General features: G+C 43.9%; 1 protein-coding gene across 3 annotated transcripts; it reads right to left on the reverse strand.

Annotated features, from left to right (window-relative positions):
- Positions 1 to 4,665: 4,665 nt before the first annotated feature.
- Positions 4,666 to 65,743, reverse strand: BCL2A1 (BCL2 related protein A1). 3 transcript variants are annotated; one of them, XM_063698762.1, is made up of 3 exons: positions 18,289 to 18,856; positions 15,231 to 15,286; positions 4,666 to 4,948 (listed from the first exon to the last, which is right to left on the reverse strand). In XM_063698762.1, exons 1-3 carry the CDS (start codon positions 18,706 to 18,708, stop codon positions 4,933 to 4,935), a joined length of 492 nt encoding a protein of 163 aa, XP_063554832.1. In that variant the 5' UTR covers positions 18,709 to 18,856; the 3' UTR covers positions 4,666 to 4,932. The 3 variants fall into 3 exon arrangements, 2 of the variants coding, with proteins under 2 accessions (XP_063554832.1, XP_004056683.3); XM_004056635.5 differs by lacking the exon at positions 15,231 to 15,286 and having other exon boundaries at positions 18,289 to 18,852; XR_010131054.1 differs by lacking the exons at positions 15,231 to 15,286; positions 18,289 to 18,856 and adding an exon at positions 65,584 to 65,743 and having other exon boundaries at positions 4,728 to 4,948.
- Positions 65,744 to 104,699: the final 38,956 nt, after the last annotated feature.

The following is a 104,699-nucleotide window of genomic DNA, read 5'->3' on the forward strand; positions in this document are numbered from 1 at the left end:
AAATGGTAAACAAAAACAGCCATGGTTCCTGCCCGTACAGAACTTAGTATCTACTGGGGAAACAGATATATTGATTTAAAAATCACACAAATATAACCCTGTAATTGAGACAGTGACATTTTGTAAGACTATAATTGCAGAATTTAACCTAGTCAGGGAAGGCATCCAGAAGAAGTGAACTTTGAGCTGAAATCTGAAAGGCAAGTAAGCATTAACCAGATGCAGAGGCAGAAGGAACAGCACAGGCAAACATCTGTGGCAGAAGGTCCTGAAAACAGCCCAGCAAAGCTGCAGGAGAGACAGACTCCGGAGGAGGACACAACTGAAATGAAGTGGGACAATCACAGTAGAGACAAAACCACGTAGGGAGGGCCTGGTAGAGTGTCAGCAAGCCTCTAATTTACAATGACAAAATCCTTTTAAATGACAAGGCAAACAAAATAATGGTGCTTCAGGACTTTATTCATGGCATTAATAACTTTCCAGTTTAAATTAGTAGTTGGAGTGATTTTTATTTCTCTCATTTTGTATTGTTTACATTGCTTCTGATGAGTGTTTATCATTTTTCACAAAACACTTTTTTCTTTTCTTTTTTTTTTGAAACGGAATCTGGCTCTGACACCAGGCTGGAGTGCAGTGGCGCAGTCTTGGCTCACTGCAACCTCCGCCTCCCGGGTTCAAGCAATTCTCCTGCCTCAGCCTCCCTCGTAGCTGGGACTGCAGGTGCCAGCCACCACGACTGGCTAATTTCTGTATTTTTATTAGAGACAGGGTTTCACCATATTGGCCAGGATGGTCTCGATCTAACCTTGTGATCCGCCCGCCTCGGCCTCCCAAAGTGTTGAGATTACAGGCGTGAGCCACCGTGCCTGGCCAAAAACACTTTTTTCTAAGTCAACTTCATTGAGATATTATTTATCTACAATAAAATGCAACAGTTTTAAGTGTACATCTCTATGAGTTTTGACAAATATATACACCCATGTAACTACTACCACAATCAAGATGAAGAGTATTTCTATCACCCCAGGCAAAGTTCTTACTCAGTCAATACTCACATCCCAGCCCCAGGCAACAACTGACCTGCTTTCTGACACTACGTATTATCCTTTTTTGAGTTTCACATAAAGGAGATAATACACTATGTACTCTTGTGACTGGCTTTTTTCACTCGACATGTTTTTGAGATTTATCTATTCTGTTGCATGTACTAGTAGTTCATTCCTTTTTATTGTTGAGTGACATTCTGTCTCATGGATATTCCAAAGTGTGTTTATTCACTCCCCTGTTGATGAACATTTGGGTTCCAGTTTGGACTATTATGAATAAAGCTATAAATAATATAAGCATATGTTTTATTTCTTTGGGGTAAATATCTAGGAGAGGAATTTCTGGGTCCTACAATAAGTGTATGTTTAACTTTATAAGAAATTTCCAAGCTGTTTTCCAAAGTAGTAGTACAATTTTATATTATCATCAGTAGTGTGTAAGACTTCCAGTTGCTCATTTTCCCAAAAGCTTGTCATTGTCTATCTTTTTCATTTTAGCTGTTCTGGAGGATAAGTAGTGGTCTCTTGCTGTGGTTTTAAATGCATTTCTCTGATGACTAATGGTGCTGAACATGTTTTCCAGAACATCTTTTCCATGTCTACTGGCCATTTGTGTATCTGCTTTTGTGAAGTGTCTGTTCAAATTTTTTACCCATGCTTAGTATTAGGTTGATGATGATCTTGTTATTGAATTATAAGAGTATCACATATCACAAGTCCTTTATCAGATATTAGTGTGGTACAGATTGTCTCCCATTCTGTGGTTTGCCTTTTTGAGAGCTTTTTTTAATAGCTTTATTGAGGTATAATTCGAATACCTTCTGTTTGAGTTCTTAAAGTGTCTTTTTAAGAGTAAAAATTAAAAATTTTTAATTTTTTAATTTTTAAATTATCAATATTTTCTTTTCTGGCTCAAGCTTTGTGTGTTCTGCCTAAGAAATCTGCCTACACCAAGGTTGTAAAGATTTTCTCTTACATTTTCTTCTAGACGTTGTATAATTTTCACATAAATTTAAGCCTGTGATCTCTTTCCATTTAATTTTTCTGTGCCACATGAAGTAAGAGTTGAGGTTTATAAAAATCTTTTTTGTTTCTTTGTTTTTTGAGATGGGGTTTCGCTCTTGTCACCCAGCCTGGAGTGCAATGGTGCAATCTCAGCTCACTGCAACCTCCACCTCCTGGATTCAAGTGATTCTCCTGCCTCAGCCTCCCAAATAGCTGGGACTATAGGTGCACGCCACCACACCCGGCTAATTTTTGTATTTTTAGTAGAGATGAGGTTTCACCATGTTGGCCAGGCTGGTCTGGAACTCCTGACCTCAGGTGATCCACCCACCTCGGCCTCCCAAAGTGCTGGGATTACAGGCGTGAGCCACTGCGCCCGGCCATAAAAACCTTTTTTTAAAGTAAATTAATAAACAAAACACAGCAAGGTACAGTTTAAAAGACCAGGTCACAGACCAAATCAGAAATAGTCACTGATTTCCCAGTGTCACATTGCTAAAGAAATAACTGCAGTGTAAAAACCAGATTTTGTGGTTGCTCATGTGAATGTATTCCAGGTAATAGTGCCCATATATGTACTTCCTGTTAGAACCATCAGTGACTGTTCATTCCCACCACTCAGCTCTGATTAACACACAAAAATGAATGAACACGGCCGGGCGTGGTGGCTCACGCTTGTAATCCCAGCACTTTGGAAGGCCGAGCGGGGTGGATCATGAGGTCAGGAGATTGAGACCATTCTGGCTAACACGGTGAAACCCCGTCTCTACTAAAAAAAAAAAAAAAAAAAAAAATACAAAAAATTAGCCGGGAGTGGTGGTGGGCACCTGTAGTCCCAGCTACTCGGGAGGCTGAGGCAGGAGAATGGCATGAACCCAGGAGGCAGAGGTTGCAGTGAGCCGAGATCGCGCCACTGCACTCCAGCCTGGGCGACAGAGCAAGCAAGACTCCGTCTCAAAAATAAAAATAAAAAAAGAATGAACACTAAAAGCAGATGGGGGTGTGGGGGTGAGGCACTTGGAGGAAGAGAAGGAAAAAGGAAACTGTGAAGTCTTACCTGCTCCGAGTAGACAGGCGCCTCAGATGGCGTAGATGGTTGCCTCTCAGATGTGACTTCTTAAGTAAACCAAAGCTGCCTCTGCCAAAAACGCTTCCCTACTGACAGCACCTGTGTCCTAATCCCCACCGTTAAGAATCACACTTCCTGGCCAGGTGCGTTGTCTCACACCTGAAATCTTAGCACTTTGGGAGGCCGAGGCGATCAGATCACCTGAGGTCAGGAGTTTGAGACCAGCCTGGCCAACATGGTGAAACCCCGTCTCTACTAAAAATACAGAAATTAGCCGGGCGTGGTAGGGGACACCTGTAATCCCAGCTACTCTGGAGGCTGAGGCAGGAGAATCGCTTGAATCCGGGAGGCGGAGGTTGCAGTGAGCCAAGATCACACCATTGCACTCCAGCCTGGGCAACAAGAGCGAAACTCTATCTCAAAAAAAATAAATAAATAAAAGAGAGAATCACACCTCCTAGGTAAAGCATTAATTAACTAAAGTGCCCGGCGAGAATGTATATGGCCCGAGCTCTGGCTTCTTTATGCAATCTATCAACAGCTTCCAGGGAAAGGTAATTTTGCAAGCCCCAGGAGGAATGTTTCTAAGAGGAAGGCAAGAGGGCCTGGCCTGTAATCCCAGCACTTTGGGAGGCCGAGGCGGGCGGATCACGAGGTCAGGAGATTGAGACCATCCTGGCTAACACGGTGAAACCCCGTCTCTACTAAAAATACAAAAAAAAAAAAAAAAAAATTAGCCGGGCGTCATGGCGGGCGCCTGTAGTCCCAGCTACTAGGGAGGCTGTGGCAGGAGAATGACGTGAACCCGGGAGATGGAGTTTGCAGTGAGCCAAGATTGCACCACTGCACTCCAGCCTAGGCGACAGAGCGAGACTCCGTCTCAAAAACAAACAAAAAATTTTAAAAAATTAAAATTAGAATTAAAAAAAAAAGAGGAAGGGAAGGCCAGGAAGGTCTAGAACAAGGTATGGAATTCCCATATCGCAATCAGATTTGCTGACCTAAAAATTAGAACACAAGATCTAACAAACCACGTAATTCCTAATCTGTTCATTTTTACAAAACAAAAACAAAAAAAAACACATTTTTTTAAACACTAGGTCCACATTAAATTATTTACCTAATTTTCTTTGTTCAGAATATCCCCGAGTATCCTGCATATTGGGTTGCCATATCCATCAACCCCAAATGGCAAGCCAGAGAGAGAAGGCTGGGGAGGAGGCATCAGTGGAAACTCTAAGCAGCCAGGGGCACTGGAAACTGCAGAAAGCATGGGAAAGAAGGAAGGAAGGAGGGAAGAGGGAAGCCGACCTGAGTCTGCTTCTAGCCTGAGTCTGCTTCTCAGTCTAGTCTGCAGTCTAGCCTAGTGACACAGAGAAGGACTTTTGGGCAATGGGCACACCTGAAAGAGTCTACCGTGGGGCAGAAAAGACACCGCCTTCCTGGTCATCATCCCATAATTAATTGCCTGGCTCCTGTGTTGAGCTTTACCCTTTGGCTGAATTTCCAGCCAGACCCAAGAAATTAAGACAAAATGGCATATAGAGAAAAATACATACAATTTATTCATTACATGGGGACAAAATTTCCATAACTCTGGAAGGTCAAGTTACATCATCAAAGTTGTTTATTTAAAAGTAGAAGTATGTGTTGGCAATCGTTTCCATAACAGTCAGAAAAATTAGGCCGGTTTCACAATATGGAGTGTCCTTTCTGGTCAACAGTATTGCTTCAGGAGAGATAGCATTTCACAGATCTTTCCCGTAACTTCTAGAAAAGTCATCCAGCCAGATTTAGGTTCAAACTTCTTTACAAAGCCATTTTCCTATAAAAGAATAAATTTAACACTTTAAAAATCATTGGAGATTAAGTATGCTGGAATAAAAAGCAAAAATATTTTCATTTAAATAGTGCAAATAGTTAATCTTCTGCCCCTTCTACCCCTCTTAAGCAGCATCATCTAACAGAAATACAGTGTGACCTACATCTGTAATTTAAATTTTTTTGTAGCCATATTTTACAAAGTAAAAAAATAGATAAAACTAACTTTTAGGATACATTTAGAGTTATTTTTATTTTAATATGTAATCAGTATAAAATCATTAATGAGATATTCTTTTTTCATAACAAACCTTCGAAATCCAATGAGTATTTAGTACTTAACAGTACATCTTAATTCAGACTAGCCACATTTCACTACCATAGTGGACAGCAAGCACAGCTCTAGAGGATAGAAAGCCTTTTTTTTTTCTTGTTCTTGTTCAATTGTCCAACATTGATTTCAATGCACTTATATTTGTAATATGAATTATATTATACTGTAAACTGCATTGTATTGAAAATCATGAGAACTCACAGTAAATCCAAATTAAACTAATACCTTTGAAGCTATGAAAAGGTTGATAGTTTATTTTATAATCTACTCTCTTTGTGATCAGACATAGTTTTAAAAATATAGGATAACCCAATTAACTGGACATTTTATTTAGTTAATTTACAATCTGTAGTCAAATAATCCTCACCAAAAACTATCTCTGAGATCATCTAGCCTGAAGCCCTCCATTATTTTAACAAATGAGGAAATCGAGGCCCAGAAAAATAAGTTATCTAAGATTAGCCAACCCGTTGGTGCCTGGACTTGGATGAGAATGTGAACACCCTACTTCTTTCCACTCCATACATTTCCAAACAAGTGCCAAAAGAATTAGAAAATTGTTAAAATAATTTTTTCAAATGGTCATCTGGCAAACATTTACGTCTTCACCTTACAGGTTTCAGAACCTTGGGGTTTCAAATGCCTGCAAGTAGCTCAGAGCCCAGTGTAACTAATATTGAAATGTAAACCAAGCATAACTCTTTGATAGTTGGGAGAGACTTGAGAGCTCTGCGGTGCCTTGGAATCATTTTATGAGCATCACTGGCAAAGCAGATGAATACCACCAGCCAGGGGGATTTCATTTGAAAGATTGCCTAAGAAAGCCATTTTCTGCCTACGTGTTAAGTGTACATCGTGCTCTGAGACATGCTGTCATGCCTTGACAGAGGAAGGAAACTGCCCCTCTCTCTCCTTCCTCTTTCCCTCCTGCCAGTGCATACTCATAGTTTCCTATACACTCTCAAGAGGTATCCACTTCATTACTCCCCTTCCTAGAATTTTCATAAACCCCATGTTTCGCAAGTATAATGAGGCCCTCTGAAATTATTATTATTATTTTTTGAGATGGAGTCTTGCTCTATTGCCCAGGCTGGAGTGCAGTGGCGCAATCTCAGCTCACCGCAGCCTCTGCCTCCCGGGTTCAAGCAATTCTCCTGCCTCAGCCTCCTGACTAGCTGGGACTACAGAGGCACGCCACCATGCCTGGCTAATTTTTGTATTTTTAGTAGAGACGGGGTTTCACTATGTTGGCCAGGCTGGTCTTGAACTCCTGACCTCATGATCCACTCACCTCGGCCTCACAAAGTGCTGGGATTACAGGTGTCAGCCACCGCACCCAGCATGATTTTTATTATTATGACAACGATCATTGTTTATTATCATTGAGCAGTCATAATGTATCACCTTATATACATCAATGTCGAAAGAAAGGACAGTGAACAAAGAAAAAAATGATGAATTCAGCCAGAAAGAGATTAAAATTTATTTATTATTATTATTTTTTGAGTCGAAGTCTTGCTCTGCCACCCAGGCTGGAGTGCAATGGCGCGTTCTCAGCTGGCCGCAACCTCTGCCTCCTGTGTTCAAGTGATTCTTCTGCCTCTGCCTCAGCCTCCCAAGTAGCTAGGACTATACAGGCACATGCCACCACACCCGGCTAATTTTTGTATTTTTAGTAGAAACCGGGTTTCACCATGTTGGCCAGGATAGTCTCGATCTCTTGACCTCATGATCCACCCGCCTCGGCCTCCCAAAATGCTGGGGTTACAGGCATGAGCCACCGTGCCTGGCCTAAAATTTTTTTAAACTATGACAAATTAAAATTAAAAGAACAATAGACTAGGAAAATATTTACATATAGCATGAAAGAGTTCATTCAAATGTAACAGAAAATCCTCAGGCCCTTAATAGTTTAAAAGGGAAAGACCATTAAAGAGAGAAATATAAATTATTAACAAGTATATGGGAAAAACACTAATAGCAGTTAAAAATGTACTTTTAACACAGTCTTACTGTTTTTTAGACCTATTAAATTGGCTTTGTTATTTTATGCCTAGCAAACCTCAAAATTATTAATAGTACCACCCACATCGTTAAGTTTGTTGTGACATTGTTCCATTGATATAATACTTTTGGAAAGAAAATATGTTTTCCAATATGCTAGAGTATTGTAATTATACACACATCTTATGAACCAGTCATTCCAGTGTTAGAAATTTATCATGAGGCAGTCTTCTAAAATATTGGAGGGTAGGGGGCACCAGAAAAGCATACCCATGCTTCAGTATTGAAGCATTATATCTAAAAGGGGAAAACTCGAAAAAACCAAATTGTCTAACAATTGGGAATTGGTTAAGTAAATTATGATATAACAAATTAATGAAATATTCTGTAGACATTAGAAATTAATGCCTACTGTTAACATGAAATATGTGAGACAGTGTTGAAAATATCTACAATATGTCACAGGAAAAAACTCTTGTACACCCTAATTATAATTGCATACAATGTCTGCATGTGGATATGTTAGGGTGATGGGAGTGACTTTTCTTCCTTTCAAAAATGTTATTTTCAAATATATTTTCTTTAATGATGCTATTTGTATCTTAAAACCATTATATAAAAATAAATATACAAATAAGGATTCAATATCCTATCAGTAACGTAGTAGTAAATAAGAATAGTTCAGGCCTTATTATTTCTGGGAATGGTGATAGTTTGTTAAATTCAGCTACCTTGGTTACAAGAAAACCTAAAGCATAAAATAATATACAGTATCAATAGTCCAAAGAAAATCAAAATCTCAGAATTTTTAAAGATACAGGCAGCCGGGCGCAGTGACTCAAGCCTGTAATCCTAGCACTTTGGGAGGCTGAGATGGGAGGATTGCTTGAGCCCTGGAGGTCGAGGCTGCAGTGAGCCAAGATCGCGCCACTGCATTCCAGCCTGGGCGACAGCAAGACCCTGTTTCAAAAAAACAAACAAACAAACAAAATACACGCAAACACCATTATGTTACTCTCACTTCTCTAAACATTATTATTCATTTATTCATTCAGGAAATATTCATTGAGCATTGGCCACATGCCAGGTACCATTTAAAGCACTGGAAACACAGTGGTGAAGAAAGCATACAGGATCCCTGCCCTCACTAAGCTTATATTTTCACGGCAGACACAGACAATAAACAGATAAGCAAGTAAATATGCAATGGGATGTCCAGTCATGAAAACTATTATGAAGGCAATAAAGTTGGGTAGGAAGACAGAGAGTGGCAGTAGTACTTTCTCAGTCGGGGTGATCAAGGAAGACTTCTCTGAGGAGGCAACCTTGGAACAGAGGCCTGAGCAAAGGGAAGAAGTAAGCCAGGCAAACTTCTGGCGGAAAATTATTCCAGGCAGAGGGAGCAGCAAGTGTAAAGGCCTTGAGGGTGGAATGTGCTAAGCTTATCCAAGGAGGCTGGAGCTATGAGAGCATGGAGGGATTCATAGAAGATGAGATTTGAGAGGCGGTTAGAGGCTAGGTCATGTAGGGCTTTGAGGACCACAGTCAGGATTTTGTGCTTTTGTTCCCAGGGTAAAAGGGCAGCTTGGAGGGTTATGATTAGGCCAAGACATGATCTAATTCAAGTTTTTATTTTATTGTATTTTTTTGAGACAGAGTCTCACTCTGTTACCCAGGCTGGAGTGCAGTGGCACGATCTCGCCTCACTGCAACCTCCGCCTCCTGGGTTCAAGCAATTCTCCTGCCTCAGCCTCCCAAGTAGCTGGGATTACAGGCATGTGCCACCACGCCCAGCTAATTTTTTGTATTTTTAGTAGAGACGGGGTTTCACTGTGTTAGCCAGGATGGTCTCGATCTCCTGACCTCGTGATCCGCCCGCCTCGGCCTCCCAAAGTGCTGGGAATACAAGCGTGAGCCAATGCGCCCGGCCCCTCAAGTTTTAAAAATATCACTGTGGGGGCTATGTGGAAAACAAATTCTAGCAGATAAAGGATGGAACCATGGAGTCTGGCAGGAGGCTACTGACAGAGTCAAGTGAGAGAGGAAGGTGGCCTAGATGCACAGGATATTACAGCATTTCAAAGGGGCAGCCAGGGGGATTTGCTGATGGATGGATGTGGGCTATGAGAGACAGGAGTCCAGGCTGACTCCCAAGGTTAGAGAACTAGCACTTAAGTGTCATACATTTCTGCCTGACTTGAGGGTCTTTTATTTTTCACTAAATGATTTTAGAGTCTCAAGTAAAAATTCAAAAGAAATAATAAGAGCTATCTATGACAAACCCACAGCCAATATCATACTGAATGGGCAAAAACTGGAAGCATTCCCTTTGAAAACTGGCACAAGACAGGGATGCCTTCTCTCACCACTCCTATTCAACATAGTGTTGGAAGTTCTGGCCTGGGCAATTAGGCAGGGGAAGGAAATAAAGGGTATTCAATTAGGAAAAGAGGAAGTCTAATTGTCCCTGTTGGCAGATGACATGATTGTATATCTAGAAAACCCCATTGTCTCAGCCCAAAATCTCCTTAAGCTGATAAGCAACTTCAGCAAAGTCTCAGGATACAAAATCAATGTACAAAAATCACAAGCATTCTTATACACCAACAACAGACAAACAGAGAGCCAAATCATGAGTGAACTCCCATTCACAATTGCTTCAAAGAGAGTAAAATACCTAGGAATCCAACTTACAAGGGATGTGAAGGACCTCTTCAAGGAGAACTACAAACCACTGCTCAAGGAAATAAAAGAGGATACAAACAAATGGAAGAACATTCCATGCTCATGGGTAGGAATAATCAATATCATGAAAATGGCCATAGTGCCTAAGGTAATTTACAGATTCAATGCCATCCCCATCAAGCTACCAATGCCTTTCTTCACAGAATTGGAAAAAACTACTTTAAAGTTCATATGGAACCAAAAAAGAGCCTGCATCACCAAGTCAATCCTAAGCCAAAAGAACAAAGCTGGAGGCATCACACTACCTGACTTCAAACTATACTACAAGGCTACAGTAACCAAAACAGCATGGTACTGGTACCAAAACAGAGATATAGATCAATGGAATAGAACAGAGCCCTCTGAAATAACACCGCATATCTACAACTATCTGATCTTTGACAAACCTGAGAAAAACAAGCAATGGGGAAAGGATTCCCTATATAATAAATGGTGCTGGGAAAACTGGCTAGCCATATGGAGAAAGCTGAAACTGGATCCCTTCCTTACACCTTATACAAAAATCAATTCAAGATGGATTAAAGACTTAAACGTTAGACCTAAAACCATAAAAACCCTAGAAGAAAACCTAGGCAGTACCATTCAGGACATAGGCATGGGCAAGGACTTCATGTCTAAAACACCAAAAGCAATGGCAACAAAAGACAAAATTGACAAATGGGATCTAATTAAACTAAAGAGCTTCTGCACAGCAAAAGAAACTACCATCAGGGTGAACAGGCAACCTACAAAATGGGAGAAAATTTTTGCAACCTACTCATCTGACAAAGGGCTAATATCCAGAATCTACAATGAACTCAAATTTACAAGAAACAAACTGTCCCTCTCCCCCTCCCCTCCCCCTCCCCCTCCCGTCTCCCCACGGTCTCCCTCTGATGCCGAGCTGAAGCTGGACTGTACTGCTGCCATTTCGGCTCATTGCAACCTCCCTGCCTGATTCTCCTGCCTCAGCCTGCCAAGTGCCTGCCATTGCAGGCGGCGCCGCCACGCCTGACTAGTTTTCGTATTTTTTTGGTGGACACAGGGTTTCGCTGTGTTGGCTGGGCTGGTCTCCAGCTCCTAACCGCGAGTGATCTGCCAGCCTCGGCCTCCCGAGGTGCCGGGATTGCAGACGGAGTCTCGTTCACTCAGTGCTTGATGTTGCCCAGGCTGGAGTGCAGTGGCGTGATCTCAGCTCCCTACAACCTCCACCTCCCGGCCGCCTGCCTTGGCCTCCCAAAGTGCCGAGATTGCAGCCTCTGCCCAGCCGCCACCCCGTCTGAGAAGTGAGGAGCGTCTCTGCCTGGCCGCCCATTGTCTGGGATGTGAGGAGCCCCTCTGCCCGGCTGCCCAGTCTGGAAAGTGAGGAGCGCCTCTTCCCGGCCGCCATCCCATCTAGGAAGTGAGGAGCGTCTCTGCCCGGCCACCATCCCATCTAGGAAGTGAGGAGCGTCTCTGCCCGGCCGCCCATCATCTGAGATGTGGGGAGCGCCTCTGCCCCACCACCCGGTCTGGGATGTGAGGAGCGCCTCTGCCCGGCCGCGACCCCGTCTGGGAGGTGAGGTGCGTCTCTGCCCGGCTGCCCCGTCTGACAAGTGAGGAGCCCCTCCACCCGGCAGCCACCCTGTCTGGGAAGTGAGGAGCGTCTCCACCCGGCAGCCACCCCGTCCGGGAGGGAGGTGGGGGGCAGCCCCCGCCCGGCCAGCTGCCCCGCCCGGGAGGGAGGTGGGGGGTCAGCCCCCCGCCTGGCCAGCCGCCCCGTCCGGGAGGGAGGTGGGGGGTCAGCCCCCCGCCCGGCCAGCCGCCCCATCCGGGAGGGAGGTGGGGGGTCAGCCCCCGCCCAGCCAGCTGCCCCATCTGGGAGGTGGGGGGCGCCTCTGCCCGGCCACCCCTTCTGGGAAGTGAGGAGCCCCTCTGCCCGGCCACCACTCCGTCTGGGAGGTGTACCCAACAGCTCATTGAGAATGGGCCATGATGACAATGGCGGTTTTGTGGAATAGAAAAGGCGGAAAGGTGGGGAAAGGATAGAGAAATCAGATTGTTGCTGTGTCTGTGTAGAAAGAAGTAGACATGGGAGACTTCATTTTGTTCTGTACTAAGAAAAATTCTTCTGCCTTGGGATGCTGTTGATCTGTGACCTTACCCCCAAACCATGTGCTCTCTGAAACATGTGCTGCGTCCACTCAGGGTTGAATGGATTAAGGGCGGTGCAAGATGTGCTTTGTTGGACAGATGCTTGAAGGCAGCATGCTCATTGAGAGTCATCACCACTCCCTAATCTCAGGTACCCAGGGACACAAACACTGCGGAGGGCCGCAGGGTCCTCTGCCTGGGAAAACCAGGGACCTCTGTTCACTTGTTTGTCTGCTGACCTTCCCTCCACTGTTGTCCCGTGACCCTGCCAAGTCCCCCTCTGCGAGAAACACCCAAGAATGATCAATAAAAAAAATAAATAAATAAATAAATAAAAAGAAACAAACAAACAACCCCATTAAAAAGTGGGCAAAGGATATGAACAGACACTTCTCAAAAGAAGACATTTATGCAGCCAAAAAACACATGAAAAAATGCTCATCATCACTGGCCATCAGAGAAATGCAAATCAAAACCACAATGAGATGCCATCTCACACCAGTTAGAATGGCAATCGTTAAAAAGTCAGCAAACAACAGGTGCTGGAGAGGATGTGGAGAAATAGGAACACTTTTACACTGTTGATGGGACTGTAAACTAGTTCAACCATTGTGGAAGACAGTGTGGCGATTCCTCAGGGATCTAGAACTAGAAATACCATTTGACCCAGCCATCCCATTACTGGGTATATACCCAAAGGACTATAAATCATGCTGCTATAAAGACACATGCACACATATGTTTACTGCGGCACTATTCACAATAGCAAAGACTTGGAACCAACCCAAATGTCCAACAATGATAGACTGGATTAAGAAAATGTGGCACATATACACCATGGAATACTATGCAGCCATAAAAAATGATGAGTTCATGTCCTTTGTAGGGACATGGATGAAATTGGAAACCATCATTCTCAGTAAACTATCGCAAGAACAAAAAACCAAACACCGCATATTCTCACTCATAGGTGGGAATTGAACAATGAGATCACATGGACATAGGAAGGGGAACACCACACTCTGGGGACTGTTGTGGGGTGGGGGGAGGGGGGAGGGATAGCATTGGGAGATATACCTAATGCTAGATGACGAGTTAGTGGGTGCAGCGCACCAGCGTGGCACATGTATACATATATAACTAACCTGCACAATGTGCACATGTACCCTAAAACTTAAAGTATAATAATAAAAGAAAGAAAGAAAAAAAGAAATAGAAAATTTTGCCCCAAAACTTATTTAATCAAAGGATATATATGAACACTTGAGATAGTATCACCTTGCTGCTAGATCTTTATACCTTTTGGAAATGCCTTTGCCAAAGTGAACACTTAGTTAATCATCTATATATGTCTCTGTGTGCCCATTTATTTGGCCTCAAATTGACCGGACTATTATTTAGAGTAAGAGGATGACAAAGAAAAAAAAAAAAAGAAAAAAAACCTCTTGACCTAACTGTATGACCCAACCTTTAAAACGGTGGTTACTGGGAAAGCACCAACTCTGACTGTACATCCTACTTTCAGAAGGGCAAAGAATTACCTATCTAAACTTCCTGGAATTTCCCACATGACTCTCATAGTTGCACAGTATTTGACAGCTTGGAAAGCACTGTTTTACAAAAAGTGTTTTATAATCCTTTAGCTTTCCTTTAAAGGTAGGTAAGATTGTTTTCATTAAATATTATATATATAATAAATTATCATATGTCATATCATATTATTATATACATTATATAAGGAATCTGAGTCTCAGAGTACCCCAGTAACTTACCCAAGGTTATACCTCTAGTGAGTGAGAAAACCAGAGTTCAAATATTCAGTTTCAGTGTTGGTTCGTTGAATCATCCTATCAGCAAATATTGTTACCTTCTATGCTAGGCATGAGGTACACAGTGATGCATTAAGTAGACATGATTTCTCCCATGTGGAGCTGAGTGCCAAGTATTCTTTCTACTCCCCCACATATGCAGAGGAGAATGCTTCATTGAAGGGGGAGGAAGTAAGAAGATCCACCTGGTTCAAAAGGAAGGGTGATCCCAAGGGAAGAGACACGAGTTTCATCTCATGAACATTCTAATGGTTTTTAAGAACCATCCTTTGCTTATGAATGCTGGAGGCAGCCAAATGGCACTAGCTCTCCTGTCAGATCTTGTGAGAGCACATCCTCTCAGCACTTCCAATTAGGAGAGCGGACAGGAGGAAATCATGGTAAATGTGGAAGACGAGAAAAAGAGAGATGAGAAGCCACAAACAAAAGAAGGCAGGAAGGCAGGAAAGCAGGAAGGCAGGAAGGCAGGAAGGAAGGAAAGACAACTGATAAAAAGGAGAAAGAGATTATGAGTCCTATTACTGATAGACCAGTCTTGTTTCTTCCCATTAGGGGATCTGTTTTACATGGTAAACAAAAACTGTAAACTTGTATTGAGTACTCATTTTCAGGAATTGTTTCAAGTGCTTTGCATATATTAACTAATTTGATCCTTATACCAGTCCCAGGACATAGGTTGCAATATTTTCCAGTTTTTACAGATGAGGAAACAAGACTTAGGGAAGTTAAGCAACTTGTACAATTCACACAGGTAGTAAGCACTCGAGCCCAGAAATGAAGCCAGGTCTGTCTGATTCTGAGTTGGTGCTCTGAACATCTATGTTGTGCTCACATACTGCTTTTTTTTTTTTTTTTTTTTTTTTTTTTGAGATGGAGTCACTCTGTTGCCCAGGCTGGAGTGGCACAATCCCGGCTCACTGCAACCTCCGCCTCCCAGGTTCAAGTGATTCTCCTGCCTTAGCCTCCTAAGTAGCTGGGATTATAGGCATCCGCCACCAGGCCCTGCTAATTTTGTATTTTCAGTAGAGACAGGGCTTTACTATCTTAGCCAGGCTGCTCTTGAACTCCTGACCTCAGGTAATCCACCCACCTCAGCCTCCCAAAGCGCTGGGATTACAGGCATGAGCCACTGCACCCGGCACATACCGCATTCTTGATTCAAAGTTTTCATAAAGTCTCTGGGCAATTTTAACATTTAATTAAATTATAAATTGTATGTGCTCACGTCTTGATAAAGCTGTAAGTGCCTCCTCTACTCTTACCTCTTTTTGTGGGCCACTGACTCTACCAGCATAGGCGTGTGATTGTGCCATTTCCCCTGAAATGAATCATTCAAGAGTAAATTCATTCATTTAAGCAGATTTGTCAACATCACTATGAAAAGATAACAGTTTTCCATGCCAGTTTGCACTGGCTCAAAAAAGCACTGCCTATCGTTGACAGAATCAATGTCTCATCTGAGCTGGGAAAGCGGCATGGAGATCGCTTTGAAATGACATTTCCAAGAGTATTTATTTCATGTCTACAACTTGAACTATTCAGGTGTTTTTTTTTTTTTAAAAAAAGAGCTTGGAAACTTTAGAAAGGCTGAGTGTGTGCACGTGCAGGCAATGTGTGTATTTGTATCTACACTCGGGAGAGGTTCATCCGGCCACACTCATGTTTACATCTGTACCACCCTTGAAAGATGAGGGTACTACTAGAAATTCTCAGAGACAATTCCACACCTCTTGCTAACAGTGAGTTCCAGGAGCTCACAAAATTTATTGTGGAGAAGTTAAATTTTTAACTAACATTTATTCACTATCTGTGTGTTCCAAGTATTATGCTAAGCATTGGAAATACAATCCAAACCCAAATAGAGCCTGCAAACTAGTAGAGTATTTCTCTGCAGGCTCATCTGTGGTCCTCTGTGCCAGAGAACATTTGCCTTCACCTGAAATCTACACAGTGCAGCTGAATTTCCACCAGTCCTCAAGTATAGCCTCCCACAGCCAACCGGAAGAAAACATGACAAAACATTTCACATGATTCACCCAGCCTCAGTCAGGCTCAGTTAGAAAGAACTAAGTTCCAGGAAGAAGGTGATTGAGAAAGGGGAGTAGCTGCAGTAAGCTCTATCATGCAGGAAGGCCTTAAACAAAATGAAAAAGGCATCAAGTAAAAGATCAATAAATTTGATTGCAACAACTTTTAATCATTTATAATGACCAAAGACATCATTAGCGTTAATCAGCAAAATAAAAGATATCTGCCATATACATAAAAATAATTTGGGTGCATGGCTCACGCCTGTGATCCCATCACTTTGGGAGGCCAAAGGGGGAGGATCACCCGAGGTCAGGAGTTCGAGACCAGCCTGACTAACATGGTGAAACCCTGTCTCTACTAAAAATACAAAATTAGCTGGGTGTGGTGGCACACGCCTGTAATCCCAGCTACTTGGGAGGCTGAGGCAGGAGAATCGCTTGAAACCAGGAGGCAGAGGTTGCAGTGAGCTGAGATCACACCACTGCACTCCAGCTTGGGCAACAAGAATGAAAACTCTGTCTCAAAAAATTTAAACAATAATAAAAATAATAATTTGTATCCAGAATATTCAAAGAATTCCTACAAATCAATAAGAAAAAGACAAAATAAAAGGAAAATGGGCAAAGGGTGTAAACAGACAATTCCCTGCATTTACAAATGATCAGTTAATATATGAAAAGATGCTCAAAATGTAAAAAAAAATTAACCTTACTAGAAATCAAGAAAACGAGAATTGAAACAAGATAAACTCTATATTTTTAGCCCAACAAATTAAGAAAATTATGATGAATTGCAGCAACGTAATGTTAGTCAGCTGGGGTAGGAGAATCCCAGGGGCATACCCTAACAAGCTGCTGATGGGAGTGTAACTTGGTAGAGCCACTTTGGAGGGCAAGGACCTAACAAATTAAAAAATGTATGTACACCATGACCCAGCATCTACAACCCAACATCCACCCTAGAAAACTACACACACGCACAAGGGAAGATTTACGTAAAATGATATTCAATGAAGCATTGTGTGTGACAGCAAACTCGAAATAACCTAAACAGCTATCAGCTAGAAATGGCCAGATACTCTACAGCATTTACATATAACAGAATATACACAGCACTCTTAATAATACTATTTTAAATAACTCTGGGTAAAAAAATAAGTGGCAGCATTAGTACCATGTACTATTTTTACATATACACATGTAAAAATATGTATGCAAAATTTATATGTATACATAAAAAAATCTATGTGTATATGTAAAAAAGTATATGTTATATGGTATAACATATATGTTATGTAAAACATATACGTAACCATACATATACATTTTATATAAAACTTTTTTTACAAAAAATTTTTTACAAAGAAGTATTGTTTATTTTCTATGGATAGATTCAGCAGGCATGTTTTGCATGCAAAATAATTGATAACAGTGGTTACCTCTTGGGAGAGGTGAAGGCCGTTGGAGAGAGGATCAATGAACACTTAAGTGCTTTAAAAAAATAATTATTAAGTATATTGGAATATAAAGGAAACCATATACATCCAGCTGTGTCAGGCTTTTTACCAACGTGAGTTTCAACACAGGCCTCTACACAGTCTTGGCTTTTTTAGGCACTGATAATAAAGTAAATTTTTATTTGAAAATTCTTGAATAAAATTCTTGCTGGTCATACAGTATATCATGTTTTAATCAACAAACTTTAACAGCCCGGAATTTATTATTAGTAATAATTTGTTATATATTATATGTAATGTAATTTGCTATATATTAATATATGTTACTATTTGTTATGTATTAGTAAACTGAAAAACACCAATTTGTAAGCGATGAACTTACAAAAATTTACACCTGTCTTTTGCAACCCATAAATACCTAAAAATAACAGCATCTAATGGCAACTTTCTGTACTGATTGTAGAAATTTCTGTACTGTCTGTAGTGTCATGACAACCCTAGCAAAAGCTAAGTACTAGATTAGAGTGTGTGCACAGCTGATTGTGAAGCTGCATGAGAGAGGTGCTTTATTAATCCCCAAACCTCACTACTGTAACTTATACTGTTAGGAATAAAAACTGGAAACATAAGTGCTTTCCAACTATAAAGTTCAAGTTCAAGGATTCATTGGAAATAAGCCAGAAAGTATATTTTTATTTTAAAAATTAAAACAAACCACCCAAGGAAAATAGTATTCTTAGGTAAAGTGTTTTGTTGTTGTTTTAACTAGCAAGGAAATTCTCAATTTCTATTTCACAGGAAAGAACAATGAAGAATTTTTCCATCACACATACCCAGCCTCCGTTTTGCCTTATCCATTCTCCTGTGTTATTCATTATGAACTCCGCAACAAAATATGAAATCTCCTTATAAGTATCCACATCTGGGGCAATTTGCTGTCGTAGAAGTTTCTTGATGAGAATACCTTCAAATGCAAATATGGTTACAATTCTTCCCCAGTTAATGATGCCGTCTTCAAACTCCTTTTCCATCACTTGGTTGAACAGTGTTCTGGCAGTGTCTATGGACACAACATTAACATTGTCCAAGCATGACTTCAGATTCTTTTCCACTTCTTTTTGGACTGAGAACGCAACCTTTTGTAGCACTCTGGACGTTTTGCTTGGACCTGATCCAGGTTGTGGTATCTGTAGGACGTACTGCAGATAGTCCTGAGCTAGCCTGTAAATATATCCAAATTCACAGTCTGTCATCTTCTGCCTGGTGGAGAGCAAAGTCTTGAGCTGGCTCACCTTGAAGCTGTTGAGGCAATGTGCTGAGAATGCTCACTGAGCTTGGCTGAGTTATGACACATGATGATACATGGAGGCTGGTAGAATTTCTGTTTGCATCACTTTATAATATCCTTCCTCCTAGTCACTTTCGTGCGTAGGCTGTGTTTCATGTCATGTATGAAAGAGAAAGTTTAAAATGTGAAAGAGGAAAATGTTTCAGAGAAGCCACTTCCTCATCCTGTGATTAATTCAGCTTTGCAAGTCTTAAATGCAGGATGTGGAGAAATTAGAATCCTTGTAGATTGCTGGTGGGAATGTGAAATGGTACAACCCCTGTGAAAATGTTGGCAGTTTCTCAAAAAGTTTAATACAGAATTGTCAAAAGACCCAGGAATTCCATTCATAGGTATACACCCAACAGATACTCAAATACTTACATACGAATGTACATGGCAGCACTATTCACAATAGCCAAGAGGTGGACACAATTCAAATGTTCATGAACAGACGAAAGGATAAATTATGGAACATTATTCATCCCAAAAAAGGAATGAAGAACTGATGCATGCTTCAACAGGAATGAACCTCAAAAACATTAGGCTAATAGAAAGAAGCCAAACAGAAAAGGTCATACATTATGTGATTCTATTTCTATGAAATATCCAGATAGTTAAATCCATAGGATAGAAAGCAAATTGGTGGTTACCAGGGCTGAGGAGAGGAAGGAGTAACTGCTTAATGGGTAGAAGGTTTTCTTTTGTGTGATGAAAATGTTTTACAAGGCCAGCCGCCTTGGCTCACGCCTGTAATCGTAGCACTTTGGGAGGACAAGGCGGGCGGATTGCCTGAGCTCAGGAGTTTGAGACCAGCCTGGGCAACATGGTAAATCCCCGTCTGTACTAAAATACAAAAAATTAGCCAGGTGGGTGGCATGTGCCTGTAATCCCAGCTACTTAGGAGGCTGAGGCAGGAGAATTGCTTGAACCCGGGAGACAGAAGTTGCAGTGAGCCAAGATCACGCCACTGCACTCCGGTCTGGGCAACAGAGAGAGACTCTGTCTCCAAAAAAAAAAAAGAAAAGAAAATGTTTTGCAGCTAGATAAACGTGGAAGTTGCACAACACTGCGAAGGTACTAAATGCCACTGAATTGTTCACTTTAAAATGGTTCTGTGAATTTCAAATTTAAGAAAAGTCTTAAACGCCATCCACGGGGTAAACCGGAGTAACGACAATTTGGAATGGAGACTACAAAACAGCCTGGGTGGCAGAGAACAGGGCCTCTCGAGGTGACTCTGGCAGTACCGCCCTTGATCATTTGTAATTGAGTAAGGATGATACCGAGAGGGAAGAAGAAAATACACTCTTTGGGCCAGGCACGGTGGCTCACCCCTGTAATCCCAGCACTTTGGGAGGCCGAGGCGAGCGGATCACGAGGTCAGAAGATCGAGACCATCCTGGCTAACACAGTGAAACCCCATCTCTACCAAAAATACAAAAAATTAGCCAGGCGTGGTGGCGGGCACCTGTAGTCCCAGCTACTTGGGAGGCTGAGGCAGGAGAATCCTTTGAACCCAGGAGGCGGAGCTTGCAGTGAGGTGAGATTGTGCCACTGCACTCCAGCCTGGGCGACAGAGCGAGACTCCGTCTCAAAAAAAAAAAAAGAAAAATAAAAAGAAAATACCTTCTTTGGTCTTCACCTTCCACCTACTCTAGAATTTCTGATAGAAAACAAAATTCTGCTTTAAGCCTGACTTAATTCACATTTTTAACTCAGGTAAACTATCCGATGTGTGGATTAGAAATTGCAGGACCAGAAAGAGCACTGGACTTACAGTCAGAGGGCCTGGACTCAGTCCCAGCCAAATCTCTCTTTCTTTACTCAGTATATACCTTGGGTCTGTGCTTAATTTGTAAAATGAGGCAATACATGTTGACCTCAGAGGGTTGAGGTGAAGTTCAAAGAGATGACCTATGTAAAGCCTCTATCACCATGCCTGGTAAAACGTAGGTGCCTAATCAAAGCTAGTTTCTCATTGTTCTTTTGTGGACTAATGAGGAATTTGGCCTCCCAGTCATCTCTTTACCTATCAAGGATATAACTTCATAAGTGAAATGCAAATCTCATTTGATTTAGCTATGGCAGCAATTCTGAGAAAAGGTTTGCAGTGGATGGAAGAAAAAGGAGATAACTCATGGTCGCCGGAGAAATTGAATTCACTTTTTTTTTCCATCCACATATGGAGTGACTTTGAGTCTTTTATCCTGTCTATGACCAGCTGCAAATAGGAAAAATGATTCATATGTAACTTGCATTTCTGAACTATCACCATAGGGTTAAGGAGGAAAGGAGAGGTGCTGCTTAGAATGCTCGTTAATAGCGTGGCAGCCATGAAAATGCACTTTTCAGACCTACTGTGGTGGTTTAATTGACTAAGGGCCCCAGCCGCAGTGCTTTGAATCTACCACAGCTTTGCGCTGAGGCCACACATCCTACAGGCTGTTCCCAGCCAATGACTGAGCAAAGCAGGAACCTTAAGACCGGTTCCTGCAAGTCAACTTCCTTTGATAGGTAACTTTGCTTCAATGACTCCCCATGGGCTTTGCTGAAACTTCCTTCGACTGCACAGTCATGGAAGACTTCCTACCCCATCTTCCTCCTTCTGTCCTTTGCAGAGGTCAGTCCTGCATTGTAGTCTGACAGCTCTGTAGTCTCTTCTGCCTCCCTCCCTCTTTTCCCTCACAGGCATTTACCCCAGTAAATCTGTTAGACGTCTAATCCCCTCGTGACATTTTCTTGGAGTATCCAGACTGATATAGGACCTGTAGAGTACAAAGGAGCATACAGATATGTTGTCAAGCCACTTCTGCAGGAATTCTCCTGGGAAAGTTCTCCCGTGCCTCCTAGACTGTGCCCGCTGGCCCACAGGAGCACAAAGCCAAGAGCGGGCTGCTGTACCTCCTTAAATCATCTTTGAGCATCATAAGAACCAGGGAAAGGATGGGAAGATTGAGTTTTCTCTCTCTCATTACATTTCCTTGGTGCTGAATATTTCTTTAAAAATAACAGAAGCAGCCGGACCTGCTGGCTCACGCCTTTGGGAGGCCAAGGCGGGTGGATCATTTGAGGTCAGGAGTTCAAGACCATCCTGGCCAACATGGTGAAAGCCCGTCTTTACTAAAAATACAAAAATTAGCCAGGCAGTAGAGGCATATGCCTGTAATCCCAGCTACTTGGGAGGCTGAGACAGGAGAATCACTTGAACCCAGGAGGCAGAGGTTGCGGTGAGCTGAGATCGTGCCACTGCACTCCAGTCTGGGCAACAGAGTGAGATCCTGTCCCCTCAAAATAGTAATAACAACAACAATAATAATAATAATAGAAGCATGTGGTTTTAAAATTGCAATCAAGCATCTTTGGCTGGGTGTGGTGGCTCACGCCTGTAATCCCAGCACTTTGGGAGGCCAAGGCAGGTGGATCACTTGAGGTCAGAAGTTTGAGACCAGCCTGGCCAACATGGTGAAACTCCATCTCTACTTATAAAAAAAAAAAGTATAAGACCAGGCACGGTGGCTTATGCCTGTAATCCCAGCACTTTGGGAGGCCAAGGCGGGTGGATCACGAGGTCAAGAGATCGAGACCATCCTGGCCAACATGGTGAAACCCTGTCTCTACTAAAAATACAAAAATTAGCTGGGCTTGGTGGCACGCACCTGTAGTCCCAGCTCCTTGGGAGGCTGAGGCAGGACAATCGTTTGAACTCAGGAGGTGGAGGTTGCAGTGAGCTGAGATTGCACCACTGCACTCCAGCCTGGGCAACAGAGGGAGACTCTGTCTCAAAAATAAAAATAAAAATAAAAATAATAATAATTAGCTAGGCATTTCATTTATTCAACAAAGATCAACTACCTGCCTTCACTGGGTCCTGGCTTGGGCAATGGGTGGAAATAGAAAAAAGATAGACCCTTGTTTTTGTTTTTTTGAGACGGAGTTTTGCTCTTGTCGCCCAGGCTGGAGTGCGATGGCATAATCTAGGCTCACGGCAATCTCTGCTTCCCGGGTTCAAGTGATTCTCCTGCCTCAGCCTCCCACGTAGCTGGGATTTCAGGCGCCTGAGAACACTTCTGGCTAATTTTTGTATTTTTAGTAGAGATGGGGTTTTACCATGTTGGCCAGACTGGTGTCAAACTGCTGACCTCAAGTGATCCGCCCGCCTCAGCCTCCCAAAGTGCTGGGATTATAGGCATGAGCCACCACACCCAGCCTAGGGCTTTATATTTCGAATCTTCTGTATACAAAAAGGAGTTGCTTTAAAAATTCTTACATATTGTGGGCCAGGCGCAGTGGCTTACACCTGGTAATCCCAGCACTTTGGGAGGCCAAGGCAGGCGAATCACCTTAGGTGAGGAGTTCGAGACCAGCCTGACCAGCATGGTGAAACCCTGTCTCTACTAAAACTATAAAAATTAGCCAGACATGGTGGCCGGTGACTGTAATCCCAGCTACTCAGGAGACTGAGGAAGAAGAATCACTTGAACCCAGGAGGCGGAGGTTGCAGTGAGCCAAGATCATACCACTGCATTCCAGCCTGTGCAACAAGAGCGAAGCTCCATCTCAAAAAAATAAATAAATAAAAAAAGAAATAAAAATTCTTACATATCATGGCCTGCTTTAGTTTCTTTTGGGGAGTTTGCAAATTATCACTTTTCAAGGATAGGTGGGAGAGAGAAAGACAAAGTTCTTTCCAAAAAAAGGAAAATTCTTTCTTTCTTTTATATGAAATGCGAAAGGACTGGTGCGGGGTGGAGTGGAGGGAAGTGTGGGTCAGAGGCAAGTAGCTGACGATGGACCAAGTGTGAAGAGATGGGGGATATCTTTTCTCAGTGCCACTACAATCTGAGTCTGCATTCGCCAGGGTCTACTGTACAGGCCTGTAAAGACCAGCTCATGGTTCCCCATCCTCTGAGCTGCTCTGTCAACGCGTGGCACTTTATATGAAATTAGGGGTCCACCCCAAGTACATTCTGAATGAGTCAAACAGAAGGCATATTGTCTGGAAACCATATGTGTATCCAGTTATCCCATAAACATATACTAAACTGCTACTGTGTAACAGGGACCCTGTTAGGCGCTGAAGATAAAAATTCTTGCCTTCAAAGGATTTTCAGTCTAGGAGAACCTATACCATATTATAGGCAGTCAAAGGAACTGCATAAGAGAATAATTAAAGTAGGTCACTGCAGTGGCCGCAAATGCAGAGACCCTCCCTGGAACCCATGCTCAGGCCCTGGAGCCAGGTTTGCAGCCTCACAGCTGGGAGGTTCTGGAAAATGCACATGTGTGACACTGATCTATCATAGGTGGAAACGGCAGCCAGTTGGGGAGAGGGTGATGATGGAAGATAATTGGCGAAACCTGTTCACACTTAGCAAGTACCTAGCCGGGCGCGGTGGCTCATGCCTGTAATCCCAGCACTTTGGGAGGCTGAGGCGGGCGGATCACGAGGTCAGGAGATTGAGACCATCCTGGCCAACATGGTGAAACCCCATCTCTACTAAAAATACAAAAATTAGCTGAGTATGGTGGCGGGCGCCTGTAGTCCCAGCTACTTGGGAGGCTGAGGCAGAAGAATCACTTGAACCCAGGACGCGGAGCTTGCAGCAAGCTGAGTTTGTGCCACTGCACTCCAGCCTGGATGACAAGAGCAAGACTGCATCTCAAAAAACAAACAAACAAAAAATAATAATAATTATAGTAATAAGTACCTATGGCCCGACCAAGGTTCTCTCTGTGCTTGTTTTGTCCAGAAGTTCTTACTGAAGAAGCGTGAAGTCCTGGCTAAGACTGAGGAAACTACTTGTGTTTGTCATGAGAATAACAATAAGAAGAATATAAACCATCCTAGTAATTAACAATTTCTTCTATTTGTAAGGTGCTTTGGACTTCATTCTTGTGATTCTTATCATATACATATATGTGAACTATCACCTCATGAATATTCATTGTGCTTACCTAAATTGCCACATTTATATACATATGTTCCAGTTATCCATTGCTTTGGTAACAAACTAAGTTCTCATAACTTAGTGGCTTAAAACAGTAATCATTTATTTTGCTCACGAACCTGAACTTTGGGCAGGACTCTTTAGGAATTATTGGTCTCTGCTCCAGAATGTCTGGGGTTTAGGTGAAGGGGGTATAGCTCAGGGGGCAGAGCATGTGACTGCAGAATGTCTGGGGTTTAGCAGGAATGATTCAAACAGCTGGGGTTCGGCTCTCCTCTGATCAGGGAATAGAAGCGATGGGCTGACAGCCTAGCCAGGTAAGTCTTGATGGGGAATAAGAGGGAAGAACCCTGAAGCCACCCTGGCTGATGAGTGGCCAGAGGAATGCAAGCTACAAGACAAGGTTTGTAACCTCAAAAAGAACTACTGAGGTCAACTTCTCCTTTCTCCAAAGTTGGCTGGGCTTTTGGCTGCTTCAGAGGAGGTGACTCAGGGGAACTCCCACCCCTGGTGTGCTCTTTAGTTTCTCGAAACTTATCATGGCTACTTCCCTATTCCAAACCCCGACCAGAGCAAATTATCTGTAGGGGAGAACGATCTTCAATAGTGACACAATCGTAACATAAAGGGGAGCAGGAAAATATGCACGAGAAGCCACCTGCGTGCCCTCCGGTCGTCCCCCTTGGTCCCATGGGGCCAAGCCTTGATGGTCAGAACACACAACGAAGGAAAGTCGCCCAGCCCATCAAGAAAAGCCAGAGGCCCAGGGTGACAAGGCTTCATTCAGTGGGAGCTTGGTTTCTATCTGGGGAGATGAATTTCCAGGAAATCCTACAAGCATAGGATCCATGTCAGCAGGATTTCCCCCCAGTTTTCCTGCTATCTGTGGGAACAAGGCTTAAGAGGGTACTGGAAAGAGCGACTAGTTGTGAACCAAGGGAGCTGAGAGGCAGGGAGGGAAGGAAAGAAGTTTCACGAAGCCTGCCAAGTGGGGCAGAATGTTTTGACTGAGGTTGTGGAGAGCTCAAAGGAGACGGAGGAGGAAAGAGTGCGGGAAAGGAAGCAAGAGGGGAATTGGAGTTACGGATGGTCCATATAAGACGGACTGCCTGAGTGCAACTGTCATCACGTCACTAATTTGTCCTTCCTCATCCCCTCCGGCACACCTGTGCATGCCAGTGTGTGATCAGCGCAGCCTTGCCTTACCCTCTGGGAATCTGACTTTACTATCCACTGGCCCTTCCAGTAATCAGCTCAGGATCCTCCAAAGGATTCCCACTGCCCAAGAAGGGGAGCTCAGATTCCTAAAAGGCTCTCCATGCTCTGACTCAGCCTCCCCCATCAACCCAATCTCACCCCGCTCCAGTCCCCTGCCAGTGCCTGCCCTGACACCGACAGGCATTTCCTTCCCTGGCACCAGCTATGTGTTCTCACTGTTGTCTCTAACTGAAATGGCTCTTCTCTTTCATTCCCGTGTCTTTAAATCTTCTCCATCTCCGAGGCCCAGTCAAATAAAGCCTTCTCTGTTTACCGTGGCCAAGAAAAACCTCTTAGTCTGTGCCCCCAAGGAATTTGTGCCTGTGTAATAGCAGGTCTCATGGTGTATCTTATACTGCAGCCATTGTGCTGTTTTATACCCTTTGCTGGACTCCAGACTGGCAGCTCTCCTAGGAAGAGGGCTGTCTTACTTCTCTTTGATTCCCTCAGAAGGCATAGTGACTTGACTGCCATATGCTAAGCACATGATAAATGCTGACTGGATTCTATTATTATCATTGCTGGTAATGTTGAGTATTCTACAAATGGCCTGTTTCGTAATCAGGGTAATACTGTAGCTGAAGCTAAATTAGTGTTTCAGTTCATTTTTACTCCACAAAGCAAAAGCAAAATTTACTTTTCTTTCCCTAAATGACATCTGGGGGGAAGTACAAGAGAAAAACCTATTTGAATAGGACTTTTAAGTGATTTGGGCAGAAGGCCTTGGACTTTCCACTGCTCTGAATGGAACAGCAAAATATTCAACATGAACCAAAGAAGCAGAAGTACTCAGTAACAGCAAGCACAGCTGGGCCCCTGGAGGGCAATTCTCTGGGAGAGTCAAGGCCTCAGAATGCACCAAAGAGCAAAGTACAGAGAATCCACAGCCACTCACTCAGCCCATTGCTCAGCCAACTTTACTGAGCACCAACTGCATGCAAGACCCTGCACTGGGCTCCAGGAATACATACACGGGGATGTTGTTTTGTTCACAGGGCAATAGGGGTGCCACACGTACTGCCAGAAAATTCACCTGCAGAAGGTTAAGTGCCACAATACAAAATGACATGAAGTTCATCCTAGAGGAGTAAGAGAGGCCTTGCAAAGTAGGCTGACATACAAGCTGGCTCTTATGGGGCCAATAGAATGCCACTGTGCAGACAGCACAGAATTGGTAAATGTGCAGGTGTGAATCATGAATTATGCTTCTAATGAAGCTGAAATGTAGAATCTGGGGCTGTGGATAAGTTGTAAAAGGGGAGCAGAATTCCAGTTGTAGCAGCCTTGTGTACTGGGTCAGAAGTTCAGAACTGACTTTGAAAAGTAACAGGGGCTGGGCACGGTGACTCAACGCCTGTAATCCCAGCACTTTGGGAGGCCAAGGCGGGTGGATCACGAGGTCAGGAGATCGAGGCCATCCTGGCTAACACGGTGAAACCCCGTCTCTACTAAAAATACAAAAAAATTAGTAGGGCGTGGTGGTGGGCGCCTATAATACCAGCTGCTTGGGAGGCTGAGGCAGGAGAATGGCATGAACCCAAGAGGCGAAGGTTGCAGTGAGCCAAGATCACACTATTGCATTCCAGCCTGGGTAACGAGCAAAACTCCGTCTCAAAAAAAAAAAAGAAAAGAAAAATAAAAGGAACAGGAACTTTTGAAAGGTTTTAAGCAAGAGAGTACCATGGTTAGATCTGCATTTTAGGAAGGTTATTTGGACAATCGTATTTCTTTCTTTCTTTTTTTTTTTTTTTTTTTGAGACGGAGTCTCACTCTGTCGCCCAGGATGGAGTGCAATGGCACGATCTCAGCTCACTGCAACCTCCTCTGCCTCCTGGGTTCAAGCAATTCTCGTGCCTCAGCCTCCTGAGTAGCTGGGACTACAGGCACACACCACCACGCCCCAATAATTTTTGTATTTTTAGTAGAGACAAGATTTCGCCATGTTGTCCAGGCTGGTCTTGAACCCCTGACCTCAAGTGATCTGCCCTCCTCTGCCTCCCAAAGTGCTAGGATTACAGGTGGGAGACACCACGCCCAACCTAGACAGTCCTATTTCTAATGGACTTGTTTCTGGGGAAATTGGAATCAGGAATAGCAGAGATTATTTTGTAAAATCAACTTTATCAAGGTGTAATTTCCAAAAATAAAATCCACTCTCTTTAAATGTACACTCTGATGAGTTTGGGGGAAGGCAGTATTTGGGTTTTTGTTTTGTTTTGTAGAGGCAGGGCTTTGCCATGTTGCCCAGGCTGGTATCGAACTCCTGAACTGAAGGGATCCGCCCACCTCGGCCTCCTAAAGTACTGGGATTACAGGTGTGAGCCACTGCATCTGACCAGTGACTTTGATAAGTTTTGACGATTGTAAATACAAATGTAAACATCCCTACCACAATATAACACAATATAAAACATTCCTACCACCCCAAAATGTGCCCTTATGCCCTTATGCTCCTTTGCAGTCAATTTTTTTTTTTTTTTTTGAGACAGAGTCTTGCTCTGTCTCCTAGGCTGGAGTACAGTGGTGAAATCTCAGCTCACTGCAACCTCCACCTCCCGGGTTCAATCCTGCCTCAGCCCCCCTGCCAAGTAGAGTAACGGGGATTACAGATGTATGCCCCCATGCCCGGCTAATTTTTGTATTTTTAGTACAGACAGGGTTTCACCATGTTGGCTAGACTGGTCTTGAACTCCGGACCTCAGATGATCCACCCACCTCGGCCTCCCAAAGTGCTGGGATTACAGGCGTGAGCCACCACGCCCAGCCTTGTAGTCAATTTCTTACCACCCTTGGCCAGAAGCAACCATTGATCTGCTTGCCATCACAATAGATACATTTTTCCTATCCTAGAATTTCATATAAATTGGCCAGGCATGGTGGCTCATGCCTGTAATCCCAGCACTTTGGGAGGCTGAGGCGGGTGGATTTCTTGGGGTCAGGAGTTCAAGACCAGCCTGGCCAACACGGTGAAACCCGTCTCTACTAAAACTACAAAAATTAGCTGTGCACAGTGGCGCGTGTCTGTAATCCCAGCTACTTGGGAGGCTGAGGCAGGAGAATCCCTGGAACCCGGAGGCAGAGGTTGCAGTAAGTTGAGACTGTGCCCGCTGCACTCCAGTCTGGGTGACAGAGCGAGAGTCTGTCTCAAAAAAAAAAAAAAAATTCATATAAGTAAGATCAACCAGTATGTACTTTTTTTAATGTCTAGCTTCTTTCACTTAGCATGATGATTTTGAGATTCACCTGTGTTATTCAATACATCAGTAGCCTGTTCTTTAAAACTGAGTGAAATATTCCATTGTGTGAATATACCACTATTTATTTATCCATTTTCCTGTTGATGAACATTTGGGTTGTTTACAACTTTAGCTATTATGAATAAACTGTCTGTGAACATTCACATATAGATGTTTTATTTACACAAGTACTCAATGTTGTAATTATGTCACAAGTATCAGTTGACTGTTGCTACAATAATGCTGCATAATAAACTTCCCCAAAACTCAGCGCCATACACCAATAATCATTCAGTATCATGCCCGCCAGTTTGCAGGATCGGCTAGGGCAATTCTGCTTTGAGCTGCAGAGCTACGGGTTAGCTGGGCTGGCTCTGCTCCCCCTGGCTCTCGTCCTGTGGGACCAGTGGCCTCCATGGGATGTACTTTTCTAACCGAGGTGGCAGAGGCACAAGCAACCCCAACCACAGAAACTCATTTCAGGCCCCTGCTTGAGCTGCATCTGTTAACACACACCTTAACAAAGGAAATCACATGGCCAGTCCTCTAGTGAGAGGGCAGTGAATATTTGCTGAATAATCCAACTATTACACGAGCTATAAAGGAAGTCCCTCCCTTGGTAAAGAAAAATTGATCTTTACTGATCTGCTGTTATAATGGACATCTATTGCACGCTTCCCTTCTTTTTAGAAACAGCACTTCCCTTTTTACTGAGAAATTTTCCACTCACCAACTCTAATCATAAGGTTTCAATTATAGGTATCAGATTTACCGCAAAACCCTTCAACTCCCAGGTTATAGTATTTAACCACACCAGAGGCCAATTAGAGCCCCCCCTTCAAGCTTTTAATTTTAATAACACAGCAATAATAATTCTGTTTCCTCCAGCATGCACGTTCTGGATATGAGGCCCAACAGCTTTAGTGGTTGTGTATCTGACTTTGGGAAGGAAGTTGGTAAACATAAATGAATTTCATATGCTGAAAGAGAAGAGATGGCATGTGGGGAGGGTGTCCTAGTGGCCTTCAGGTCCTTTTTTCTGAATTGTTCCATCCTGTATTTAGGTACAAAAACATCTCAGAGTCCTTCCAATAAATTCTTTTTGTCGTCTCTAACTACAGTGCTTCCAACAAGTATATTTCGCCAATACAGTACCATTGGGAGAATCTGCTTTGGCTCTACTGAGAAAATTGAATGAGGGTCAGGATAAAAGACTTCCAGAAAGAAGGCGGGGTGCGGTGGCTCAGGCCTGTAATCCCAGCACTTTAGGAGGCCGAGGCAGGCGGATCACGAGGTCAGGAGTTCGAGACCAGCCTGACCAACATGATGAAACCCGTCTCTACTAAAAATTCAAAAATTAGCCGGGCGTAGTGGCACATGCCTATAGTCCTAGCAAATCAGGAGGCTGAGGCAGGAGAATCGCTTGAACCTGGGAGGCGGAAGTTGCAGTGAGCCAAGATTGTGCCACTACACTCCAGCCTGGGCGACAGAGTGAGACTCCGTCTCACAAAAAAAGACTTCTAAGAAAGAAACACTGATCATACTGGACGGCAGTGAACAGCTGCAATGGTGATTTAGATGTATAGTGAGCCTCAGGTGTTTCTCCCTGCACCACTTCCCCACTTTTCCGGTTGATAGAACTGCACTTTCCTGGAGGGACAATCCCAGCACTTTGGGAGGCCAAGGCGGGTGGCTCACGAGGTCAAGAGATCGAGACCATCCTGGCAAATGTGGTGAAACCCCGTCTCTACCAAAAATACAAAAATTAGCTGGGCGTGGTGGCACATGCCTGTAGTCCCAGCTACTTGGAAGGCTGAGGCAGGAGAATAGCTTGAATCCAGGAGGCGGAGGTTGCAATGAGCTGAGAATCGTGCCACTGCACTCCAGCTTGGAGACAGACAGAAATTCCGTCTAAAAAAAAAAAAAAAAAAAACCTCTGGACTCTCTCTTTGACTCCTATCAATGTAGATGTGGCAGGTGTTAAGTGGTGTGGCTCAGAACATGCAGAATTCTAGTGTTTCTTCTTCTCTGCTGATCAAAATCTCCATCATGTCTTTCCTCCAAAACTCTAGACACATATGTCCAACTACCCACCTTACCTCTCTCCTGAAATATCTAATAGTTATCTCAAGCTTAGCATGTCTAAACTCAACTTCTGATTTCCCACTTGCCTTCTAACCTACTCCTCCTATGGTGTTCCTCAACTTAGGAAAGGCATCACCATCCACTCCCCTTGAAACACTCAGAACACTTGTGTGTCTTCTCTATTTATCTCATACCCCATATCCAATCTATCAGCATGTCCTAACAACCCTACCTTCAGAATATGTCTCAATCTGACCACTCCTGCCACTTCAACTCCTACCAATCCTACTCCAAACCACCATCATCTCTTATCTGAAATATGCGATGGTCCCCCAACTGATGTCTCTGCCTCCATTCCTGCCCTACAATCTGGGCTTCCCAGGACCACCAGTTCCCTTCATTCCCTGTAAACATGCACCCATCCCCCATCCCTCATGCCAACATTCCCTCTGCCCACAACCTGCTTGCCACTGTCACCCAACCACTTGCAGTAGCAGGCCAACTCTTTCCCTTGAAGAAGCTCAGCCTGGCAGATAAGGGCTGAGAGCAAGAGGAAGATCTTCCAGGAGTTTTCAGAGTCCACTAAATCTAAAGAACCTGCCACCTGCATGAAACATGAACTGCATGGAAGACGAGCAAAAATTGCAGCTGTGCTCCATGTTTCCGACTGAATACCATGACATTTGGCAGGTGTACCAGAAAGCCAAGGTTTCCTATTAGACAATTGAGGAGGTAGATTTCTCCCAGGACATTGAGCACTGGAAGCCCTGAAGCTTGTGGAGAGAGATTTTATATCACGGGCTCTGGCTTCATGGCAGTAAGTGATGGAGCTGGACTTGGTGAGCTGATTTAGTAAAACAGGACACGTTACAGAAGCACAGTGTTTCTAAGGTTTCCCAGGTAATGCGGACAACGTGTATGGTGAAATGTAGAATCTCTTTTTTTTTCAGACAGAGCCTTGCTCTGTTGCCCAGGCTGGAGTGCAGTGACGTAATCATGGCTCACTGCACCCTCAACCTCCCGGGTTCAAGCGATCTTCCCGCCTAAGCCTCCCGAGCAGCTGGGACTACAGATGTGCACCACCATGCCTGGCTAATTTTTTTTATTTTCATTTTTAGAGATGGGGTTTCCTTATGTTCCCCAGGCTGGTCTTGAACTCCTGGCCTCAAGCAATTTGTTCACCTCCAACTCCCGAAGTGCTAGAATGACAGGCTTGAGCCATGCTTCTGGCCTGAAGGGTAGAGGTTCTTTGTTAATATTTACACAAAAGATTCCAAAAAGGAGGCCTCTCTCTTCAATGCCATCGAAATAATGCCCTGTGTAAAGAAGAAGGCAGAGAAGCTGCTCATGGAGAATGGCTCTTTCAGCAGTAGAGGAGACCTCTTTTGGTGGTTTTGCATAGACATTCTGTCTCAAGAAATGAGGATAAAGACCTGGGATCATAGTAGCCAATGAAATTACTAGCAGAGGCCAGGTGAGGTGGCTCATGCCTGTAATCCTAGCACTTTGGGAGGCCAAGGCAGGCAGATCACCTGAGGTCAGGAGTTCAAGACCAGCCTGGCCAACATGGTGAACTCTCATCTCTACTAAAAATAAAAATATTAGCCAGGCGTGATGGTGGGTGCCTGTAATCCCAGCTACTCAGGAGGCTGAGGCAGGAGAATGACTTGAACCCAGGAGGCAGGGGTTGCAGTGAGCCGAGATCATGCCACCGCACTCCAGCCTGGGTGACAGAGAGAGACCCCATTTCAAAAAAGAAAGAAATTACTAGCAGAGATGAAGTTGACACTGTGACTTTACCTGTCTCATATTTGAACACCTGTTATACAAACCTTCAGACTGAAAACTAAATGAAATAATGATCAGTGCTATTAGGCATTGAACAAAAGCTCCTGAGGCCTGCTGTGAGGCTTATTAGAATGAACTGCACTTTAATGAGTCAGCATATGGAATTCGTAGCAAATAGACATGATGGAACTGGGTTTTAGCAAAGATTTGGAGTAGAAAAGCCATTTGATGTGTTTTGTGATAAAATATACAAAGCACATAATTTACTACTTTAGCCATTTTTAAGTGTACAGGTCAATGGCATTAAGTACATTAATGTTGTTTTGCAACAATAACCACCATTTATCTCTAGAACATTTTCTTCATCCCAAACAGAAATTCTGTACTTTTTTTTTTTTGAGATGGAGTCTCACTCTGTTGCACAAGCTGGAGTGTGGTGGCACGATCTCGGCTCACCACGACCTCTGCCTCCCAGGTTCAAGCGATTCTCCTGCCTCAGCCTCCTGAGTAGCTGGGATTACAAGCATGCGCCACCATGCCCAGCTAATTTTGTATTTTTAGTAGACAGGGGGTTTCTCCATGTTGGTCAGGCTGGTCTCGAACTCCCCACCTCAGGTGATCCACCCGCCTCGGCCTCCCAAAGTGCTGGGATTACAGGTGTGAGCCACCATGCCCGGCCAGAAATTCTGTACTCTTTAAACAATAATTCCCCATTCTCCCCACCCCAGCCCCTGGTAACCACTATGTAAAGAAGAAGGCAGAGAAGCTGCTCATGGAGAACGGCTCTTTCAGCAGTGGAGGAGACTTTACGTCTTTAATAATTTGACTATCCTTGATACCCCATGTAAGTGGAATAATACAATATTTGTCATTTTTCTGTCTGGCTTATTTCACTTAGCATAATGTGTTCAAGGTTCATTCATGTTGTAACGTGTCAGAACTGTATTCCTGGCCAGGTGTGGTGGCTCACACCTATAATCCCACCCTGGCAATCAGGAGGCCAAGGTGGGTGGATCATTTGAGGTCAGGAGTTTGAAAGCAGCCTGGCCAACATGGTGAAACCTCGTCTCTAGTAAAAATACAAAAATTTGGCCCGGTCTGGTTGCTCACACCTGTAATCTCAGCACTTTGGGAGGTCTAGGCAGGCTGATCACTTGAGGTCAGGAGTTCCAGACCAGCCTGGCCAACATGGTGAAATCCCATCTCTGCTGAAAACATAAAAAAATAGCTGGGCATGGTGGCAGGCACCCGTAATCTCAGCTACTTGGGAGGCTGAGGCAGCAGAATCACTTGAACCCAAGAGGCGGAGGTTACAGTGAGCTGAGATTGCGCCATTGCACTCTAGTCTGGGCAACAAGAACGAAACTCCGTCTCAAAAAAATAAAAATAAAAATAAAAATAAAAATACAAAAATTAGCCGGGCGTGGTGGTACACCCCTGTAATCCCAGCTACTTGGGAAGCTGAGGCAGGAGAATCCCTTGAACCCAGGAGGCGGAGGTTGCACTGCACTCCAGCCTTCGTGACAGAGCATGACTCTGTCTCAAAAAATAAATAAATAGGCGGGGCTCAGTGGCTCATGCCTATAATTGTAGCACTTTGGGAGGCCGAGGAGGCAGATCATGAGGTCAGGAGATTGAAACCATCCTGGCCAACATGGTGAAACCCCATCTCTAGTAAAATACAAAAATTAGCTGGGCATGGTGGTGTGCGCCTGTAGTCCCAGCTACTCAGGAGACTGAGGCAGGAGAATCACTTGAACCTGGGAGGCGGAGGTTGCAGTGAGCTGAGATCACGCCACTACACTTCAGCCTGGCAACAGAGTGAGACTCAGTCTCAATAAAATAAAATAAAATAAAATATAAAATAAAAATAAATAAATTAATTCTAGCAAATTGGAAGATGTCAGTTTTGTAACTTCAAAGGTAACTTTAAAGTCTACTTGTTAAATAGACCTTAATAAGTCTATTTAATAGTCCATAAGTTTGTAGCACATTTTATATGCGTGTTTGTGTATATATATACATATATACACACACACACACACACACACAGCTTGATAGCCTTTATTGTTCAAAATCCTCTACGGTTTCCTTTAGCACTGGAACAAGAATCCACGCTCTAATATGCCTGGAAGAGCCCATGCTATCTGGCCCTGACTCCTTCTACTTTCTTCTTCCCTCCCTTCCCGTTGCTCACCTGACTACAACCACGCCATTCGTCTTGCAGTTCCCAGCACACCCCATGCACACCCTGCCTCTCAGCACCTTTGTACTCACAGCCCTCTGCTGCCTGGAGTGATCTCCTTCTGATATCTGCATGAGTTTTCCCTTCACCTTATCTTCTTCACAGTGCTTATTGCCACCTGACAATAGATGATTTATTTGTTTGCATCAGCTTCTGTCTCTCCCACTAGAACGTAAGCTCCCTGAGGAAAGAGGCCTTTCTTTGTTCACCACAGTAAACTCAGTGCCTCGAATACAGTATTTGTTGAATGAAAAACAGATGGGTGGAAAAAGACTGTTTGAGACATGGAGAGTGATAGGACCCTAATGCTATTGTTTGAGACCCTTAATCCAGCCATATCTGCACCAGACACACTGCCAAATGTTTCAGTTATCTCAACCAATAAAGTCTTTTTTGCTTAATTCAGAGTGTAGCCAGCTATTGCTGTGATAATGCTTTGTAACAAACAGTTCCCAAATCTCAGTAGCCTACAGATACAAACATGTTTTTGTTTTTTTTTTTAACTTGCAAGGTCTGTGAATTGGTTGGCGTGACATTGTTTTAGGCTATGGGTCAAGTTCTAGTCTGCAACGTATGTCTCTCATACTGGGTCCAGCAGCTACACTGGGCATGCTTTTCTCGCAGCAGATAGCAGCAAAGAACCCAAACAGAACTACCCGAGCACACACAGACCTCTGCTCATGTTACCTCTGCTCACACTCCCAGTGCCAGTGAGGCCAGGAAATAGCTACTCTAGTGGGAAGTACTATAAAGTTATATGGGGAAAAAAAGGCATGGATTTATAATTTCAGTACAGGGAAGAAGTGAAGAATCAGCAACAATAATTCAATTGATCATATTCAGTAAGCACCTGTTGCTTAAAAGTGAAAAAGTCCTGACTGATGCAAATCTACTGCATTAGGGCTAAAGCTGCAGTGGAAAAGTCGGACTAAGAGACATGGGCGATAGAGGTCACAGGTAGAGAGAAGGTGGGTAGAGAAGGTCATGTGAGTGAGAAAGGGCTACAAGGGACCTGATCAGGAGAAGACAGACATAAGGGCAGCAGTCCTGAGCACATATTCATGTGGCAGTGGAGGTGCAGACTCTGCATTCAGCACTCTGGAGCCAGCCGGCAGAGAGTGGAAAGAGCCAGAGAGAACTGGACTCTGACCCAGCTTGGTCACTGTAACTCTGTGGTACTGGAGAAGTTTCCTAACCTCGCTGAGCCTCAGTGGCTTCATCTGTAAACTGTGATGAATAGTAGCAATAGTAGGTGTGTTTTAAAAGTTATTTTTTTTTAAAAAAAATGCCATTAAAGGACCTAGTACAGGACTTTGGCCCACAGTAAGCCCTCATAGCGCTCCTATACTCCCCAATTCTTGCCTAAGGGCAGAATGGAAAGTAGCAGCCTCCTCCTTGCTGACTGTACTGATGTTCCAAGACCCTTTCAAAGTTATGTGTCTGGGACTTAGTGCTAAAGAACTGGCCACCCCTGCCACTCAGATGCTGCTCGGCCAGGCAGTGAAGGAAAGATTCACTCCCCATCAAGCATGTAGCCCTTCATGCCCAAAGGCTTCTGGAATACTCTGACCCTCCCTCCCCCAGCTCTGCATCACCTTCAGCTACATCAGGGAAGATATTCCTGCTTGGTGGGGAACCTTGAGTCCAAAGTCACAATGGCATCCCAGTGCCTGGATCTTACCAAAGAGACCGGATTTCCACCCTTCACAAAACCACTGTCTTTGTGGTTTTTTCTCTTTGGGATAAAACTGCAAGAGATGCTTGGGGTCTCAAAGCTACTGGATCCCAGAAGCAGGCAGCCCAGCTCTGCAGCACTCCACCTTTCAGCAGGGACACAGCCAAACCAAGAGAAGGACCCTGGGCTGGAAAACACATTCTGAGACCTTGGTGCTAGTCCTGGATCAGCCACTAGCTTAAATCCCTTTGCTTCCTGAATTTCCTATTGGGTTTACAAAGATAACATCTTTGTAATGGTACCATTCATAGATGTCGTGAGGATAAAACGTTCTAATCAAAACGAAGGTGTTTTGCAAACTCCTAAGCTCTGTGTCCATGTGAGCTCCTCATGATGCTCAGTGGCTTTTGAACAGGAAACTGTCTCAAGTGTTCTTGCAACACTCTCTCTTCTTCATAATAGATTTTGCTGCAACCTTCAGTGGCTTCTCACTGCCTGAAGCTGGACGAGTCAGCCACTGGGAGGTCTAGGCTTGGTCTCTAGCCCAGGCTCAGCCTCAGCCTTCCAGTGTGCATCTTCCTCTCTGGGTTTCAGTTTTCCTACCTGTAACCTAAGTTGGACTAGAACATTTCCAAGTTCCTCCCAGCCCTGTAAATTCTATCTTTGATACTTATCTTAGATCTTTACAAGGGCTTAGCAGTCTCCTAAAATAAGGGAAGAGAGTTGCTTCTACTCTAGCAAAAAAAAAGTTCGGGAGAGATGAAGGAAGAATGGGTGAAATGTTGGAAATCTGTGAAGCTGAGTGAGAAGCAGGTGGGGGTTCATTATGCTACTTTCACCATTTTGTGTATCTTAAAAATTTTCCCTGATAAAAAAAGTTTTTATAAAATAGAAGTTCCATTGAATTTGAGTGTCTTTACAGCCTTTGTTTTCTGGTACCCTTGGGAGGCATCCATCCCGTTTAATAAAAGGTACCTTCCACAGGAAACTCCCTTCCTTTGTCATCTTTGGTATCCCCATCTCCATCTTCCACAACAGACAGTTTGAACAGCCGCACCACTCCAGCATCAGGACAGTTTGGGGGGGTTTCCAGAATCTTCTATTCCCACTTCCCGTTTCTCAAATCATTTGACCTGTCGTACGTACAAAGTATAAAGTCCTAGACAAGAGACAGGAGAGGATTCAAATTCTTGGCCAAGCTGGGGACATTAAGGAGGCCTCCAGGGCAAAGCCTCTATGCCTACAGCTGAGTCTTCATTGTGGATCTTAGTCCAAGTACAGAGGAATTAATGGTCAGAGGTGGTTTCTCCCTGGTTCATTACATGCCTTGTGTTTGGTAGCATTTTGAACGCATGGGGGAAGCGGTAGGGCTCAGTGCAGTGGTTTGGAGACCCCATGGCCTGTGCACAAAGCATCTCCTCATGTCTCAATTGCCCTTCACTGGTGAACTGTTCATAGTGCAGGGCCTCTGCTCAGGAGGTCTTCTCTTAACCTGAGGCAAGGTGGGTGACTCCCGTTGTCCCACCTAGATGGGTTGGCCATCCTAAGGAAAGGTAGCGATCATTCCAGGCCTAGGTACCTCCTCTCAGTGGAGATGCCGGAACTGCTTCCCACAATGACAGAGGCGCTGTCAGGACGACGGACTCAGACTAAGTCCAAACCAAGGGAGGGCAATCCCAGCCCACCTGTCCTTTCTGTCTTCGTTCCCTCTCTGCCAGCCAAGCCCAAGTGGCCAGTCCCAGCTGCTGGCTCATGCCCATAACAGAGCATCATGTGTCTGCCCTGAGGGGCTGCACTTCTCTCCACAGCCAGGCAAGTCTGCCCTGGAAAGTTGCCTTTTTTTATTTATTTATTTTTTTTTCGGAGACGGAGTCTTGTTCTGTCACCCAGGCTGGAGTGCAGTGGCGCGATCTCGGCTCACCGCAACCTCTGCCTCCTAGGTTCAAGTGATTCTCATGCCTCAGCCGCCTGAGTAGCTGGGATTTACATATGTGTGCCATGGATGCCCGGCTAATTTTTGTATTTTTAGTAGGGACAGGTTTTCGCCATGTTGGCCAGGCTGGTCTCAAACTCCTGAACTTAGGTGATCTGCATGCCTCGGCCTCCCAAAGTGCTGAGTTTACAGGCGTGAGCCGCCACACCAGGCCTGGAAGGTTGCTGTTCAAACCACTCTGCAGGCTGGGCGTGGTGGCTCACACCTGTAATCCCAGCACTTTGGGTGGCCGAGGCGGGTGGATCACTTGAGGTCAGGAGTTCAAGACCAGTCTGGTCAACATGGTGAAACCTTGTCTCTACTAAAAATACAAAAAATTAGCTGGGCGCGGTGGCATGTGCCTGTAATCCTAGCTGCTGGGGAGGCTGAGGCAGGAGAATCACTTGAACCCGGGAGGCGGAGGTTGCAGTGAGCCGAGATCGCGCCACTGCACTCCAGCCTGGGGGACAGAGTGAGACTACGTCTCAAAAAACAAAACAAAACAAAACAAAACAAAGCAAAACAAAAAAACCACTCTTCAGTTGGCACATGCAGGCAGACAAGCCTCTGGAGTCAATGATGGCAAAAGTAACTGTTCAGGTTTTATCAGATTTTCCCTGTTGTGTGTTTTAAGCAAAAAATGCCCAAGAATCTTTATCTGAATAGCTCAGGTTTTTCTGTGGTCCAGTAAGAGGACATTGGGTGGGGAAGTAGGGGGAATGTACCCATATAAACTGGATGCATTCATTATGTTTTCATTGATTATTTATTGAACTCCTGCTATGTAACTAGCACTGAGCTGGGTGCTGAAGATGAAGAAAAATCAGACAAGTCCTGCCCTCAAAGAGTTCCCCAGACTAGATTAAGTAGCAATAAGACATAAACAGAAAAAGCTATCATAAAATAAAATAGAAAGCAGTAAGTGTAAAAAGGATTATGTAAGGTGATGTAAGAATTTTTCTTTTCTTTTTTTTTTTTTTAGACAAAGTCTCACTCTGTTGCCCAGGCTGGAGTGCAGTGGCATGATCTTGGCTCACTGCAACCTCTGCCTCCCAGGTTCAAGCGATTCTCAGCCTCCTGAGTAGTTGGGACTACTGGTGCGCACCACCATGCCCAGCTAATTTTTTGTATTTTTTTTTTTCTTCAGTAGAGACAGGGTTTCACCATATCGTCCAGGCTGGTCTCTAACTTCTGACCTCGTGATCCACCCGCCTCGGCCTCCCAAAGTGCTGGGATTACAGGCATGAACCACCGCACCCTGCCGTAAGGATTTTTAAAAAGGGGAAAAAAATGAATATTTACTGAACATCTAGCATGTGCCAGGATCACACTGAGAATTCTACAAACCTCATCTCATTTAAAGTTTGTAAAAGGACTTATTAACTGTTTCACGGAGGAGGAACCCAAGACCCAGAACTTGACAGGTCACACAGCTAGTAAGTAGCAGAGCCAGGATTAAAACCCAGGGCCATCTGACTCCAAAATACATAGATTAAATGCTACTTGTAAATTTTTCTGCTAGGCATGGTGGCTAACGCCTGTAATCCCAACATTCTGGGAGGCCAAAGCAGGAGGATCATGTAAGGCCAGGAGGTCGAGATTGCAGTGAGCTATAATCACACCACCGCACCCCAGCCTGAGTGACGGAGTGGAACTCTGTCTTTAAAGAAAAGTTTTTTTGCCTGGGCGCGGTGGCTCACGCTTATAATCCCAGCATTTTGGGAGGCCGAGGCGGGCGGATCACGAGATCAGGAGATCGAGACCATCCTACATGGTGAAACCCCATCTCTACTAAGACACAAAAAACTAGCCGGGTGTGGTGGCGGGTGCCTGTAGTCCCAGCTACTCAGGAGGCTGAGGCAGGAGAATGGCGTGAACCCAGGAGGCGGAGCTTGCAGTAAGATCGCGCCACTGCACTCCAGCCTGGGCGATAGAGCGAGACTCCGTCTCAAAAAAAAAAAAGAAGCTTTTTTTGTTTTTCTTAAATTCACATATAATGAATGATAAATGCAACCATTTGATAGCTCTATTCAGCATAACAAACAATTGGGTATCAATCTCATCTCTAACTCTGGGTTATCGGGGCTTCTGCCGTTCCTGGGCTTGGCAGACTATCACGTAGGAAAATGTCCCAAGACTATCTCAACAGGCCGCCGCAGGGCGCCATCTCGTGTTCTCAAATGGAACTGCAGCGGAGGAACCTTTGCAGTCCCGAGCCCCTTCCTCTCTCTCTACTTAATATCAAACTGCAAAGCGCTGCAGGCACCATTACCAAAGGCTTAGCCTGAATTGAGAAAACCAGAGACCTCTGGCAACTCTGTATGGGAAAACACCTGCAAATCAGAGTTGCTGTTCTGCTGTGTTTGCAACAAACGTCCTTTATAATACAAGGAGTTCCTTGTCTGTGACAGCCCTTTGCTACGACACTGGAGATTTGAGAGGGAAGATGTGGCCCTTGAGTTGCTCACAGGCTAGTGAGGGAACAGCCAAATGCATGAAAATCATAACTGCATGTGCCAAGTGCTCTGATAGAGAGGAACACAGAGTGAATTGGAAAACCTCCCGGATGAGATTACCATGGAGCTGAAGCTTTGGCATGTGTAGGAGTCTGTCAGACTGAGAAGAGGTTAAAGATAGATGACCCAGGCTGAAGGATGGGATAGAAAAGTAAACAGAAGCTGGGGCAGAACTGCAAGTGTTTCAATTTCAGCAAAGTCCAGTTAACAACCAGTGGAGGAAAGGCCACAGGTGGCCAGGGGCCAGGTCATAAAGGATCTTCAAGTGATGTTAAGAAGAGTAGACCTTCTCCTGCAGGCTATGGGGCTTGGAGCAAGGCACTGACTCAGTTAGATCTGAATTTTATTATTATTATTATTATTATTATTATTATTATTATTATTTTAGAGATGGAGTTCCGCTCTTGTTGCCCAGGCTGGAGTGCAGCGGCATGATCTGGGCTCACTGCAACCTCTGCCCCTTGGGTTCAAGCCATTCTCCTACCTCAGCCTCCCGAGTAGCTGGGATTACAGGCGCCTGCCACCATGCCTGGCTAATATTTTTTGTATTTTTAGTACAGAGGGGGTTTCGCCATGATGGCCAGTCTGTTCTCGAACTCCTGACCTCAGGTGATCCACCCGCCTCGGCCTCCCAAAGTGCTGGGGATTACAGGTGTGAGCCACCGTACCTGGCCTAGATCTGCATTTTAGAAAGAATAATCTAGTAACAGAGGAGAGTCTGGAAGGGAGAGGACCAGAAACCAGGAACCTGGTTCAGATGCTTTCGTAATTTTGTAATCGCCTTTGTAACTAGAGAAGACATACTTGAGACCCAAATTAAGGTCAAGATCATCAGGGTGGAGACAAAAAGACAGATCTGAGAGGCATTAAGGAAGCAAAACCACAGCGACCGATGACTTGGGAATGAGGAAACTGGAGGAGTTGAGTAAGTAAAGGATACACTCCTGAGGGCAGGTTTGATGGAGAGGATAAGATCCGCTTAGGACATGTGGAGTTGGTATTGAAGGAACAAAGGAGGCAGTTAAGTGGGTCTGGAGCTTTGGAGAGATGTTTCAGCCAGAGACTGGGAGTCATTCACATATTTATAGCTCTGAAGTCTTCAAAGAAATTGAAATCACCCATGAAAAGCGGGTCGTGTGGGACGAGAAAAAAAAGCATAGGATAGTACCTGGGGGACCTTGGATGTTGTTTTCAAGCTTCTAGAAGAGGAGCCTGTACAAGATCAAGAAGGTGGGCCAAAGAGGTAGGAATGAAAAACAGGCACATATGGAATATATACTTCTGAGAGTACCGAAGATTTTCCAAAGGGTATCCAGGAATGGAACTTTAAGGGAATCTTCAATTTCGTGTGTTCTCTTTTCTAAGCACAGATTGCCTGCCAATGAACCAATATTTGAAGGATTGTGCTGTGGGTTTTCTTTCCTACTTCCTATTCCACAATCCTAGTCTGCCACTGTGGTGCATTTTTCCCCAGGGTATGAAAATCTAGGGTGCCAGAGCAAAGGGACAGCTCAAAGTTTTAGTGTAGACAGTGACAGCATCACTAGGAACCAATCAAATATCAGCTGATACATTGTTAAAAGCAATTCTGAGGATAGATTATTATGTGATTTTGGGAGGAGATTTCTAATTGAGTGACATTTACATAACAAATCTTTCCTTCCTGTCTACTTATTTTGTTTTAAAAAAATTTCTCAGTGCTTATGGTCATAAAAAAATAAACAAAAAAAGAAAAAGTGATGCTGACCCCTAGCAAAAAGAAATAGTCACTCATGGATATATAAACAAATAGATAAAATAATTTTTTAAGTCCCATCTGTCTCATTAAGAGATGCATCCCCAGCCACGTGTGGTGGGTCACGCCTGTAATCCTAGCACTTTGGGAGGCCGAGGCGGGTGGATCATCTGAGGTCAGGAGTTTGAGACCAGCCAGGCCAACCCGGCGAAACCCCATCTCTACTAAAAATACAAAAATTAGCCTGGTGTGGTAATGTGCGCCTGTAATCCCAGCTACTCAGGAGGCTGAGGCAGGAGAATCACTTGAACCCAGGAGGCGGAGGTTGCAGTGAGCTGAGATTGTGCCACTGCACTCCAGCCTGGCCAGGCAACAGAGCGAGACTCCGTCTCAAAAAAAAAAAAAAAAAAAAAAGGAGATGCATCCCCAACAAAAGTATACACTTTCATATTAAGATTTATAAGATACTTGTTATTTTGAATACTAATTATTACAATGATAACTGCATCCAAAAGAAATTGCTCTTCATCTGACCCTTTTCCATTTAGTCCTGCTGTGAAAATCTTTGTCCCGGCCCCTGCCCCATGTCACTCGTCAGTTTCCATGATTCCTCCTCTCTGTTCCAGGCTCTCCCAAATCCACTCCCATCTCTCAACACCCCAAGACTGATCTTCCTACAGTCTGACCATAGGAGTCCCTGGGAACCCAAAGTGTGGGCCCTGGGGCTCCAGTATCAGCATTGGCATCACCGGGGATTTTTTTTTTTTTTGAGACGGAGTTTCGCTCTTGTTGCCCAGACTGGAGTACAGTGGCGCAATCTTGGCTCACTGCACCCTCTGCCTCCTGGGTTCAAGCAATTCTCCTGCCTCAGCCTCTCAAGTAGCTGGGATCACAGGTGCCCGCCACCATACCTGGCTAATTTTTGTATTTTTAGTAGAGACGGGGTTTCACCATGTTGGCCGCGCTGGTCTGGAACTCCTGACCTCAGGTGATCTGCCCGCCTCAGCTTCCCACAGTGCTGGGATTACAGGCGTGAGCCACCGCGCCCGGACCCGGGATTTTCATTTTGGTTACAATGCAGCTCAGCAGTCCTCCAATGGAATACTGAATAAACAAACTATAGTACATATGTAAACAGAATACTACTCAGTAATAAAAAAAAGAATGGGCTGGGCACGGTGGCTCATGCCTGTAATCCCAGCACTTTGGGAGGCCGAGGTGGGCAGATCACTTGAAGTCAAGAGTTCAAGGCCAGCTTGGCCAACATGGTGAAACCCCATCTCTACTAAAAATGCAAAAAATAGCCGGGTGTGGTGGCGGGCACCTACAATCCCAGCTACTCGGGAGGCTGAGACAGGAGAATTGCTTGAACCCAGAAGGTGGAGGTTACAGTGAGCCAAGATTGCACCACCGCGCTCCAGCCTGGGCAACAGAGCAAGACTCCGTCTCAAAAAAAAAAAAAAAAAAAAAAAAAGAACGAACTATTGATCTATTGATACAAGCAACAACACAGATAGACGTCAACATATTATGCTAAGTTTAAAAAGCCTTATAAAAAGGTAAATACTGTGTAAATACTGTATAATTCCATTTATATGAAAGTATAAAACAGACAAAACTAATCTATGGTGGAAAAGAAATCAGAGGAGTGCATATCTCTGAGGAGCAAAGGTGAAGATTGACTGTAAAGAATGTAAGAGGAGGCCGGGAACAGTGGCTCTCGCCTGTAATCCTGGCATTTTGGGAGACCAAAGCAGGCAGATCACCTGAGGTCAGGAATTCGAGACCAGCCTGGCCAACATGGCGAAACCCCGTTTCTACTAAAAATGCAAAAAAAAAAAGGCCTGACGTGGTACTGCGCACCTGTAGTTCCAGCTACTCAGGAGGCTGTGGCAGGAGAATCACTTGAACCCAGGAGGCGGAGGTTGCAGTGAGCTGAGATTGCACCATTGCACTCCAGCCCGGCGACAGAGCGAGACTCCATCTCAAAAATAAAAATAAAGGCCAGGTGCGGTGGCTCACGCCTGTAATCCCAGCACTTTGGGAGGCTGAGGCGGGTGGATCACAAGGTCAGGAGTTCAAGACCAGCCTGGCCAATATGGTGAAACCCCATCTCTACTAAAAATACAAAAATTCGCCGGGCATGGTGGTGGGTGCCTGTAATCCCAGCTACTCAGGAGGCTGAGGTAGGAGAATCACTTGAACCCAGGAGGCGGAGGTTGCAATGAGCCAAGATCGTGCCACTGCATTCCAGCCTGGGCAACAGAGTGAGACTCCGTTTCAATAAATAAATAAATAAATAAATAATTTTAAAAGAATATAAGAGGACTTTCCGGGTGATAGCAATATCCTATATCTTGGAAGAGGTTTGGGTTACACATGCATTAGTCAAAATTGAACTAATGTACACACATGAGGCGAATCCCATCTGCAGTTAATTGACTGTAAATTTTACAACAAAATTAAAAACCATAAGCAAATATTGAATTCTAGTTAATAATATGCATGCTGACTACCTGGGTGAAGTATACTGATATCTGTGATTTACTTTAAAATTGACCAAAATCAGGCCAGACACAGTGTTTCATGCCCGTAATCCCATTGTTTTGGAGGCCTAGGTGGTAGGATCACTTGAGCCTAGGATTTTGAGGCTGTCATGAACTATGATCATGCCCCGGCACTCCAGCCTGGGCGACAGAGCGAGACTCCGTCTCAAAAAACAAAACAAAATAAAAAATTTAAGTTGGCCAAAATTAAATGAATTAGGCCAGGTGCAGTGGCTCACGCCTGTAATCACAACACTGAGATGCCACGGAGGGAGGATCACCTGAGGTCAGGAGTTTGAGACCAGCCTGGCCAACATGGTGAAACTCCATCACTACTAAAAATACAAAAATCACCTGGGCGTGGTGGCACATGCCTGTAGTCCTAGCAACTCAGGAGGCTGAGGCAGGAGAATCACTTGAACCTTGGAGGCAGAGGTTGCAGTGAGCTGAGATCATGCCATTGCACTCCAGCCTGGGCCACAGGGCAAGACTCTGTCTCAAAAAAAATAAACAAAATAAATAAGTGAAATAAACTAAAATGAATTAATCACAGGATAGAGGGATGAAAAGATCTGTAGTTATATGATAAAGCTAGTAGAGTAAAATATTAACGGTAGACTAGCTGATGGGCATATATGGCTCTAAAGCAGAAAAAAACTAAGGTGAAAAATAAATCTGAACAGTGGTTGCTGAGGTCAGGGAAGATTGCCTGGGAGAGGACTTGAGGGAACTTTCTGGGTGATGGCAGTGCTCTCTATCTTGGTATGGCTCTGTTTAATGCAAGGATATCTATTTGTAAATTTTGTGAGGCTAAGATTTATGCAGTTCAATGCATGTACATTTTGCCAAGAATAATGAACTATAAGAAAATAATAATAGAGTAGAGGTGAGCGAAGGTATAGATAAAACAAGAATAGCAGAGGCCAGGCGTGGTGGCTCACACCTGTAATCCCAGCACTTTGGGAGGCCTAGGCGGGCGGATCACCTGAGGTTGGGAGTTCGAGACCAGTTTGAGAAACCCCATCCCTATTAAAAATACAAAATTAGCTGGGCGTGGTGGCACATGCCTGTAATCTCAGCTACTCAGGAGGCTGAGGCAAGAGAATCACTTCAACCCGGGAGGCGGAGGTTGCAGTAAGCCAAGATCGTGCCATTGCACCCCAGCCTGGGCAATGAGAGTAAAACTCCGTCTCAAAATTAAAAAAAAAAAGAATAGCAGAATGTTGAGTTTTATTAAGACTGGACGACATATGGGTGAGAGTTTATTAAATTATTATCTTTATTTTGTATATGTTGAAATTATTTCTCCAATAAGATGCCTTTCCAAAGAATGTGATTTACAATAGCATCAAAAATATCAAATATATAGCAATAATCTAATAAAAGATATGCAAAAGCTCTCTGTAGAAAACTATTAAATATTATTGAGAGAAATTAAAGAAAACTCACATAAATGGAGAGATATAATGTGTTTATAGATTGGAAGACTCTATATTTTAACAATATCTATTCAATGTAATCTCAATAGAAATCCCTGCTGCTTATTTAATTGTGTAAATTAACAAGTTTAGGCCAGGCACAGTGGCTCATGCCTGTAATCCCAGCAATTTGGGAGGCTGAGAGGGGCAGATCACCTGAGGTCAGGAGTTCGAGACCAGCCTGGCCAATATGGTGAAACCCCACCTCTACTAAAAATACAAAAATTAGCTGGGCATGGTGGTGCATGCCTGTAGTCCCAGCTACTCAGGAGGGTGAGGCAGGAGAATCACTTGAACCTGGGAGGCAGAGGTTGCAGTGAGCTGAGATTATGCCACTGCACTCCAGCCTGGGTGACAAGAGAGAGACTCTGTCTCAAAAGAAAAAAAAAAAAAACATACAAGTTTATTCCAAAACATATATGGAAATGCAAATGACCTAAATAGCCAAGACAATGATGAAGATGAACAGAGTTGAAGGACTTGTACTACTAGATTTCAACGTTTACTGTGAAGTTATTAGTTAGGGCAGTGTAGCATTGGTACAAGGATAGGGGAATAGACCAACAGAATAGAATACATTCAGAAATAGTTTCATATGTACACATCCCTAGATTAATAACAAATGTGCCACCACTGCAATTCAATGGTGGATAGGATGATATTTTAATCCAATGGTGGTGGATAAGTTAGATATTGTGTAGGGGGAGGAAAGGAAAACTTTGACTCTTACCTCATAACATACATAAAAATAACTTGAATTGGATCATCAACCTAAATATGAGGCAAAACCAATAAGGATTCCAGAAGAAAACATAGGAGAATATTTTTATGTCCTCAGGGTAGGTAGGCAAATATTTCTTAAATAGGACACAAAAAACTCTATGAAAAATAAATTGACAAATTATACTGTATTAACATTAAAAACTTCTTTAATCAAAAGACACTATTAGGAGACCAAAAGGAGAAGCCATGGATTGGGAAAGTATATTTGTAAAACGTATTTCCAACAAAGAACTCATAACTACAATATATAAAGAACTTCTACAAACCATTAAGAAAAAAAATCAGCCCCATTTTTAAAAATAGGCTTGGTCAGGAACTTCATAACCAATAAATATATGGAAGAGTGCTTCACATCATTACTCATTAGGGAAACGTGAATTCAACCACAATATGATATCACTACACATCCCAGAAGAACATCTAAAATCAAAAAGTCTGACAATACCAAGTGTTGGTGAGGAGTGGAGCAATGGGAACTCTCTTACATTGCTTTTGGAGTGTAAATTTGGAAAAGGTTTGGCAGTATCTACAAATAAATCAACATCCTGGCTTTGCAATCCCATTCTTAGTATATACCCAAGAGAATCTGTGCTATGTGCATCAAAAGACACATACAAGAATGTTCACAGCAATTTATTTGTAATACCCCCAAACTGAAACAACCCAAATATCCAACAACAAGGAGAAAAGATGAACAGAAGTTAGAATAGTGATGGCCTTAAGGATGGAGTTGTAATTGATTGGGAAACCTTATGGTTTGCTGTAAATATCCAACTTGTTCTGAATAGAGGTTCTCTGGGTATAGATGTATGTAAAAATCTACTGAGTTGCATACTTAAGCTTCATACAACGTATGCACTTTCTGCATGTTATATTTCAATTTTAAATATTTTTAAAAGCTTCTACTAGATACTATAAAAGACCATATTCATGACGAATATTTCTTAAATAGGACATTAAGGTCCGGCGCAGTGGCTCACGCCTGTAATCCCAGCAGTTTGGGAGGCCAAGGTGGGTGGATCACGAGGTCAGGAGATCGAGACCATCCTGGCTAACATGGTGAAACCCCGTCTCTACTAAAAATACAAAAAAATTAGCCGGCCATGGTGGCGGGCACCTGTAGTCCCAGCTACTCAGGAGGCTGAGGCAGGAGAATGGTGTGAACCTAGGAGACGGAGCTTGCAGTGAGCCGAGATTCTGCCACTGCACTCGAGCCTGGGCGACAAAGCAAGACTCCGTCTCAAAAAAAAAAAAAAAAAAAAAAAAGGACATTAAAGCACTAATAGTAAGGAAAGGACTGATAGATTTCACCATGTTAACAATTAAAAACTTCCCTTTATCAAAAGATGACGTTAAGAGAATGACAAGCCTCTGAGTGGTGGGGGTATTTGCAATACTTGTAACAGACAAAGCATTATATCCATATTATATAAAGAGCTGACTCTATGTACATGTTTGTGTATGTGTGTGTATACCTACAGAATAAGGAAAGAAAAATACAGAGCACACAGTGAATAAATGAGTAAAAGACATGAATAAGCACTTTGCAATAAAGGATACTAAATGGCCAATAAATATATGAAAACGTGCTCAATCTCAATAATCAACAGGGAAATACAAATAAAAACCATTTACGGGCTGGGCATGGTGGCTTACGCCTGTAATCTCAGCAGTTTGGAAGGCCCAGGCGGGTGGACCATTTGAGGTCGGGAGTTCGAGACCAGCCTGGCCAACATGATGAAACCCGGTCGTGGTAGTGGGCACCTGTAATCCCAGCTACTTGGGAGGGTGAGGCAGGAGAATTGCTTGAACCCAGGAGACAGAGGTTGCAGTGAACTGAGATCACGCCACTGCACTCCAGCCTGGGCAGGAGAGCAAAACTCTATCTCAAACAAACAAGCAAAACTATTTACACCCACCAAAATGACTAAAATTTAAAAGACCATGTTACCAAGTGTTGGGACAGATATAGAGTAGCTGCTTCTCTTGTATACGGCTGAAGTGTAAATTGGTACAATCACTACTTTGCTGTATTTATTAAAGTTGGCGATATGCACACTCTAAGATCAGAAATTCCATCTCAGGTTTGTACCTAGCAGAAATACATGCATGTAGAGTGCAGGAGACATGCAAAAAAATGCTGATAGCAGCATTACTCAGAAACATCAAAAACTAGAAATAATCCAAATTTTCAAAAGAAAAAAAAAAGCAGGAGCTGAATATGGTGGCGCATGCCTGTCATCCCAGCTACTTAGGAGGCTGAGGCAGGAGAACTGCTTGAGTCCAGGAGTTTGAGTCCACCCTGCGCAACATGGTTAGATCATGTCTCTTAAAAAAAAAAAAAAAAAAAAGACAGGAAAGTGGTTTCCTTAAAAGTCAGTGTTGGAAATAAGACCTCGGAGTCGCAGGAAAAACAAGCACTCAAACAATAGGTTTCTCAGCAAAGCAAGTTTACTTCTACAGAAGGCTGCCGCTCGTGCTTCTGGCTGCTGCGAGCACACCTAACAAAAGAGACGAGTTTTTATCCCTAACGTAGTCCCTATTCCTGTGTCCTTCCCCTATTGGCTAGGGTTGGACTGCACAACCTAAGCTAACCCCAGTTGGCTAAGACTTAAACTTTTCAGCCGGGCATGGTGGCTCACGCCTGTAATCCCAGCACTTTGGGAAGCCCAGGTGGGCGGATCACGAGGTCAGGAGATCAAGACCATCCTGGCCAACATGGTGAAACCCCGTCTCTACTAAAAATACAAAAAAATTAGCCGGGCGTGGCGGCCCGCGCAGTGGTCCCAGATACTCGGGAGTCTGAGGCAGGAGAATTGCTTGAACCCCTGGAGGCAGAGGCTGCAGCGAGCTGAGACTGCACCACTGCACTCCAGCCTGGCGACACAGCGAGACTCCATCTCAAAAAAAAAAAAAAAAGACAAACTTTTCCAACTAGGGTAAACGTGCGATTCGCAAGGGAGGGTGGGGGATAGGAGTGGTCCCTCTGCTGCAGCACAAGGCGTGTTCGGACATGTCTGGGCAAGTCCGGGCACAACAAGAGCGGGAGGGCTGCTAGCAGGCTAGAAACAAGAAAGTACAAGGAGGTGAGGCTCCAAACCAAGGACAAGGACATTACACAATTAAACCCTTTGAAGACGAATTCACCATCTCTGGCAGTCAGAATGATAGAGGGAGACAACTGCAGATAGAACAAGGCCTTTGGGAGAAGGGGGAGTTGAAGTGGAGGAGGTGATGCTGGAGTACTGGGAATGTTCTATTTCACGATGAGTGTGGATTACTTTGGTATTTGCTTTATCGCAGTTTATGGAACTGTGAGTTTATGTTTGATAACACTTCTCCAAGTAAGTGTTACATTTTGCAATATTAAAAAAAAAAAAGAAAGAAACTTTAAAATTAACAGGGAAGGCCGGGCGCAGTGGCTCACGCCTGTAATCCCAGCACTTTGGGAGGCTGAGGCCGGTGGCTCACCTGGGGTCAGGAGTTTGAGACCAGCCTGACCAACACGATGAAACCCCGTCTTTACTAAAAACACAAAAAATTAGCCGGGCACGGTGGCAGGTGCCTATAATCCCAGCTACTCGGGAGGCTGAGGCGGAAGAATTGCTTGAACCTGGGAGGTGGTGGTTGCAGTGAGCCAAGATCCCGCCACTGCACTCTAGTCTGGGCAACAAGGGCGAAACTCCATTTCAAAACAAAAAAAATTACAGGTAAAAATCAGTAACATGTAGGACTTGACCAGACAGAGAAGGGAAGGAAGGTTTTTATAGACAGGGCAGAGAGCACGAGGGAGATACAGGACCTGGGGCGTACCAAGCTAGTGGATCGGCGGAAGTATGGAGGGCTGTCTGAAGGTCCCACAACAAGGAAGCGTGCAGTGGGAGACAAAGCCAGGACAATTCAAGGCCAGGCTATGAAGGACTGTGAATAGAACCACCACACATGACTGAAATTTGTGCCCTGCATCCAGGTACCAGCCAAGAGGGCAAAGGTATTCACCCTGGCATGTGCTGGGTCTGCTGGAAGAAGATAAATTCTTTTCTGATTGCACAAAACTTCACCTCATGGAGAAGATAGTATCTCCTTATATGTTGTTTTTTCTGTAATTTGAATGCTTAAAAATATATATTTTTTATTTATATATGTATATATTATATACGTATATATAGTATATTATATATTCCCTGTTAATTTTAAAGTTTCTTTTTTAATACGTATATAATATATGTATATATTATATATAATATATGTATATATTATATTATATATAATTAAATATATATTATATAATTATATATTATATAATATATAAAATATACATATATAATACATTTATATATTATATAGTGTATATATTTTATATATGATATATGTTATATATGTGCATATATTTTATATACTATATATTATATATTTTATATATAACATTATATACTATATAATATATATATAACATATATACTATATAATATATTATGTATTTTATATATTATATAGTATATAATATATAGTATATTATATTATATATTATATACTATATAATATAGTATATTATATTATATATTATATACTATATAATATAGTATATTATATTATATATTATATACTATATAATATAGTATATTATATTATATATTATATACTATATAATATATAGTATATTATATTATATATTATATACTATACAATATATAGTATATTATATACTATACAATATATAGTATATTATATACTATACAATATATAGTATATTATATACTATACAATATATAGTATATTATATACTATACAATATATAGTATATTATATACTATACAATATATAGTATATTATATACTATACAATATATAGTATATTATATACTATACAATATATAGTATATTATATAGTATATAGTAGATAGTATATTATATAGTATATAGTAGATAGTATATTATATAGTATATAGTAGATAGTATATTATATAGTATATAGTAGATAGTATATTATATAGTATATAGTATAGTATATTATATATTATATAGTATATAATATATAGTATATTATATACTATATATTATATACTATATAATATATAATATACTATATATTATATACTATATAATATATAGTATATTATATACTATATATTATATACTATATAATATATAGTATATTATATAGAGTATATAATATATACTATATAATATAGAGTATATAATATATACTATATAATATAGAGTATATAATATATAGTATATAATATAGAGTATATAATATATAGTATATAATATAGAGTATATTATATAGTATATAATATATAGTATATAATATAGAGTATATTATATAGTATATAATATAGAGTATATTATATTATAGTATATAATATAGAGTATATTATATTATAGTATATAATATAGAGTATATTATATTATAGTATATAATATATATGTGTATATATAATGTATTTTATATAATATATAATATATTATATTTTATATATTATATAATATATAACATATGTTATATATAACATATTATATTTTATATATTATATAATATATAACATATGTTATATATATTTTATATATTATATAATATATAACATATATATAATACATTATATGTGTTATTCTATATCTATTATATAATATATATAGAAAGAGAGAGAGAGGAAGGATGTGGGACTTTATCCTGGAGGCACTGCTGAATGATAATATGCATCAGGCCTCCTCCCAGCATCAGACTCAAGTCCCTGTAAGGCTTCTTCCCTACCCAGATTAGAGGGCTCTGGAAGAGGAGCCACTAGTAATTCTTCGCCTTCTTTGGCATACCCTCCAGCAGCCTCGGAGCACTCTGTGCCTGTGAGGTTGCTGAAACATTGCAGACTAACTGGCTCCGGGCTTCCATCCACCACCATTACTGGGGCTGGGCCAACATTGGCATTTTAAAGGATTCAGCAATTAAGGTCATTAGTGGAATAAGGTGATCTCACAGGTGGAGCAGGCCTCGGCTGCTTCAAAATACAAAAAGATCAGACTGTCTCCTGAGAGTTTTCCACAGGCAGGCTTTGTCGATTGTGGTGTTGAAAGGGGCAGTAAAGTCTTACACTGGGTGCCAAAGGCCTGTGGCAGTCCGGGTGGGTTGTTTCCTCAATTCCTCCTTCCACTCCACACCCTTGCATCTCTTTTTTTTCTTTCTTTCTCTTTTTTTTTGAGATGGAGTCTCGCTCTATAGCCCAGGCTGGAGTGCAATGGTGTGATCTCGGCTCACTGCAACCTCTGCCTCCTGGATTCAAGCAGTTCTCCTGCCCCAGCCTCCCGAGTAACTGGGACTACAGGCAAGTACCAACACACCTGGCTAATTTTGTACTTTTAGTAGAGTCGGGGTTTCACCATGTTGTCCAGGCTGGTCTCGATCTCCTGACCTCAGGTGATCCACTTGCCTCAGTCTCCCAAAATCATGGGATTACAGGCGTGAGCCACGGCATCTGGCCCATCCTGGAATCTCAATTCTCCACAACAAAATTCTTGAATTGGCTGAATATCTTGGAAAACGTCCTCTCACCTTCATCAGTGAGTAAGAACACTAATATAAACAAACATCATTCAAATTAGCTAGAAGGTGAGCTAATGAGGACGAGTACTGGGCAGTAAGTGGGAAGTCCTATTGTGTTGACCATTTGTCCTGGAGCACAGCAGCACCTGTTGGGCTTCCTGCCAGCCTCCTTTCCTGTGCCTGTGGTTCTCTGACTCTCTTCTACAGACTCTCTAACTCCCATGTCCCAGGCTTCAAGACTGGGAGAATTAGGGGGCTCCAGAAACTTTGAGGGGCTTCAGCAACAAGGCAGTCTGGCTGCTAATCCCTGTGTCACAGAGACCTGAGTCTCTGTCCTGAAAACCCATCTGGCCCCTAGCCTTCTTAGAACCAGTGTACTCAGCCTGGGTCTCCAGCGAGTGCCAGCTCCGAACTTCCCATTCTTGTGTGCTCTTACTGATAAAGACTCCTGCCATTTCTTGCAGGGCAAAAGATAATATTCAGAATTTGTCTCTGCTTCTAGTCTTTATCATGATTCAATAAAAGCAAAAATGTGATATTTACATAAGCTAAACAACAGACTTCAGCCGCATGGCTGATATCGTATTCTATCATGTTTTATGTCCAAACAAAATTTTTTTTTTCTTGAGACAGGTTCTTGCTCTGTTGCCCAGACTGGAGTTACAGTGGTACAATCACGGCCCACTGCAGCACTGGCCTCCTGGGCCCAAGCAATCCTCTGATCTCAGCCTCCCAAGTAGCTGGGACCACAGGCATGCACCACTGTGCCAGGCTTTTTTTTTTTTTCTTCTGTAGAGACAGGGTCTCCCTGTGTTGACCAGGTTGATATCAAACTTCTGAGTTCAAGTGATCCTCCCACCTCCAACTCCCAAAGTGCTGGGATTACAGGCATGAGCTGCCACGCCTGCCCTCCCATCAAATTTTTTTGCCAATGCATTCCATCCCTGCTCTGCGAAGTCGGGATACTGGTGTGACGTGAGTGAATTTAGCTGAAATATTGAGAAAGACATGTTATGCATACAAGGATATGTGCGGCCTCGTCCATGCTACACTGTTGTTCTCAGAGGTAGTTCCCCTGGAACTGCCCTCACCATTTGCAAACATCCTCTTTGGTTTCCACAAGCCAAGCGTCCAAAGAGCACAGCTACCTGCAGATTCCTGACCCTTTCAACCTGCTTCATTTAGTTGGAGTTAATTGCTCCATGCTCAGTCAAGTCACAAGAAAAAAACCACAGGTGATTATTACTATAGTCCAAAAGCCGGCCTTTTCTAATTTGATGTATGAACACATTTTGTATGACATTTAGGAAAATGAGGCGTAAGTGGCTCCAAATGAAACTCGGTCATGTATAATTACCACATAGCAAAAGGAATATAATTCAAAACTATTAAATAAAAAAAATGTCCACATTTGAGAGTTAAAGATCTTCCACTAAGGATAAATCTTCTTTAAAAATATGGTTACTGTGGCCTAGGGGTCTCACTTAAACCTCAACAAAGGTAAGTACAATGAAAAGTTCATTTTAACTTCACATTTTATCATGCCCTTGACTGCATTAATATTTCTAATAGCTCATCTCTCTCATTTGAACCCTTCAAGCCTTGGACCACTTGGGGGTTTTTGTTTTATTTACCTCATATCGTTGGAGAGAGTAGTATTTTAGTGATATATAATAATGTCTCAGGCCAGGCGCAGTGGCTCACACCTGTAATCCCAGCACTTTGGGAGGCCAAGGTGGGCAGATCATCTGAGGTCAGGAGTTTGAGACCAGCCTGGACAACATGGTGAAACCCCATCTGTACTAAAAATACAAAAAACATCAGCCTGGTGTGGTGGCACGCATCTGTAGTCCCAGGTACTCAGGAGGCTGAGGCAGGAGAATCGCTTGAACCGCAAGGTGGAGGTTGCGGTGAGCTGAGATCACGCCACTGCACTCCAGCCTGGGTGACAGAGTGAGACTCTGTCCCAAAATAATAATAAAAATGTCCCACTTCCCATTTTCTAGTCTCTCTCTGTTATTGTCAACCCTTTATCTGCAGATGCTTCGACACAGCTATTTTTTCTACAATGAAGAAGCCAATACTATCCTGACATTCTGAAAAAAGAATAATCTCAAAATATACAAACTTTTCTTATAGCTTAAAAGATAACATGAAAAAAAATGTCTCTTCAAGTGACTTTTTGAAATATGTTCACTGTGTATCATATTTTCACATCTTTAACAGTACCTAGCCACCCAACCTACAGAAGTGGAAGCATGGGACCTCCCGACATTCTCTTGCTCCTTGCAGCCCTCAACCTACAAGGAGTGAGTAGTGGGATGGGGAACTTCTATAAAGGCCCCTCAGAACTGGGCACAAACAGGACCAAAGGACCAAAATGGTACTAAAAGGCTGGAGGTAGAGCCAGAGACAGGAGATGCAAACAGAGGTGCCATGTCCAGGATGCAGGAGAGTCCCGGCAGGCATGGAAATGGACTTCACAATGTGGGAGGTTAGACATAAAACCCCATGAGAACCTTCCTAGGGGCAAGTCAAGAAGCAGAATCAGAGGCCTGTGATCTCCACACTCTGTTTCTTTTTTTTTTTTTTTTTTTTTTTTTTTGAGACAGAGTCTGGCTCTGTCACCAGGCTGGGGTGCAGTGGCATGATCTCGGCTCACTGCAACCTCCACCTCCTGGTTCAAGTGATTCTCCTGCCTCAGCCTCCCAAGTAGCTGGGACTACAGGCACCTGCCACCACACCCAGCTAATTTTTGTATTTTTAGTAGAGATGAGGTTTCACCATGTTGGCCAGGATGGTCTCACACTCCTGACCTCAAATGATTCACCTGCCTTGGCCTCCGAAAGTGCTGAGATGACCTCGTGATTCACCCGCCTCAGCCTCCCAAAGTGCTGGGATTACAGGTGTGAGCCACCGTGCCTGGCCTCTTTTTTTTTTTGAGATGGAGTCTCGCTGTGTTGCCCGGGCTGGAGTACAGTGGCATGACCTCAGCTCACTGCAACCTCCACCTCCCAGGTTCAAGCAATTCTCCTGCCTCAACTGTCCAAAGAGCTGGGATTACAGGTGTGCACCACCACACCTGGCTAATTTTTGTATTTTTAGTAGAGGCAGGGTTTCACCATGTCAGCCAGGCTGGTCTCAAAACTCCTGACCTCAAATGATTCACTTGCCTCGGCTTCCCAAAGTACTGAGGTTACAGGCGTGAGCCACCATGCCCTGCCAGACACACCCTGTTTGTTTCTTTTTTTTTTTTTGACAGAGTCTTGCTCTGTCGCCCAGGCTGGAGTGCAGTGGCGCGATGTCAGCTCACTGAAACCTCTGTCTCCCGGGTTGAAGCAATTCTCTGCCTCAGCCTCCTGAGTAGCTGGGATTACAGGCACCTGCCACCACGCCTGGCTAATATTTTGTGTTTTTAGTAGAGACAGGGTTTCACCATCTTGGCCAGGCTTGTCCTGAACTCCTGACCTCGTGATCCACCCTCCTGGGCCCCCCAAAGCGCTGGGACTACTGGCGTGAGCCACCACACCCGGCCAGACACACCCTGTTTCTTGTATGAGTTCTGTATTTTTGTGTGCCACACAAGGTTGCTTTGCATTTGGTAGTACCAGAGGTTTAGGTTGGCACCCCCTCAGATGATGACTGAACAGCTCATTGGCACAGAAACCTGGGTGGTACTCTGGGAAGGATGCCAATGGACATTCAAACAATACTCCTGCTGATTTTTTTCAGCCTACTTGCCTGACACTTAACAGTCAGCAGCCCCACTTGACCAGTGTAATGGTTAAAAGCAAGGAGCCACTTTTATGGGTTTGAATCCTGACTCTGCCACTTAACAAGTTGCATGACCTTGGGCAGGTTACTTAATCACTCTGTTTCCCTATATGCAAAACGGGGATAATAATAGCACCTATTCCACAGTGGTGTGGAGATTGCATAAGTTAATACAAGCGAAGATCCTACAAGGCCTGAAACATAGTAAGCACTCAATAAATACAAATACTAGATATTATTGTTGTTTCCACTCTTTTGGAACCTTCCACCTAATTTTTCCTGCCTCCCCAGGATCCTCCAAATTCCTTACTCACATTTCTTTACCACTGTAGACCAAAAGTCCTTATTCTCTCATGTTACCTTACAGTAGCCCTCGAGTTCCTGACAGAAGAGCCTGATTACTTTACAAAAAAAGCCAACCCATCTCATAAACTATAAAACAAAAAAGATAAATTGGTTTTATCAAACTTAAAGTATTCAAAGGATACTGTTAAGAAAATGACAAGATGAGTCACAGATTATGAGAAAAAAATCAAAATCTGTATATCCGACAAAGAACTTGTGTTTAGAATATATAATGAACTCTTGTCCTCAGTAACAAAAGACAACTTTTAAACTCAACTTCTAAAAATGGGCAAAAGATGTAAATAGGCATTTTGCAACAGATATATAAATGACTAATAAGCAACTGAACAGAGCTCAACTTCATTAGTCAACATGGAAATGTAAATTAAAACCACATTGAGAGGCTGGGCGCTTTGGCTCACGCCTGTAATGCTGACAATTTGGAAGACCAAGGTGGGCGGATCGCTTGAGGCCAGGAGTTCGAAACCACCCTGGCCAACATGGTGAAACCCTGTCTTTACTAAAAATGCAAAAACAGGTAGCCAGGCGTGGTGGCGGGCACCTGTAATCCCAGCTAGTCGGAAGGCTGAGGCAAGAGAATTGCTTGAACCCAGGAGGCAGAGGCTGCAGTGAGCAGAGATCACGCCATTGCACTCCAGCCTGGGCAACAAGAGCGAAACTCCATCTTAAAAAAAACAAAACAAAACACACACACACATGCATTGAGAGACTGCCTCTCAATACCCTCTAGACTGGCAAAAATAAAAAAGATTGATAATACCAAGTGTGATGAGGACATAGAAGAACTGGAACTCTCATACACTGCTGGTGGGTGTGTAAAATGGTACAATCACATTGGAAAAGAGTTTGGCAGTTTCTTATAAAGTTAAACATAAACTTATCATACAACCACATAATTCCACTGTCAGTATTCTACTTAAGAGAAAAATATGTCTACCCAAGGAAGTCTAGTCAAATTTTCATAGCAAGTTTATTTATAATAGCCCAAAGCTATTATAAATATAATAGCCCATTCAAATGCCATTAACAGGAAAATGGATAAACAAAATGGTATATCCGTACGTGGAATACTAATCAACAATAAAAAAGAATGACTTACTAATACATGCAACAACATGAATAAATATTTTAAAATAATGTTAAAGTAAAAGAAGCCAGACACAAAAAAATTCCCTATCACATAATCCTGTTTATATGAATTTCCTGAATAGGCAAAACTAATCTTGTAATGGCAGAGAAAGCAAATGAGTGGTTTTCTGGGGCTGGGGTATGGGAATCGGCTGCACAGGGGCATGAGGGAACTTTTTGAGGTGGTGGAAATATTCTATATCTTGATTGTGCTGGCTGGCGGTTACACAGGGGGTTTACGCTTGTCAAAACTCATTGAGCTGAAAAAGAAAATCCCCACATTAAATGGTACATTTAAAATGGGTGCATTTTATTATATGTAAATTTTTCCTCAGTAAAATAACTTTTTAAAAACAACCAGCCCATTTCTTTAGCAACAAAAAAATTAGTTCTGCATGCCCCGGGGTGGCAGGGAACAAGATAGCTAGAGGCGAGAGAGGGAGTCAGTTGACTCTTTCTTAAACAGACTTTATTTTTTAGTAGTTTAGGTTCTCAGCGAAATTGAACAGAAGGTACCGAAATTTACCATTCACTTCCTGTTTTTGTATCCTCACAGCCTTTCCCACTAACAACATCCCACTCCAGGATGATACATTTGTTACATTTGATGAACCTACATTGACACATTATTATCACCCAAAGTCTAAATTCACTTTTGGTGCTGAACATTCTATGAGTTTGGACAAATGTATAATAACATGCACCCATCAATATAATATTATACAGAATAGTTTCATTACCGTAAAAATCCTCTGTGCTCTGCCTATTCATCCCTCCCTACTCCCTAACCCCTGGCAAACACTGACCTCTTTACTGGCTCCATAGTTTTCCCTTTCTAGAATGTCATATAGTTGGAATGATACAGTCTGTGGCCTTTTCAGATTGGTTCCTTCCACTTAGTAATATTTAGGGTCCCTTCTTATCTTTTTATGGCTTGATAAATCATTTATCTTTATTACTAAATAACATCATTTTTTCTAGATGTATCACAGTTTATTTATCCATTCATCTATTAAAGGGCATCTTGATTGCTTCCAAGTTTTGGCAATTATTAATAAAGCTGCTGTGAACATTCATGTGCAGGTTTTTGTGTGGACAAAGTTTTTAACCATTCAGGCAAATTAGGAGCATGATTGCCGAATCATATGATAAGTCTATGTTGTGCTGTGTAAGAAATTGCCAAGCTTGGCTGGGCATGGTGGCTCATGCCTGTAATCCCAGCACTTTTGGAGGTCGAGATGGGCAGATCACCTGAGGTCAGGAGTTCGACCTCACCTCACCAAAGAAGATATACAGGTGGCAAATAAATATATAAAAAGATGCTCACATCTGTCATAAGGGAATTACCAATTAAAACAACGTGATACCACTACACACCTATTAGAATGGCTCCAATCCAAAACACAGACAACACCAAATGCTGGCGAGAATATGGAGCATCAGGAGGTCTCACTCATTACTAACAGGAATACAAAATGGTACAGCCACTTTTGGAAGAGAGCTCAGCAACTTTTTTTTTTCTTTTGAGACAGAGTTTCGCTCTTGTTGTCCAGGCTGGAGTGCAATGGCACAATCTCAGCTCACCGCCTCCGCCTCCCAGGTTCAAGCAATTCTCCTGCCCCAGCCTCCTGAGAAGCTGGGATTACAGGCATGCGCCACCACGCCTGGCTAATTTTGTATTTTGATTAGACATGGGGTTTCAGCATGTTGGTCAGGCTGGTCTCGAACTCCTGACCTCAAACCCTCCACCAGCCTTGGCCTCCCAAAGTACTGGGATTACAGGCCTGAGCCACTGCACCCGGCCTGCTTCCCCATTTTTTAACCAGTTTGTTTGTTCTTATGGTTGAGTTTTAAGAGTTCTTTTTTTTTTTTGAGATGGAGTCTTGCTCTGTCGCCAGGCTGGAGTGTAATGACACGGTCTCGTGGCAACCTCCGCCTCCCGGGTTCAAGCGATTCTCCAGTCTCAGCCTCTCAAGTAGCTGGGATTACAGGCGCCCGCCGCCACGCCCAGCTAATTTTTTGTATTTTTAGTAGACACAGGGTTTCACCATGTTGGCAAGGCTGGTCTCAAACTTCTGACCTTGTGATCTGCCCACCTCGGCCTCCCGAAGTGCTGGGATTACAGGTGTGAGCCACCACACTCAGCCTATTTTTTTTTTGAGACGGAGTCTTGCTCTGTCACCCAGGCTGGAGTGCAGTGGCGCAATCTGGGCTCACTGCAACCTCCACCTCCAGGGTTCATGCCATTCTCCTGCCTCAGCCTCCAGAGTAGCTGGGACTACAAGCGCCCACCACCATGCCTAGCTAATTTTTTGTATTTTTAGTAGAGGTGGGGTTTAACTGTGTTGGCCAGGATGGTCTCGCTCTCCTGACCTGTGATCTGCCCGCCTCAGCCTCCTGAAGTGCAGGATTATAGGTGTGAGCCACCGCGCCCAGCCTTACGAGTTCTTTGTATATTTTGGATAACAACAGTTTATCAACTATGTCTTTTGCAAATATTTTCTTGCATCCTTGGCTTGTCTTCTCATTCTCTTAACAGGGTCTTTCACAGAACAGAACTTTTAAAATTTTAATGAATCCCAGCTTATCAATTATTTATTTCATGGGTTGTGCCTTTGGTGTTTTATGTAAAAAAGTCTTCACCATAACCAATACCCAATACCCAATGTCACATAGATTTTCTCTTGTTGTCTTCTAGGAGTTCTATGATTTTGCATTTTACATTTGGGCCTATAATCCATTTTGAGTTAATTTTTGTGGAACATGTAAGATCTTTGCCTAGATGTTTTTTCAAGTGTTTGGCCAGTTCTTCAGCGCAATTTGTTGAAAACAATATCTTTGCTTCATTGTATTGCTTTGTCGCTTTGTCAAAGGTCAGTTGACTGTATTTATTTGGCTCTATTTCTGGGCTCTATTCTGTTCCATTGACATATTTGTCTATTCTTTCACCAATACCATACTATCTTGATTAGTGTAGCTTTAATAATTAGTCTTGAAGTTGGGTAATGTCAGTCTTCCAACTATGTTCTCCTCCTTCAATATTGTGTTGGCTATCCTAAGTCTCTTGCCTCTCCATATAAATTTTAGAATCAGTTTGGCAATATGCAGAAAATAACTTGCTGGGATATTGATTGGGTGTATTTGGCCATTCTTGCTTTGGTGTAAAGGAATACCTCAGACTGAGTAATTTATGAAGAAAAGAGGTTTAATTGGCTCACAGTTCTGCAGGCTATAAAAGCATGGCACCAACATCTGCTTGGCTTCTGGTGAGGACTTCAGGAAGCTTACAATCATGGCATAAGGCGAAGTGGGAGCAGGCATGTAACATGACTAGAGTAAGAGCAAGTGAGCCAGTGGGGGAGGGCCTAGATTTTTAAACAACCAGATCTTGAGCAAGAATTCAATTCTCACCAATGGGAAAGTGATAAAACATTCTTGAGACATCCGCCCCCACAATCCAATCACCTCCCAGGCCCCACCTCCAACACTGGGAATAGTATTTTAGCATGAGATTTAAAGGAGACAAACATCCAACTTATACCATTGGGACTGCATTGAAATTATAGATCAAGTTGGCAAGAACCAATATATTGACAATATCGGATCTTCCTATGAATGACTATGGAATATATCTCCATTTTATTTAGTTATTTGATTTCTTTCAGCAGAGTTTTATAGTTTTTCTCACATAAATCTTGTGCATATTTTGTTAGATTTACACTTAATTATTTCATTTTTTGAGGTGCTAATATAAATGATATTGTGTTTTTAATTTCAAATTCTAATAGTTGTATATAGGAAAGTGATTGACTTTTTTGTATTAACCTTATATCCTGCAAAGCTGCTATAAGCACTTATTAGCTCCGGGGTTTTTTTTTAAATCTATTCTTTCAGATTTTCTTTTCTTTCTCTCTTTTTTTTTTTTAATTGAGACAGTCTTACTCTGTCACCCAGGCTGGAGTGCAGTGGTGCAACCCCGGCTCACTGCAACCTCTGCCTCCTGGGTTCAAGTGATTCTTGTGCCTCAGCCTCCTGAGTAGCTGGGATTACAGGCATGCACCCCCATGCCTCGCTAATTTTCGTATTTTTAGAAAAGACGGGGTTTCTCCATGTTGGCCAGGCTGGTCTCGAACTCCTGGCCTCAAGTGATCTCCCTACCTTGGCCTCCCAAAGTGCTGGGATTACAGGTGTGAGCCACCACCCTGGCTCTTTTAGATTTTCTACGTAAACAATCATATCATCTGAGAACAAAGACAGTTTAATATTCCTTCTTAATCAGTACATATTTTCTTTTCTGGTCTTATTACATTATTAGATCTTCCAGTATGACACTGAGAGGTGACAGTGTGCTGGCAGTCCTCACAGCCCTCGCTCGCTCTCGCACCTCCTCTGCCTGGGCTCCCACTTTGGCGGCACTTGAGGAGCCCTTCAGCCCGCTGCTGCACTGTGGGAGCCCCTTTCTGGGCTGGCCAAGGCCGGAGCCGGCTCCCTCAGCTTGTGAGGAGGTGTGGAAGGAGAGGCGCGTGGGGGAACCGGGGCTGCGCGCTGTGCTTGCGGGCCAGCGCGAGTTCCGGGTGGGCGTGGGCTCGGCGGACCCTGCACTCAGAGCGGCCTGCGGGCCCCACTGGCCCTGGGCAGTGAGGGGCTTAGCACCTGGGCCAGCAGCTGCTGTGCTCAATTTCATGCCGGGCCTTAGCTGCCTTCTGGCGGGGCAGGGTTTGGGACCTGTCGCCCGCCATGCCTGAGCCTCCCCGCCCTCCGTGGGCTCCTGTGCGGCCTGAGCCTCCCCGACGAGTGCCGTCCCCTGCTCCAGGGCACCCAGTCCCATTGACCACCCAAGGGCTGAGGAGTGCGGGTGCACGGCGGGGGACTGGCAGGCAGCTCCACCTGCAGCCCCAGTGCGGGATCCACTGGGTGAAGCCAGCTGGGCTCCTGAGTCTGGTGGGGACGTGGAGAACCTTTATGTCTACCTCAGGGTTTGTGAATGCACCAATCGACACTCTGTATCTAGCTACTCTGGTGGGGCCTTGGAGAACCTTTATGTCTAGTTCAGGGATTGTAAATATACCAGTCAGCACTCTGTATCTAGCTCAAGGTTTGTAAACACACCAATCAGCACCCTGTGTCTAGCTCAGGGTTTGTGAATACACCAATCAACACTCTGTATCTAGCTACTACCAGGGGACTTGGAAAACCTTTGTGTGGACACTGTATCTAGCTAATCTGGTGGGGACGTGGAGAACCTTTGTGTCTAGCTCAGGGATTGTAAACGCACCAAGCAGCGCCCTGTCAAGACCGACCACTGGGCTCTACCAATCAGCAGGATGTGGGTGGGGCCAGATAAGAGAATAAAAGCAGGCTGCCCGAGCTAGCAGTAGCAACCCACTAGGGTCCCTTTCCACACTGTGGAAGCTTTGTTCTTTTGCTCTTTGCAATAAATCTTGCTGCTGGTTACTCTTTGGGTCCACACTGCCTTTATGAGCTGTAACACTCACCGCGAAGGTCTGCAGCTTCACTCCTGAAGCCAGTGAGACCACGAGCCCACTGGGAGGAATGAACAACTCCAGACACGCCGCCTTAAGAGCTGTAACACTCACCGTGAAGGTCTGCAGCTTCACTCCTGAGCCAGCGAGACCACGAACCCACCAGAAGGAAGAAACTCTGAACACATCTGAACATCAGAAGGAACAAACTCCGGACACGCCGCCTTTAAGAACTGTAACACTCACCGTGAGGGTCCGCGGCTTCATTCTTGAAGTCAGTGAGACCAAGAACCTACCAATTCTGGACACAGTGAGACCAAGAACCCACCAATTCCGGACACAACACTGAAAAAGAGAAGTGAAAGAGGACACCCTTACCTTGTTTCTGAGCTGAGAAAGCTTCTTGTTTCTCACCATTAATAGGTGCTAGCTATAGGGTTTTCTTAATGTTCTTTATCAAATAGAGGAAGTTCTCTTCTATTCCTAGTTTGGTGAGAGTTTTTATCATAAATGGGTATCGGACTTAGTCAATTTTTTTTTTGTATCTATTGATGTAATCTGGTGATTTTTCTTTCTCTGTTGATGTGATGGATTATAGTGATTGAGTTTTTGAATGTCGATACCTTGGGTAATTCCATTTGGTCATGGTATATAATTCTTTTGTTTTGTTTTGTTTTTGAGATGAAGTCTCACTCTGTCACCCAGGCTGGAGTGCAGTGGTGTGATCCCAGCTCACAGCAACCTCCACCTCCCAGGTTCCAGCGATTCTCCTGCCTCAGCCTCTAGAGTAGCTGGGACTACAGGTGCGTGCCACCATGCCCAGCTAATTTTTGTATTTTTAGTAGAGACAGGGTTTCACTATGTTGGCCAGGCTGGTCTTGAACTCCTGACCTCGTGATCCACCCGCCTCAGCCTCCCAAAGTGCTGGGATTACTGGCGTGAGCCACTGCACCCGGCCTGTTTTGTTTTGTTTTGTTTTGTTTTGTTTTGTTTTGTTTTTTGAGATGAAGTTTCCCTCGTCACCCAGGCTGGAGTGCAATGACGCGATCTCAGGTCACTGCAACCTCCGCCTCCCAGGTCCAAGCAATTCTCCTGCCTCAGCCTCCCAAGTAGCTGGGACTACAGGTGTGCACCACCACGCCCAGCTAATGTTTGTATTTTTTAGTAGAGATGGGGTTTTCACATGTTGACCAGGCTGGTCTCGAATTCCTGACCTCAGGAGATCTGCCCCCTTGGCCTCCCAAAGTGCTGGGATTACATGTGTGAGCCACCAAGCCTGGCCCTGGTTATGGCATACAATTCTTTTTACACATTGTCGTATTTGATTTGTTAATATGGTGTTGAGTATTTTTGCATTAATATTCATGAGAAATATTGGTCTGTAGTTTTCTTTTCTTTGTCTTGTTTTGATATTAAGGTAATATTGACCTCACAGAATGAGCTAGGAAGTATTCCCTCTGCTTCTATCTTCTGAAAGAGATTAGAGAGTCAGAATAATTTCTTCCTTAAATATTTGATAGAATTCACCAGTGAACTCATCTGGGCCTGATGCTTTCTGTTACAGAAAATTATTAATCATTGATTCAACTTTTTTTTTTTTTTTCTGAGACAGAGTCTTGCTCTGTCACCCAGGCTGGAGTGCAGTGGCGTGATCTCGGCTCACTGCACGCTCCACCTCCTGGGTTAAAGCAATTCTCCTGCCTCAGCCTCCTGAGTAGCTGGGATTACAGGCACGTGCCACCACGCCCGGCTAATTTTTGTATTTTAAGTAGGGATTCGCCATGTTGGTCAGGCTGTTCTCGAACTCCTGACCTCATGATCCGCTCACCTCGTCCTCCCAAAGTGCTAGGATTACAGGCGTGAGCCACCATGCCTGGCTGATTCAAGTTCTTTAATAGATACTGGCCCATTCAGATTGTCTGTTTCTCTTCATATGTTTTGGCAGGTTGTATCTTTCAAGGAATTTGCCCATTTCATCTAGTTTGTCAAATGCCTGGGCATAGTTGTTCATAATATTCCTTTCTTAGCCTCTTAATGTTCATGGGATATGTAATTATTAATATCAGAAGTGAAAGAGGTATCTTTCACTTCTGATATTAATAATTTGTCAACTCTTTTTTTTTTTTTTAGCCTGGCTAGAAGCTTATTGATTTTATTGATCTTTTCAAAGAACAGACTTTTAATTTTGATGATTTTTTTTTTTTTTGAGATGGAGTTTGCCCAGGCTAGAATGCAGTGGCACAATCTCAGTTCACTGCAACTTCTGCCTCCTGGATTCAAGTGATTCTCCTGCCTCAGCCTCCCAAGTAGCTGGGACTACAGGCATGCACCACCATGCCTGGCTAATTTTTATATTTTTAGTAGAGGCAGAGTTCGCCATGTTTGCCAGGCTGGTCTCAAACTCGGGACCTCAAGTGATCTGCCTGCCTTGGCCTCCCAAAGTCCTGGAATTACAGGCATGAGCCAGTGTGCCCAGCTTTTTTTTTTTTTTTAAAGAGACAGGGTCTTGCTCTGTTGCCCAGGCTGGAGTGCAGTGGCCGGATCTCGGCTCTCTGCAACCTCCGCCTCTTGGGCTTGAGTGATCCTCCCAACTCAGCATCCTGAGTTTCTTTTTGTTTTTTTTTCGGACTATTTTCTCTTTGCTTTTTCATTTCAGAAGTTTCTATTGACATATCTTTAAGCTGAGAGAGTCTTTCCTCAGCCTTATGCACATTACTAATGAGCCCGTCAAAGGCATTCTTTATTTCTGTTATAATGTTTTTGATCTCTAGCATTTACTTTTTATTCTTTCCTAGAATTTCCATGTCTCTGCATTGCCCATCTGTTCTTGCATGCTTTCTACTTTATCCATTAGATCCCTTAGCATATTCATCACAGTTCTTTTAAATTCCTGGTCTGGGCTGGGCGCAGTGGCTGTAATCCCAGCACTTTGAGAGGCCGAGGTGGGCGGATCACGAGGTCAGGAGTTTGAGACCAGCCTGGCCAACACAGTGAAACCCTGTCTGTACTAAAAATACAGAAATTAGCCAGGTGTGCTGGTGCATGCCTGTAGTCCCAGCTACTCAGGAGGCTGAAGCAGGAGAATTGCTTGAACCCAGGAGGCAGAGGTGGCAGTAAGCCAAGATTGCACCACTGCACACCAGCCCGGGTGACAGTGTGAGACTCCATCTCAAAAAATAAAATAAAATAAAATAAAAATAAATTCGTGGTCTAATAGTTCCAGTGTCCCTGCATATCTGAGTCTGGTTCTGATGCTTGCTCTGTCTCTGCAAACTGTGTTTTTGCCTTTTAGTATGCCTTGTAGAAGAAACTGAGATAAATAAGCCTTTAGTGATGTGGTGGCAAGGTGTGGCATGAGGGGAAGGGAAGCATTATATAGTCCTGTGACTGGATCTCGGTCTTTTAGTGAGCCTGTGCCTCTGGACTGTGAACTTCACAAGTACTTCTCAGGTTTTTCCCCCCCAATCTAGGTGAGACATGGCGGCTATAGTGGGTTGAGGTTGGGTATTTTTCTTCTATCAGATAGAAGGCTAAAGAGGGCTGGAGTTGGGCATTTTTCTCTCCCCTGATTGGCTAGGCTCTGATAAAACCCCAGACAATGGTGAAGTCGTTTCTCTGAGTGCAGGCCTTTTTAAGGATAACAGAAGGCAGCCAGGCACGGTGGCTCAAGTCTCCAATTCCAGCACTTTGAGAAGCCAAGGCAGGAGGATTGTTTCAGGCCAGGAGTTTGAGACCAGCCTGGCCAATATGGCAAGACCCCATCTCAACAAAAAACATTAGCTGAGTGTGGTGGTACACACCCATAGTCCCAGCTACTTGGGAGGCTAAGCAGGAGGATCCCTTGAGCCTGGGAGGTGGAGACTAGTGAGCCAGGATTATGCTGCTGTACTCCAGCCTGGGTGACAGAGTGAGACTTTTATTAAAAAAAAAAAAAAAAAAAAGCAAGAGAGAGAGAATGACAGAATATTCTTATATATTTCAAAATGGTTTGTTTTCCCCTCTCCCTGCTAGAAGCACAAGGGTATTTTTCTCTGATAATCATTGTGAGAACCTGTTAGAACTCCTGGAGGTAAAACTCAAAAGTATGGCGGCCCCCCTGAATGAGTCTTCCTGGAATTAACTGTCAAACTTGCCACTCTGAGTCTCCAGCAATTCTTGAATTACAATTCAGATTTTCCTATCCTGGTACAGGTTCCTGTGGAAGTTTCTATTACAGTAAATTGTGATTCTCTGCATTTGCCTATCTCTCCAATTTTGGGGGCAGCAGTTTGCTATGTGACCTTACTTTTCTAACAGAACAAAAGAAGGGATGTTTTTTTTTTCAGTTTGTTCAGCTTTTTACTTGTTAGGACAGAGTGCTGACTTCCAAGTTCCATACATGTCGGACTGGAAACCAGAAGTCAGGAGTCAGTTTTTTAAAAACACAAGTGCTTCTTTAAAAAAAAAAAGATTGTCTTTATTTAGAAAGTGTATGATGATTGAAATGTTAAAGCTAGAAAGAATTTATAAATGGGGAAATTGAACTCTAGAAAGGTTGTAACTTACTTATCAGTCAAGATCTTGGTGGGAAACAGATGGTATGCTTTATTTTATTTCATTTTTATTTATTTTTGAGACATGGTCTAATTTTGTCACCCAGGCTGGAGTGCAGTGGCGCAAACACAGCTCACTGCAGCCTGGAACTCCTGAGCTCAGGCAATCCTCCCACCTTAGCCTCATAAGTAACTGCAACTACAGGCACATGACACCATGCCCAGCTAATTTTTCTAATTTTTTGTAGAGATGGAGTCTCGCTATGTTTCCCAGGTCGGTCTCAGCCTCCTGGGCTCAAACAATCTGCCCACGTTGGCCTCCCAGAGTGCTGGGATTACAGGTGTGAACCACTGTGCCCAGCCCTAGATGGTGTATTTTAACAGGGCAATTTGAGAAGAGTTTAAAAAAGCAACTGTATATACAAAAGGTATGAGCATGGTTTAAGAAAACATATGAGGCACAAGTAGTGCTGTATGCCAGGGCCAGTAACAGCCTGGAGCTATTACCCCCACTAAGGCTGAAGAGGCAAGGGTGAAGGACTAGTTATCAGAACACAGGAAGGGTATCAAGAGGAACAACTGTTAGAAGCTATGACCCCTAAAAGGATGCAGCCAACTCACAACAATATGGTAGGAAGGAAACCTCCCACCTTCCCATCTCCTGCCAATATTGTCCACTGACCAAGCCCAACCAGGAGATGAAGGGCAAAGGTGCCACTGATGCCACCCATCCAGGTTGGCCTCCTGGGACACAGAGCACAGCAAAGTGGAGAGTGGATCTTCATACTGTGATATCCTTGTCTCCCAGAGAGGTATGCTTAAACCAGGATAGTCTTTGCAATAAATAGCATTCAAAGTCCTTATTTTGGTCATCTTTGTTACTTTTAGAGAATACCTAATTTGTACTCCCTGGAGGAAGGATATCTTATTTAGTCCTGGAAAAGTAGTTCTACCCCCACCCGCCAAAAAGGGCAAATGATTTCTTCTAAGGAACATAAAGATAGGAAGGAAAAAGGAGGAAAATTATGGCCAAACATTTATATGCTATTACCCCACAGCTCTTTTTCCCCTCTGAAGCCCTCCATTCTGCTGAGGTGGCAGCAGAGGTAAGCTCGGGGTACAGGTCCCTGGTCCAAGTCTTTTCGTGTCAGGGGTCTAGCAGCAGGCAGGGAGGCCGATCAACAGGTGCTTTCCCACTTCTGCCAGCATCACTGAGACCCTTAGGAAGACAGTCTGGGCTCAGGAGCTGGGCCTGGAGCTCCTCCAGGACCTGCTTCTCTGGTAAGTGTACAGCTGCTGACACGAGAAACTTGGGCCATATGGACCAAGAATCCTACTCCCCACATGCCTTGCAGAGGCTGCTGCAAGCCCAGGTTTAAACAGTGATGCAATGTAGCCTCCACTCCTCCCTCCCCAGCACTCCCACATTCAACCATCACCAAGTCTCGTCAATTCCAATTTCAAATAAATTTCAAATTCATCCACTTTCCTTGATCCCTCGTGCCCCAATCCCAGTCCACAGCTCTTTTGCACTTTCGCACTTGTCTTCCTGTTGTTCTTCCTGCTCCCATTTTGTCCCGTCTAGGCTTTCTCATTACTTTAAGGAAGAATTTCAAAATCCTTAAGATGACCTTCAAAGCTTTACATGATCTAGTCCTGCCAGTCTCTCTGGAGCCATCTGATGTTCACTTTTTACTCTTGATCTTTCAGCCATCCTAACCCTCTCTTCTCTCCTCTAACACAACCTCTTTCCTGCCTCAGGGCCTTTGCACATGTTATTCTCACTTAGCTCATGCTTCAGGCTTTAGTTTAGTAGCCACATCCTGTTTTCTTCTTTTTTTTTTTGAGACAGAGTCTTGCTCTGTCACCCAGGCTGGAGTGCAGTGGCGCGATCTCGGCTCACTGAAACCTCTACCTCCCTGGTTCAAGCAATTCCCTTGCATCAGCCTCCCGAGTAGCTGGGATTACAGGCGCACACCACCACGCCTGGCTAATTTTTTTGTATTTTTAGTAGAGATGGAGTTTCACCATGTTGGCCAGACTGGTCTTGAACTCCTGACTTCAGGCAATCTGCCCGCCTCAGCATCCCAAAGTGCTGGGATTACAGGTATGAGCCACTGCACCCGACCCACATCCTGCTTTCTTATATTGACATAGTAACCTGTAATGTTTTTCTTCATATAATTTGTCATATTTTAAAATTATATGTTTTTTTTTATTATTTGTCTCATGTCTGTCTGCCCTACTTATACTTGTTTTTTGAGATGGAGTCTCGCTCTGTCACCCAGGCTGGAGTGCAATGGTGCGATCTCAGCTCACTGCAGCCTCCACCTCCCAGCTTCAAGCCATTTTCCTGCCTCCACTTCCCAAGTAGCTGGGACTACAGTCACGCGCTGCCACGCCTGGCTAATTTTTGTATTTTTAGTAGAGGCAGAGTTTCACCACATTAGCCAGGCTGGTCTCGAACTCCTGACCTCAAGTGATCCACCCGCTTCAACCTCCCAGAGTGCTGGGATTATAAGCGTGAGGCACCGCACCCGGGCTGCCCTACTTATTCTTCGTGTATGTGTGTGTGTGTGTGTGTGTGTGTGTGTGTGTGTGTGATGGAGTGTTGCTCTGTTGCCCAGGCTGGAGTGCAGTGGCGCAATCTTGGCTCACCGCAACCTCTGCTTCCCGGGTTCAAGCGATTCTCCTGCCTCAGCCTCCCGAGTAGCTGGGATTACAGGCTCCCGCCACCACATCCTGCTAATTTATGTATTTTTAGTAGAGACGAGGTTTCACCATGTTGACCAGGCTGGTCTCGAACTCCTGAGCTCAAGTGATCCACCCACCTCAGCCTCCCAAAGTGCTAGGATTACAGGCGTGAGCCACGACACTCAGCCTGCCCTACTTACACTTCTTAAAGGCAGCTCCAGTGTCTGATTTGCTCATCACAGAATTCTATATTCCTAGAATTGTGCCTGGCGTTTAAGAGGCCTAAACAGACATTCTTTAAATCAGGGGTTCCCAGCCTCTAGGTCATGGACTGGTACTGGTCCACCATCTGTTAGGAACCAGGCCACACAGCAGGAGGTGACTGGCAGGCAAGCGAACAAGGCATCATCTGTATTTACAGCTGCTCTCCATCACTAGTATTCCCACCTGAGCTCTGCCTCCTGTCAGATCAGTGGCGGCATCAGATTCTCACGGGAGCACAAACCCTATTGTGAACTGCACATGTGACAAATCTAGATTTTGCTTATGAGAATCTAATGCCTGATGATCTGTCACTGTCTCCTGTCACCCCCAGATGGGACCGTCTAGTTGCAGGAAAACAAGCTCAGGGGTCCCACTGAATCTACGTTATGGTGAGTTGTATAATTATTTCATTATATATTACAATGTAATAATAACAGAAACAAAGTGCACAATAAACGTAATGCACTTGAATCATCCTCAAACCATCCCCTGCACACACACACGCCATCCCTGGAAAAATTGTCTTCCACAAAACCAGTCCCTGGTGCCAAAATTGTTGGAGACCGCTGCTTTAAATGGATGGAATGAATGAATAAAGGTGCACTTTACAATGTAGGTTTTATTATTGTTTAGGTATGGCAAACCCAACAGACAACTGCCATTGGAAAGATATTTTGTTATACTCCCAGATCCCATAAGAAGGGGGCATGCCAGCTGGGCGCACTGGCTCACACCTGTAGTCCCAGCACTTTGGGAGGCCGAGGCAGGCAGATCATGAGGTCAGGAGATCGAGACCATCCTGGCTAACATGGTGAAACCCCGTCTCTACTAAAAACACAAAAAATTAGCCAGGCATGATGGCGGACGCCTGTAGTCCCAGCTACTCGGGAGGCTGAGGCAGGAGAATTGCTTGAACCCGGGTGGCGGAGGTTGCAGTGAGCTGAGATTGTGCCACTGCACTCCAGCCTGGGTGACGGAGCGAGACTCCATCTCAAAAAAAGAAAAGGAAAAAAAAAGCGGGGCATGCCACACCATGGGGAACACACAAGAAAGCACCAGGGCTAGGCTGAAGGCAGAGGGAGAGAGAGAAAAATGTGGACAAGAGCCTTTGTTGTGGTTTCTATAGGAAGGAATCAGGGAGACAGTGTTGGAATTGGCTGCTTTGAATAATTACAAGGGGTTCTGGGGTATAGGGGCTATCTCTAGCTATTTGGTACCTGGCCCTGGAGTTAGGACAGGGAGTGTGAGAGTCCAGTAAAGGAGATGGTTGGGAGGGGGGACTCTGGATTGGTTGGTTTGTATTTGAATAACCCTAGGAGGGCAGTCCCTCTAGAGTCAAGGAGGACCCAAGATGTCAAAGCATCAGAATACAGAAATAAAAGACATGGTTAATATAAGGGGCAAGACCCAGTACTTCATTCATACAAATGCCCCCAGGGATTGGTCTTTCATACACACACACGTGCACACAGACACACACACACACACATCCCTCCTAACCATGGGACTGCTGACTCAGAGAAAGAAGCCCCTGGGCAAGGGTTATTGAAAGAGGTATTCAAGTATGGTTCTCTACTTTCTTTCTAGGAACAGCATGAACACTTCATCCCTCTTGTTTCCTTTCTGACAGGGATATTAGGAAGAGTAACTACCTCCCCAGCTGGAAGCTGGTATATCTCCCAGCAGGGCTGGGCTTCTATTTCAGAAAGAACACGGCCACTTTGCTGGAACCAGAGCAGTGGCACAATCCGAATCCTGGCGGAGGGCAACAAGTCAGCTTCATGCTCAGAATGTGCTTCTCTGAAGGCCTCTGAATTACCAGGAAGAATCTAAGTACAAGCAGACATATTTCTCCCGGGCGTGGGGTGTGGGTCAGCGTTCTCAGTTGCAGACCACAGAATCTGCCCCAGCTAGTTTAAACAGAAAGGTATTTATTACATGTTAAAGACAGATCACAGAATCACTGGAGGCCCTAAAGAAATAGACACTAGAATGAACCTTCCGGAAGGACTCCCAAAACCACAACACAGAACTGTGCAGCCAAGGGACCTTCTGCTTCTGCATGATCAAGAAGCTTCAGAAGCAGGAAGCTGCCACCCCAGCCACCTCCAGGAAGCTACCTCCCAAACCAGGAAATCACTGGCAGCCTCCAGTTCCATACAGCCTCTACCACCATTGCTGCCACATTGCTCTCCCTACAAAATTCAACACCACATGCAAGTACATTTGGTTGGTTGAAAGTAATTGCCATTTTGTACGGTAGCTACAAGGGGGTATGGAAAATGCCATTTGTAGTCCTAGCCTCTCAATTAGAATGGATGTCAGTATACTAATCCATGTGTATACCACACATGGTTTGGTCCTTTCCCTGGGCCTGGTGTGTCCTTAGAGGATCAGAACATGTTTACTTTTTTTAAAAAAATTGTGAATTATTCAACAAAATTCTGTCCCTAAATCTCAGTGGCTATGGCTTGGCTGCCCATGGTCCAACTTTCTAGATATTCAAGGCCAACCTGCCTCAATGTCTAAAGGTTACTGTGCTCCTAGCTCCTGTTGGCATACACCATGGCTTCTTAGAACATACAGCCAAACATTTGTCCAAACTTCGGCCTGGCACAGTGGCTCACACCTGTAATCCCAGCACTTTGGGAGGCTGAGGTGGGCGGATCTCTTGATGTCAGGAGTTCAAGACCAGCGTGGCCAACATGGTGGAACCCCATCTCTACTGAAAATACAAAAATTAGCCGGGTGTGGTGGCAGGTGCCTGTAATCCCAACTACTTGGGAGGCTGAGGCAGGGGAATCACTTGAACCTGGGAGGCAGAGGTTGCAGCGAGACGAGATCGTGCCACTGCACTCCAGCCTGGGTGACAGAGCGAGACTCTGTCCCCTCTCCCCACAAAAAAGGCCATGCGTGGTGGCTCTTGCCTGTAATCCCAGCACTTTGGGAGGTTGAGGTGGGCAGATCACCTGAGGTAAGGAGTTCAAGACCAGACTGACCAACATGGTGAAACCCTGTCTTTACTAAAAATACAAAAATTAGCCAAGTGTGGTGGGGTAGTCGCTTGAACCTGGGAGGCAGAGGTTGCAGTGAGCCGAGATCACACCACTGCACTCCAGCCTGGGTGGCAGAGTGAGACTCTGTCTCAAAAAAATAAAAAATAATAATACATTTTAAAAAATTGTCCAGCCAGGCACGGCGGTGGCTCACGCCTGTAATCCCAGCACTTTGGGAGGCCGAGGTGGGCGGATCACGAGGTCAGGAGATCGAGACCGTCCTGGCTAACATGGTGAAACCCCGTCTCTACTAAAAATACAAAAAATTAGCTGGGCGTGGTTGCAGGCGCCTGTAGCCCAATTACTCAGGAGGTTGAGGCAGGAGAATGGCCTGAACCTGGGAAGCAGAGCTTGCAGTGAGCTGAGATCGCGCCACTGTACTCCAGCCTGGGCGACAGAATGAGACTCCGTCTCAAAAAAAAAAAAAAAAAAAAAAAATTGTCCAAACTTCAATGAGAGATTGGGATTTTGCAGTATTTTTATCTAGAACATAACATTTCCCAGTTAGAGTAACCAGTACTGTCTGCTAGGCCAGTGCAGGAGGCTTAGCAACTGTTCTTGATTTTCTCTGTTCCCTGAGGCTTATTAAATAGTTCCCATAACTGGGAAGAAACACAGGTGGGAAATACCTTGTTGGTTTAGATAAAGGCTTAGAATTTACAAGCAAGAGCCCTAAGTTCAGATTCTGACTCTCCCATAATTTATATGTGTAATTTTGGTCAAGTCATTTATCTTCATGAAATATACATTTTCTCATCCCTAAAACGGGCCTTTATGAACTAGCAACTACTTCATAAAGCTGTTGAGAAAAGCAAAAGAGATAATGTATCTAAAAATGTTATGTAAACTGAAAAAATATTGTCCTGAGCTAGTAATCAGGCTCTATCTCATGAACTAACTCTCATGAATTTATTATAGCTGTCTGGAGAACTGTGTTGAGAAGGATTCTGAGGGGTACATCCAGGTTCATTGGGAAAAAGTACTATTGTTGGGTAAAAATGCCTGCTGTGATTACCAGGGTTTGTTGGCATTGGAAGGGCACTGGTAAAGACGGTGTCACATATTTGACATTACCACTCTAGATAAGCAGGTGTTGTAATTAGCATCACAATGACAGAAGTCATCTGGAGCAGCCCTAAGAAGACAAAGAAGCAGCAGCAGCATTAAAGAAGCGGAATATCAGCTAAAAGAGAATGTAGCCTAAAGAAACAAATGACTTATTTTGCTGGATGAAGAGTTGGTTTCCCAAACAGCAAACTCCAAGCTGAGCCTTGGTGGGTTAGGAATAGAGCTGAACATTTAGCTCGTTCTCTACCTCCTTTGTGAGTTCCCATTCATCTGCCATTTCTCAAGTGTCCAGGCCAGGTCCTCTTCCATTGTCATGATGCCAACTTGCAGAGTAATCTTTTTTTTTTTTTGAGACAAAATCTCACTCTGTTGCCCAGCCTGGAGTGCAGTGGTGCAATCTCCACTCACTGCAACCTCCGCCTCCTGGGTTCAAGCGATTCTTGTGCCTCAGCCTCCTGAGTAGCTGGAATTACAGGCACCTACCACCATGTCCCACTAATTTTTGTATTTTTAGTAGAGATGGGGTTTCGCCATGTTGGCCAGGCTGGTCTCAAACTCCTGAACTCAGGATATCCACCTGCCTCGGCCTTGGGATTACAGACGCAAGCTACCGTGCCCAGCAGCAGAGCAGTCGTATCCACTCCCATGGCTTTAACCACCTCCATGAATATCTCTGCCCCAGATTTCCTAAGCTCTACAACTGCATATCCAAATGCTATCTGTACATTTATACTTCGCCTATATGAGACCAAGTGTCTAGTTGCAAGCAACAGAAAGCAACCTTCGTGAATTTACACAGAAAAAAAATGTTAAAGATATTAAATAGTTCACAGAATCTCTGAAAGGACACCAGGCAACACAGCAAAAAACATCAAAGATCATGCCACAGAAGTGTCATCAGTGGACAAAGTCATAGAATCCTGGGCCACTAATATCACTGACATTGAATACTAGATGCTGCAGCTGGAATAGGTGCCATGCCAGCCTCAGAACACTGGCAGGATAAACTCTCCTGCTGCCTCCCTCACCTGAATGGATTCTGTATGCCATTAGCTTCCAAATCAAAGTCTGAGGGAGAAGTGTCTGAATGACAGTGACTAGGCCATGTGCCCGTGCCTTGGACGCAAGGAAATCTGAGAAAGTACGAGTTGGGCATTTTTCGCTTTATGGTGGGAGGCAGGCTCTGCCTTATAAAGTTTGGAAGAGGGTTTAAATGCTAGATGGCCCTTTTGGGCTAAGATGATAAGGTGGAGCCACAAGAGGGAAGGAGTCTGGTCCCCTAAACCACCATGTCACCTTGTTGCCATGCTGATCTGAAATACCTGCATTGGACTGTCATGTGGAGCAAAACAAAAATAAGATAAAATAAACCCAAAACATCTATAGTGTTAAGCCACTGAAATTGTAGAATTTATTTCTTACGGCAGATAGCAGTAGTATCTTAACTACCATAGTGGCCCAAAATCATTTTAAATTTCCACTTGATTGCCTCAGCAGATTCTTAAATTCAGGAGTCATCCTCTTTATCCTACACCTCCAGATTTGCTCTCCTTTGTTTCCAGCCTCCCTAGCCCTCAGTCAGAAGCTTGGCTGTCACCTTGCCCTCCTCCCTCTGCTTCACCCCTGACATTCAATCAGAGACCAAATTCTGCAGATTCCTGCTGTCACTTCCCTCCTCAGCTTTTCCACTTTTATTGTCTTGGCCCATTCACCAATTCTCATCTCTTTTCTGCTCTGACTACTGGATCAGTCTCTGAATGTGTCCTTGCCTTTACTCTGCCTCAGCTCCAGTTCATTCATCCATTCATCCATCCATCCATCCATCCAACCATCCATCCAACCAACCATCCATCCATTCAACCATCCAAGCATTCATCCATCTAAACATCCAATCATCCATCCCATCCATCCAACCTTCCAATCATCTATCCATCAACCTATGCAATCATCTATCCATCTATTTATCCATCCATCCCATCCATCCAACCATCATCTATCCATCCACTTAATTTATATGTATTAAATACATTACCAGGGGTTAGACAGTATAAATGTTATAATAAATGAGTCCTTGACAGAAGACCAAGTGTTGGGGAGACCAACGCTAATGAAATAGTCTCACTAATAAATATGTAATTACAGGTGCTATGAAAGAAAATTACAGGTTGCTGTGAGAACATCATAATGGGGTTCTGAACTGGTTAAGAGGTCACGGACATCCTCCTTGAGGAGGTGACTTTTGAGCTGAGGTCTAAAGGCTAGAGGAGGTAAATTGGTCAAGGAGATGGGGACTATGATCTTTCAAGCAGAGGGAACAGTGAGTGGGAAGACTCTGAGGCAGGGAGGAGCTGGACACATTTGGGAAGCCAAAAGTCCAATGTGGTAGAGGAACCAGTCTTTTTTATCATGGTATTCCCAGGACCTAGCAGGGTGTCTGACACATAATAGGTGTTTCAAGAGCTTGTTGAAGGAGTCCATGAATGAATGAAGAGATGGGTGGTGGAGACAGATGGATAAGGAAATGGAACTGTAATCATGGCACAACGTACCACTGAAAAACAGAGCTGCAGCCTCCTTGCTGGTCTCCTTACTTCAGGTTTGGCCACCTCCAATCCCTACTCCACCCTATGGCCCCAGGAGCTTAGGCCATTATAGCACTTATCACACTGGATATAATTGACTGGTTATTGTCTCCCTCCTCCTCCATAATGAGCTCCACAGAAACTTGTTTACCAATAGAGTCCCAGCACCCAACCCACTGCCTGCAAAGAGGAAGCATTACATATAAAAATTTAATGCGTTGGTAGGCATAGGAGGCAAACACCCAGCATCAAAGTCAATTGGGCAGGAGAGGGTGGAGTTGAGAATGAGTAAAACACAGTCAGCTGCCAGTGTCAGCCAGCACAGGAGGGGCTGAGAGCCAAGTGGAGCACTTACATGCCAGTGGCATTTGACAGTCATATATAGAGACAAGCCTAGAGCCTGCAGAGATGAGCAAGAAAGCAGGTGCAGGAGATGCAAGGAGGAGCTGCAGGGCAGGCCCACGTCAAACAGGGGATGGCATCCTTCTGGCTTTTAAAGAGCTTGGCTTACACCTGTCAGGTCACACAACGCCCTTCAAAAGAAGGCACCCATACCTCCTGACACTTAACTTCTTTTTTTTTTTTTTTCTTTGAGACGGAGTCTCACTCTGTCGCCCAGGCTGGAGTGCAGTGGCACGATCCTGGCTCACTGCAAGCTCCGCCTCCTAGGTTCACGCCATTCTCCTGCCTCAGCCTCCCGAGCAACTAGGACTACAAGCGCCCGCCACCACGCCCGGCTAATTTTTTGTATTTTTTAGTAGAGACGGGGTTTCACCATGTAGCCAGGATGGTCTGGCTCTCCTGACCTCGTGATCTGCCCGCCTTGGCCTCCCAAAGTGCTGGGATTACAGGCGTGAGCCACCACGCCCGGCCTTAACTGCTTTTTCTACTGCATATTGGCTGTGTGTGTGTGTGTGTGTGTGTGTGTGTGTGTGTGTGTAATGCATCCCCTAGGGGGACATCCTGTTTCTAGCCTCCGCACCTTGCCAATGCCCAGCCCAGTGCCTGACTCAGTGCCTGAGAAAATGTATGTTGGAGGAATGAACAGCCAGCAAAAGAGAGAAGACATTGGGCCTGGCAGCAAAGCAGCTGGAAGGGAGGCCCCTAAACAAACAGAGCCTCTGCCAGGAAATCTAACAAACAAGGCCCCATGGACGATTGTGAGTTGTTTGAATGCTTCCTGTTTGCTGGCTTGAAACCAGACTTCCTACAGTGTCTATTCTGGTCCTCTCACTTTGACTTACTGCTTTTCAAAATGATCAGTTTCACCATTCATTCTGCCCTTTTGGCTCCTAGTTTCTGCAACAGACAGATTGAATCTTCATGCATTTATTCATGAAACACTTCTGGAGTCCCTATTATGTGCGATACACTAAGTCACCAGACTCAGGATTCTATGAGAGAACCTGGTGGGAAAGACAGCTACAAATAAAAATTCACAATCTAGAGTGATAAGAGAACGAAACACCAGGGTGACACTGGTGAGCAGACACTCACACCAAAATAATATATGATTGTGTTTTTCCTGAATTCATTTCCTCATATATGAGTGACTAATGAACAAGATTGGAGGTATTTGGGTCAGGAATGCCACTAATTGTTTCCCAAACACCCAGCTGTGTGGTCATTCAGGGCAGCTGGGAACAAACACCAGCCCAACAGCGTTCAAACTTCCAAGGACCAAGCCTGGGGGCTTTGCCACAGCACCAGCAATTACTCATTTGGCATGCGGCCACTCCTCACTCTTAGCCCCAAGGACCTCAGTCCTGCACTAGAGGGGTTTCCTGGGACAATGCTAAAACCAAACCAGTTCTGGGCAAACTGGGACAGTTGGTAACACTGAAGTCTGTGCGCTTTGCTGAACTTGCAGGTCTGCACACACGCCAGGACAGCTGGTCTGGATCGGGGATAATAGAGGGAGAGGCATTAACTGCTGTGTGGAATCTTAGCCTCAGCACCTGCCTCTCTAATCTGGCACCCTGCCAGCCCCAGCTCCTAAGATGCAGGCCACTCACACTTCCTGCCTGCTGACTCAGCCACACCTCGGCTGCTTAGTTAGTCCTGATGGAGGCAGGACAAGTGGCCTTGAGCTAGTGAGGAGGGTGGAGACCCTGCTGCTCTTCTTCATCACTCTATCCTTAGCAGCTAGCATGGTACTCCATGGAGCAGGGGTTCACTAATGAATGAGTTAAGAGTGGTCTTATGGCCGGGCGCGGTGGCTCACGCCTGTAATCCCAGCACTTTGGGAGGCTGAGGTGGGTAGATCATGAGGTCAGGAGTTCGAGACCAGCCTGGCCAAGATGGTGAAACCCTGTCTCTACTAAAAATACAAAAATTAGCCAGACATGGTGGCGCACGCCTGTAGTCCCAGCTACTTGGGAGGCTGAGGCAGGAGAATCGCTTTAACCCAGGAGGTGGAGGTTGCAGCGAGCCGAGATCGTGCCATTGCACTCCAGCTTGGGCGACAAGAGTGAAACTCTGTCTTAAAAAAAAAAAAAAAAAGAGTGGTCTTAGTCTCTCTCTGTTCAGTGGGGCTTAAAGCCTCTGACTCCTGCCATGTACTGCCCTCTACCCGCCTCCTAAATTCTCTTCTGTTGCAACTGAAATACGGGACACCAAGACCCCAGGGACCAACCCAGAAAATGCATGCTGCCTGAAACCCAGCCCTTTCTCTCTTTTCCACTCCATGGGGACTCTTTTAAGGCTGCCCAGGCCCCTTTGGCCAATATCTGACTGCCGCCTGCCCCCTTCCACCCTGAAGTGGCCTTGCCTTTTGCCTGCCAGACTTCCCATGTGCTGGAGTTTCCTGGGCAGATCTCCGGCATGTTGGCTGCTCCGCCGCCCACAGCCTCGGGTCTGGCAGCTGCCTAGATGGGGATCCTATGTTTTACATACGTCCTCCTGGGAAATCTGCATGCTGACTTTTCTGAACTTCTGAGCTGACAATGCTTCTGGGTTCTATCCCCACCCCACCCATCTGCACCCTCAGGGTCAGTCACCATCAGTCGGGTGATGAGGGGGAAAACAAGGTATTGAGGGAAGTTCCAATCTTTTATTTTTCCCCCATCAACACATTTACCATCAGCTAGCACCTGAGTCCCTGGAGAGCTGTGAGGAGGGTGTAGGAGGATCACGGGGCTATTTGTAGACTCACAACCTCAGAGCTGGAGGGAACTGTCTGGGTCACTGAGCCCAGCCTCCCACCTGAGCAGGAAAGCAAACTTGCTGTACTCTGTCGATAAATGGGCATTAAGCTTTTGCTTGAATCTGCCTTCATGGGTCGCTCACTCCCTTTCTGGGGTGTGGTTCATGGTTAGATTGTGCCTACTGTTAGGATGTTTTCCCTATATCTCTTGTAGTAAAATGAGCCCCTTGTTGTACATGTCAAATTCCAATGTTGCACTCCTGGATTCTGGTAAGCTTACCCTGTCGGTACCACTGTGGGTTGAGATGAGATCTCCCCCTAAGGATGTGACGTTTCCCATCATTGATCCATTGTATCAATCAGGATCCCCACAGGTGCACTCAAGTTAGGATAACATGAGGAAGATTTATTTTCAAAAGGACTACTTACCAAGTTATGGGTGGGATAGACAGGAACCCCAGAGACAGTGCAGTGATCTGCCTTCACTAGCAGTGGAGATCTTACTTGTTAGGCCTGATGGATCAGGGGACAGACTGGTAGTTTCTGGAACCCACAAAGTGGAGTCAGGTATAGGAGCTGTCTATCAGAACCACCTAGGGGCTTTCCAAATGCACTCTCCACTCCCAGACTCCCCAGGAGAGTTTCCTAGAGCAACTACAGGGAATGCAGGCTGGTTATCAGGGCCTGTGAAGCAAAGAAGCTGCATTTCATCACCAGATGTGAAGGCTGAGTTTGGGGCTAAGAAAGAGCAAAGTTGGAGGGGTTAGGACTCAGGCAGGCACTGGCCTGGGGCAGGGAGCCTGGGCAAAGCACAAATGTGGCCTGTGAGAGGCCCTGCAAATGAGATGAGCACCTGGGGCCTATTGTTGCAGTTGACCTCTGGCCTGGCCAGGGCCTGTGTTGCTCCCCAAGATTTCTTTGCCACCCCAGACTCAGGATCCATTTCCTTGAGTAACAGACGGCTCCTGTTCTCCTCACTTGAGAGTTCTTTTGTCTGACTGGACTCTTCCCTGTTTTTGTCAGTTCAGATGAGTGACCTTGTTCAGCTGAAGTCTTTTCTTTGGGCCTGGGGCCAACTTTTCTTGGGGCCCACCTGCTGCCCAGTTCCTCTATGATCCAGCTCTAATGCTTCCCAAATTATAAGGTGAATAAAAATCCTTAAGGACCTTGTCAAAATGACCACACTGATTTAGTAGGTCCTGGTGGGCTCAGAGATGCTACATTTGTAGCAAGCACTCAGATAATACTGATGCTGCCCGTCCACACACCACACTTTGAGTAGCAAGCCTTGAACCCAATGGTTCTCAATTCTTGGCTGGAATGAGCTGGAGCTCATCTGGAGCACATGGTGAAAACACAAAGGCCCAGGCCCTTGTGTACTCCAATGAGCTTGGACCTCAGCCAGCTGCATTAGCTCTCAAGGTGATTCTCATATACATTAGGGTTTCAGAACCATTGCTGGGACTCTAGTGTGTTGCAGGTGGCTGGCCTGATTGGGTAGCATTGGTTGCCAACTGTATTTAAGGCCCTGGCACAACTCCCTGCCAAGATTTCCTGGAAGGCTCTTTCCCTAAGGGTGGCTTTATGTTGTCACTCCTTGACATTATGGGTCTCCTGTAGTCCCCCTCATCACTCTCCAACAATAGGTCCCTTTCCTTAAAGCTCCATGTCAGTGCTGACACTGGTTGTCCCCATTGCCTATAGTAGTGTTAGCAAACTATGGCCCACAGGCCAAACCAGCTGGCCACCTGTTTTGTAAATAATGTTTCATTAGAACAGTCATGCTCATAAATACAAATACAAAAATGCTCCCATCCCCTTTGCAAATAGCATGATCAGGAAAATTGTCTCCCTTTGAAACATAACTTCCTATGAAGCTCCTATTAACCAGAGCTTTGAGAGCATGGCATGTGCCCAGTGTTGAGGACACAAGGCTAGGCCACAGATAATGAACTCTTCCCCAGCAACCCCTGCAATGACCCTCCTCCCTGGGGGTCTGTGGATACTTCCCCTGCCTCCTTCTCCCCTATTTACATGCCAGGGCTAAGAGGGTGATAGACAAGCGTGAAACACAATTTCTTTCCATGTGAAACAGGCTAACCTACTTTGGCTGCCAAATGAAAATGCGAAAAGGTTCAAAAATACAGTTTCTTGATGGATTGAAGATTGTGGAAACGGTGAGAAGGAAATGAGGCGGCCACTAGGGAAGCCCAGAGGAGATGCGGCGAGGCACCTAACATCCCCCTCTTCTACAAACCTTCAACCCCAGCTGGGAGGCACAGTAAGAAAATTCAAGCTTCTTGGCCGGGCACGGTGGCTCACGCCTGTAATCCGAACACTTTGGGAGGCTGAGGCAGGCGGAGTACCTGAGCTCAGGAGTTTGAGACCAGGCTGGGCAACACGGTGAAACCCCATCTCTACTAAAATACCAAAAAAAAAAAATTAGCTGGATGTGGCAGCGTGCACCTGTAGTCCCAGCTACTCGGGTGGCTGAGGCAGGAGAATTGCTCGAACCCAGGAGGCAGAGGGTGCAGTGAGCCGAGATCGCGCCACTGCACTCCAGCCTGGGCAACAGAGCGAGACTGTCTCCAAAAAAAAAAAAAAGAAAATTAAAGCTTCTTTTAGGCCTCCCGTCATTGCAGCAACTGCACTGTCAAAGCTACAGCATCATCATCTGACCCAACAACCTCCAGCTAAGATATAGCAAGGATCCTCAGCCTGGGACTTGGCTCCATCCAACGCTTTGGAAGGGGAATCTGGCTTGACATTACAGGTCTCCTGCAGGCTCCCTCATCACTCTCCGATGATGGGTCTCCTTCCTCAAAGCTCCAAGTCATTGCTGACATTGGTTGACCCCGCTGCCTAGAGCAAACTATGGCCCATGGGCCAAACCAACCATTTTGTAAATAATGTTTTACAATAATGTATTTACAAAATAGCACCTATTTTGTAAATCACGTTTCAATAGAATACAGTCATGCTCATTTATTTACATCAGACCACCCTCCCCCCAGTTACATTTTGGGTTGTGACAACTGAGGAGTGCTACTGGTATCAACTGGGTAGAGACTAGGATGCTGCTAAATATCCTACAGTTCACAGGACAGCCTTCATTACAAACAATGATCCAGCCTCAAATGTCAGCAGGCCAAGGTGGACAATACCTTGTGTATTGTTTATGGCTGCTTCTGAGCTAAAATGGGAGAGTCGAGTAGATGTGACAGAGATCACATGACCTGCAGAGCCTAAAACATGTTCTATTTGGATTTTGTACTAGTCAGGGTTTTCCATAGAAACAGAACCAATAGGATAGAGAGAAAGGAAAAAAAAAAGAGAGAGAGAGATTTAAGGAACTGGCTCATGTGATTATGGAGGCTGGCAAGTCCAAAGTCTGCAGGGTGGACTGGCAGGCTGAAGACCTGGGAAGAGCCAAGGTTGCAGTTTGAGTCTGAAGGCTGTCTGCTGCAGCATTCCTTCTTCCTCAGGGGAGGTCAGTCTTTGTATCATTCAGTCCTTTGACTGATTGGATGAGGCCCACCAACATTGTGGAGGGCAACCAACTTTACTCAAAATCCACTGATTTCAATGTTAATCTCATCCAAATGTACTCTCACAGAAACATCCAGAATAATGTCTGACCAAATATCTGGGTACTGTGGTCCAGCCAAATTGACACATAAAATTAACCATCAAAGCCAGGCGCCGTGGCTCACACCTGTAATCCCAGCACTTTGGGAGGCCAAGGTGGATGGACTGCGAGGTCAGGAGTTCAAGACCAGCCTGGCCAATATGGTGAAACCCTGTCTCTACTAAAAATACAAAAATTAGCTGGGTGTGATGGTGCGCGGCTGTAATCCCAGCTACTTGGGAGGCTGAGGCAGAAGAATCACTTGAATCTGAAAGGTGGAGGTTGCGGTGAGCTGAGATTGCATCACTGCACTCCAGCCGCGACAGAGCAAGACTCTGTCTCAAAAAAAAAAAAAAAAAATTAACCATCAAAGGCTTTTACAGAAAAAGTTTGTAGAACCCTCGGAGTCACACCTCACCAGAGCTGAAGACTTGTTGGATTGACCTCACGAGAGGATTTTAGGTGGGCGTGACTTTGGATGTCAAGGAGAATGGAGAGTAAGCTGTGATCAGAATGCTGTGGTCATCCCTCCATGGCTCTAGCTGACTCCCCCAAGGGCAAAGTCCACCCTGACCCTCCCCTATGGACACAGTCCTTAGTTTACAATGTAATTTCACATTTTTTTTTTATTTGAAACGACCCTTTAAGGTAGAGTCCGGGGAGATGATACTGTTTTACTGATAAGCAAACTGAGGCCCAGAGAGGTGAGGTAATACCACACAGGGAGTTCGGGTAAGAATGGTGATCTCCTGGTTCCCAGTTTGGTGTTCTTGGGAATCACAATTCACTCTAGGGTGACCAACTGTTCTGTATTGCTGCTGTTGTTGTTGTTTGAGATGGAGTCTCGCTTTGTCACCCAGGCTGTAGTGCAGTGGCGCGATCTTGGCTCACTGAAACCTCCGCCTCCTGGGTTCAAGAGATTCTCCTGCCTCAGCTTCCCGAGTAGCTGGGACAACAGGCATTTACTACCACACCCGGCTAATTTTTGTATTTTTAGTAGAGACGGGGTTTCACCATGTTGGCCAGGCTGGTCTCGAACTCCCCACCTCCTGACCTCAGGTGATCCGCCCACCTTGACCTCCCAAAGTACTGGGATTGCAGGGGTGAGCCACTGTGCCCGGTCCTGTTCTGGTTTTTATAGGCCCAAGAGATTTCGTGGAATGCAGGATTTTAGGTGCTAAAACTGGGGAAATCTGAGGCAAACTGGGACAAACCGATCACCCTACTTTGCCACCTCAGGGATGTCTGACCTCAGTTACCCTAGCACTAAGTAGAATTAGCCAGCCAGGAGCTCAAGGCCCTGGGGAGACCCCTCAGTTAGGTGTGATGTGAGCAGACTGCCAGCACGGGCACCGACCGGTGTGTGTCCCTTTTCTCCAAACTCGAGAACAGAAACGTGATGGCGGCTTGAAGGGGGCTGGAAGGAGCTCTAGAACCCAGAGGTGAGACCTGCCCCAGCTTGCACCCCCTTTAGCAGCCAATGCCTCTGCTTGCCCCTAAGTTTCTCCATCTCTAAAACGATGATCTTTGGGTGCACCTAATAAATACTTACATTTTTAAATTATACTTTCTTCTAGCACTGGAACTAATATTCATTCATTATCATAGACTTGGGGGGAAAAAAAGAGGAAAAAAAAAGTTTTAACATCTAAATTTTCACTAATTCTAGTTTTTCCTAGATTTTTTTTCCATGTACAAAATTTATGCTTACTTTCACTCACTAGTGATTATACTACACAATTTTATTAGGTTTTTCCTTTTTTTATAACCTTTTCGTTTTTAAAAAAATTCTTGCTAGATTATAAAATTGGTGAAAATATGAAAAACACATGAATAAAAAAGCCAATAGTAATCATCACCTATAATGCCACATATGTAAATATATATACACATATATAAATATATACACGTGTATATATAAATATAAACATCTATTTTCCTAGGCATATATGTGTTTACATTTACACATGTGTATGTGTATATATATTTACATATATTTACAAATAGGAGATATTTATAGATATTTTTAAATACACATATATACACAATACATGTGTTTATATAAACACATACTTTATGTATCTGTTTATAATTTATTTTTATTATAAAATTAATATATCTTCATTAGAAAAAATTCAAACACTCATAAATAAGCTTTCTCTTAGCCTCAAACCCATCCCTCAGAGATAATAACCCCTATTTTCAATGTGGTATCTATCTTTACAGGCATTTATTTCATTTGTAGGTATACATGTGTCTACATTTTTAACACAGATAGGATCTTAACATAGTACTGTTCTGTGACTTGCCTTTTCACTTAAAATATTATTGGCATATTCATAGAATGTTCTCTCCTGCTTTATTCACTTAACTTTCAAAGATAACTTCTAGACTTTTTATAAACTGAAGTATTTTACTGAATGGCTATAGTTGTTAAACCTCACTTTGGCACTTCTTTGTTATTTCTGATTTTAACTTATTTTTTAAATTATACAAGTAGTATGTAGATACATTCACATTAAAAAAAATCAAACTATAAGGAAGAGGCCAGGCGCAGTGGCTCACACCTGTAATCCCAGCACTTTGGGAGGCTTAGGTGCCTGGATCACCCGAGCCCAGGAGTTTGAGACCAGTCTGGGCAACATGGCGAAACTTCATCTCTACTAAAAATACAAAAAAACTAGCAAGGTATTGTAGTACGCACCTGTACTCCCAGCTATTCTGAAGGCTGAAGTGGGAGAATTGCCTGAGCCCGGGAGGCGGAGATGGCAGTGAGCTGAGATCCCACCACTGTACTACAGCCCAGGGGATAGAGCCAGACCCTCTCTCAAACAAACAAACAAATTCAAACTATAAGGAAGAAAAGAGAGCAGTTTGCCTTCCTCTTTTCCCCACCCATATTCCTGTCCAGCAATAGCCACTGTAACAGTCTCTCTTCTATGCATTTACATATATGAACATATTTATCTACTGGAATCACACTGTACCTATTGTTCTGCAACCTGCCTTTTACATACACGTAGAAATCTACAGAGCCTTCACCGGCCTATTCAATGCCTTTACTGGATTTAGAAAAAGGCACTCCTTTATCAAATAAATATTTTTTAAGTTAGCACAATCTGATTAGCTCTGCCAAGGGTGCTTTCCAGAGTGTGGCCTGGCTCTGGCATGGCCTGGCTGTGCACCACACTCTCACCCACTTATACTCTGAACTCCCTGAATGCCAGTGTGCTTGAGCCTCCAAAGAGGGCACAGTCCACCTCCACATGAGGAATCCATGTCAGATTTGGAGTTAGGCAGGAGGCAGGGATTGGAGCAGCAGGTGAATAAGAGGAGACTTCAGTGGGCTCCTAGAATACATGTGGGACTGGTTTTAACTACATATGCATGTGTGTGCTGGTGAGTGTGAGTGCATGTTCTGCTGAGTGTGTGCATGGCTATGTGTGCCGGTACTAAACTACATGAGCACAAGCAAGCTCTCACATCTTGGTATATGTCTAAGATGTCAATGAAGTTCCCTTGTGCAGTGAACAACCTAGACAGCAGTAGGCAGCATCCCTGGAGATGGACTTGTTTTTAACAGCTACATAGCAATGCATAAAATGGCTGTATCATAATTTAGCTAGGTGTTCCCTTTTTGATGGATATTTAGCTTCCCTCCCTCCCTCCCTTCCCTCTTTTCCTCCCTCCTTTCTTCTCTCCCTCCCTCCCTCTCTCCCTCCTTTCCTACTTCCCTCCCTCCCTCCTTCCTTCCCTCCTTCCCTCCCTTCCTCCCTCCTTCCTTCCTGTCTACCTACCTGTCTATTGTTATTACAAACAATGGTGTTAGGAATTTCTCTGCATTCACTTCTTTGAGTATTTCTGTAGCCTAGACTACTAAAAGCACAATTACTAGGTCAGAGGTAGGTGCACTTAAATTTTAAAAACTATTGCCTTCTAGTATTTTTGTGCCCCAAACTGAATGACTGACAGTCCTTGTTTCATCATGACCTTTCTGGCTTTAAGTATAGTTAAAACAATTTTCTAGCTTTGAAGGCAAGATATGGTATCTCATTGTTTGTTTCCTTTGCATTTCTTTGCTTACTAGCTAGATTGAACATGTTTACCACTTTGTTTGCCAATTACTTTTGGTTGCTTGCTAATTATCTATTTGTGTCCTTACTCATTTATCTATTGCAAAAGACCATCTGATTTTAGCCACGACTGGATTAGATAACTAATTAGATAATTTATTGTTTACTAAGCATTTTTTTGTGCCAGACACTATGCTAAGCACTTTGCACAGACTATTTTTTATTTAATTAACTTAGCGAAGAAGATATTGTTATCTCTACTTTAAAGATAAGAGACTAAGGCTTAGAGAACTAGAACAACATAGATCACTCACCTGGGTAAGTTGAAGGTGCCACAGTTTGAGCCCAGCACTGACTACTCAGTCCTCTAACCACTCAGTTGTATTGTCACAAGGGTGTCTTGAAACTTCTTTAACATGTGATTCGTTGACTGATTCATTCATTTAATGAACACTGATTTCCCACACTGGGGCAAGCACATATCTGCCTGGCACCCAGGCCACAGTGGGTTTGCAAGGTGCTACCTATAAGCTCTACACATATAGTGTGGCATGAATGCTAAGCTTTGGACTGATAGGGACAAGCAGAGGGAGCTGTTACTAGAACCTGGAAAGAGTGGCTGGGTGGAAAAGGCCATTGACAGGAGAATGGCTTTGGTAGAAGAGTGTCACCAATCTTTTATGACCAGCAGCACTAGAACCAGAATAAACACCTATCCTGACACTCCTCCCTCCCTCCCATCTCCTGCCAGTGCTTCCCATGCACCAGACACCACTGGAGGCTGAAGGACAAGGATACTCACTGAGGAAGTCCATTTGGGTCAGCCTCTCAGGGTACAGAGTTGGGGAGGGCATGATAAAATATATCTAGGCTGGTTGTGGTGGCTCACGCCTGTAATCCCAGCACTTTAGGAGGCTGAGGAGGGCGGATCACTTGAGGTCAGGAGTTTGAGACCAGTCAGGACAACATGATGAAAACCTGTCTCCACTAAAAATACAAAAATTAGCCAGGCATGGTGGGAGGTGCCTGTAATCCCGGCTACTCAGGAGGCTGAGGCACGAGAATTGCTTGAACCTGGGAGGCAGAGGTCACAGTGAGCCAAGAACGTGCCACTGAACTCCAGCCTGGGAGACAATGAGGCTCTATCTCAAAAAAAAAAAAAAAAGAAAGAAAGAAAGAAAGAAAGGAAAAGTATATCTAGGGACAAACAGAAGACATCCGTCACCTCGTCTTCTGCACGTGTGGTGGATTCCCAGCAATAGCTGGGGATCCAACCGTTTTGCTCACTGGACCAGGTACACCTTAACAGTGGCCACTTGTGGGGTCTACCGGGCCAAGGCCTAGACAAGGCAGGTCACTGATGCAAGTTCATTGGAGAGAAAATGGGTTTGCAGGGGTGTTTATGGGCTTACTGAGAATTTTACTCTTTTAATTTATTTTAACTTTTAGGTTCAGGGGTACAGGTGCAGGACTGTTATATAGGTAAACTCACGTCGCGGGGGTTTGTTGTACACATTACTTCATCACCCAGGTACTAAGCCTAGTACCCAATAGTTATATTTATTTATTTTCGAGACAGGGTCTTGCTATGTTGCCCAAGCTGGAGTGCAGTGGCACAAACATGGCTCACTGCAGCCTTGACCTCCTGGGCTCCCAAGTAGCTAGGACCTCAGCTCCCAAGTGGCTAGGACCACAGGTTTGTGCCACCATACTTCACTAATTTTTTAATTTTTTAATTTAGCAATATGCATTTAAATTCATCCATCTTTTCACATTTTGATAGCTCACGTCTTTTTATTGTTGGATACTATTCCATTGTACAGATATATCACACTGTATGCATCCATTCACCTACTGAAGAGCACCTTGGTTGCTTCCAGTTTTTGGCAATTTTGAATAAAGTTGCCATGAACATTTGTTTGCAGTTTTTTGCATGGATAGACATTTTCAAATCAGTTGGGTAAATACCAACAAGCGTGATTGCTGGATCATATGGTAACTCTATGTTGATCTTTGTAAAAAAATTGCCAAACTCCCTTCTAGGTGGCTGTATAATTTTGCATTTCCCATCAGCCATGAATGAGATTTCCTGTTGCCCCACATTTTTGCCAGAAACTTGTGTTTTAGGTTTTTGGATTTTAGTCATTCTAATAGGTGCATAATGATACCTCTTGTTTTAATTTGCATTTCCCTAATGACAAATGATGTTGGACATTTTTTTCCATATGCTTATTTGCCATGTGTATATATTATTCTTTGGTAAAGTATCTATTCAGATATTTCACTCTTTTTTTTTTTTGAGACGGAGTCTGGCTCGGTCGCCCAGGCTGGAGTGCAGTGGCGTGATCTCGGCTCACTGCAAGCTCTGCCTCCCGTGTTCACGCCATTCTCCTGCCTCAGCCTCCGAGTAGCTGGGACTACAGGCGACAGCCACCTTGCCCAGCTAATTTTTTGTATTTTTAGTAGAGACGGGGTTTCACTGTGTTAGCCAGGATGGTCTCGATCTCCTGACCTCGTGATCCGCCCGCCTCCGCCTCCCAAAGTGCTGGGATTACAGGCGTGAGCCACTGCGCCCGGCCTAAAGTAGTATTTAAATCAATTAGAAGCCATAAGAAAGAGTAGAATTGATAAATAAATACAAGATGGTGGCTGGGTGTGGTGGTTCATACCTGTAATCCCAGCATTTTGGGAGGCTGAGATGGGAGGATTACTTGAGCCCAGGAGTTTACGACCAGCCTGGGCAACATAGGGAGACCTCGTCTCTATAAATAAAAATAAAAATAGGCCGGGTGCTGTGGCTCACGCCTGTAATCCCAGCACTTTGGGAGGCCGAGGCAGGCATATCAGCAGGTCAGGAGTTCAAGACCAGCCTGGCTAGCATGGTGAAAACCCGTCTCTACTAAAAATCCAAAAAATTAGCTGGGCGTGGTGGTGCACGCCTGTAGTCCCAGGTACTCGGGAGGCTGAGGCAGGAGAATGGCTTGAACCCAGCAGGCGGAGGTTGCAGTGAGCCGAAATCACACCACTGCACTCCAGCCTGGGCAACAGAGCGAGACTCCGTCTCAAAAAAAATAAAATAAAATATAAATAAATAAAAATAAGTGACCTAGGCAAGGTAGTGTGAGCCCGTGGTCCCAGCCACTCAGGAAGCTGAGGTGGGAAGATCACTTGAGCCAGGGAGGTTGAGGCTGCAATAAGTCGTGATTGCATTACTGCACTCCAGCCTGGGTGACAGAGTGAGATCCTGTTTTAAAAACAAACAAAAAAAAAAGATGAAACTTTTTTTTTTTTTTTTGAGACGGAGTCTGGCTCTGTCACCCAGGCTGGAGTGCAGTGGCGCCATCTCGGCTCACTGCAAGCTCCGCCTCTCAGGTTCACGCCATTTTCCTGCCTCAGCCGCCTGAGTAGCCGGGACTACAGGCGCCCACCACCACGCCTGGCTAATTTTTTGTGTTTTTAGTAGAGACGGGTTTTCACCATGCTAGCCAGGATGGTCTCGATCTCCTGACCTCGTGATCCACCCGCCTTGGCCTCCCAAAGTGCTGGGATTACAGGCGTGAGCCACCACGCACAGCCTGAAACATTTTTAAAAAGATAACATAAACAGATAATCCTTTGAATCCTAGTCAAGGAGCAGGAATAATTACAATTAGAATGAAGAAAGAGCTATACGATTAGGTATAGGTATAGGATAGTTCTATGTGTTGACAACAGCTAGCCTGGCCATCACAATAATGCTGTTAGATGTCCTGCCTGAATGAACCCAGTGGGATGTTCCCTGAGAGGCATTATGGGGCAGCATTCCCTATCCTCATTTGGTTACTGTATCAAGTGCTCGGTTTTGCATCTCAGAATGCTGATTTTGTCATCAGAGCCATTTCTCACAGGCAGACTCACAATAGCCAAGTTCATAAGACTGATGTATAAATCCAAGCACCAATTTACAAATTAAAAATGAGAAATATAACTGAGGCTGGAAAACACCCCAATCATATTAATCACAACAAAGGAAGTCTGTTAGATAAATTGAGCATTTCTAACAACAAGACATCCTTGTGAAGAATGTAAACTAGATAAAAATGTTCATTTTACAATAAGGATCACCTTGTCAGCTGGACCAGCATATGTGAAATTCAGCCACTGAAACTGCCTATCCCCTGGACCGTGCTGAGATGAACACTGCTGATTATTGCATCTCTGACTCTCCTTTGTCTCTGCTTCTATGAGGACCAACCTTCCCCTCTTTATGATTGACACTGGCTTGTTTCAGATAGGTCAGTGCATTCTAAAGGCAAGTGAACAATGGCAGTCCTAGGAGCCGCTCCATGATTTTAGTTACAGAGCTCATGGACATAGATCCATGGTCTGCAGACAGGTTCTGGGAGATACGGGAACTTTCTAAACTAGATGGAAAGCTTTACATATAGTTTTTGCAACTTTCTAAGGAGAGAATCTACAGGCTTCATGAGACCCTCAAAGAGGCCCACAAACTAAAAACAACAATTACAATCTTCAAACATCTCTACTATGATCTTTTTGAGTTGGGTTTGCAGTTTAATTCTCAGTAATTTTATCCTCATGCTCAGAAGAAACTCACATTTGCCCCAGAGTGCTGACAGCACAAGTATATATTAACAAATAAATTTGAGGCCAGGTGCGGCGGCTCACGCCTGTAATCCCAACACTTTGGGAGGCCGAGGTGGGCAGATCACAACAAGGTCAGGAGTTCAAGACCAGCCTGACCAACATGGTAAAATCCTGTCTCTACTAAAAATACAAAAAATTAGCCGGTATGGTGGTGCATGCCTGTAATCCCAGCTATTCAGGAGGCTGAGGTAGGAGAATCGCTTCAACCCGGGAGGCAGAGGTTGCAGTGAGCTGAGATCGCACCACTGCACTCCAGCCTGGGTGACACGGCGAGACTCCATCTCAGAAAAAAACAAAAAACAAAAAACAAAACAAATAATTTCAATGAAATAGGCAAATTTCTATAAAAATACATATTATCAAAATTGATAAAACATGGAGTGAAAAACCTGACTGGACCAGTAAGTCAGGCAGAGACTGAGAAAGTTTTCAAGCATAATATTGGAAAGCAATCTCACACATGGAAATATGTAGTATGGAGAATGCAAGCATCATGGGGAAGACTGGAAATCATAAACATACTCATTTCTGGAACTGTCTATGGGCCCATGGGGCAAAGCAATGGGTATGCCTGCATCCAATCATCTTAAAGTATAGGGGGAACTTGGCACCTGGAGAACAGGGGAGAAGGATTTAGTCCAAGTGAGCCTTTGAGTCCATCTTGCCTTGCTTGCTGCTGGTGGAGGGAGAGTATTTGAATACTAACCCTTTCAGGAGCAGATCTTTTCAGCCCCTTCCTGTCTTGCCCAGAGGAACTACTGCTAAACAAGAGAACACACATGAGTAAGACTGCCGGGGACACCAGCGGATGAAGCAACAGAACTAACAACGAAACAAACAGCATAGACTCCCATGCTGACTTAGTTGGCATTCTGGTTTTCTCTCTCTGAGCGTTAAGTATCCTTTGGCCTGAGTAAATTTCCTGGAATTATCATAAAAGGGAGGATAAAAGAGGGTAAGGGAAGGTAAAATGGGAGTTTAGAATCATTTAACGTAAGCTCATTTGATACTACTGATGAATTGGGCTATATCAGGTAGATATAGATGAAAAATCTAAACTAAAACATTAGCAGATGTAATTAAACAACATAATGAAAGAAAAACTCATTATAGTTGTGCTAAGCATATCAATAATACAAGAAAAATTCAATAAGTAAGCCTATTAATATACTACTTTAAAACTACAGATCAAATATAAAAATGATCATCTTTGGCCAGGCATGGTGGCTCACGCCTGTAATCCCAGCACTTTGGGATACTGAGGCGGGTGGATCACAGGGTCAGGAGTTCAAGACCAGTCTGGCCAATATAGTGAAACCCTGTCTCTACTAAAAACACAAAAATTAGCCGGGGATGGTGGCACACGTCTGTAGTCCCAGCTACTCGGGTGGCTGAAGCAGGAGAATCGCTTGAACCCGGGAAGCGGAGGTTGTGGTGAGCCGAGATCGTGCCACTGCACTCCAGCCTGGGCGACAAAACAAGACTCCTCTCAAAAAAAAAAAAAAAAAAATCATCTTTATGGAAGGGAAAAATCAGTCAATACAATTAAATAGCCATTTCTAACAAAAATTAATTATAAAAATAGATGGTACCTCTTTAGCATCACTTTTTTAAAAATTGCAATAAAATATACAGAGCCCAAAATTTACCATCTTAACGATTTTTAAGTGTACAGTCGGTGGCATTAAGGACATTCACTTTCTAGTGCAGCCATCACCACCATCTATCTCCACAATTATTTTCATCTTGCAAAACTGAAACTCTGTACATATTAAACAATGACTGTCCATTCCTCCCTCCCCTCAGCCCTTGGCAACCATCATTCTACTTTCTGTCTCTATGAATTTGATAACTCTAGGTACCCCATCTAAATAGTCATACAGTATATGTCTTTTTGAGACTGGTTTATTTCACTTAGCATAATGTCCTCCAGGTTCATCAGTGTTGTTGTATGTGTCAGAATTTCCTTCCTTTTTAAGGTGGAATAATATTCCATCTCATATATATATATATATATATATATATATATATATATACCACATTTTGTGTATCCATTCATCTGTCAATGGACACAGGATGCTTCCACCTTTTGGCATTGTGAATAATGCTGCTTGAATATCCGTGTATAAATATCTCTTTGAGACCCTGCTTTCAGTTCTTTTGGTTATATGCCCAGAAGTGTAATTGCTGAATCATACAGTAATTCTAATTTTTTGTGGCTGTACTATTTTACACTCCCACCATCAGTGCATAAGAGTTCCAATTTCTCCACATCTTTGCCAACACTTATTGTTCTGTTTATATAGTAGCCATCCTTGGAACACATTATTATTATTATTATTATTATTATTATTATTATTATTTTGAGACGGAGTCTTGCTCTGTCGTCCAGGCTAAGTGCACTGGTGCAGTCTCGGCTCACTGCAACCTCCGCCTCCCGGGTTCAAGCAATTCTCCTGCTTCAGCCTCCCAAGTAGCTGGGTCTATAGGCGCACGCCGCCACACCCAGCTAATTGTTTTTGTATTTTAGTAGAGACGGGGTTTCACCATGTTGCCCAGGCTGGTCGCCAACTCCTGAGCTCAGGCATTCTGCCTGCCTTGGCCTCCCAAAGTGCTGGGATTACAGGCGTGAGCCACCGCGCCTGGCCAGAACACATTTTTTTTTTTTTCTTTTTGAGATGGAGTCTCGCTCTGTTGCCGAGGCTGGAGTGCAGTGCCTGCGATTTCGCTCACTGCAACCTCTGCCTCCCAGATTCAAGCGATTCTCCTGCCTCAGCCTCCTGAGTAGCTGGGACTATAGCCGCGCGCCACCATGCCCAGCTAATTTTTGTATTTTTACTGGAGAGGAGGTTTCACCATGTTGGCCGGGATGGTCTAAATCTCTTGACCTCGTGATCCACCCACCTCAGCTTCCCAAGGTGCTGGGATTACAGGTGTAAGCCACCACGCCCAGCCCAGAACACAATTTTTTAAAAAGACATTTATTCCAAATAAATCAGCATTTGCCAGAAACTAGTCTATAATGGAATGTCATGTCAATATTATCATATCAACAACATGATATAATATATCGATCAATATTGTCATATCAATAATATCAATATTATTTAATTTTGCTTTAAAACTCTGGCTACATCAGTAAGACATGAAACATAAATAAAAATATAAATATTTTAAAGAAAAAGAGAAAATACTATTTTAGTTATATTAACAAAAAACAAAGCAGGCTGGGTGCCTGTAATCCTAGCACTTTGAGAGGCCGAGGCAGGCGGATGGCCTGAGGTCAGGAGTTTGAGAACAGTCTGGTCACCATGGTGAAACCCCGTCTCTACTAAAAATACAAAAAAAAAAAGCGGGGCATGGTGGGGTGTGCCTGTAATCCCAGCTACTCGGGAGGTTGAGGCTGGGGAATTGCTTGAACCAGAGAGGTGGAGGTTGCAGTGAGCTGAGATCGTGCCACTGCACTCCAGCCTGGGCGACAGAGCAAGACTCTGTCTCAACAAACAAACAAACAAACATACAAACACACAAAAACAAAGCAATCAACTGAAAAATTATTTAAAATATTTTTTAAGGATGGGGTATGGTGATATACATCTGTAATTCCAGCACTTTGGGAGTTTGAAGCAAGAGGATTTGCTTGAGCCCAGGAGTTTGAGACCAGCCTGGGCAAAACAGTGGTAGCCCGTCTCTGCAAAAAATTTTACAATTAGCTAGGCATGGTGTTGTGCACCTGTAGTCCCAGCTACCTGGGAGGCTGAGGTTGGAGGGTTGCTTGAGCCCAGGAGGTTGAGGCTGCAGTGAGCTATGATTGTGCCACTGCACTCCAGCCTGGGAGACAAAGCAAGACTGTCTCAAAAAAAAAAAAAAAAAAAAAAAAAAAAAATATATATATATATATATACATACATTATATATATATATATTTTAACCAGTTTAGTGGTTAGGTATACAATAGATATACAGAATTAAATAGCGTTGTAATATATTATCAATGACTAGCTTGAAAATATAAAAAAATTTCATCCACAGTTTCAACAAATCATAAGTGAATTATTAACAAAAAAAATGCTCATAAGCATTTCTCTTTAATATTTCACTGTTATATTAAGTTAAGGAAACAAAAATATGAGAAATTTTTTTTTAAAAGCTGAATAAATGAGGAAAAAAGACAGCAGATTTCTGTTTTTCTTTTTTTCTTTTTTTTTGAGACACAGTCTGGCTCTGTCGCCCAGGCTGGAGTGCAGTGGCGCGACCTCGGCTCACTGCAACCTCCGCCTCCCACGTTCATGGCATTCTCCTGCCTCAGCCTCCAGAGTAGCTGGAACTACAGGCACCTGCCACCATGCCTGGCTAGTTTTTTTTGTATTTTTAGTAGAGACAGGGTTTCACTGTGTTAGCAGGGTTGGTCTCGATCTCCTGACCTCGTGATCCGCCTGCCTTGGCCTCCCAAAGTGCTGGGATTACAGGCGTGAGCCACCGTGCCTGGCCCGACAGCAGATTTCTTAATGGGCCATCCAGATACTGTGAAAATGAAAATATTTCTCCCTGCTCCCCCAAATTGTTTTTGGCAAATGCAATTCCAATTAAAATCTTGGCAGGATATTTCTTAAACAACTGATTAAATTATTCTAGAGTTAACCTAGAGGCATAAACAGATCAGATTTTCAAATAAAATTCAGAAAAAGAGCAATGGATAGTAAAAAGACAAGCTCTAGTAGACACTAAAGCATATTATATAGCAATGAGATTAAAATGTCATGGGTCTTGAATAAAAACATGCTGTTGAAGCAAAAATAGCAAGAATAGTGGAAAAACTCAGATCTAGAATTTATTATGTATAAAAAGTTGACATATGCTAAAGAAGGCCTCACACAAAACCATGGGGAAAAGGAGAGTTGATATATTTGTTAGAAAAATTGATTAGAGATGGCCGGGTGCAGCGGCCTGTAATCCCAGCACTTTGGGAGGCCGAGATGGGCGGATCATGAGGTAAAGAGATCAAGACCAGCCTGGCCAACATGGCGAAACCCTGTCTCTACTAAAAATATAAAAATTAGCTGGGCGTGGTAGCACGTGCCTGTAGTCCCAGCTACTTGGGAGACTGAGGCACGAGAATTGCTTGAACACAGGAGGCCGAGGTTGTGGTGAGCCGAAACTGCACCACTGCACTCAAGCCTGGGTCACAGAGAGAGGCTCTGTCTCAAAATAAAACAAAACAAAAGAACAATTGATTAGAGACTTGGAAATGGAGCAATTTACATGCTTATCATATACCAATTTTTTTTTTTAATCAAACTTCAGAAAAACAAGTCTCTAGTCTAACTAGGGAAGAGGCAAACAAATTTCATTCTTTCTTTTCCTTTTCTTTCTTTTTTTTTGAGACAGAGTCTTGCTCTATTACCCAGGCTGGAGTATAGAGGCACAATCACAGCTCGCTGTAACCTAAACTCCTGAGATCAAGTGATCTTTCTAACTCAGCTTCCTGAGTAAGGCATGTGCTGCCACGCCTGGCTAATTTTTTTTTTAACTTTTAGTAGAGAGGATATCTTGCTATGTTGCCTAGGCTGGACTGACAAATTTCAATTTAACAAGGGAAGTACTATTGCAGAAGGAAGAATAAAGTGTGTGAAACACAGAAGAGGGGCATCCTAATTATGGCTAGAGGAATCAAGACAGCCTTGACCAATGAGCAGGCATTTATACTGGGTTTTGAGGGATGAGTGGGAGTTTGATAGGGATAAGAGAGAATACCCGTACAAGGGTGAGGTCATAAAAAGGCCCAGCATCCTGAATGTAATGAATAGAAGGAGGTGGGCAGAAGCACGTCCGTGAGTTGAGGGAGCTGCTTGCCTGAACGCCTACTACAAGTGTAGTACTCTTTCAACAATTTTAAGACACCGTGTCAACATGATGGTAGTTCAGACCAGCAGTGCTCAAAGTGTGATCCATGAACCTCTGGAGGCCCTTGAGATCCTTTTAGAGGGTCTGCAAGGTCAAAATTATTTTCATTGTAATGTTAGGTCATTATTTCTCTTTGTCATGAATGTACAGTGGAGTTTTCTAGAGGCTACATGATGTGTGATATTGTAACCAATAAAATGTAGAGGCCCGGTGCGGTGGCTTATGCCTGTCATCTCAGCACTTTGGGAGGCTGAGGTGGGCGGATCACGAGGTCTGGAGATGGACACCATCCTGGCTAACACGGTGAAACCCTGTCTCTACTAAAAATACAAAAAATTAGCCAGGCGTGGTGGTTCATGCCTGTAGTCCCAGCTACTTGGGAGGCTGAGGCAGGAGAATCGCTTGAACCCTGGAGGCGGAGGTTGCAGTGAGCCGAGATCGCGCCACTGCACTCCAGCCTGGGCAACAGAGCAAGACTTCGTGTAAAAAAAAAATGTAGAAGAAAATAGGAGACTCAATCAAGCTGTCTTGTGCTGAGCCAAACATTAAGGAGGGCCTGTGAAACCAAAAGTTTGAGAACTTTGATTTAGACTCTGATGAAAAGCTATTAGAGGAAACACTATTAACAGAAGTCAAGTCCATGAGAAGTTTTTCTAAAAGTAGCTCCTTCCCCATTAATCAGAGCTTCAAATTCTGTTTTGGTCCTATCCTTCCCTGGGGTTATGTTAGAAGTGGGTGTGCCCTTGGAGATAGTTTTGAAAAGGTAAATTGGTAAAGTGGATTAAAACCATCAATTCTTTGCAAGCTCCCTGTTTCAAAAGATAGAATTTATCTCCCTACCCCTTGAATCTAGGTCAGTCTTATATCATTCTTTCATACAATATAGCAGAAGTGTCATCATACGACTTCCAAGGAAGACCAGGCTCATGCTCCTGTATTCCTGAAAGTGCTGTGCTGTGAAAGACTATGAGGGAAGAGAGGCCCCAGCTAAACAGCCAGCACAGCTCATCTGTCACCTACAGCTTCTCCATGAGAGAGTCCAGGCAACACTAGCAGCAGGATTGCCCAGTCCACCCACAGAATCAAGAGAGATAATAAATTGTTGTTTTAAGCCACTAGGTTTGGGGTGTTTCTTACGGAGCAACAGATACTTGATAGAGTTGGGGACTAACTGCCTGGCCTCAGATGCAGAAGTATGTATTTTATCTCCTGGACCAGGGTTTCTCAACATGACATGACTGACATTTGAGGCTGATAATTCTTTTTTTGTTTGTTTTGAGACGGAGTCTAACTCTCTCGCCCAGGCTGGAGTGCAGTGGCGCGATCTCGGCTCACTGCAAGCTCCGCCTCCCGGGTTCACGCCATTCTCCTGCCTCAGCCTCCCGAGTAGCTGGGACTACAGGCGCCCGCCACCACGCCCAGCTAATTTTTTTTTTTTTTTGTATTTTTAGTAGAGATGGGTTTCACCGTGTTAGCCAGGATGGTCTCAATCTCCTGACCTCACGATCTGCCCGCCCGCCTTGGCCTCCCAAAGTGCTGGGATTACAGGCATAAGCCACCGCGCCTGGCCGAGGCTGGTAATTCTTTGTTGAGGGGGGCTGCCCTGTGCATTACAGGATGCTTAGCAGCATTCCTGCTGCCACTAGATGACAGTGACAGCTCCACCCAGTTGTGACAACCAAAAATGTCTCCAGACATTGCCAAATGTCCTCTGGGGGACAAAATCCCACCCCCCGCCTTTAGAACCATTGTCCTAGGCCAAACCATTCTGAGAATAAGAATCACCTGGGGGGTTATTAAAACTAGATTTCCAGACTCCTCCCCTAGAGATTCTTATTTATTGTGTCCAGATTATGACCTGCAATGTGAATTTTTTAAATGCTCAAGGTATTCTTATCAGAGGAATGTGAGAACTGCTACAGCAGAGACGAAGAACCAAAAGAGGTCTGACCTGCTCATTTTGTGTTTCAGGAAGATCCTTCTGGAAGCAGTTGGAAGATAAATCGGGTAGGATGTGGGGGGATGTAGAAAAGAGAATAGAATTGGAGGCTATTACTTAAATTCAGGTGAGAAATAACAAGGGAGTTGTATAGGGCAGTGGTGGTGGGGGTGCATTCCAAAGATATTTCTAAGGCAGAATCAGTGAAATTCATGACGAATTGGATATTGGGGAGAGGAGGGCTTAAGAAAAAAAAAATGAGGCCAGGCGCGGTGGCTCACGCCTGTAATCCCAGCACTTTGGACGGCTGAGGTGGGTGGATCATGAGGTCAGGAGATTGAGACCATCCTGGCCGACATGGTGAAGCCCCGTCTCTACTAAAAATACAAAAATTAGCTGAGTGTGGTGGCAGGCGCCTGTAGTCCCAGCTACTCAGGAGGCTGAGGCAGGAGAATCACTTGAACCCGGGAGGCGGAGGTTGCAGTGAGCCAAGATTGCACCACTGCACTCCAGCTTGGCGACAGAGAGAGACTCCATCACAAAAAAAAAAAAAAGAAAGAAAAAAAAGAGCAAATTTAAAGAACTTTTATACTTCAAATGATATCATCAAGCAAGTGAAAAGACAATATGCAAAATGGGAGAAAATATTTGCAAGTTACATATCTGAAAAGGGACTTGTATCTAGAACATGTAAGAACTCTTATGACCAACAATAAAAAGACAAACAACCCAATTACAAAATGGGCAAAGATCTGAATAGACATTTCTTCAAAGAAGATACCCAAATGGCCAATAAACACATGAAAATATGCTCAACATCATTAGCCATTAGGGAAATGCGAAGCAAAACCACAGTGATACACCACTTCATACTCACTAGGGTAGTTATAATCAAGAAGATTGATTATGACAAATGTTGGCAAAGATGTGGAGAAACTGAAACTCTCACTCATTGCTGGTGGTTATGTAAAATGGTGTAGTCTCTATGGAAAACAGTCTGGCAGTTCCTCAAATGGCTAAACAGAGTTACCATATGACGCAGTGTCTACCTACTCCTAGGTAGATACCCAAGACAAATAAAAACAGGCTGGGCGTGGTACACCTGTAATCTCAGCACTTTGAGAGGCCAAGTTGGGAGGACTGCTTAAGCCCAGGAGTTTGAGACCAGCCTGGGCAACATAGTGAAACCCCATCTCTACAAAAAATAAAAAAAATTAGCTGGGCATGGTGGTGCATACCCGTAGTCCCAGCTACTTGGGAGGCTCAGGTGGGAGGATTGTTTGAGTTCAGTAGTTGAGGTGTCAGTGAGCTATGTTCATGCTACCACACCCTCACCAGGGTGACAGAGTGAGACCTCATCTGTTAAAAAAAAAAGTCCCTATAAGAACGTGGATAAAAATGTGAACAGGGACACTATTCACATAATGGGCAAAAAGTGGACAACAACCCAAATGTCTATAAATTAATGAATAAATGTGTTATATTAAATATCAATACAGTGAAATATTCAGCAATAAAAGGAAATAAAAAGTGCTGATACATACTACAACATGATGAACTTTGAAAACCTTATGCTAAGTGAAAGTAGCCAGTCTCAAAAGACCACATATTATATGACTACATATTTATGAAATGTCCAAAACAGGCAAAACTAGCCAGGCATGGTAGTTTGCACCCATAGACCCAGCTACTCAGGAGGCTGAGGCCAAAGGATCACTTGCAAAACTTAAGGGACACACAGTAGCTTAATGGTTGCCTAGGGGTGGAGGTGGGGCATGGATTGGGGGAAAGGGGAATGTGACTGCTAATAGGTACAAGGTTGTTTTTTTT

This window comes from Gorilla gorilla, chromosome 16 (assembly GCF_029281585.2).
Source record: "Gorilla gorilla gorilla isolate KB3781 chromosome 16, NHGRI_mGorGor1-v2.1_pri, whole genome shotgun sequence".
In the NCBI taxonomy this organism is placed as follows: Eukaryota; Metazoa; Chordata; class Mammalia; order Primates; family Hominidae; genus Gorilla; species Gorilla gorilla.

What these genes read in the sequence shown, in the direction of transcription:
- BCL2A1 (XM_004056635.5), bottom strand. Translation starts at nt 18,708, where the DNA reads ATGACAGACTGTGAATTTGGATATATTTACAGGCTAGCTCAGGACTAT. An exon ending in TAAGGCAAAACGGAGGCTGG is followed by an intron (nt 4,949 to 18,288) that starts GTATGTGTGATG and finishes ATTCTTTTATAG; the next exon opens with GAAAATGGCTTTGTAAAGAA.